General features: G+C 38.4%; 4 protein-coding genes across 6 annotated transcripts; 2 read left to right on the forward strand and 2 right to left on the reverse strand.

Annotated features, from left to right (window-relative positions):
• Window positions 1–10,125: 10,125 nt before the first annotated feature.
• NSMAF (neutral sphingomyelinase activation associated factor) lies at window positions 10,126–49,039 on the forward strand. Of its 2 annotated transcripts, none has more exons than XM_014257741.2 (31): window positions 10,126–10,281; window positions 19,883–19,972; window positions 20,069–20,147; window positions 20,237–20,304; window positions 20,390–20,426; window positions 23,260–23,310; window positions 25,700–25,771; window positions 26,137–26,184; window positions 26,310–26,362; window positions 26,865–26,994; window positions 28,747–28,818; window positions 29,645–29,753; window positions 31,795–31,971; window positions 32,934–33,013; window positions 34,400–34,490; window positions 34,584–34,647; window positions 34,769–34,820; window positions 35,770–35,890; window positions 36,149–36,280; window positions 38,036–38,078; window positions 38,514–38,677; window positions 40,152–40,260; window positions 41,586–41,644; window positions 42,102–42,169; window positions 43,789–43,856; window positions 44,082–44,205; window positions 44,937–45,020; window positions 46,032–46,182; window positions 46,568–46,670; window positions 47,626–47,735; window positions 48,665–49,039. In XM_014257741.2, the coding sequence occupies exons 1-31, from the start codon at window positions 10,229–10,231 to the stop codon at window positions 48,757–48,759; spliced, it is 2,757 nt and encodes a 918-aa protein (XP_014113216.1). In that variant the 5' UTR covers window positions 10,126–10,228; the 3' UTR covers window positions 48,760–49,039. The 2 variants fall into 2 exon arrangements, with proteins under 2 accessions (XP_014113216.1, XP_014113221.1); XM_014257746.2 differs by lacking the exon at window positions 10,126–10,281 and adding an exon at window positions 12,996–13,236.
• A 3,834-nt stretch (window positions 49,040–52,873) lies between these two features.
• On the reverse strand, window positions 52,874–68,259 carry SDCBP (syndecan binding protein). The gene is made up of 9 exons (XM_005517135.3): window positions 68,110–68,259; window positions 63,688–63,769; window positions 60,719–60,797; window positions 58,109–58,218; window positions 57,636–57,794; window positions 56,450–56,625; window positions 55,070–55,241; window positions 54,434–54,525; window positions 52,874–53,585 (listed from the first exon to the last, which is right to left on the reverse strand). Exons 2-9 carry the CDS (start codon window positions 63,736–63,738, stop codon window positions 53,531–53,533), a joined length of 894 nt encoding a protein of 297 aa, XP_005517192.1. The 5' UTR covers window positions 63,739–63,769; window positions 68,110–68,259; the 3' UTR covers window positions 52,874–53,530.
• Window positions 68,260–81,975: 13,716 nt separating this feature from the next.
• CYP7A1 (cytochrome P450 family 7 subfamily A member 1) lies at window positions 81,976–89,007 on the forward strand. 2 transcript variants are annotated; one of them, XM_014258198.2, is made up of 8 exons: window positions 81,976–82,098; window positions 82,438–82,582; window positions 83,639–83,879; window positions 84,231–84,434; window positions 84,516–84,838; window positions 86,159–86,289; window positions 87,237–87,412; window positions 88,031–89,007. In XM_014258198.2, exons 2-8 carry the CDS (start codon window positions 82,503–82,505, stop codon window positions 88,325–88,327), a joined length of 1,452 nt encoding a protein of 483 aa, XP_014113673.2. In that variant the 5' UTR covers window positions 81,976–82,098; window positions 82,438–82,502; the 3' UTR covers window positions 88,328–89,007. The 2 variants fall into 2 exon arrangements, with proteins under 2 accessions (XP_014113673.2, XP_005517194.2); XM_005517137.3 differs by having other exon boundaries at window positions 84,231–84,838.
• Window positions 89,008–106,057: 17,050 nt separating this feature from the next.
• On the reverse strand, window positions 106,058–119,665 carry UBXN2B (UBX domain protein 2B). The gene is made up of 9 exons (XM_014253791.2): window positions 119,540–119,665; window positions 116,970–117,070; window positions 115,337–115,408; window positions 113,704–113,863; window positions 112,153–112,230; window positions 110,720–110,829; window positions 110,127–110,264; window positions 109,832–109,993; window positions 106,058–107,715 (listed from the first exon to the last, which is right to left on the reverse strand). Exons 1-9 carry the CDS (start codon window positions 119,663–119,665, stop codon window positions 107,553–107,555), a joined length of 1,110 nt encoding a protein of 369 aa, XP_014109266.2. The 3' UTR covers window positions 106,058–107,552.
• Between the last annotated feature and the right edge of the window lie 24,514 nt (window positions 119,666–144,179).

Here is a 144,179-nt window from a genome sequence, read left to right on the forward strand (position 1 = left end):
TAGGAGATCTCTCCAAGGTGAAAATTCGTAACAGTTTTTATTATGTGGTAGTATCCAAAGGCTTGGATAGAGGGTTTTTTAATGAAGGATATCATAAACTGTGTGTATCAATCTTCATTTTGTTTTCTGAAATGCAGTAGCTATCTCTGTCAGAAACAAGAATCTTCAACGGATTGAAATGGATGCACCAAGAAAAATGTTTAAGTTTTAATATGTCCACTTATCGTATGATCAAACTTTGCATTAAAAAGCACAGGTAATGTAAACTTCTAAGAAAGTATTTCTGGAAATTATTTTTCCAGATTTTGTCTGTCTAAAATAAATGTAAATAAATTTCAAACACCCATTAATGTAATAGATGAATACATATTAAGTTTCTGATTTATTAGGATGGAAACAATCTCAGAAGCATCGATCTGAGTTGGAGTGACAGGCTCCTGGCTCTGTCACACTGATTTCCCACCAGAAGACACATATGTGCACCAGCTACCAGGTAAATTTAAAGCCTAGAACTGGCAGAAAAGCAATGCAAACACTTTACTAAACACACTAGAGAGTGAAGGGAAAAGTTGGCAGAACTTCCACAGACAGGACAGTAAATAGAAGTGTTTTAAAAGTCCCAGCTCATGCCTTGGTGTGCAATAAACAAGCTTCAAGGTTACTGGTCTGTTACTGCTTGCTGTGGTTGAGAGCAGAGCAAAATATCATCAAATATCATCAAATCATATTTGTTACTTGGTAGTCCCAATAGAAGAAATGACACCACAATTGATTTTGTAAAAGTATTTTCTTGATAGTTTTTTGCATCTCCTCCTTTACAAAATAATTCCTGTATCATCTGTACAGTTGGCACTTGTGGTTACAGCTTCTGGTGAAAAATAAGGAAGAACAAACCTTTGTGGTGCTGCTATTTCACAAGAGCCTGTGGTTTACAGTTAGAAAAATCCTGCAAGAATTGAAAGCTCTGCACATATCCCCTAGTTTTTAAAGTACTTTCATGTGTTGGGTGGCAGTGTGCTAAGTGCAGAAGAGCTGTGTAATCAGTATTCATATATTTAGACACTGCAGCATATATAAACGTGTGATTACTTCAGGTCTATTCATTGTACTTCCTCATGGTTTCTTTCTGACTTTCCTATGAAATTATAAAAATTTATAAGTTAGAAGCTATTTCCTTCTTAATAAACTTTCTAAATATCTCCAGAAAAAAGTGTGGGAGAAAAAAGTTGTTCAATATCTGGAGACATATGACAGTGACAAGAGCACAGAGAACAGCACTGACCAGAGAAACACCTGTTGTAAAGATATATGCATTTGCTGGCAAAAATTGAAAAACATTTTTAAAAGAGAAATTTCTTTAAACATCACTCCTAAATGACAAGCTTTCAAATTGTAGAAAGGTTTTGGTACTGTGATTGATTGAGAAGCACAGGTCAGAGTAGAGGAAAACTTGAATGTCAATCAAATTCTGCCAGTAATTGACTAGTAGAATCTTACCCTGCCCATCACAACACTTTCTTTTAGTAATGGCATTTGCTCTCATGATTTAATTTAGACTTCTGGAGTCTTGTTGGTTTCCTTCACTTTCTTGTCATCCAGGTGCCATCATTGGTGACTAATGTAGCTCTACTGCTGTAATTGATTTAATGTCATGGGCCATAATATCCTGTCACACATTATACAAATGCAACCAAGAGCTGCTCCTTCTCCCAAAGAAGTAACTTTTTTCTTACATAAAGAGATTACAAATCCTTTCAGTCAGATGAAGGAAAATAACCAGAGTCAAAACCATCCAACACACTGGTACAACTGGCTGAAAGAATGCAGCCATATGTAGGACAATCATACTCTTGTCTTTTTTCTTCTGTTCCTGTCTTCCCAAACCACCACAGCTTATTGCTTAAGTTGTCAGCCGGAGTGCTGTATCCTTTAATGCCTGACCATTATAGATGCTGAACATACATGCTTCCTTTGAAGCATGGATTTCAGGTTCAAAATCTCAGAGGAAGAGTAGGTGCCTTTTGCTTTAGACTTCTAAAAATTTTGAACTTGAAGTATGTCTTTGCACCATGTGAAATCTTTAATCTTTATCATCCAAGAGTGACAAGCCAAATACTCCTTCATTGTCTAAACTGTCTTTCCAATATCCTTTTAAAAGAAGTGATCAGGTAACTTGAACTTCTTCCATTAATGCTGTTTTGCTTTAGGAATTTCAAAAAAATATAAGTATTAGAAGGCATACAGCATGAGGAGCTGTTCAATTTATTTTCTGCCTATTGCTGAGTGATGTAGTCCTAAGTAGTTTCTCACACCCTATCCTGCTCCAATTCTTTGAACAGAAGGCTATTGAAGTCAATCTCTTATAATGAGGCAGCAATATCAAATACTGAATTTTTCTCTTTCATATCATACCAAGTGAGAATTCTAAATGTGATCCTGTAAAAATTACCATATGCTTATGAGTACTCAGCAGAAGCTCTAGTTTGGTTTTGGAAATTTTTCAGAACACACAAAACCCCAGAATTTCACCTCTGCTCCTCTTAAAATGCAAGACTGCTTTTCCTCTCTCCTCTTTGAACCATTCAGCTGATAGCAGATATATTTTCACCATAATTAAAAGAACAACTTACAAAACAGCTATATGAGCAGAGTGCCTCATGTCCAGGGAACTTTCTCTTCACAATGCTGCCTGGTGCCTGTCCAGGCATATCTGATTACTATAGATCAACATGGTCACAGAGATTTTAAAATGCCGAAAATGTGCTAAAGTTAGTCCTGCATGTGTGTGAATATGGGAATGGGTAAGTAAAATTTTAGGAAATAACTGGGGTTGCTGTTAACAAATAATGCAGACATGGCTCGTTTTACTCAGCTGTAGTAGCTGTACCTTAAAACTGAATGTCTAATTTAAGACAGTCATCTGGACTCTCTCCAGAGTGAGCAGAGATCCTATAGGAAGCAGTCCATTCCCCTTAGGTGTGATGTCCAAGGTAAGAACAGTGAATCAGCCATCTCTCTCCAAGACACACAGCAGAAGCATGGAAGATAACCTTAGACTAAAGGCTTAACTTGCATATTTGGCTAAATTTAGTTGAGAAAAATCCATCCTTAGTGCTTCAAGTGCCATGATTTCCTGAAGAAATTCTGTTCTAAACAACTGCTCTGAATAGAAGTGTTGTTTGTATTCATTTGTCACTTCTACAGCTGCTATAAAAATATATATAACTCTATTGACTGGTGACAGAGGAGAAAGCATTTTCCACTTCTAGTCTTACATTCAGAAATATAGTCAAAGGACTTCTCTATTATATATCATACAAAGCATGCCAAGTTTCTTAGATGGGAAAGAAGAAGGAAAGGCCCTTATATATTTGTTGCGTGTCCTTCAATATATGAAAAACATATATAAACAAGTTTAACTTGTTTATGCAGGCCTTAGCTGTGCTGATCTTGTATCTCCCCAGTTGAATGCAAGTCTTAGCTTTTAGATAGGACTTATGATAACATAGGTTTGCTCTTTATCTTTCTTGGTTTAGGGAAAGTGGGATAAAGTCAACCAATGCACAAGAATATATGTCAAAGAAATAATACATTTGTATGCATGTGTGAAAATTAATCTAAATTATGCATTTGTTTTACTGATTTAAAATGGAAGCATGAATATTATTCTGTCACAGGTCTTCTTTCAGCAAGAATGTTGTTGGACATAGAGCTGAAGTAGCTACTAGAAAAATGGCCTAACATATCTGGGACTATTACCTATCCAAAAAGTATAGGAATTTAAAATATTCTTCATTGAAACATTTTAAGAGTTTTAAAGGCCAACTGTGTAAGCAAATTAAACAGTTTAGTTCTGCATCTCAGTTCTTCTACTTTATTTTCCCTCCCCTATGTCCAAGAAAAACACCCTCTGCCAGAACACTGAACCCATGGACCAAAAAAAGAGAGACTTGTAATTTTACCACTTACAGAGTGGGATTTAAACATCCCTTCAATATTTATATACGTGCACTTGCTCATGAGCAAAGGAATAAAACAATGTATACATCAGCTAAGTAATGTTTTGCCAACAATTTAACTGTGCCCATTCAAAGGGAGGGAAAACCCAATGACATTAGAAGTTACTTTTCAAATTTACATTTAAGTGAAATTTATGTTTCAAATTTACATTTAACATACATATGTTATGGTGGTGAATAAAATGGAAACTGATATTTAGTCTGTAAGTTTCATTATATACTGCTTTTGCATAAAATATCTGTCCTTAATAGATGCCTTCTCCTTCCCTGGGACTTTTCAGGTTTTCTCTCACCACCACTGTCCATGTTTATTTTCATTCCTATGATATAAAATACAGCTCCATCGTCCTGTGAACTATATGTAACAAGCTTACTAAAAGGCCTTTCCTTAAAACACCAGCTATACTGAAAAATGACTCAAGGGCTCATCCATTTTTCACATGAACATTTGTGGCACCACATTTAGCAGCTCTACAGCAGAGCAGAGTGACTCATGAATCTAATGACATGAAGGATGTATGGGTGCTGGAGGGGAGCCAAGTCATCAGCTCCATAAAGTAGCTGGAACACCGAAGGGGTGTGGGAGTATCTTACTCGATGAACAGATTCGGCTGTTTTTTCCATATGATTCACATGTGTTCCAAATCTGTTTCAACAAAGTAAATATATTCTTTTCTGTTACAAATTTGTCTCTGATCTTTAAAATTTACATGCCTTTAAAGAAACTAAATTAGTATCATTTTAATTGCCAGCAATGCAGATGTATAAAGTGTACCTGATTATTTCTAGATTACCATGCACTCTTGCCCTATTTTATGAGTCCTCTTCAGGGTGCTTCCAAAATGAAGTACAAGGATCTGCACACAAAGTTTGGTATGTGCAGTGTGTATGTGGATTTTCAGTGGCTGAAAATCCAGCCCTCAAATTCTGAAGAGATTAATCCATGAAAAAGAGAGGTTAGTAATGGTAGCAAAGGAGTATAGAGACCTAAAGGAGATGTAATCCTTTAAGGAGTACTAAAACCAAACCAATTTATAATCAAGGACTATTTCAGAATAGGTGTGGTTCAGAAGGATTTCACTGGAAACATTTATTTTACATAAAATCTTCAATTTAAATTGACATGTAAAATAACTGTACAAGTTTCTGTCATCCTTGCCTTTACAATTTGACTTATAGAACATCTTTAAGTGCTGACACTTTACATCTGTCTCTAGGATTACTTTTTTCTCCATGGAAAATGGTGAATTATACATTTGTTTATTGATAAAAATTGGTTTAATTAAAATTGTTTTTAAATCAAACACACACTGTGACACATATAAATTGACTTACAACTTGCTCAAAAATCTTAGCAGAATTTAGTACAAGAAAATGATCATAAACTAGTCTAAATGCATTCAGAATGGAGCTGGGAATTCTATCATGAGGGTAAACTTTACATGATTGTTTTTAATCTAGTGGAGTTTCTGCATGTACTTCCAGGTTGTCACTCAGATCAGGGCAACAGGTAAGCCATGACATATTTAATTGTTGAATTTGTTATCAAAATCTCTGGTAGAAGTGAGATGAACCAGTTAAGGATATATTTAATATTCTAGGCTCTCAGTACACACACAGTGAAAAGACAGTGTGTGTCGCAGAAAACTCAGGCCGGCGTTTCCCTTGCAGAAGTTAGTCTGTCCTAAACTTCTCCTGAAAGCAAAACTATTCATTCATATCTTTCAAAAAATACTTTTTTCACAAAAATGCAAACTTATATTAAATAGTTTAAATGTCATTGTAATGAGAGGTAACATGGTGGGTTTTTTTCCCCATGAAAAAAATGTGTTTCTGTTTTCTGACTAGTTCTACTAACAATAAGCTAAAGTACTCTTTAGTAGTTTTGCCTTTGGTTAACGTGTCATAGGTTGGCTATTCAGAATAAATATATTATTGGATGAATCCTTGAACTGCACTCAGGAGTCTTTTATACTCCCAGCAGGAACTTCACTACTGACTTCAACAGCTGAGGTTAAGCCTACTCTGAACATGTGTAAAAATGCCCAATAGAATAGAATGGATTGATATGAAACACTTGAGCATTGTGTTTATTGAAGCTTTTTAGATACCTGAAAGACAAAGTTTTGTGGTTAAATACCATGGGGAATATCTGCCAGAAACAAAAAATGAAAAAAAAAAAATTAAAACCATCTTGGAATATTTTAAGTCAAATGCCAGGAATCCAGTAAGCTTATTGAAAAATACAGGTTTAGTTAAACCCCAGAGATATGGTAGCATATAATGAGTGATAGCTGTATATAAGAATGCTAGGGAAAACGGGCACAGTAAATCAGGTGATGATGATTCAATGTGTATTGAATGCAGGAAGAGACAAAAGACACTGTCCCTGGTGAAAATTAAAAGGAGGAAGCAAACGTACGTTATGATTCAGGTCTATTTTTCATAACAGAGTACAGCTTTATTCAAAAGGAGGAAGTTGGTGGTTTTTCTGATATATTCTGAGCAACTAATGAAGGTATTCAGTAAGCTTGCCCATGAGATAACGATGGATTTCAATCACTTGAATACCAGTTTGAAAAACAATATGTCAGGACATAAAATGTTCATCCAGTTCTTTTAGTATTTTAGGGATGAACTTTTGCTTCACAGTACAGAGGAAGTTACAAGAGGAATTATCAACTGGAACTGCATGACAAGTAGAGAGGAGCTCACTTTGATTTTAAAGGCAGAAAGTAAACTGAGTGAAAGTGATCATGACACATTTGACCAAAATAGACTTCCCTACTCTGCGAGAAAGAGGAAGAAAAAGCATGTCAGCACTGCCAACTATGGATTGCATTGTTATGTAGAAATAGTTAAACTAGCTTTAATCAAGCTAGTCTAGGTACTAAAAGCAGGCTCATCATAACAGCATGCCATTCTATATGAGTTAATTAAACTCCTTTCTGTACAGTCTAGGCCTGAGCTCAGTCATTTAAAGCTAACCTAGATTTTCTACAGAGAACAATAGACTCATTTTTAATTAAATATACAATAGCAAGCTATCTTGATGTGAACAAAAGGAAGGAAAGGAAGCTTAAGTAGATTGTGTTAAAATCACACTAAAAGCTCTTCAAGAATTTAAAGAAAGAAGTCACAATAGGGGGACATAACTGAAGGGTAACATAAAAGAATATGAAAAAAATGATAAAATTACGAAGCCTACAGTATAAAATGAATGACAGGTAAAAAGGAGTATAGAATGTAACAAGAAAATGTTCTGGAAATACATTAGAAGTGCCCAGATACTTACTTAAATATATCTTATCACAGAGTTTAAAGAAGGAATGAGCTAAAAACTATGTAAATTTTATGAAAGCGAGTTAATAGGACTTAAAGAAATTTACTTAATATTGTAGCAAAGACAATCTCTGAATTGCTAGAAGACTATATAGGTTTAAAGAGACAAGAAAATGATAAAATGCATCTAAGGAAAGCTGGTCTAAAGCAATCCAGATTTATTTTGATGTTATGGAAGCATCTAGAATAAATTTCACAATTAAGAAGTTACCATGTCAGGAACAGATGCCCTCACACTACTCTAATGCCCTTTTTTACAATCAAATACACTGATTCAGTAGAAAAAGAGAAACAGTAAGTATCATAAATCTTGAATTTAGTATCATTTAGACACTGTCCCATGAGAGTTTCATTAAAACAAAAAGCCAAAGAAACATAATTTTCATGAAAGCACAAGCAATTGGCATGCTGCTTACAAAAATCAAACTTGGAGAGCACCTGAAATGAGAACCCATAAGGATCTATTATCATTTCAGTTCTATTCAGTATTTTCTTTAGTGATTTGCAAGATGCAACAGAATATAGCTATATTAAAAAATTTGTTTCTCACCAATGTGAGAACTAGAAGACAGTATCAAATTTCAAAACTATTTTCTTAGCTTGAATAAATGTCTAACGTTAGGAGGATGAAATCATCATGGCTAAGGTAAAATATTATACCTGAGAAGAACTTAATTATATAGGAGAAAAAGTGGAGAAGTAGATGGCATTATGTTAGAATCAGTTCTAAGCAGAAATTTCTGTCAAAGTAAAACAAGCAAGTTCTTACTGGGGTGTATTTATGAATGTTCTTCTCATATGTAACACATGGGGCATAATTACTGCACTCTAGTTGGTGTTGATGCCATATCATAAGATAAAGGCAAAAGTCATACTGGAAAGAAGGCAGAATAAAGCTGGAAGAATAAATCCTTTCTGAGTGTAGTCTATAAGAAAAGTGAGAAAATTTTAGTCTATGAGAGGATGATATACATATCCTCAGAAACAATTATATGAGTAAGTATATATTTATATACAAATATTTATTAAAACAAATATGAGGCACATAAATACTGTTCACCTTCACATAATGCATCCAGCTCTGGGGTCCTCAACACTGGAAGGACATTAACCCGCCAGGGCAAGTCCAGAGGAGGCCACCAAGATTATTAGAGGAACGGAGCACCTCTGCTCCGAGGAAAGGCTGAGAGATTTGGGATTCTTCAGCCTGGAAAACAGAAGGCTTCAGGGTGACCTAATTATGTCCTTGCAGTACCTGAATGGAGCCTACAAGAAAGATGGGAAAGACTATTTACAAGTGCATGTAGTGACAAGGACAAAAGTAATGGTGTCAAACTAAAAGAAAGTTTAGATTAGATGTTAGGTAGAAATTCTTTATTGTGAGGGTGGTAAGGCACTGGAACAGGTTGCTCAGTGAAGTGGTGGATAACCCATCCCTGGAAGTATTTGAGGCCAGACTGGATGGAGTCCTGAGCCATCTGGTCTAGTGGAAGGTGTCTATGCCCATGGCAGGGGTGTTGGAACTAGATGATTTTTAAGGTCCCTTTCAACCCAAGCCTTTCCATGATTGTGATTCCATGATTTCCACTGGAAGTATGACAAGGAATGCAGCAAAGAAAAATCAGGTCGGCTATTGGACAAATGCATATTCACAGATACTGTCAGAAGTTTGTACAAGCTACATGCAAATTTTGCAGATAAACTTCAAACAGGTACTTTTACAAATTGATTAGAAAAATAGTATATGCAGATGATAGAAGTAGTTTTCAAACTGTGATCTTTGCCTCCTTAGATTCTGTGAAGTACTCCTAAAGACCCCGAAAGACAATTAGCCAAAGTAAACCTGCCTTCTATAAATACAACAACTCTCTTAGTTATGTCCACAAATTGAAAATATTTGAGTAACACTGATCAACATATACCTGAATCCACCTCAGTGCAGAGAGTGCATCAATCCCTTGAGGTCAAGAAGCCTGTAATTCTTTTAATTCCTGTGTGAAAAAATTATATCCTCTCCATGAATCCAATTTCCAAACTTATAAATATGCAAAAAGCAATGTTTTTCTACTGCACAAGAGATCATGTCTGTAAAACCATAATAAATTGTTCAGATACAGTGGAAGTTCTAGGAATTGAAGGGTTTTTACACAAACTAAGAGATTCCACTTAACTCCTGTTTCCATAGAGGTCTTTTTAGGCAATTATAGGACTTGAACAGCATGAAGCTGAGTCAGAGGAGGTTTAGGTTGACTATAAGGAAGAGGTTCTTCACCCAGAGGGTGGTTGGGCACTGGAACAGGCTCCCCAAGGATGTGGTCACATCCCCAAGCCTGACAGAGTTCAAGGAGCTTTTGGAAAATGTTCTCAGGCACATGGTGTGACTCCTGCGGATGCGCGGAGCTGGACAATCCTGATGGATCCCTTCCAACTCCGCATATTCTGTGATTCTAGGATTTGGACACACCTCCTGCCCGGACAGCTTCTGTCACACGCATTACGGGCACAATGATCTCACTGCAGTGGCACTACAATTAAAACTTTTATTTTAATCCACATAACGAAGCTGTTTCGCAATGTAATACAGCGTGAGCTTCCCTCCGTGTGCGCCGCGGAGGCCCCGAAGGGCCGCAGAGACACCACAGCCCGGGCGAGGGCGCAGAAGCCTCGGTGCCGACCGACTCCTCCATTTCTCCGGCCTTTTCCCTGGGCCACCTTCCCCCGCCTCTCCGCGGTACAAACGGGGCGGGCCGGGCTCGCCAGCCCGGCTGCGGCCACGACCGGCCCGCTCTCCCCGCCTCCCTGAGGCGCGGCCTGGCCCGGTCCGGCCTGCTGCGGCGGCGGCACCGGCACCTCGGCCGGGTGGCTCCATGGCTTTCATCCGCAGGCGGCGGCTGGAGCGGGAGCTGTACTCCAAGGAGAGGTGAGCGGTACTGCCTCGCCGGCCCCGGCCGCCCCCGCTCGGTCCCGGCCCCTGGGAGGGCCCGGCGGAGCTGCGGGCGGCGCGGCCTCCGGACAGGCCGCGGCGCATCGGCGGGAGGAGAGCCCGGGCGCTGCGCTGCCCTCGTTGTTGTTACTGTTGAGATCAGGTGGCTGATGGTTCCTCTGAGTTAAAACTGAAAAGGGTGGGGAAAGGACCTGGGGAAACAGGAATGCTGCTTGCTTTGCATAAACTGCGTGAAAAATAGCGTCTTGTAGATTTTGTAGATTTCTGTATATTAGTTGGTTCTCAGTTGTGCTTGTGGCATGAAGCCGTGCTTCACTGAAGTTTGTTGTTTTGGTGTTTTTTTTTTTTTCTTTTCTGAACACTGTAGTCTGTACTGTCAACCCTTAAATTACAGACTCTGTGTTGTCTCTTAAAAGTGTTAAATTCAATTAGCCCGTTCCTGCTTGCTGACTGTAATCTTTGTTTTGTTTCTGAACGTACTACAAAGGCTTATCACACGTGCTTGAGTGTATCCTGAATTTACTCTCTTATTTTTGGGTAGTGTCCCACTTTCTTTTGCCTGGTTTAGCTGTATCTGTCTTGTCAAAAAGTTTCAAAATCTTTTGCAAGCTTAATATTTCCACGTAGGAAATGTTTGTGAGAGCAATAGGTCGGCATGGGTCACACAATAGATGGACACCCACCACCTTCTCCGGGGGGATCCGGGATCCGTAGTTGTCTCCTGCTGCAGGAACCAAAGAAACAGCAGGCTGGTCCAGTGCGAGCCCTGTGCAAATTCCTGGTGCAGGTCTCTGCTGGTTACACAGTACTGTTTATTGTTGATGAGAAAACCACATGATGAAGAGCTGGACTCACTCTGTCCATACAAATTCTGATTCATAGCTGTTCAGCCCATGGAAGCTACCACATCCTCTGAAGTGGGTTTTTTTTTGAAGTACAGATGTGTTCTGGATCACGTTTACTTGTTTCACATATATCTGATTCTTTGGGGGGCTGCTGTGGTTTCAGTTGTGTGTAAGGGGCTGCAGGGAGCTGTGTTATGTAATTAATGTAAATAGTCTTTTTTCTTTCTTTTGTTTTCTTTTCTTTCCTTTTTTTTTTTTTTTTTAAGCTGAGAAAAAAGGTCAAAAATCAGACTTGTCTCAAAGAAACCAAGTGGGATCTAAATCTCTTCTAAAAAGCCCTAAGAACAAACTCAGCATATCAATGTCAGCATTACTGATCTACAGTTACTGATGAGAACTTTTTCCTTCGTTCATACTTAAAAGCATACAAGGATCATATTATTTGAGCTTGTAATTTGAGCACTTCATGAAAGATCAGTCTCATTCTCATTTGCACTGGCAGCTTTTCCTATATCTGCAATGCCATTTCTTCCTCTTGCCTAACAATTGATATTATTATAAAATCCAAGTAAATTTAAATGCTTTGTACTCTATATCAGTCTGTCCCTCTCCTTCTTTTCCTGTGCTTTTCTCAGTTATGAAATTTTTAAAGCATTTAAGTGATTTAAAATATTTTGAGCTTAGATAGATTAGAATCACTGTGTTTTGTTGTGTGTTGTCCTTATATTTCTACCTTAAAACAGAAAGAAAAAACCAGCTTGCTATGACTTAATTGAAGGGACAGGTTCTGAGATTTTTTTTACCTATGTTCTGGGTGGCTGTTAGAGACACCAACTTCTGCTTGAAAGCTTTGCTTGATATTTGTATCTTTGGTGTAGGTATTTCCTAGTGAAATTGACCAGGACTGTTTAAAATTTTGTGGCAACTGGCTTTGATGTGTGTTTTGTTTTGGGGTTTGTTGTTACTTTTTTGATTTTTTTGTTACTTCTACATTTCTTTTTAGAAAACTTTGAGCTATAAAAGTTCTAGTTAAGAGTACTGTGAAACTTAATAAGAACTTAATGTTCTTCTGTAGTTGCTTTGGAGGGAAGGTAGATCAGATTAGTTTTGAGTGATCTGAAAAAAAAATATTTCTTCTTAACTATTTAGTCCACTTTAATACCAGTTACATAAGCCTTCTTTTATGACTATATGCCATTTTCTAGTAGAAAACAAGAAAATGCTGAAATGTCCTGTGTGCAGGACAATTAATATAATCCCTAAAATATTGCCCCTTCATGAACAGCAGTCCTTTTTTACAAACAAATTTAGTTACAAAGCATCAAATTAGATGATGTGGTGTTTGGTTTAGGTCGTTGCTTTCTTTATAAATTGATTTCTCACTTCTGCTGGCAGTGTGCCCAAATGCAGGCAAGTGTAAACACTTGATATGGGGGCTCTCTATACAGTGCAACTGGTTTGTCTTGCACCCTGCTTGGCTTCCTGTGTGAGGGGTTTATCTCTTCTGCTGGAAACATCACTCACGTGAAGCAACCTACTGGCAGCACGTAGGTGTTGCAGATGGATCTTTGTTGTGATGTTTGCTTGGGCATTGGATTTGTATATGTATATTTTATCTTTTTTTTAATCAGTAGCCTTATCTTACTCTCTTGAGACAAAATATGCATAATCATGGCTTTTATCCAAACATCAGCAAATGAGTCCTATAGCTGGCCTACAGATAGTTTGTTCTTGTTGGGAGGAGGTTTAATTTTAGAGTTGGTTTTGCTGCTGGTAGATTGGGCTGCCCCATTTTTCCATCCCTAACAATTTCCTTCTGTTAGCAGCGTTGTACTTCCAGTTTCAGGTCAAGTGATTGTGCGAGGTGTTGGATCAGCCGCTTGAAACCCTAGTGTCCAAGTAGATTTCCAGCATGTGCTTTTCTGATGAAAGGACGAAAACAGTAAGACTTCAATCAGAGATTATGAATTTAAAGCAGGATCAATGGGTACCTTTCCTACATGATATGAACAGGATTTTTCCAAGGCATTGGTCCCTGCATGGTCATTCTGTGTCCAGTTTGAATAAGTCCAATGCTACCAATTTGGTAGGTGAAATTGTTATATAAAATAAACTGTGGACTTTTTTTATTTTCTTTTTTTTTTCCCCAGGTGTTGTTGGATGTCTGAGTCTTTTTCAAACTGAAGTATAGAGGGACACATACATCAAGCAGAGTAGCAGTAAAATTCTCAAGCCGACTAAACATAATGCAGCACACTTTTCTTTGGAGGATACTTTGTAGCATCTTGGCAGGATTTTTAAACCCCAGGTTGTAGTTTGTGAAGAATGACTGGCTTCTTGGCTGCATACTCAGAACAATGCTAGGAATGTTTGGGTGCCTGTGGGTTCCCAAACCTTGTGTATTGGGAATGACGTCATACAAGCTGAAGTTTTTGCAAATGTTTTCTTGACACTTAGTGCTGAGTTTTCTTATGCGTCTTGGGTGTGTTCTTGACTCATATTCCTCAGACCTTTTCTGAGTGGCAATTATATGGTAACTCTTTGAGAAAGGAAGTGAATTTTGTTTTTCTTGGCAAGATAGTTACCTTTTTCTATTTTCTACCTGGAGCTGCTTCTCAAAGGAATACTGATTCCCTTCACAAGACAATACCTTCCAACTGACTGTCATATGAATTTTTCAGTTATTTTTAATATAGTCTTTCTGGGACTGTACAAAGACAGGAATTTGAAATAGGTCTTCAAGCAAAATTATGTCAGCATATTTTAATTTACCTCTCCCCTTAAGTGTCGGTGCTTACCTTTTAATCTCAAACAGCTCCTCGTAGACTGTTAAAAGATCAACTCTCTACTCCACCAGGTTCTGTATACTTTTAACACTGTGTGGGGATTGAAGATATTCCAACACAAAAGCTCTTAAAGCCTTAATTAAAGTTATCTGAGGGGCTGCAGAGATGTGTATGCTTACATTGTACTGATCATCCATTGATGTAGCTCCTACCCCCCAACATACACTCTCAGACAGACAGGCACAGCTGTGGCTGAAAATCTTTCCATTTTGGGCCTGGGAAACTCATTGTGTTATTTTGGTGATGTTGGTTTTTCCAGCTGTGTGAGTTGTAATAAAAGATAATCCCTTATCTAGCATGTTCTTTTTCCTTCCCTCTCCAAGCTGCTGCTGTTGGATTTTTGAATGCAGAAATTGCATTAAAGCTGAGATGTAACAGTGTAAGTGCTTTTTCACCCACTCTAAAGCTCGAGGCTTTGCAATAGTGGCAGTGGTGGCTACTGATTTATTTTACCTTGGAAAAAGTGAAACTGCCTCTTTCCCAGCATCTCTTGACAGCAGAGCTGCTGTGTGAGTTTGCTGCATTCCAAAGGATAAAGTCTTGTTGCTGGCCACCTTGTTCTTATGCCTGACCCCTTCACATGGTACTGTATCTTGTATTCCATGTACCATTCCATGTGCTAAACTATCTTGGGAAAACTCCACAGCTCTGAATAGAAGCTTGAGTTACGGCCTGTCTGCTATTGTGATAATTTTTAAGTCAAAATTGGCTGGTCTCCACAAGTGGAAGTAGTTTTTGAGGCATTACAAGCGTGTGGGACCAGCAGAGTTACTGAAGCTGCTTTTTTTTTTTTTTTCTTCAAGTGCCATTTTTCAAATACTACACGTAGTAAGAAAATTCAATCATCTTGGAAGTTCTCTGAAGGTTTGTTTGCTGTTGGTGAGACATTGAGGGTAAAGACTGGACTGTTAAGAGGCTATAGTATAAGGCATTGAACATCTTGCAGACTCTCAACCCTTATAGCTACTTCCATGGGGTTTGAACTTTTTTGAAAATCTTGTCTAATTTGTCTCTGTCATTTTCAGAATAATATATTGGGCTGTCTTTTGATAGCCTAGTATGTCAGGTTCATTGTAGGAAAAAAATAGGTCAATGATCCCTGAAGACATGCCTGTGGCTTACTAACTTCATAATTATGTTGCAAACCATTAAACAGCATTGTGACCACAACATTTGTGGGCATAAACCTGTCTTTATTAGGAAGCATAAAAATATCCTGTAATAAGCTTTAAGGTGTGAGTTTTATTGCTGGATTTCAAAGGATTTTGTGTCAACAGACATTTGAGTTGCTTTCCAAGCTATAGCATTACCTTTCTACCTAAACAGATTTTTAATAAACACCCATTAATGATTTATATTTGGGAAGTTTCAAGTAACAATTGGGCTGTTAATTTTGAAAATGGATCAAAATTAACCACTTGCTGGTAATAAGAAAAATGTCTCAAACTTGATCCTTTTCTGTTTGCCTGAAAAATAACTTTGTGACATTTGTTTATTACTGTATTACAGGAATACAGAGTTTTAGGGCACCAGGCAAAGGTGTTTAATAAAAACTGAAGGGATCTCCTCCAAATATGTATGAACCAGAACTGGGCTTTGTTTGTTGGTTTGTTGTTTGGTTGGTTTTTTTTAAGATGCTGGTTCTTGCTGATAATTTAAAAGTGGAAAAAAAAATCAAAACCCCTTTTCATTTTAGATACTAAAGGATTATTTTACATTACCAAGTTAAAACTTATTACTTGCCTAACTAACTGCTTAGATTGTGGGGTTTTTATGTCTTGGGATCAGACTTGAAGGCAAGGATGGGTAGACTGGGGACAGACTTGCTTATTGTTACTTGTCTTGACATTGATTTTTTGATCCAGGCTGCTCTTCCAGGTCAGTGTGATAAAGTCATAGGCTTACAGTGTGTTCTGTTAATTACACAGCACTGGGAACAGTACAGCTGCTCAGTGGCTGAAAGCCAAAATAAAGTTTTCAATTCTTACAGGTTTTACCTATTTCTTATACAGGATATCTCATGCATTCTCTGCCTACTGTTACTTTTTGATTATTTTTTTTTTTTAAGTCTTCCTGTCATGTGCAGAATTAAATTACTATTTTAAATCTATGTAAACATGCATGCAAATTCTTGTTGCATACCTCCTGCAGCTCTTTGCAAGGCAGTCAGCCCAAAGCCCAACTGCTTGGTTGCACATTGAAGATCCCCACTGCTGTCATTTTATAGCTATTATGATTGATACCCTAGTTTTTTCAGGCCTTCACAACACTGTTTGTCTACTTAGGAAACATGCCAGAGATTGATCTGTACCTTTGCTATCTGTAAATACTTGTTAAACCTCCTGGCAAGCCTGAAGTGTCATCATGTGCAGTGATGGGTCTCAAGAGGGACCCTGTTGATACAGTAACTATCAGAGGCTCTGATTATTTATATGAAAGACATTTCTTCTGTGAAAATAAAAAGCTCTGACTGTACTGTAGTAACAGTACAGTACAGTCATGAAACTTGATTTTTCTTTGACAACTCTATGGGTCATTAACACAGGCAAATGAAATTTAAATACTTGAGCAATAAAGACTGAGATGAGTTGAGAAGTTCCAGAAGGTTATTGCAGAGATCACGTATCATAATCTTCAGAGTTCATTGTTAGCAGTAACTTGAACTGATCTGGATTTGTTAGTCAGTAGCGAGATGCAAGTCTGAAAATTTTGCTTTCTTTTATGGTATCGTATTAATTTTAAAAGGGACAGTTTTTGTGAGATAGTCTTGGGATAGGCAGTAAGTTTGTCCCAGTTGCAGTGGGTGCTTGAGAGAAGTAGAGACTTGTGATTGTATTTGTGGAGATTTGATATCTGGGCTCTATCTGCCTTCAGAAGTGACTCGTTACAGCCTGAAAATATAGGAAATGCAGTTAGAGTAAATGGACTTGGGAGTAGCAACAAGCATAGAAATGCTAGGAAGAGCTTTCAGAAGTACATGGAAAACTCTGGAGAGTGGGAGGGGAAAATAAATATGGAAAATGCACTTAGCCTCCATGATCGACAGTATTTGAAGAAAAATGCTTTAACAGCTTCCAGCATAGCAGTACAATCCATTTTCCAGACAGAAAAGCTGAGGTCAGTGAGCAGGACATCATTGTGCAGGAGGTCGCTGGTCTACAGCGTGAAGCTCTTCAGTGATGCTGTCTCTAAGCCTGGAGAATGACTACTCATGTGGAAGAGACACAGAGAGAATAGCTAAAGGGTAAACTGGATGCTGCTAGCAAATGTGGTATTTAAAAAGGAGTAAATCTACAGTTTCTCCACAGTATTTATTTAGCCTATATAAAGAGTTTATCTTCAGTTTTTGTGCATATCTTCACTTTTTCTTTTTTTTTTTCCCCCGTCATTAAATTATCTGGTTCAGCAGCAGTAAGTGTTGTGCTAGGGAAAGAATACCTCAAATTCTTGCCCACAGCTTCTGGTTTTGGGAAGGTGAATTGATTTAAAAAGTGACAAGTACATAGATACAATAGTTTCATAGAGGCAGTTATAATGAAAAATTTCAAACACTCTTGGTTCTTTTGGTATTTTGGCTTATGCTGAGCATATTATAGTTACTGTGAATAACAGCCAGTATTTTGATATAAAAACATGGCTTGTCTTGAATACATGAGGGATGCCTGCATTTACCAAAACCTTAAAAAGTCTAGTAAATACCAGTGCTGTCAACAGGAATTTGGAAAGAATATAAAAATGTGAGGAGTTTTTTAAAAGAATAGGTGGAGACAAAAGAGAGCCCAAAAATGAAGAATTTCAGAAATGAATTCTATTGAACAAGTATTATAGTTTTCTTGGAAAAAAAATAATGGCCATAAGTGCCATTTCTCTGAGGCTCATGTTCCCTGTGTCAGTAGTGGCTGTTTCCTGATTAAAGAGAATAGTTTTTTTTAAAAAAAATTGGGTACTACCTTTGTAGTTTTCAAGAATGTAGTTTCTTGATTTGTTTTTAAATTATTTAAATAATAGTAATTGGCTTGTGGATAATAAGTTGAATGTATATGCTTATACGTAATAGAAAGAAGAACATTTTACTGGTGAATTGCTCCTTATACATCCTAACATAGCTTTATTAAAAAGCTTTGAAAATGTGATAGAAGTTGCAAAATCTGAGTTTGCAAAATTAGAAATTTTAAGTTTGTCCTGGATGATTTCAACCAGATGATATGTTGAAAAATGGGATATAATAGTGACTGCATGGAAGCTACTATGTTTCATATCCTGAGTACGATTGCATATGGCACAGAATAACCCTTGGGTCAGTTGGGGTCAGCTGTCCTGACTGTGTCCCCATGCAACTCCTTGTGCACCTCCAGCCTCCTCGCTGGCAGAGTGGGGTGAGAAGCAGAAAAGGCCTTAACTCTGTTTAAGCACACTCAGTGCTCAAATCTTTGAATTATCAACAGTTTTCAGCACAAATCCAAAACAAAGCCCCATAGTAGATACTGTATAAAAACAAGCCAAAACCAGCACAATGGGATCATAAAAAAACTGTTTTCAAGAGAGGAAAGTAAGGATAAGGCCGTTTAGAAAAAGCAGCAGAGCAGTAGGACGAAGTATATTGGAAACACAAGCACTTTTGAGTATATAGAGCCACTGTTAACTTGTAGTTGCAGTAAAAACCTTTATTGTTGTGTTCTGTTTAACAACCACAACACAATCTTTAAGTGTGCAAGATGTATTTTCAATAATGCTGTTTTTTTCCATTGTGAAATATGCTTTTTTAATGAACAGGCTGTTTGATTCACTCAGTTCATTTTTGGAACTCTTGACGTATTTACTGCTGTTTGAATACAACATGCTTGTGAATTCAAAGATGCTGTTTGAATACAACATGAACAACAATGCTCTGGGAACACTTGGTGTTTATTAGTGTTTTCACAGGCATTTCTAGTGAAGCACATCATGAGCAAAGTACAAAAAAGCTCAGAATGTGGGTACTTGTGCAGATCAGATCAGCGCTGCACACAAACAAGTTGTACTTCCAACTGAAGTTGTTTTTGCTTCTCTTGCTGTGCCAGTATCCACTGGCATTCTCTACAGCTGAAACATTCAGTGACCAAGTGTTCACCCTGCTAGAAAATTGTTGACTTTCAATCACTTGCAGCAGTTTTAGTTAAGTTGGTAGAGAAAACATTTTCATATTCTCCTTGATCTGGCCTATCTGCACTTACTTGGTACTAGCACTGGCATTACTATGATCCTGCAATTAAATACTTTAGAAGACTTAAATTTCCTATTTTTGTTTTGTTGTTGCTGAGGTTTGTTGCTAATCACATTAGTCCATGAACAGGCTTCCTGGGGGTTGAACAGAGGTACAGATGAAGTACAAAATGTGGTTGGTGAGGAAGGTAATGCTTCCTCAGAGGACATCTGTTCAGTGGCTCAGTTGCGTTGTAAAATATGTGCCAGTATTTTCACTTAACATTTTAGACCAATGTAATTTGGCTTGACTTCAAAACAATCTAATTCCATCCATTCTAAGTAATTAGTTCCTGCCCTTTCTTTTTGTATCATTGCATATTTCGCCTGGCATACATTGATCACAGCTAAAGCGTGATCTATGTGGCCTGGCTATATTAGAATAATTTCCACCCAAGACATCAGAATCAAATATATAACCTTGTATGTGTTGTAAGAGCATCCATTGATCTTCTTCAAGTGTACCCAAATTTTCCAAATAGGTTGTTATTTTAAAAAGCTAAATTAATTCATTATTGGGGTGTGGGGTGCAGCAAAGAGATCAGTGAAAACTTTCCAAACACCTGATAGGTTTTATTAAGAGTACTAACTGTTACAGTATTTTCTCTTAGAATAAAAGATTATTTATTTTTTTTTTATTTGTAGGTTTTCACTGCTTCTTCTTAACCTGGAAGAATATTACTTTGAACAGCACACAGCTAATCATATTATAAATAAAGATTGCAAAGATGAAAGGTACAAAACTTTTACATAGCTTAATTTACTGGGGTCATTCTAGGCTCATGTATCTTGAACACATGCACAAGTTGTTTTTTTTATTATTCATTTTAGAAAATTCAGAGGCTCCCTAAAAATCTGTTCAAAGTCAATTATTTTTGAACCAGATGACAATATCCAGCCCATTATCAAGGTAAGAAGTGCAAACTTAAATTTCTTGGTAACTAAAGATTCTCCTGAAAAAGCTTTTAAGAAAGACTGTATTTTTATAACTTGCTGCAGATACCGTTGAGGGATTGCATTAGTATAAAAGCCCCAGAAGATAATGAAGCAAATAACCCTTTCACAAGGTAGGTAAATTTGGGATACTTCATGTATTTAACATCCTTTAAAGCCCAAATGCCCATAATTTCAAATATCTTATTTATATTTCAGGAATACATCTGGAGGGATTTCTGTTGTATGTACCCAGGTAAGATCTGCATATAATAGATTCTTAAAGTATAAATGGGTGAGGCTACATAAATGAGCAAGCTTATGTTATTTAATGGTATTTTTCCTCAAAGCTGTCATCCAAGAGTGGGAAGTTAAATGAAAACAAAACAAATTAGTGCCAAAACTTAAGCATTAATGTGAAAATATTGATGCTGGAAATTGTGCAAACTCCTAATGACTTCATTAAGTCATTAATTCAATAAACTGAACTTTTTGTCCTGGTCATTTTATAATGGAGCTTAGGGAAACATTAGAATTGAATGAAAAAGGAGACTAGACTGTAATAAAACTTGTTACTAATCATCTTTAATTTGGTCTTGTTGTGTTGCTTTCATCTACTTTCTGCAGCATGTTGTGGTAAGGGCAGTCATCTCGGTCCCTGTGGTTCAGCTTTGTGAAAACTCTGGGCTGTGCTGTGTGTCTACCAAATAGATTTCAGAAGTTGTCCTGAAATATTGTCTTCAAGTTTCAGTCAAGAGTCATGAATGTGGATGTATTCATTCTTAGAGTTAACCAAGAGGATGCACTTTAAATTTTGATAAATTGCGGTTGATAGGTGTTCCAAAGCTGTAAAAGTTTTAAAAAAAATGTTCATGTGTTCCTTTCAGGATAGAACAGACTTGAGGCAGGAAATATGATTTTAAATATTCTTGTACATTTCTACAATCTATCTTTACCAGTGCCCAAAACTGATAGCCTTGCTCAGTTACATGCTGCTGCAGTCAAAAACAAACTCAAACATTTAATACTGTCTATACCAGAGAAGGTTTTGCTTTGTGTTGTAGTAATCAGTATATTTAATTTCATTTTGAAGCTCCTTCTGTGAAAAATACTGTGTAATCTGTTTCTTGAGTTGGCAGGTTTTCTTGTGTATGAAGTGATTTTTAAAAAAGTATTTCTAGCTCCTCCAGGTAGTTCTTCCACAGTACATCATTACTATATGTTCTGAAGAAAAAGTGATTCTAAGAAACATCTTGTAGGAAAGAGGAATTAAGTTTTAAGATTGCAAGTGTGGTTAGCAACCCCCCCACTCCTTTCCTTTGTAGCTTGCCAGTCATCTTCCTATCTCTGAGGAAATGTTCTGAAGTACTTGGGTGGCATCGTTAATGCTGGTATTTTTTATAAAAGGCATACAGACTTCCAAGTATCAAGTAGTCACTAGTTGTAATTATGACAGATCATGATGTAATTAAAAATATATTTTTTTAAGCAGAATTTTGGCTTTGTAGGAAACCACACATAGGAATACTTGTAACATCTTAAACATCTTAGTCTTTCACACTCAGAAAAAATTGTTAGTACGTAGCTGGATAAGCAACTTTTCTTTATGTAACAGACAATTTAGAACTAATGGCTTTAAAATACAGTAAATGAGAATAATAATTTGAGATTATTTCAGTATTTTTTCTTGAGAAAAAATTGGGGAGATCCTCCAAAATAGGATAGTACAGTATGCTTAAGTTTTTGCTCAGCTTATAAGTAAAAAAACCCAAACCATTATGTCTACTTATGTAATGTGGAGTAGTCAGTGTAGTTATCTTTTAGAAGAGCAATGAATGTGAAGCAGGTTTCTCATTCTGATTCTCCCATGGCACAATTCAGGTCTGTACATGCTGATGTCAGATGAAAGACACTAATTACCATTGTTTTTTGATGTAGCACTTAGAGAAGCATGCTGAGCTTATGGGCTTCTAAGCCTACCACTTGCTTTCTTCTAGCTGGATGTTTCTTGGAGCAGTCATGTGGTGAAGGTAGCCAGCTGGTGGGAATGGGGAGGGCTGTATGTAGCAGCCAGCAGGATTCTGCATAGAGAGCCTCTGTTCTTGCAAGTTTAGTGATTGCCCTGGGTTTGGGGCTGCTGCCATGATATTTTGGAGTGTAGAACTGCAGATGTGCTACCTGTAGGAAGGAAACCGAGGCACAGGGAAAGGACCTGTGATTAGCCAAGTCTCTTGGGTCAGGAGTAGAATACAGTAGGTTGTGTACTTGTCACCCCAGGATAGCAGTCCAGTGTGTTTTATTGAGTTCAGAACCAGTCTTGAATTTAGGCCTGAGATTTAGCAAGTTTGAACCTTCTCTACAAACAGCAGAACCACAACTTTTTTCTGACTTGTCACCTCTGAGATGGGGGATAGTAAGGCACAGTGTGTAAATTGGTGTGCTAGCAGTCAGGTCTTTTTATAGGAGTTGTGAGAGTGTTCTGAAGAAGGAGAGTAGTTTTATGTGGGTTTTGGAGAGGAAAGATGTTCTCAGAGATGAGGCTAGCACCAGAGAAGTAATACTGTTCAAAAGCATGGTATTGGATGAGGGAGGAAATCTGGTGTTCCTTGCGGTTGGAGCTGGAAGCAAAATGTTTAGCAGCAGAAGAAAGGTATTAATTTGAGTAAGTTTGCACAGTGTACATTGTGAGTTGCCAGTCTGGGGTAATTCCTGTTTGGACAGAACCTCTAGCCACTAAAAGAGGGGGAGGATCTGCCCCACTGAATGTAGCTGTGTGTATTTGCTTTAGTATTGCAACTCCTTGAAGGTCATATGATTAGGATGAAAGCCCACTAATCAACTGTATAAGTAAGCCTCTGAACTAAATTGGACTCTTGCCCTCCTTGCAGTTAGCTGATATAAAAGGTCATTGTTTTTCTGCAGTTTATCTGGGATAGTTAAAGCAGGATATTACAACCCAGTGTTTTACTTGCTTAAACAGTGTTCATAGCTTTGTATTTACCAGTACTTCTCATTATTTATTTATTTATTTTTAATTATTTATTTATTATTTTTGAGGTGTGATTCTGTAATGTCTGTTACTCTTTCAGGTTTTTCTCATTAAAGAAAGAAATGTTATTGCACCCTATAAAACAGTAAGAGTAAGTATGTATTTTTTCACTGCTCTTCGCAAACTGGAGTTTTGTAAGGATTTATGTTCTCATTTCTGAAAGAGTAAGATCATTATCATTTCAGGAGTATTAAAAATGAAGCTTTACAAAAAAAAGTAATTGTATATTGAAAAAACATGTCTGAAATCTTCTTTGATGGCTTTCTGATACTTCTTGGAGGGCATGCTGCAGACTTGACACTTGCCTTTTACCTTGATGTGCAGCTCTATGGACTCAACAGTCAGAACTATCAGCTGACTGCTCATGTACAGTGGACACTGCATCCTGGCTAAGTGGCTTCTCCTCAGTTCTGCTCAGACCTGAGATGAGAGATTGCTAATTGATATTTCCCAGCTGAGTGCTTCTCAGTTCAAAGAAATGGCAGATAAGGCTGCTCACAGCAGAAATTGGAGCTTACTTCTGGTTGATTTCTGCTGATGGGGTCAATCTGCTCCAATTCTGAGCCTGGAGGCTTCAAGGCACACAAATAAAGGTTATTTGCTTAAATTGTGAGGTTAGTTAAGACACAAACACAAAATTTCTATTACGCAGAGTTAATTCACGTTTTGCCCAAGAATTGAAAAAGACACAATTATATTTCTCAATGTATTTGTTTAAGAAGCTTCAAGAATGATGGAGTCCACTAATTTGTATTACTGTAGTGAGCAGCAGAGAGGCAAGAGAGGATCTCTGATCTCTCACCCAGTGCTTTTGGTTGGTTTTGTGATTAGATCTGCCTCTGAACCAGGACTTTAAAGTTGTTTGGTTTTTTTTCTGGTAATTCTTCATGTGTTAAACCTATTATGTTTTCTAGCCCTTCCATGATACATTTTGCAGCCATGTGCAAGATTTATTAAGTATCAGACAAATACCTTATCCCATTGCCAACACAGTGGAAGAGAATCAGAAGGGTTATTTGGAAAGCTTTTCACTTCATTTTCTCCTAAGTTATGATTCATCCACAGCTAAAACATTTCTGACAGTTAACCATCACAATTTACTTTACTAAAGTGCAGCTATGTTTCTGCATTTTAAAACAAGAAATCTAAGTTTGAAGTTCACCTTCAGTCTTTTCTGATTTTTTTCTGTTGCTGCTAAATATCTTCTACTTAAATTGTTGGCAGTTCCATATGCCAGTTCCATATGTCACTGAGTGCTGGAATTAAGTAATACATTTTATCTTCAATGTCTTTCTTCAATTGTTTCAGATCAATTACAAAATACTGAGCTGTTGTCTTTGAATATGGCTGGAGAGCTACAGAGACAACTGCTCACAAAAGCTGTCGCATTGTTGGTTGTAAGCAATAGTTGTAGACCATTCACTAGGATTTCTGAGAGCTGTGTTTTTTCTTGTTGAAGGAAAACGATGCTCTGGTGAAATGTTGCAGGGCTTTTATCTAAATTGCTACTGAATTTCATGTCTCCCTATAATCCAGTTCCATTTGCTTTTCGAAGCGTGCTTTCCTCTTGCATTGCTGTCAGTTCAGCTCAGATCACATACATTACACTGAAGATCATCTAGATTTTCATGTCTTCCTTCCTTCAGTTTAAAATTAATCCAGTTGTATCTACTGACCAATGTCTTGCTTTCATCTCACTTGGTTGGTTTTTTTTAAAGTCTAGCCTGAGACATCACAAAATGCTACAGAAACACGTTGCTACAGTTTTGTACTACATTCAGGGGTCATGAAAGGATCCAACAACCTTTGCTAAATATGAGTTGTGTGTAAAGTTAGTACCAGTTGACCCATACGCATACTTTTAATATACTTAACTTAAAACCAGGGATGTCTACTATAAAATGACACTTTAGAAAGCTCGGAAAACCTTTTAGGAGAAAAATGAGTGTGCCACATATGCTGGGTGATGTGCTAGGCTTTTGTAAAAGACTAGTCAAAATAGGCTGTGATTGTATTTAGGGTCTTTAAAGATTTGATGGGCTGGTGTCTTTCTTCTCTAAGAAATACTTGTTTAAAATGTAGCATGCCATTTGCTAGTACTATATTTGCATGTATTTAAAATAGATATTAAAATAGCCAATATTAAAATAGGCAGAATAGGTACTACTCCTACATTAACTGATGCTTTCACAGCGTTCACTTACTTCAGTGCTATTGTGCTGTATGGTGTTGAACAACAGACCAAATACTGCACAGAGAGCTTTCCACGGGGAGGATGTATTTGTAAAGAAAAAAGATTAGGTTTTACATCTGCTTTTGGAATCTTTGAGATATAACGCAATCTTTAATAACATAGTTTTACCAGGTTTTAGAGTTTTGTTATTTAGGGGTTTATAGTTTAGTTTAGTTTGTTTTGACTTTTTTTTTTCCACTGAGGTCTATTTGGAATTAATTTGTAGTAAATGTACTTTTAATTCTAGGGTAGAACAGAACACTTATTCCAACTGGATGTTGCTGGGAAAGTAGGAGATGTTGTGCAAACTCTACATCAGGTATGTAGTTATTCGATATTCCTGCATATTTCATCACAGCATCTTTTGATTTTTAGTGTAAAACTTTATTTTATCTCAGGGTGAAAATCTTGGAATATTTATTTTTAAAATGTGGACTTGAACACGGTGTCTAGTTCTGACAGCTGTTGTAAGTGACCCATATTAGCTTTTAGTATGCAGGGTGGTAGTAAGCAAAGTAGTAACATAGCAGTAGCAGTGAATAAATATGTCCTACTGTAAAAAGAAATAATAATAGATATTTTAATATGTTCTTACAAAGAATGCTAAAGCCCCTCCTGTTCCTGTTGACTTTTGAGCTGTGTGGGACATCTCTGTGCTATTTCACTTTAAGCTCGTTGTTTTAGCTTTACAGGGCTTCTTGTCTAGATAAGATGGGAGATCAAGCTGCCATGGTGAGTATCTGATTATTTCGAATATCCCTGTTTAATAATGAAATTGTGATACCACTGTTTAGTAATTAAGTTCTCATTGCATTTGAATCAGAGACCATATTAATTTTTCTTTCCTTCCACATTAGATCACTGCTATATTGCAATCACGCTTGGCCAGAACTTCATTTGATAAAAACAGGTACTTTTCTAATCACTTTCTACTAGGAAATCATTTTCATCTTTTTGGCTGATTAGTCTACTGCACTGATAGATGGCTGGTTGAGTTAGTGTAAGTTCCCTGATTCAGAGAGGTAGCTTCTTTGTATTCTAAGCATCTAGAATGGAGAGTGGGAAATTCTATGTTGTGAAGATGGATGTGTTACTTTGTCGCCAAAACATTTCATTTATCTGTGAATTTGTTGCAATTGGGAGTCAGTGTATGCCAAATAAAAATATAGTTTTGGAAAAGTCATCTGGTTTACTGTTCTCAGACTGGAGTAGAATGTAGAAGTGCTCCTTTCTGGAGTGCCTTTTAAAGTGGAGCTCCCAACAAAACTTTATTCCTGGTAAAATAGGCTTGGTGAAGTCCCCATTCTGATGTCCCAAGGCTATAAGCTAACTAAAACCTTTCTAAATAATTTAAGGGTGCATCTACCAAAGTAAGAACTGGAGGTAAACTTACTCCTTTTCTTCACTTGTAGATTTCAAAGCATTTCTGAAACGCTGCATATGGAATGTAAAGCAGAAATGGTGACGCCACTGGTGACTAATCCAGGGCATGTGTGCGTTACTGATGCTAACTTGTACTTCCAGCCTCTTAATGGATATCCTGTAAGTGCCTCATAGATGGTCTTGCATACAATGTGAGCACGCTGCCCTGCTAGTGGACAGTTTTAATTTTCTGTACTATATCTCTGAAATGCACATAGAGCATATCTCCAAGACTATTTTCAGATATACTTACAAGGTCACTAGTTTTCCTTCGATCTCTGCTGCTCTGCTGCATTCAGTGTATCTCTTCCTCTGAGGCTTCTGTGCTAACTTGCTTAAAGTTTACCTGCTACTGACAAAGCACAAAATGTCCTTTGCTCATTCTCTATTAACATTTGAGGATCACTATTTGTAACATTTCATTTAAGATAAACTTCTCAATCTTAGTCTGTTCCAAGTTAGTTAGAGCTTTACATGTTTACATTGGGAGCTCTTAGCTAGGTTTTCTATAAAACTGATCATTTCTTTCTCTGGAGGAAAACTGAGTGCATGTGGCAGATAGATGGCTTACTGCTTTGAAACTTTCCATAGAAACAGTAGTGATGGTCTTTGCAGGCCACTGTCACTTACCTGTGATTCTGTGAAATACTTTTAGTATGGACATGGCAGTAGCACAATCACCAGAAAGCTTTAATTCCCAGATTAATTTTTTTTTTTTTTCCAATTTGCAAGTGAGATTGCATCAGCAGCCCTGGTGCTGCTCCAGCTGGGTATGACTGATCCTGCAGACTGGTGGTGCACAGTCTGGCCAGGGACGAAGTACCAAGATAGACCCATCCTCTAATCCCAGTGCTGGATTGCCAGTTCCCTCCACAGGGCTGAGGACTGGAGCACACCTCTGGTGCTCTCATCTGCTGGTACCCTGTGGGGAAAGAAAGGAATCTGCCTAATTTGAGTGCCCTAAGGACAAGGAAAAGACAAGCAGAAGATTCAGGGGAGTCTGGAGACTCAGACACAGGAAAAATAATGGGAAAGCTCTGAGTTCTCTGAAAGGAATATTGAGTTAGAGAGATCATGTCTGTTACAAGCTGGTACAGAGAATCGGAGAAAGTGTGTTTGACAAAGGAGGAGGAATTTGGGGGACAGACTTTTTAGAAAGGCCTTTTGCTATAGGTCAAGGGTAATAGTTTTAGATTATAACATGCTAGATTCAAACTAGATAGGAAAAAAAAGGGGGTTTTACCATGGGGGTGGTAAAACACTGGCATAGGTTGTCCAGAGAAGTGGTGGATGCCCCATCCCTGGAAATATTCGAAGTTAGGTGGGACCACACTCAGACTCAAAGGTCTCCTTGCTCATTGCAGTGGGGTTAGACTAGATAGCCTTTTAAGGTTCCTTCCTACCTGGATTATTCTGTGATTATGACATGCTGGAAGTAAGTGCAGGCAAGGGAAAGGTGTTTGAGTGGGATAACGGTGCCATTCTGATTCCGCTCGCCAGGTGGCACTCGTGGCACAGTTTGCCCAGCAGCCCAATAGCTTCCTTTTAATGTAGTTTATTGTGTTCTGCTTCTCTGATGCATGAGCATTGCTGCTGGCGACAGGCTTGGGGATAATACACTGCTGCCTACTTATTCCTAAACTGTTCTGCTACTCAGGAAAAAAATAACAGCAAAGACAAGCTTCCTCTTTTTTAACATAACTGCTTAGCATCACTATTCCACTGCTAAAATGACATGGATGGATATTGTTTCCATATTGCTAGTATCTGTAGTCAAGAAAAACTTAAGATTTTCTGAGGAGGATATGGTAGAAGAACATAAACCTCCTAGAATGTCTCCATCTTTTCTTCCTCCTCCCTCATCCCCTACAGAAACCAGTAGTACAAATAACACTGCAAAATGTGCGTCGCATCTATAAAAGAAGACATGGGCTGATGCCACTGGTAAGCTCAAGTATTTATTTTATTATTTTATTTTATTGTCTTGATATATATATGGTTTCTTAAAGGCACCAGCTGAAACAGTCTGCATCATTAAGTAAAAGCCATGTATTCTTAAAAGCTTTGCATTAAATAGTGAACAGTACTCAGTGATCCTTTCCAGTTTTTTAAGCGTTTTCCTGTGTTGTTAAAAAGATGGAAACAGCATGAATTCTGACAAGGATGAAAAACTTCTTTCATAAGCAGTCAGCATAGGGGAAGGAAGAAGGGAGTACTGTTAGGGAGCAATTAATTCCATTTATCTAAAGCAGCTATCACAGGATAAAATTAATTTCTCTCTCATGGTGTATTTTCTCTGGATTGATTTGTGGAGGAAGTTTGGTCTCTGCTTCATATTGAAATTAATGTGGAGTGATGGGTCCCACTGTAAGTGACTGAGGAATGACAAGAATCCTGCAGTGAAACTTCAGTCATATTTCAGTGTTAGCACTGAAATTTCAATCTTGTAGAATTTTTTCTGTCTCAAAACACATTTAAATCAAATATCCTCTTTTTTGCCTAAGTGAATGGAGTGATGCAAAGAATTAAATGCCTATTACCTAGGGCTAGTCAATCCAGACAGAGCCAATCTATTGGCTCAGTATAAACTGAATCCTTTTAAGATTGGAAATAGAAAATGTAATATGTTAGATTTTGTGGGCAAAACTGCTACCAAGTTTAGAGCCATAAGTCTTAGATTTTAATAACTGTAACTTTCTGTTAAAAAACGCAAGCACTACAGCTTGTCAATAATTGCTCTCATTTGTTTTTCCTCCCTTTAACTTTTCAGGGACTTGAAGTATTTTGTACAGAAAATGATCTATGTTCTGACATCTACTTGAAATTCTACAACTATCAGGATCGAGATGAGGTCTATTTCCTTATTGCAACATATATAGGTTTGCAGTATTTATTTATTAATGTAGTGTGTAGCACCTTGTGAAGGGAAATTTGTCTGGATTTTGCTCTGTTGATGTGTGGGAAGAATAAGAAAAATAAACAGATATATAAGCTGTAATATTTTTTAATAGAAATAAACAAAGATCAGAATGAATGTTGTGAAATGGCACCAGTTTGGTTGTGTTTGAAGTGCCCAGTGTGAAAGCTGAGCTGGCATTATTGAGGCAAAACTAATTTTTTTGATTTGCAACTTGATATGCACTCATTTAAGAGCCCTCTCCCCCCCACACACACTTCAGAAAAAAGTCAAAACCAAACAGAACAAAAATCAGACCAATGAAACAAAGAAAGCCACAAAACATTATCTTCAAAGCAAGGGATAAATAAGATTCACTCAGCTAAATTTTGTTTTGCTGAAAAAGTAGAGACTAGCTTGTGTGTGGATCCCCCAAGTCCTCAGTTAAGACCTTATTGAGAAACTTCCTGTAATGGATGGATTTCCAGTGCACATATAAATACCTGAACTTTCCTTAGTCTTAGCAGTGGTTGATGAAAATTGTCATTCTGAAACACTTGAATTCTCATTTTTATTAAATCTTGTATGCATTAATTCCTAGAAAGTGATGGTTATTTTTTTGCAGATTGTAAACAAAAACTTCCTAAAATGTGTGTGTCCTGGAAAAAAAAGGGAGAAAAGGGCTGAGTTCCTCTGTAACTTGAAACATTGAAACTCATATTTACTGCCAACATTGAAAATGTTTATGTAAATTTTGTGCTATTTTGTTATTATACCAGGACTCTAGTTCTGTTTCAATGAATTTGCCTAAATACCAGTTGACATTTTCCTCCTGCTTCACAAAGTGAAATGGAAAGGCCACAAAGGAAGAAAACCTTCCTTTAGAATTATTTTTGTCTTCTAGATTTTTCTTTGAAAAGGGAGTAGATTCTGACATAATTTTCTCTATTATTGAAATAGTTGCATGCTGTTACCCTGCTTCAGACTTTTTCTGGATAATTTTCTAAGGTGAAATTTCAAGGTGTAGGTGAAAATGCTGATGGATGTTGGAGCTTAGAAAAAAAAGAAAAGATGAGCCCTTTCCCTAAAAGCGTTTGTAGCACCTTGGTATCTCTCTGGCAGCAGAAGAGCCTCTCTTTGAAGGTGCAAACACCTTTTACTTGTAGAATTTAAAGTACTAAAGTGAAGGAAAGATTGGAATATGTCTTTCCACCCTATGCTGAGTTAAAATAGCGGCCTACCATAATCTAATCCAAGTTTCTTTCTTGCCATCATGCTGTGGTTGCAGTCTTTCAATTCTGCTATTTCAGGCACTTGCCCAGGTGCTGTATACTGAATCAATGGAAGAAAATGTTAAAATAAATAAATAACCTGGTTTTCCAGCAGCATCCCTTGACATTACAGCTAATAAGCAGAGAGTAGTACAGTTTAAATTTCTTGTGCTCCTGCCTATACTTCAAAGAGAACTCCATGTGCATAATTCCTACTTTCTTGAGTTTGGGTCAAGTTTTTTTTTCTCTACTCTCTGTTTCAGTGGATCTGAAATTAAATCCTGTTCATGTGCATACATGACTTCTTTCCACCAGTTACAGATAGTGGGCGTCCTTGGTTGCAGTAGAAATATATATTTAGTTTTTTTCTTGACTGTAGCATAACTGCTTCTAGAAATTCGAAATCTTCAAGGTTGCCAGATTGCTGAGAGAGTTGTTCATGGTCTGCAGATATTTTTCCATTCCACACAAATATTCATCCATTCTTACTGTGGTTTCAACACTCCTTTTTTATGATTTTTATTTTTTTTTTTTGGCCAGATGCAATTTAGACCTGTTTGCAGAGATACTAAAAACTATGTGAAGTATGGTAGCTATGGAAACATGAAGTTGCCAATTAATTCTGACTTCTTCTATTATGAAACTGTGTCCTTAATTATTTTATAGTATCTTGCATAATGTTAATCACAGTATCATTTCAGGGCCAAATGCCAAGCCTCACAACTGTTAATGTTTTATTTTATTTTATTTTAGAAAATCATATTGCAGAGCACACAGCTGAAAGTTATATGTTGCAGTGGCAGCGAGGACATATATCAAATTACCAATATCTTCTCCATCTCAACAATCTGGCTGATAGAAGCTGCAATGATCTCTCCCAGTATCCTGTATTTCCTTGGATCATAGCAGACTACTCTAGTTCAGTGTTAGGTATGTGTATATAAAAAAGCATGTTAGTGCATTGTGAGCAACCTGAAATGTGTGGTGGGGGCTTTTACACTGCATGAACTTGGTGTTACATCAAAATGAACCTGGCATTAGTGGTCTTGGATGTTTTCTTGTAGCCCTCCCCTTTAGCTTAGGGGACAAAATATCTCATCTTTTTTCTGTTAAGTATTGCACTCCTCAGATACAGAGTATGTAGCAAACATCTGCTTGGTTGCTTTGCAGATCAGCAGTAGTAAGCATTCAAAGACTTTCTGTGATTCTTATAATGGAAAAGAATCAGTAAAATTACTTTAATTTTTTTAACAAGTTAGATGCACTGAAATGTGTAGAATCCAGGTGTTCTTTTCTAATTCTTAGCATTGCAGATTGAATGCAAGAGGCTGACAAGGCTTGTGCCTAAATAAGCTCCCTAATGAAGGGTCTTAGTGCAGTTTGTGTTGGGATTTTGTCCTTTTGAGAATTCTGTCCCTCTGCAAGAAGCAGAGATGGGGAATCTCATGGTATTCATCAGCACCTGCTCAAACACTTCAGTCTGATTGTATAGTGGGACTTAACTGTAGCCTGACAGAACGGTTAATGAGTAGGAAGAAGATGATACCAGCTGCTTTTGTGCCTTTGGTAGCAGGACCTTGACTGTGTGATACTACTTGTCATAACTGTCCCATATATTAACTATTAGTTCTTAAGCAAGAGGTATGACTTTATATGTACTTGGACGGAGATGAGTAGCCATTTACAGTAAGACTTTATGGGGTTGCAGTTAGTAGGGAGGGAGAAAATTACTGGAGGGGGTTCTGTGTTGGCTTTTGTTTGCTTTGTTGCTGCTTGGATATGTTTGGGGGGGTGGGGTTGGTGTGTTTTTAAATATTGATTAGGATACATTAAAGTATAGTAGAATGCTTGGAGTCTATAACCAAGCATTTGTTTTGGTTTTTTATGTTAAGATCTGACAAAGCCTGAAACATTTCGTGACCTTAGTAAACCAGTTGGTGCCCTGAATAAGGAGAGGCTGGATAGACTTGTGGTATGTATATCTTGGCATTTATGTGCTGAACATTTTGGGCCTTGCACATATTGGCAATAAAAGGAGCTTTGTCCAGCAAGCTTTGGGGATTATGTCTTACGAATTACTGTATCAAAAGTTAACTATAAACCTTATCAGAAGCAAATACACCTATAACCATTCCACATTTACTTTCTAGCTTAATTTCATCAGAACAGGTTTTGTCAGTACTAATTTAAAATTATTTGAATCCATTTCCTCTCTCTTACTACCTTTTCATACATATATACTTTTAAAAGGTTTGCCTTACTTTTAAAATAATATCCTGAAATCCATTTAGTATATATATGTATATATATAGTGGCACTGATATGCTATAAACATACATAGATTTATGAAACTTCAAAACCCATGGATTTAAATGTGTGACGTAAAACACATGTTTGAAAGAAATAAGAAAAAGTACTAGAAATCTTAAGTATTTCCATTTAAGAAAAATACTGAATTTGAGGGAGAGTACTTCAAAGGGGGGAAATTTGGATCCATAGATGTCAGAGCACGAACTTGAAAATTCTTTGTGCTTATAATAGTGCACAAAGTTTTTCTATTTCTCAAGGTAGGCAGGCTTTCCTTTCATAAGCTGTCAGACACATACTGAGAGACTTAGAAGGTCCTTACTTTCTTGTCTTTTAATTGTTTGTGTAAAATTGTTTTCTTCCATGGAAATTTAATTATTCCAAAGTCATTTACAGAACATTAGAAAAAAACATTGCCAGAATAACTCCATTATATTGATAAAAAATATTAAAATATTTCAAAATCATATAGCTTCCTAAGATTGTAGAAGGCAAGAATATGAGCAATATTGTGTTTACAGTAACAGTAAATAAAGTCTTCCTTCTAAGATCTGACTTTCCTCAAACTGTTACTGACTTCATGCTGCTGCAGTAAAAGTCATTCTGTTTATATTATGAAACATTTTAGAGTAATGCATAGGAGCTTCAGACAGGAAGGAATCTTCCAGATTGATGTAAGTCAGTATGTTCTTCCACATGCTCATTAAATTTGATGTGAAAGACAAAAAGGAAGCATTTGTTTGCACTTCTTTGAATTAGAGTCACTGTAGTTATGTGCTAAAGTGAGAGGAAAAAAACACTGAAAACCTGATAGTTCTGAATGATCAGTTTTGACAACTATTTTGCCATGTTGATTTACTGCTCTGATTAAAACTGCATGGATATTAGAGCTTAAGAAGTTTGTTTGTTTTTTTATCATTAGAGGAAAAATTGAGGGTGGGTGGTCCCAATATGTGTCTTTAAAAAGAAACAGTGTGTATGTGTTCAGCATTGAAGGAAAGCAGGAGAGCTGATTTGAAACAGACATTTCTTTCTTCTTCCTATGTTGCAGACGCGTTATCAGGAAATGCCAGAGCCCAAGTTCATGTATGGAAGCCATTATTCTTCTCCGGGTTATGTTTTGTTTTATCTCGTTAGAGTTGGTAAGACACCTTTGATATGCTCTCTGAGCAGACAGTTACCTCCAAAGCAGACAAGGTTTGGAGCAAGCTGATGATATTTTTCTTTCTCCTTAGCTCCAGAATACATGCTCTGTCTGCAGAATGGAAAGTTTGATCATGCTGACAGAATGTTCAACAGGTTTGTTTACACTTTGGCTATAACTAGACTGGTTTTGTTTTCAAATAGGCATCAATGGGGAGTGCAAAGCCCTAAAAAATAGGTTTTTTTAACAAATGTGTGATTGATCTGTCTTATCTAGCATTGCAGAAACCTGGAAAAACTGTTTGGATGGTGCAACAGATTTCAAAGAGGTAAATGGCTGGAAAATTTTCAATTTTTCTCGTCTGTGCTTAGTTTTCTCATCTACTGTTGATTTGAGAGTGTTTGGTTGGAGCGTGATAGGTTGTTTTTTGTTGTTGTTTGTGCTTTTCAGTTGTGTGGGTTTGGTTTTTGGGTTTTTTGGTTGGTTTTTTTTGGTTGTTTTTTTCGTAAGGTTGATGACTGCATTTTATGAATCTTTTATTAACTGTGTATTAATCCCATATCAATTCCATGTTTGCTCATCTGTGCCTGCTTTCTGGCTTTTAGTTTAACAGAAGTATGATTGTGAATGTTAATGGAAATACATGGGAATTACCAGAGTGTGGATTAAGGCTGAAAAGACAATTTTAGATATTGTCTGCTGGAATCTTTTAAGGATTTGGCTGTACTGAAGCACTACATCCAGACAGTTAAACTGTAGAAGTAGTACTTGGGGTTTTGAGCCTTGAGAAACCCTAACTTTTAGAAATGTTGAGAATAATAAACTGACACATAATAAATACTGTCAAACGCCTTTATCAAAGAAACATTATTTAATACAGCGATGCTTTAAAAAAATAGTATTCAGTTAATGATTAGATATGGTGGTATTTAAAAAATTGATTTAACCTCTGAAAGTTCTGTCATAATTTTAATTTTATTCTAGATTTTAGTGTAGACTGTTACTTGATGTCTTAAAAATGATAACATAGCTCTGAAGATCTTCATTGATATTAAGGATTTATATGTCACACATTACTTGTTTAAAATGTGTGCCACTGAATTTAGCAATTTAGCTCAGTGAACTGCTTTGTAGGGAAAACCTGGAAAATCTGCCCAGCTTTAGTGCATGACATATGAACTTTAATAATTTTCTTTCCACTGAATTATCTGTTTAAGTGACAAAAACTGAGCTAATATCAAAACTTGGTTGTTTTTATTTGTTTTTTTAAATTCCAGTTGATTCCAGAATTTTATGAAAATGATTCTAGTTTTCTAGTAAACAGTTTGAAGTTGGACTTGGGAAAAAGGCAAGGTGGAAAGATGGTTGAAGATGTAGAGCTTCCACCTTGGGCATCAGGTACTAATAGATTTCTTGTATTATTAATTAATTGAAGATTGCTGGATTTGTGATTCTTCCTTAAAAATGTCCATTCTGGTTTCTTCTAAATGAACTCTTTCTTAAAAGCCCCTATTATGTCAGTGCTTTAAATTTTTATACAAAAATAGAGATTTAGTGTGGGGTGTTCTGTTGGCTTTTCAAGAATGAGGAGGAAGAGAGATGGATACCAATAACTGAATGGTATATTTTTTCTTTCATTAACCTTTCTCTTATCAGGTCCTGATGACTTTCTTCAGAAAAGCCAAGAGGCTTTAGAAAGTCCATATGTGTCAGAACATCTTCATGAATGGATTGACATCATATTTGGCTACAAGCAGAAAGGAAGTGAAGCAATTGCAGCTCACAATGGTAAATACACATTTACAGAAATAGCAAAAAAAACCAGGATGCTTCAATTAGGTGGGAATGGTAAATCACAACATATCTGTAATGCTTATTTTGTTTTGAGTGTTCATAACTCTGCTTTGAATGCTTGATCCTTACTGGAAATAGTGACTTAACTGGCAGTATTGCCTTCAAGATGATGTGCATCTTTGAAGATGTGCTAAAGAGGCTGGACAAGACAATTCTGTAGCATTGCTGAGAATTGCTTGCACATCATGGTCTGGCAATATAATAGGGAATTAGTGTTTTCCAATTAAAAATGGGAGGATGTAGGGTCTCCAAATAAACATGTATTTAACTTTCCTCCACTTTCATTGAGAGGGTCAGTTCAGTGAGAGAATTTCATTGCAATTTCTCCCTCCTCCTGAGAGAATTGCCAAGGGAAATAATGGGCTAATGGGCTCCAGGTCTTTGGAGCAAGAATGAAGGAAAAAGCGTGTGTTGGTTTGTCTGTATACATACACATGACTGCATGTGAGATGTTTCACTGTTTGCAGCCTTACTCTAAACATGTATCTAGCCACTATGGGCAAAGGGGGATGTTATGTGACTGCTGTGTAGATATGTTTATTTATACCTAATAGTATTACCAGTGATTAACTTATTAATCAGTCTGATATTTTAGCTGTGTATGTTACCACCCAATAAGGAAGTGCCCTCTTTTTAAAAAAAGAGTAGCAGACCAGATTCTTAGGGTGTTTAATCCAGAAGCCCTGATCCTTTTGAAGGACTACAAGTAACAGAAAATGTTGAGATGGTTAACACTTAACAAGATAGAATAAGCTTAGAAAGAAAACCTTCCTGTAACAGTGGTTAGGGTAGGAATAAGCAACTCCTCATTTTGGTATTCTCTTTCTACTTCCAGGGTAAGAGAGTAGAGATAGCAAGGATTGTTTTCCTGGGGTTTGTTTGGTTTTGGGTTTTTTTTTACTGTTTGATTGGGAGTGGCTTGGGTTGTTTGCTACTCATTTCTTTCCAGTGTACTTTTTCCACATGTCCTTAACATATGATGGGCTGTATTTTAGAATTGTAGCATTTGGCATCCAGTCATACTGTGAGCATAAGTGTGAATTACAATGTTCCACAGACTTCAAATGCAGTAAATCAGCATATAAATTATGGCACCGATGTTTTTACCTCTCAAAAGAGTGCACTAATGAAAGCACTTTTTATGCATAATGCACTGCTTCTGCTGCAGTATGGATTTTTTTAGCATAGTGAATTGTGGACATTTACGTAGATAAGAGAGGCAGAAGGGATCTGCGTATGGACTTAGGTCAAAGTAAATATTCTTAAGCAGAGGCCTCAAAGTCATTTGCGTCATGGCAATTCACCTGGAAAGGTGAATACACAGATCTTTCTGATCATTCTTTATTACTTTCTGTTCCTTATTTGAAAAGTAACTAGAGATCCAGTTATGCAGCTGTGCTTGATTGCTTATTTATTTGTTTATTTATTTACTGGGGGTGGGTATTTAATGAAGCTTAAATAAGCAATCCTTCCTTTATGAAAATACTGATTTCTTCTGAAACTTTCTGAAAATCTCTTGGAAGTCCAAAGGTTTTTCAGGTAAAAAAACAGGATTAAAATGTAGGACCTCCAACTCTAATGCCTGCTGAAGGAGCTTATTTATGAGTAAAAAATGCAGCTCTGTTTATAGGAAGATGAGCAAAATAAGCCTTGTATATCTACATTGTGCAAATAAACTTTTTTTTCCAGTGTTTCACCCATTAACTTATGAAGGAGGAGTGGATTTAAACAGGTAATTAACAAGAATCTGAATGTTTTTGTTAAAGCAGTTAGCCAAGTTTCTCAGTATCTCTCCAAGTTCTCTGCTGGCTGTAAAAGGGCTCTGTACATGAATGGTGTTGTGCTTCTATTTTATACTCCCAAATATGCAGAGAACCAGCATCATGTTCTCAGTTTTAGCTTGCATTGAAAGATTGTTATTTAAACATTTCTTCAGTCTGGCTTTTGTGAAATTGCTTCATTTTTTCAGTCATTGAGAATATTGTTATTTTACATAAACAAAGTTATGAAGCTGTTACATTATTGTAAATCTGCAGTAAATCAATTCTATAAGAATGTGTGATAGTGCTGTAGTAACTGCACGTGCAGTTCCATGCTTTTGGGGAAGGGGAGAGGGGAAAAAAAGTACTTGCTTCCTTGGCTTAATTATATATCTTGCTTTGTAAAGTATTATGGACCCCAATGAAAAAGTAGCTCTGCTGACACAAATCCTGGAGTTTGGACAGACGCCAAAACAGTTGTTTACAACCCCTCATCCTCAGAGGATAATTCCGAAATTGAAAAGCTTGTCTCGAACATCTAGTCACAGCATTTCCATAGCTGAGTCTCCAGGTAAATGTTTAATAGATAAACTAACAATGTGAAGGCTTTGTAATTTTTAGTACCATAGGATCTCATTATACAACTCTCTTGGCTACTTTCCCTGTAAGCCAACTCAAGATAAATCCATTAACTAAATCTTAAAGAAGAACAAAACTAGACCAGTTTCAATTTCAAATAGACCAGTATTCAAACACAGGTGTTGCCCCATATTTTGCCTCCTGTTCCAGTGGTCTCCTCTGGGACTGTTCAACCTCTGCTTCTGAAGCTGTGGGAGGACTATCTGTCATCCTTGGCATTCCTGACACTTTAAATTCAAGCTGATGTGACAGCAGTTTCAATGACTATATCTGGCATTTTAAACAATGCAAAGATTTGTTTGGGTTTATAACGGGAATATCTGAGGAGTGGCAATTAGCTTGATCAAAGCAAACCCTAAGAACTTAAATTAAGCATCTGATTTCTTTTTTTTCTTTTCCTTTTCCATCTGAAAGGACTTTTTTTTTTCTCCCTGTATCGCTATATACTGTAGGGACAGAGTTGACTGAATAACTTTCTTCTAGAAAAGTATTGCAATGCCCTCACTGGCTTCTGTTCAAGGCAGGACTTAAACCATTTCCCTGAGGCTAAAACAGTATTGTCTTCATAATGTAGGTAGTGATTTAACTATAAATTGATCTGAAAATTCAGCCCAGGTATCTATCACTTGGAAAGATATTTCTCATTTGACTGTCTTCAATTCACTTCAATTCACTTTAATTTAATTTAATTTTAATTTAATTTAATGGCCTTCACTTTTAAGCAGAGGAGTGACGAGTGCTACTTAGCATGGCAACCTGCAGCATACAATGGCAAGAGGAGCTTTGAGAATTGTATGTGGTGATAGTAATGGTCATGTGTATTAAAATAGATTTGCTGCCTAAATCATTAATTCACACATGAACAGTTTGTCTTGGGTTGGACCTTTTTATAATCAACATTATAAAAATATCTTATTATGTCAATTTTGCATTTTTCATCCCTTAACTTTTGCAACAGTGAAATGAAGTTGTGACAGTCTTAACAGAATGCAATAGAAAAATAAAAGCATATACTTTATTGTAGCAGTAAATGGCTTTTCTAGTTCTTTTCCATCTGGAAAGCCCTTGACTTTTCAAAGGACATAAAAACATTGCTGCAGAGTTTTTAGGGTTTTTTTTTGTTTGTTTTCCATTTTGGAATTACATTCTGAAAAGTCTGCAGTTTAAAAACACTAATTTGTTGAGAATAATCCTATTGTTGACTGTATAAGCCTATGCAAATTCAGAAAGAGATTTAGGAACAAACGTTAGTGATCTTATCACTCTCTGCATTAGTCTAAGGATCTTATTCATGAAGCTGTGCATGATTTCTGTACTTCCATATTTATGTCAGCTATCTAGGTATTTGAAATATGTATTTTTATTTTCTATTTGTGATGGAACTTTATCGTGGCATTTTATTGCAGTTTCTCCAAATGAAGAATCATTTGAAGATTTGACAGAAGAAAGTATAACACTTGCCTGGAACAATATTGCCAAACTAAAATTAGATAAGCAATATAAAATTCACAAAGAGTAGGTACTATTCTTTTCAGTCAAAATTCTTCCACTGAATTGGGGTGGGGGATCTGTGTATCAATCTGAATGATGGGTTAGGGTTTAAGGTAAATACTTTTCTTTCTGAGATGACTTAGTGATTTGATTGTGCAAGATGAACTTGAGTATATAATGGGTTATGAATCCAGAGAATGGGTTATTGTCAGCTTGATTTTTGCTATTGTTTTTCCTTAGCTCTATATCTATATAAGTTATTATTTTAGTCCCTGAAGCAGATACTGATTACTCTTCTCTAAAACTGATAACAGCAGCCAGATAAAGACTTCCATTTATTTATTTTTTTTTATAATGCCAGGAGGATACAACTTCATCCCAACAGATTTGAAAGGTTAAACACTTAAGTTGTTCCACTGTACATCTCAAGCTGCTGCTGCGTGAGCAGTTTGCCAAGTCTCCAGCTATAGGTTTTCAGTTAATCCAGGTACCAAACTGTTCTGATGGATTCTTAGGGAGTCAAGAGTCAGTAGGGGCACTTTTCAGGTAGACTTCTAAAATACCTAATAATGTCAGCTATATTTTAAAGACCAGGTTTTCCTTTGGCCCCATCTCTTGTCCTAGTGACTGGGCTGGTTAGGATTTCTTACTACCTTGAGTCCAGCTACTTTCTTGGTGACTGTAATCCAATCTAGGAAAACATTGTCATGTCCCTAAAACAAGGTAATATTTGTAGTGAGAAACCTGTTACCAAATTATTAGCATTAGAGAAATCTTGATCCTGAAATGAGACTCAAATTTCAGCTTCTGATTATTTTTATTCCTTTTTTTGAAGACTGCTGAGAAATAATGAGACACAGATCTGTGTAACAGAACTTTGGCTGTGTAGGATGCTCTGTGCTTTCTAATTCCCTGATAGAAGCTTTGTGTAAATTTCTACCTATAGTACTTAGCCAGTGTCAAATTAAAGGAGAAGAAATGTGCAAGTTCCAATTCCTGATACTTGAGGTATTCAGAATCTGCTTGTAGCCAGTTTCCTGACTATTTGTAGCTAATCCAGAACTGGAAAAACTAAATGTGAAACCATTTATCCTCTCACACGGGCAAGTCCCTTCTGATGGAGTTCTTACAGAACGCTATGGGGATCCTCTCCTAGTGTTTCACACATTATGTCACAGTCTATTTTTGTCTCTAGGCAGACACCACACCACTGTAGTGTTTTTAATCTCCTTGAATGTCTTAGTTCTTACAGAGCTCAGATAACAGATTTCAACTGTAGTCTATTTACAGTATGATGGTTAAATTTCAAAACCTATGAAGTCACCCACAAGCTTACTTTTATTAAACAGGGCAATTACTGGAATAGCAGTCACTTGCAATGGGTCTTCTGTTTTCACTACATCCCAGGGTAAGTATTGCAGAGGCATTTACCACAACCTGCAGAATAAATGCAGGTTAATGGTTTTTCTTTTTCAAAAAATTGAATGAAACTAAATATATCTCTGATGTAACTGAATAGCTTAAGTATATGATTTTGCTCAGTTTTAGATGAATTTGACTCAAGAATTTCAATATTATCTAGGCTTGGAAGAGAACTTCAGTAGTAATAATAATGTATAACAATGGAAGTTTGTCCATTTTGATACCAGAGTTCTCTTAGAGTATGATGAGCATGGTGTAGTCCATCTGTAACTGGTACAGAACAGGGAAGTTCCAGGCTCAAGTCACAAGCCTTATAAAGAGTTTCTTAGAGACTGTGAGAAATCTGTCTGCTTTTCATAGTAAGATATTCAAGCAGGAGCAAAACTATTAGTTTCTAGAATATAAAATAGTCCTTTTTTTTCTATTTTGTCCCTTATCCCCAGATTCAACTTTGAAGATGTTTTCCAAAGACTCAAAAACCATCCAGAGAAGTGTGTCCTTTTCAAACATGGTAAGCTGCTGTGAAAATAAGATCGAGATGATTGGGGTGATTGAGAATCTTCTGAAAGCTCAGAGAGATGGCTCTTAGCATGCATCAATGCCTCTTTTCTTTCCCCTGCCTACTCAGTATTGTGTGTGAATAATTTAGCAGAGTGAATTGAGACTCTCTCAGGCCACAGAGAGACAGAGCACATTTTGCAAACATGGAGAAGGAGCATTAAATGGTCACACTGGCTCTGCTCTGAGTTGCCCTGCTATCCAGGGAAGAGCTTGTGGTAGACAGATAGTCTGGCCTGAGCAGGGGTGTCTTCCTGAGCAACCTTGAACTGCCACTGCAACCAGAATTGCAAAGATTAGATTCCACCCACGTCCTCGCATACAGGATTACCTTACTGCACCACAGTGTTTGAAGCCTGTGAGTCAGCCAGCAAAGGAAAACCAAGCACAGGGAGTGGAATCTGTGCTGGGTGAAAATGAGCCATCCTCCTTCCATGAGCAATGATCTCAGCAACTTGTGAACAACATTTCTCCCCTGCTCCTAAAAATGTTGGGAAAGCAATTCTGCATTTGATTTTCTGTGCTTGAGCACTGTGGCCAGACCTGGGTTATAAAGATAGACTCCCAGTTAATATATTCAGTCTTCTATTGGTGCAAGACACCAAGATATATGTTTTCTCTCTACCATCATCTCTTGGGGCAACAAGAATGGCAAATGTGTTGCCCAGACAGAAGCCATAGCATGCTCTGACTGGTCCCCAGGTAAATAGCAGGATCAAGACCCTATGGTCTGCCATGGGGCACACTAGCAGGTGAATCTAGATACATCAGTTCCTAATGCTTCAGCAAAGGGAAACTTGGGAACATCGCTTCTTGACACTGTGAAAAGGGAGCTCTTTGACTCCTAAGCCAAAAGTCTGTTTCATGAGGAGGCCTTGTATACTCTTACTCTTCTCACCTGTAGTTTTAGTGCTGATCTAAACACTTACAGCAATGCTAAAAGGAGTGGTGTTTACAGTCCAGCAGCTTATTGTTTTTCAACAGACCTAAAACATGACCAGTAATGATACTGGGTAGAAGCACTGGGCTGATAGTTGTTTTTTTCCTTGCTGTTTCTGGTGATGGTAATGTAACTGAGCAAGTATCTGTAAATAATGTTTCTTGTTGAGAGCAGTAGGAATTAGAATGTTATATTTTTTCTTTGAAAAACCTAAGCTGATAAGTACCTGTGATGGAGAACAAACATCAAAAGAATCTGCATTTTTAGTTTCTGTTAGCTATTTGTGTCTAGAATTGATAGTAGCTTACTAGATGAAGAGCTGACCCAGTTATTTCTGAGCGAGCAATTACATATCACGTGCTTGAAATGCCAGTTTCTTTGGAAAGATCTATCTTTAAGTTCTGCATGTATTTCTGAATGTTTCTGCTCCCTTTGTTTAATAGAAATAAAGTATTCGTGATGTTCAGTGTCCAGCCTCTAAGGTTTTTCTTGATCAGTGTTCATATAACATCTGCATGTTATTTTTAAAGAAGATTAGAATGCTTCTTGTTCTCCAAAAGCATGTTGATATGCTTGAATTGGATATGTGGTAAGAAATTGAGTATTACTATTTTTTTTTTCTTTTCTTACAGGCTTTGTCATCTTGTGTAATCTTACCAGGAGATACCACTGTCATAACTTCTTCATGGGACAATCATATGTGTGTATTTATTTCCTATTGACTGTATTGAATTGCATGGAGTGCCTTGGTTTTCATGCTTATGGTTTTAGATAATGATACAGAAAATAATTTTTAAAACACAGTGTTACCCCCCCACCTCCACTAGATTTCTGTTAGAAACTACAGAAACAAAGTTACTTTATTTAGAAAAAAGAACCCTTAAGTTTTACAAAACTTAATGCTTTTATAACCTTTCTCTGTTAGATATTTTTATTCAATTGCATTTGGGAGACAGCAAGATGTCCTAATGGGCCATGATGATGCAGTCAGCAAGATCTGTTGGCGTGATGGGCGCTTATTTTCTGCATCTTGGGATTCCACTGTGAAGGTTTGTAGATGGAATTGTTACAGTTGCATAACTATTTATAGTCAGTACTTTGTAATATTCAGCCAGCCAAATGCCTTAGGGTGGATGTACCTGTTGTACTAGAGTAATAACCTGGCTAGTATCACAGTAAATTTATTTCTAGAGTTTATTCTTCATTTAGCTTTAGCTCGGCTGTTTCAAAGCTAAAGTGTTATTTTTCAAGAAATTGCATTCATTCTACCTTACTATAAAAATGAGTATTCTGAAGAGAAACTGTATTTGTTGGAGGAACTGGAATGTTTTGTGACTTTGGTAATTCTGTTTCCTGGGAATAGGCTTCTAAAGTGTTTAATAATTTTGTAGTTTACATTCTTCAGCTAAGAGGACCAGAAACTTGGTAATCTAAAGAGCATGCCTACAGTTAGGTAGGGAGATAATTTGGAAGCTAGACAGGACATAATTTCCCAAAGCCTGCTGTGTATTTTTTTAATCACTGCACATTTAATGCAGTGATATACCCATTCTTAGATAGGCTCTGTAGGCTATCTGAAGTCAGCAGAATTGTGTTCACCATGTGGCTCTGCTTAGGGTAAAGGAGTTCAAGTGCCATTTCTTGCTGTATTCTGCCACGTAGGCAAGGTCCACAGTGAACACAAACAGCCCTCCTTGTAATGTTGGAGTTCAGCACTGAAGGAACTCATCTGGGGTTATACTACTGCTTCCTTGAACAAACTTAACTATCTGTGTTGTAGGTGTGGCACTGTGTTCCTGGAGAGACCGTGAGCAATAAAAAACACCACTTTGAACTGCTTGCAGAGTTAGAACATGATGTTAGTGTAAGTATGTTGATGCAGTATCTCAGAATAAGAAAATTAATTGATGATTTAAATAATGATCTAGCGATAAAACACAAAGATTGGATATGGGGCTGAGTAGTGTATTTTGGGAAATGTGTGTTGGGGTGTTTTGGTTTGGGGTTTTCACTGTCTGATGGTTCTGCACCAGTGTTCCCTGCTTCCTGGGTTGAAAGGTCCAATTCTTGGGACTGAAGCACCAGTGTAAACAGACATTTCTTAATTTGTCTTGCTCAGCTTGTGTGCAGAGAATTCTTATGGTGGGCAGGAAGGATTGGGTGGCTTTTGTTTGCTTCTTTGATTTTGAAAACAGATTAATATTTTTTTCAAGTGTTTTCGTTGTTACAGCTTCCTCTTAATGTAAGGCAAGCAAATGAAAAAGAATTCCTGAGTTGTTTACCATGCTTTCATGGTAAATATCTTAGTGAATGTCACTGTAAATATACAAATACATTGTGTGCAATGTGTCATAAATATGTAACTGCATACTTCTTTTTTACAGCTTCTAACATCACTCTAGTAAGATATTTAGAATTACTCTGTTCTAAACCTTCCTAAGAGCTATTTTTTTTAATAGGTCACAATGTTGGCAAATACTGAAACAGTTCTGGTAACATTTAAGAACTGCATCCAAGAGAACTGGAAGTAACTGATGGGTAGGAAGATTTTTTAAAGTGAAAATTTTACCCTTAAGGGTAGAGTCTGGCAGTTAGACGGAGAGTGTTGGTACTAAAAGCAATCTGAAATGTCAGATAGCATTTCTGATTGTAAAAATCAAAAGCTTTTTAAAATATCTCCAAGGTGACCTATTTTTTCTTTTTATGGTTTGGATTTTTCATACTTGTACTTAATTAAGGGTGTTGAGAATTAAATTCAAAGCTTTTCATAAATAAAATATCATCTTAGGGATAATGGGCTTGTTTTGTTTAAAACCTGTCTCAAGATGGCTCACATTAAAGAATAGGAAAAATCACAGGATTTTTAACTTTCTAGGTAAATACAATCGACCTTAATGCTGCAAATACCATCCTGGCATCTGGAACCAAAGAGGGCACCATTAGTGTTTGGGATGTTACTACAGCAACAGTGTTGCACCAGTTGCCATGTCACTCTGGGACTGTATTTCATGCTGCTTTTAGTCCTGGTACGTTGGATTTCAGTTTTTAATATGCACTGTTGGGAGGTCAAAAGGAATCTTACTCTTGATACCATGTAATATATCTTTCTTATTGGAATTAGTGCTTTAAGGAGGATAGCGAGATGTTTTGGATTGTCACACATCTCCACTGTAAAGAATTTAATTGTACAAAAAGCTATGCTAGGCTATAGACCAGTGGTCTAGACTCTAAACCAATCTTGTTCATCTTTGCTTGCTTAGAGACTTAATTTCCAGTAAATTATTTATAGATAAGTAGGTCAGGCAATGCCACATCCAACATGCTGATTGCAGAGTGCTTTGGTAACTAGAACTGAATGTCTGAACATGATTTTTTTGTTGTTTCTTTTGTTCTCTTCCTTCTTTCATACAGACAGCAGACATCTACTGAGCACAGGGGAGGACTGTTGTTTTAAAGTAATAGATGTACAAACTGGAATGCTCATATCCTCTGTGACCACTGAAGAGCCACAGAGGTAATGCTGAGAACATGCAGGTTATGACCTGGGTGGAGATGGTTGGAGACACCGAGGTGGGAAGGGCAGTGATACTGGGAAATTTGTTTTATTGAAGCACTTTTTTGAATGCAGAAACTGACATTCTAGCATGTTGCACATTATGATCAAGCTTTCCAAATAGGAAAAATCAAACAGCTCTCTAAGTAAATAACTTTTCAACAACAACTTTCATGTCCCTTAATGATGATGACAGCTGTAGCTAACCAGCTCTTCCAGCAGCTGAACTACTGAAATGTCTAACAAGTTGAGTTTTCTTACTTGAATCATCTCCATCACCAATATTGATTTTTTGGGTTTGTTTTGGAGGGTTTGTTTTAATGTTTTAATTTATTTTGATATTCTTAAAAAAGATTGACTTTTAAAATCAAAGACTGATCACCTTTTTCCACCAACTGAAAAGTATACAGTTATTTATGGTTTATCAGATAAATGGAAAAAATGCTTACTTAGTTACTGGAGTAAAAATATAGCAGCTATACACTTGGTCATTTTTTTTGGTGGGTACTCATAAATACTCTCATATATATTTTCACTAGTTATTTACCTGAAAGTCATCTTTGCTTTTTAAGTGATGGTTTCAGGAATATGAAGTGGCAGAAGTGAAAGTGAAGGCTTATGAGAGCACTGGGATATGACACATATGTGTAGTTGACTGGGTCCTCTGCTGTTACGGGATTATGTTTCACACTCTGCCAGGGGAAAGCCTGTCTGGGTCTAGGGCAGTTACAGAACCAAGTTTGGGTTATGACTCTTTAAAATAATTTGGGAATAATCTTTCCAGAAAGGCTGTGTTACAGGGTAGTTTCCTTTGGTTTCATATCTCTATTTCCAGTTCTTTTTTGACCTAGTTTGGAAATGTTTGGCTGTCATCATGCAAAAGCCTGACATGAACTAATTTCACACTTATTTGCAGGTGCTTCAAATGGGATGGAAATACCATCTTATCAGGATCTCAATCTGGTGAATTACTGATTTGGGACCTTCTTGGAGGAAGAGTTACTGAAAGAATCAAAGGGCATACAGGTATGCCTGAACTATTCCCATTCTCAAACTAAGTGTGAGATTCCTATTTTCCAGCTCTTTTACTACTGAAAAGTTTGAGAGTCATCTGCTCAGCCAGCTGGCTGTTCCTGATGTCAGCTTAACCTGAAACACCAGAGTTAAAAGTAGGTCCATGTGAGCCTCCTAGGAAATCAAATAAGAACGGAGGAATATTGCTTTGGACAAGACTGGCCAGATGGAAATTACTTTCAATTTTTCTAATTCACACAATGCAAAAGTCAACATTTTTCTACCTCTTGGCCCTCAAATATAGTATAGACTGTACTGTATCCTTTGCCACGGTGTGTCCAGGCTAAGTCTAACAACATTAAGTTCTCTAGTAAACTTGTTTAGGATGGGGATTTATAGGCTGATTTAAATGTATCTATATAGTCTCAGTACATGAGCAACCAGGATCTGTGGAGAAAAACTACCTAAGTTTTTAAGGCTGTTTAACTAACAGCAGTTGTTTCAAACTTCCCTACTGTAAGTTTTACTCTGGAACTTGACCTATGAAGAGATCATTCTGTAGCTGTGGGCTTTTCAGAAGTGGGCTTCTGAGGCATATGCTACAAGATGTGAATACACTTTGCACTCTGCCACTTTTTCTATGTTAAAAAAGCTTATTATCCATGAATACTTTCCTTAGTTGCCATCTGCATTCTGTGCTGCAATGATGTTGTCCCTCTAGTACCTCTAGTAAAAGTCAGCTGAAGCAATAGAGTATGAGATCATTACTGTGAATAATTACAACTACCTGGAACCCTACTAAAATTTCTCTTAGCATACAGTGTGTTAATATAATCCAATGATCAGACTATGCAAAACTCTCTCAAAAAGATCTGTTCTGTCATCTGGAGTACCACACTTACTTGCATTTAGATTTACTTGTTTGTTGTTTTGTTTCCCAGGTGCTGTAATGTCCATGTGGATGAATGAACAATGCAACAGTGTTATTACAGGAGGGGAAGACAAACAAATCATGTTCTGGAAACTGCAATACTAAGTGCCTTTCCCTCCAGTCATTTAAATGAACTCTAATTTTAAACCAAACCTTTTAAAGGAACTTAACTGTGTGCAATGATGGCTGCTGAAGCTCAACCAGATAGGAAGCTTTGTTCAACCACAACTTTCTATGTTATGGTGACTTCACTGAGAGCTCTTAACTTCCATAGAGTGTGCATTTGTTTTTCATGGACTATCATACAGAAATTGCTTGTGTAAAATGATATCTTATATGAAATTAAAGACTTATTTTTCTGTAATTAAAGAGCTCTTAACTTGCAGTCATTGTTTGATTTACATGGAATGCATCAGAGCTTGCTGCTTGCACTGCTTAGAAAGAAGATGCATTTGCATATCTAATTTAAGCCTTTTAGGGTGTGTGGAGCTTAATGCTGTCATGTCGTGTGCAGTCAACCTTTCTTAGTGGAGATGTATGTGACTGTAAATACTGCTTTGAACACCACAGCAGCTGCTGTTCTGAGCAGTCCTCAGTCTGGGCTCCCAGATAGTCCTTACCTGTGACTATTTGCAAAGGCATAGAACACAATAAGAAAATTTCTCTGTTGCTTTTCCTACTCAGAAACAGCACTAATGTATTGGTCTGAAAAGAAGACAAGCATAAAATTGATCTCCTAACAGACCAGCTTACATGTATTGGGATAAATATTTCCTTAATCCTGTGCCTGAAGTTGGAACATAAAAGACTATCACTCTTCCTTTTCCTCATTTATATTACTATCCTTCTCTTAGTAATCTTCAGCATTTTCATGTTTTGTTTAGTGTTCTCAACCTCCTTTAACTCAAATCACCTTTGGGATGAAATTTCAATACAGCATTTAAACAGAGCTACAGTTCCTGGGTTCATCCAATCCCCCAGCTGTCTTAACCCAGGAAGAAAGCAGTGTTGCATAAGGATTACTTTCTCTGTAGGACTTCAGGGTATCTTTTCTTGCTAGGAGCTGTTCTGAAGTGAAAGACTTGAAATAGTATTTAAGTGGTTTATTTACAGCAAAAAGCATTTGCATTTGTAATGCTGCCTGAGTATGACTGAAGATCTGTTTATTTCTGCTGGTCTTCCCTGCTGCTGCTGGTGAGGTGCCCTGGCACTGTGTCCAGGGCAAGTGTTCTACTAAACTGTGTTCAGTCATATATCCTGCCTTGGGTTTGACACCCAGTGCCTCTTCCAAGGCACAGCTGTTTCTTGGTTTTAAAAAACAATCAGCTTATGTTTAGGCACTGTTCTCTCCTTCCCATAATCTTCTATAACTGCAGTGTGAGCTTATTTTTTAGTAAGGTAAGAGTATTAAACCAAAGTGGTATTTATTTCAACCACACTACTCACTTGACTCAGGAGGTAAATGGATTTTTACGTAACCAGTGAGTGTGTGTGGTGAAGCCACACATGGCAAAAGACTAAGCTGTACCATGCATGCCTGCTGTACCAGACTTAATCTTGCAGGAGCATGTTTCTTCACCTTTAAATTTATTTATTATTTAGTAAATTTATTTATTTCCCAAACATATCTGTGTGCAGGGACAGCTAATAGAATGTGATTTTTCTACACTTGCCTGGAAATGGCTTGGGTGAATTGTGGGTTGTCCTTGTCACTAGGGGGCCTCCTGCTGAGCTAAACCAGAGGAAAATAACTCAGAACTGAGAAGGCACAAGCTTCAGGGTCAAACTACCTCAGAGAATATACCCTTTTGGTTAAATATGGATGCATGGTACACATAACTCTTGAGTGCAGCTGAGGTTTACCTTCTGCTGTAAAGCATGCTCACAGAACAGAGCCCTCATCCACTGCTTCATTGCCTAAAGCAACCATAGCTTTTTAAAGGGGAAAAAGCAGTCAACTCTATTGACTAACCCTATTCCTTGCAGTTTCTGTGAATTTATATGCATTTAACCATAAGTCACTCTTCAATGCTAGCTAATTTCTGCCTTAAAACAAGAGCTTTTTTATTCTTTTACTTCTGGTTGCTATTTGCTGTAGCTGAAAGTTCTTGTACTGAAATTCTACCCCTGTTTTTTCCAATGGATTTTCCCAGTAGTTCCAGCGATCTGGCTGATAACAAAAAAATAAGTATGGTCAACTTACATTCCCTCAACATACTGTTGTCTTCATTTACTTTTTTTTTTTTTTCCCAGTTTTAATTTTAGCCAGATTTGTTCTTAGTAGGGAGTCACAAGATTTAAGTAACCAAATGCCACCTGTTAAGCTGTAAGTAAAGAGTTTTAAAGCCCAATTAGATCTATAATCAGCCCTTGCTGACTCATCTGCTCCTGTGTAAAAACTGGTTAGAAGCAGAGATCAGTGTCTGGGCTCCAGGGATGTCACAGCTAAGCAAAGGAGCTTGGCAAAGCCCTTAGAGATAGCTGCAGGCACAAGGGCAGGGCCCATGAGGCTGAATTACACCAGTGCTACATGAAGCCACCAATTACTGCCAGTGTAGGCTTGCCACAGTGGTTCCAGAGACACATCATTTAGTAACCAAACAGTCCCACTAAATTGGCTTGCAGGATGAATTTGATCACCTCTCCAGCCTAAATTGCTGTAAGGGTTTTCTCTGGGTTACTGTAACTGAGAAATTCATTTAAAAAACAGCAAGCTACATAGCAAGACTTTTCCTGACTGCTGAACTTCAGTCCTCCCTGGAAGAGCAGGTCTCCCAACCCTGCTTTTCCTTCAAACAGGAAAAGCTACACTTAGCTACACATGCTGAGAGGAAGTGGCAGATGAGAGACACTCTGTTTATTGCATATTGCCAAGCTCTGAACTGTTTGCTTTTCTTTTTGGTGTGATCTCTTATAATCTTTTGCAGTATATGTCCCTTAAATGGACAAGCAAAAAAGTAAGATGCCACCACTCCCAGACCACTTCTGGATCCAAGTAAATTCTGAAGGAATAGCTAAACTGATTCCCCAAATACATCTTAACAAAATAATACCTCTACTGAACTGAAGTTCTTTGCTTTGACTTCATGCTGCTGCCAACTATGAGGAAAACTGAAGTTCAGTAATCCTAGATTTTATAGCTGAAACCTGGAACAGAGCAGAGGCAGAAAAAAATAGTAAAAAGGCAGTCACTAAACTTCAAGTCTCAGTTTAACATGCCTCTGACCTGTTGTGGTGGGCTGATCCAAATGATAGCTGAGCCCCTGCTGAGCCTCTTACTTACCCTGCCCCACAGAAAGAGGGGCAAGAGACTCAAAAGGGCAAAAGCTATGAAAATTTGTGGATTGCAATAGATGGGAGAAAATAGAAAGTGTGGAAGAAAAAAAAAAAAAGTGATGAAAAGGTAATCATTCCCTTATTTCTCCAGCAGACTGATGCCCAGACCAGCAACTGCCTTGGAAATATTCCCCCCTAATTATTGCTGAGCATAATGTCAAAGGGTGTTGATTTTCCCTTGGCCAGTTTGGATCAGTGGTCACACTGTGCTCCCTCTCAGCCCTTGCTCCCTGGGGGCAGGGCACCAAATGAGAAGCTGGAGAGGCCTTGTCAATGTGCTCATACAACTCAGCAAACATGCTGCTGTTATCACCTGCTTTGGTCACAGGCCTCCAACACAGCCCCATACCTGCTCCTACAAGAAAATTGACTTCATCCCAGCCCAATCCAGCATACCCAGCAAGCTGCAGGCAGTTTTATAGTGAAATTGCAGCTCTCAGAATTGTAGATCTTGTAGAACAGCTCAGTGCTATTCCATATGTTACACTTAAGGTGTAAAGAAAGTTAGAATCATAAGAAGGCTTGGGTTGGAAAGGATTTAAAGATCACCTAGCTCAAATTCCCAGACAGGGGTAGGGAAACCTTCCACTTGACCAGGTTGCTGGGATCACAACCAGCCTGGCCTTAAGCACTTTGAGGGATCAAACATCCACAGCTTCTCTGGGCAACCTGTTCCAGTGCCTCACCACCCTCACGGTGAAGAATTTTTTCCATTAAACACATCTTATTTAAAGTAGCCCAGAGCTATCCTTCTAAAACATTTCAATGTTAAAACAAGTAAACTTTTTAAAATATGTATCTCCTATCTTCATTGTTGGCTGAAACTGACCTCAATAAAACAAGCCTGTTTTAGCTCATCTTAAGTACGTACACACACAGGATGTAAAGTTTTGGTCATTTATTTGGTTACGTCTGAATCCTTAAAAGAACATGGTTAAGGCGAGAGATAAGCATATTAGTTACAATTCATATAACAAGTAAAAAGATTTGAGTATCTGTACACTACTTTAATTAATGCTTACTGACTGATGCCTTGAGCTATATTCAGCTAGGTGGCATTTTTGTGTAAACAGTATTTACTAGAACAAAAAATTAACTAGTACTAGCCTTACTTCTAATACGCTATTTCAAATCTACTCTTGCAAACAAAAAGCAGTAAAAATACTCATTTTTCTTAGACATACAAAGCACAGCATTGTCCTGGGTAACAACATGTAGCTTTGCAAGTGATACCTGGTTCCTTTAGTTGCAATGGCTTAGAGTAGTAAGCTAAATAAAAGACCTACGAAAAGAAGTCATAACAATTGGAATTTCACATTTGTCAAGCATGTAAGGCTGCAAGTTTTACAGTGTGTGAATACACGAGATATGTTGAACGGTGACATTCCCAGCCATTATAGATGCAAATGCTTGATGCAGCATATCTTCTCTCAGCCTCCAGAAAGGCTCATGTGCAGAAGAAAGAGATCACTGAGTATAATAGCCCAAGTTTAGTGGAATCATCATCATATATATATACACACACATCCATGGTGCAAGTTTAGACTTCAGGAACAGAGTGATCCATCAGGCTCTTCATGATGCTAGTTGCCATCCTAAGGAAAAGGAAAAGGCATTCAAGTTAGTAAGACAACTACAGAAGACCACTCAAGCATGTGGTCGCAGTAGCTTTGTCATTGCCTGTAGTACAAACCAGGAGCTGGACTTTCACTCCACTATTTTTGACAAGTTGCTATAGAGAGCTGCACCAAATTGCACCCCCAGATGAAAGAGAAGCCTACAGTACTCAACAGTTCTATTAGTACTTGAGCTGTGTTATTGGTACCTTTCGGGGTATGGACACGTGTGCAAGCAGAGTACAAGCACAAGGGAAGGAGAGCAGAGTGAAAGGTGGCTGTTAGACTGAAAACTGCCTTGTAGAAAGAGGATACCAAGCCAACGGGGTTAAATTAAAAAAAAAAAAAAAGGAAAAAAAGACTCAATTACACCTGAAGCATTATTAATGTCTAGCAACTTCAAAAATATTTTTGCAGGACAGGTTTAGTTGTCGAAAGCCATAATTGCCAACGGATTAGGAAGAAACCCAAAACTATCCTGCCAACAATCACTTTTGCACCACAGGAATTAGTTGCACTAGAAGCAACATTTTAGTTACAAGGTAACAAATACATGTAGTATCCAGTTCTCAGAAATTCAGACTTAGTCAAAAGAAGTTTAGAAACGTTTTCTTCCAGAGAGGAAAAGGTAAAGGATCATCACAAACATAGAATAAGTTAAAAACAGTACCAACACACACCAATTTGACCAAAACATCAGATTAAACCAGTTTTCAGGCACCCACATCCCTTCTCCAAGCTTCAAGTAAAATTTTTAATTAGGTCTTATTGTGAGTACACAGTCCACGTGATTATAATTAACACTGCATCTGCTTTGTGTTACCTACCTCTTTATTATATAGTCATAGATACTGGAAGGCATGACAGTGATGGTCACTACATTTCCAGCTGTTGCCAAGATGTCCGCAACCTGCGAGTCCTGTTAGTAAATAAGAAGTCACATGAGCAATGCAACTCAAGCTGACTAAGAAAGCAGCTCAAGAGCTTTTTCTAGATACATTTCAAGTCTCTTTGAGACCCTCCCAACTCCTTGTTTGGAGCACTCAACCTTCAGGGCAAATCCCTGAAAGTGCAATGCCACTCTACAGATGTTCAGTTATGAGCATCTTGCATGAACTGATTAGAGAAGGGACACAGATGTCATACACAATTCCTGCTAAAATTTGATGGTTGGAAGGAGGAAGCTTACCCTTTGTTTGGCAGCAGGGTTGGACTACAGATAAAAACAAAGGACTAGCCTTGCCAGGTAGAAGCAAAGATGAGAATGAGATGCCCTAATAACCAACACAAAACTGCATAGAAGCCCAAAACATCTGTGTCTCTCCAGTCAAGTTACATAATGACTGAAGTTATTTGACAAACACTAAACAGTATATTACAACCTTTTCCCTCTCTCCAAAACACACTACACAAACAAAAAAAGCTCACAGCTATCCACACCCCCCACATAGTAGTTATTTTACCTTCAACCCAATTACATTCTGGCCATTAATTTCACAGATGTTGTGCTCTGTCAGAAGTCCATTTCTTGCAGCGGAACTGTCTTTCACTATTGAGGTAATTTTTCCATTCTTGAATATGAAACCAACATGTCCTGTGCTGTCCTTATGCATGGTAATAATTCGTTCAAAAGGTCTAAAAAGAATTTAAAATACAAAGCAATGTCTTCAGTCTACTAAACCACAGAAAAAAAGCACATGCTATTTTAGCATATTTAGCTTATAAAAAGTAATTGTACTCTAAGGGACCCATATATTTTCTATAATGAAAAGTTGTTGCATTTAACTTCATTATTGTTGTATTAAAATGTACTTATTTATAAACCTTACATGTTTTCCCTGTTCTACAGATATTTCAATATTTGGATTAATACAAAAATCCCATACAACATCCACCCACCACCCCAACCAACCAAAGTTCCACGAAACATTAAGTTCTCTACAAACATTATAAGGTTGATAAAATAGCACAGGCAGTTTAAGCAACTGTAGGTAGACCACAGGATTCTGAGAGTACAAAGCTCCCCCAACAACATTTCTACTGCTTTGGGGACAATAAACCTTTAAATTGTCTTAAAAAGGCAGCAGATATAGGAAGGGGGTGGCATGTTGGGCACAGAAGCGGTAGACAGAACAGGGAATCTACTGCCACAGTATTTTAATTCAGTGCTTGAAGTAACTGCCCTGATCAAAGCAGCTGCCTTCTACTGAGTCAGGCTTGCTTCTTAAGCAGAAAGGAACATGGAAAAAGCTTTGAGGCATATACTTAGTCACATGAAGTATCATCTGTCTTCTTGCAGCCTACAGGCCTTAAGCTGAATCTGACCTGTTGTTACTACATACAATTAGCTACAAGATCATTATTTTAAAAACATATTGGGTCATCAAGTGTGCTTTTAGTAAAACTGGCATTAATTCCTATGCAGGCAACAGAGTTCACAAGAAAAGCTATCATGCTACATAAAATGCAAATGTATTAATTAATACAGCAAACATTTTGTTACTGTCTTTTATTGTTGACTTTCACTTATACTAAATGAAAAAAAAATTTAATTGAAAAAAAAGGACAGAACTCTTCAATTCAGAGTTTAAATTTAACTTGTGCCATCTCTCACTCACTAGTTTATCTTGGAAAAATGTTACGCCGCATCATGACCAGGAAGTTTACAAACTAGGAACCATTTTGATTGCTCCCCACAAAAGGGAACATTTATGAAGATCTTTATTACTGAAGTACATGGACAAACAGATTTTGTTAAACCTACTCAAGCAAGGGGAGACCCACACCCCTCAGAATTACTTAGAGATGGATAATGGCAAATCCTTTTCTGCAGTTGGCTTTACCTGTCCCGAATGATCATTGAAATCCTTTCTGCAGGAGCCTGTTTCAGGACTTTATGTGCTTTATCAGAACTCCATCCTGCACAGTTTTCACCATTGATCTGCAGAACTTGGTCCCCAAACCGCAGACCAGCAAGGGATGCTGGAGAGTTTGCCTGAACTAACTGGACAAATATACCCTGCAAAAGGGAAAAAAAAAAAGGGAAGGGAGGAGAAGGGGAAGTTCTTGCTTAAAGATGAGGACCAGTCACAGAACACATAGCCCCTGAAGTTTTCCATTCTACATAATATCAGCCAAACAGACAAGACAGAAGGACTTGCTAATTATCTCTTCTTAAGGGGCACTTTTGAAATTTCAGTCTGTTTCCAGATGTATTTAGAAGTCTGACAGATAATTAATGCTAGAACAAAGTTCAAAAACAAGCAGATCTGTATAGATCACTAAACATTAAAAATAAAAAAAAAACCCGTAAGCACAACATTAAAGTCTTAAGCAAAGGGGTAAATACTTGTCTGTTTTAACTGGTGTTACAAAACTATTTCTAGTCAAAGTACCCCTAAAAACAAAGTAAAGCATATTAAAGAAAATTATAAATAATACCTTTGGGAGTGAGGGATGTTAAACCAACATCACACCATGCTACTCTAAGAAAACTCCATTTTCTGCATTAGAAGAGCTAAAGGAAAGTATTTTCACCCTATATGCTACCTTCAGTACAGTTTTTTTTAAAAAACATTTTTAAAAAACAGATTAAATGGCTTAAATAGTTTAAGCACCTTTAAAAAAAAAGGAGATACTTCTAAGCTGTGGGCAGTATTCTGCATACTGCTGAACATTAAGTACTGCCCAGTGTTTCCACAAAGGTAAAGACAAGACGTCCTGAACTGATAAAAAGTATCACAGCAACCATGCAAGGACAAGTTCAAACTCTAAACTGAAACAAAAAATATTGTTGGTATTTTTCAAGTCTTATAAAACACATGGCATTAAACTGTGTCTGTAAATTCAGATCCTAGTCCAGAGAGCCAGAAATCTAGTTACAAGTCTAATGAGGATTTTAAAATCCTGGTAACAGATAAGAAACCATTATACAGAAGACTATTTTGTGACCACATACTAACTTCACTATACTTTAGTATATAGTCCAGCAGTAAAATCTCTAGAGGAAAAAGCAACTTCTACACTTACATTATCAACAGACTTCAGGCGAAGCCCAATTCTGCCATCTTGATCTTTACACAGAATTGCTTCACGGATGCCTTGCTTAATTTCTGCTCTGCGAATTCCAATATCATTTCCAGTCACTGGAGCTACCATGTAATTAGCAGAAGGTCGTGTTACCAGTTGCTGATTAAAACAAAACAGCCAGACAACTTAGTTTCAACTTTTAAGTATAGCTATATGTCAGTTTGCATGAAGTTATATTTAAAAAAAACAACACACAAAATAAGCCACAACAACAGGTCTCCCCCACCAAATCCCAACATTGAAAATGGACTGCTGAGTTTCAGAACAGACTAAAATAGACACTGCTACTTAAATAATTCACCTCTCAGTCAACTATGGTACTTAAGGCAAATAATAGTCTGTTCTCTAGAATGCTAGATACACATGTAGTCATTACACTTTTGTTTTCTAGAATATGCTTGACTGGTACCTACACCCTGTGGCTGAGCAGCTGCTGCCACTGCTAAGTTTCTCTGCACCTCTTCCTCATTGAGACTCAGGCCCATATACTGAGAAAGTTCTGGATACAATCTGGGGTATAAGCCTACAGGAGAACAACAAAACAAAAATCAATACAACTGTTGGTTTAAAAAAAAAGATCCATTAACTGCTTTTACATGCACAATTACTTTAACAAATCTTGTGCTGTTGTAATTATTTAACTGGTAAGTTATGACAGACAAAAGACCCACTTGAATCAGAATTATTATTCGGGCCTGGTTTAGAAGAGGAACCAGACAAGCAGCACTTCTGAGATAAAGAACTTAGAGAGAACTTTCAGTTTCAGTTACTCTATTCACAATTTACAACACAAACAAGACACATGGTGACAGTTCCAAAACCAACCATGCGCTGCCTTCCAGAAGGACATTCCCTTAAGCTCTAGAATTTTTGGGCAGTTAGTGAAGAACTCCTCCCCAACCCCAAACCAGGTGTGCTGAAGAACCCATACAGAGACCTTCTACCAAGCTCAAAACAGCACTCACAAGAGGCATTCAAACCAAGGATATTCCAAATCCAAGACATGGTAAGGTTTCTGCAGAAGCCTCCTGGTTCTAAGGTTCACACTACAGTCTGCTTTGAGTCTTCATGAGAAAGTGGCTGTCATTTTCTCACAGCTTCAAACTGAAGGAGCTTTATAAATGCCTCTCACCAAGACAAAACACACACAGCCTTTAAAATATCTCTCCACACCCAAGCAGAAGGAGGCACAAGGAATGGAAGGAAAGGAAGTTGAACTCACAGACTTGTCAGACCTTGAGCTGAACAACTCTGGAAATAAACTTGATCTTACTCTTGACATTCCACAAATCATTAATTGGTGCCATTTAACAAGTGCCAGTTATGAGCTCTTAAGAGTCCCTCTGACATTTTGAGTAAATGAGTGGGGACAGAAAAGGCTGCTTGGAGAGAGAGGCAGTGAAAAGAAGGGCTTAGGAAGCAACCAGACTTCCCAGTACACAAGGCTTAGGTTTCTAGTGTTCATTTATGGGTATAAACGAATAAAATCAGCTTATGTAAGAATCCATGTCTGACCAGCAACGGAAAGTAACTTTTCTGGGAAGGAACAAAGGTCATTGCAAGGCAAATGCCAGTATAAACAAGAGATTTTTCTGCTCTTTAATACACTGCTTTGTATGAGAGCTGTCTGACCATATTTCTGGACTAATCTACTAGCTTACACCTTCATCAATAATTTTGATTAATAGATTTTCTATTTTTGCTTGCTTTTTCAAGCCCCTGGGATTATACACAACACAGCACAAGATTTCTGCAGGTGTTTTTCTGTTTTGTTCTTTACTAAAGATCACAACACAGGATGCATCTTTACTGGCTGAATTACATTCTCATTTAAAATAGAGAATGCTCAGAATAATGGAACACATAGCAGAACACAGAAACTCTCGATGTTGTATAGTCTTGTGTTTCTGTCAGGACAGAAGCATTTCCAGGGGATCTGGCACATCCTATAGATGATGTAAGGCTTTCTCTAATTTGGGATATACTGAATGATTAATCACTCTTCAGCCACAGAATTCCAGAGCAATTCATATACAAACTGATGTCAAAATTAAGTTTTGGATCCTGCTGGCCAAATACATGCAGGAAAATTCAAACTATGGACAGTAGTAAAAATGCTACCAAGACTGCTGAAGCAAACTAAAGTCTGATCTCGTGGGGTTAGGCCAGATAAGTACCTACTCCAGATCTACCAGAGGCAACCATGGTGAGCTATGCAAACATCTGCCTTAAAGTCATCCTAGACACAGAAGCACACAGAGGAGAACTGGAGACAAAGTTCCATCCACCAACACTTAATATCTGATTGACCAGCATTCCTGACCACCATTCCAGCACTGCTGCTGGTCCTGCTAGTTAGAGGCTTTAGGCCTTTTAGACCAAGAGTAATTGACTGTAGCTGAGCTCTAACCTCAAACATACCTGTGCACCTCTGTGGATGTACATGTGCTTGGGAGAAAAGGAGAAAGTACAAGAATACATCATTCAGCTTTAGATCTGACGGATTTTCCACCACACATTTGATTCCAAAATCTGCTGGAAGCTTTATGTTGATTGCACAAGATTAATTGCCAGCTTCCTGGGCACTTCTCTTGTTGACAGAGATTTGTCTTTGTCCCAGAGCAAACTCACATGTAAAGACTGACTCACACTGTCCTCTAAAGCTTGCAAATACATACGTGACAAATAACGACAACTAAGCATCTGAGGTTTGAGCTAATCAGAGTCCAAAGGCACAAACATCAAATCTTCTTACGCCAGGCTCACTTGAAAAGGTTGCAGAAAGAGAAGGGTGACTGCTTGCCACAACTTCCTTTTATAAGCAAACACTGTTTTTTGACTCCTATAGCACCTCACCAAGGAGGGTGTTGGCATTTCCAAAATGGAAATGTAAACAAGGTAACATTTATTACCCTTTGTAAATAGGGTAACATATTTATAGCTATTTTTGACTGTACTGTTAACTTTAGGATTTCATAACTGCTTTCTACAACATTAGGATACTATGCAGTACATGAGCTTACCTCCATCACAAGGAATTGGAGCAGAAGCTTCAGACAAGATTGCTGGATTAGCTGGATTTGAAGAAAAGGCAGTCTGAGCCTAAAAGCAAAGAAACTCACATATGTTATCTTGAATAATAAAAAAAAATCTTTATTATGCAGGCAAAAGACTCAGTATTTTCTTCCTTCTTGCACATGCTAATTACTATCCATCTTGAAGTAATGAAATCAAGCTTTTTATGTGAAATAAATAGCTTCAATACAACACACTGTAATAGTATCAAAACTATTTTGGCACATCAACTCACATCTTCCCCAAAAACAAAGCTACAGTGATAATGCAGAAAGGCTTTCCTGTCAACCTGCTCTGTTTACGTCATCAAGCAAGTTAAAAAGCCTTAAAGGAAACATTACCTTTGTCCAACAAAGCTTATAACTAAGTTTTAAGGTACAACCTTTAGCAGAGTGCTTTGCAATTACTGATTTCAGCTGGATAGCAGCAGTTTTACTCCTTCACACTGTTTACAGACATAGTTAGATCCATAGTTCTTTTCAGGTGTCAAGTTCCACACAATCCAGTGCTACTATCATATCTTCTGAAAGAAGCAGACCTTCCAAGATGATTCTTCTACTGCACTTGCCACTACGGTGAACACATTAAGCTTTATTTCTGTATTGCTGACTGGCTTACTTTATTATGTTCTCTTATATTTGTGAGTCAGTTTCCTTCCTTCTCAATACCTCAGCTCTATTTTTTGGCCTTGTGTGTTCATGACCAGTGAAAAATACAGCCTTAGAGAGGCCTCTTAAGCATGATGGAAATAGCTATCCCAGTAACTTTCCTGAGGTTGAATGTCAAAGGTAGTGGGCAGGGGGAGGAAGTACTCAATGCATAGTGAAACATTATGCTGAACAGGACACATAAATTTTCTAACACAACATGACAGTCAAATTACTTCATGATGTTAAGGAAACACCTAAAAATAGAAGATTTCTCAATCCTGTACACTCCAGGAAGTTGTCTTTAAAAAAAGGTTTCACAGCAAGAATGACTCATTATTTAGCAATATCACATGTATTTAGAAGCACAGGCTCCAACTCAAATGATGGACAAAAAGAGCAGGTTAGAATAATATTTAATGTAACAAGCTACATTTGTTACTGTTTGTTTCAGCCAACAGTCATTTGAATCTTACTCACTCATTGCAGATGTCTTTCAGCACTCTGCCCCCTTTTCTCCTAAGAATGCTCTCAGACTTATTTAAAGAGACAGCATTTTTGAATGCATTTTTTTGAGAGAAGGAAATAATTTAGCCTTTGATGTCAGCAGGTCAAGGGAGATGATTCTGCCTCTCTACTCAGCCCTTGTGAGACCCCACCTGGAGTGCTGTGTCCAGCACTAGGATCTCCAGCATGGGAAAGACATGAACCTGGTGGAGCAGGTCCCTATGATCACAGAAGCAATCAGAAGATGGAACACTTTTTTGAGAAAAGACAGAGTAGTCTTGAGAAGAGAAGGCTCTGGGGAGACCATAGAGCAGCCTTCCAATCCTAAAGGGGGCTTACAAGAAAGATAGTGACAGACCTTCTAGCAGGGCCTGTTGTGATAGGACAAAGGGTAAATGTTTCAAACTAAGAGAAGGTTAGATTTAGACCAGATATGAGAAAGAAGTTTTTTGAAATGAGGGTGGTGAAGCACTGGAAAAAGTTGTCCAGAGAGCTGCTAGATGTCCCATCCTCGAAGACATTCGAGGTCAGGTTAGACAAGGCTCCAAGCAAAGTGATGGAGTTGAATATGTTGTGCTTGTTACAGAGGACTTTTACCAAAACTATTCAGTAATTCTGTGAAAATGATCAGTGAAAATGGAATGGCTTGCAGATTACATTTATGACAATTTTCAACTGTAATATATAAACTCTAGCACTTGTCAATAAAAGGCCAAAGGAGCATGTTCTTAGCTCCAGGCTACTAAATTTTTAGTTCAGCATTACCAGACTGTAGATAAAGGACTGTGGTTACATAAGAAGAATGGAGTGGGTGGACACAACAAGGAGAAATCCCAACATAGCACCCACAACTTCAAAAGCTCCCCCCACACATACAAAAACAAATGAGACAAGGCACTGCACTTTGGGATAGCATAGGAGAGTTAAAAAGCCATTCTTGCAGCCTGCTTGATTGCTTCCCAGTGAAAACAGCAAGGACAGAAGTAGCAGACACCTTAAAATACACTGTAATTATAATTGTAATTGTAATACCTTGCTGTTGTTTAAATCAGGAAGGAATGCAGGTCAAGTACAGGAAAAGATAAAATGCTGAAGAAAGTAAGGAAACTCCCTATGAAATAAATCTACATCAAACCTCTCGTAGTTTTTAATCTATTTAAAGTGTTTTTCATTATTTTGTTTCAAAGATATTTTTAGTCCTTATCATGACTAATAATAAAACTACCAGTATTCTTACACATAAAGGGTTTTGCACAAAGGTGATAATCTTGGATATACTGTGAGAACTGGTCACTACCATGAAATAGCCATAGGACAAGTCTGATATGAGATGGCATTAAGTCAGCCAGTGCCTTTTTTTTTTTTCCTCTCTCAAATGACCACAAAAAAAATTCTGCTACAGATTTGGATGCTGGGAATGAGATGCAGCAGATTTATTAGTTTACTCATCAAGTCAGAGCTGAAGTATGTGAACAGACTGACTATATTCGTCTACTTAAGGCAATATATCTATACTTCAAAAAACCCAAACATATTAAAGACAAATGAACACAAATGAATATATAAAGCAAAACAAATATATGCAGGTGGTAAAATATGCATTAATCATACTAAATCAAGCTACAGAGTAAACAGGCTGTCTTTTCCCTTTCAGAGTGAGACGGTAAAACAAGTTCTCAACTACAATAAGTCTCCGCTTTTCTGGATTAAATATCACATATATTATGGTCATCAAAACTCATCTTTTTTAAAGTCCACCATACCTGAATAACTTTGTCCACCTTCAGATCCTCTAGGGAAGGATAGAGAGACATTTTGATGAAGACTTAATGGGTAGAGGGCAGACTGGGGAAAAAAATAGGAGAACAAAACCAACAGGATTAGCTTTCAGATATTTACTGAGTTTAACTCCTTAATTTTTTTAAAAAAAATTAATTAACCAGACTAAGTGCTAAAAAAGTGCTCTGTGACCTGCCAGTCAGCAGTAAAGATATCTAGCACAAGAAATGAATTCCATTAAGACTACCCATTTAATCTGCTATCAGTAGCAGCCTTTGGCTAATAGGCTTTATTTAATATACTTAGCACTATCGAAGTTTAGGTCTCAATGATGAGAAAACCTACACAGAGAAAAACATTTCACAGGAAGCAAAGAGAGACTTTAGGAGGCCAATATGCAATTTAAGAGAAAAAACCTAATCACCCTCCTCCCAACAGGGACAGTATTTTATACACAACTGCGGAACCTTCCACTCTGTTGTCCAAAACATTAAAAGGCTTTCAACACTTCTAATACTCCACTGACCTGCTGTCGGCTGGGATAGAGTTAATGTTCTTCCTCGTGCTGTGTTTTGGATTTAGGATGAGAATACTAATAACATACTAATTATTTTAGTTGCTGCTAAAAAGTGTTTATACTAAGTCAAGGGCTTTGCAGTTTCTCATGTCCTGCCAGTGAGAAGGCTGGAGAGGCACAAAGAGCTAGAAGGGGACAAAGCCAGGACAGCTGACCCAAACTGGACAAAGGGATGCCATGTGACATCACGCTCAGTATATAAACTGGGGGGAAAGCTGGCCAAAGGCATGGGCACTGGTCAGCAAGTGGTGAGCAGTGGCAATGTGCATCACTCATTTTATATATTCCACCTCTTTTAATATTTTTCTTTTCTTCCTTTTCTGTCACATTAACCTATCTAATTACATCAACCCATGACTTCTCACTTTACACTTCTGATTCTCTCCCCCTGTCTTGCTGGGGAAGGGGAAACCAGCAAGCAATTTTGTTGCACTCAATTGTCAGCTGGGGTTAAATCATGAGATCCAGCAAGAAGCCACTAGAAAGAACTGGCTTCCCATGCCCATTTGCAACACATTAATTGCAGCAAGAGACCTGTATAAACTAGGAAGATTCAGTCAGTGGTGAGTTTCAAAACACAAAGATTCCAGGCTGGCTCTCATGTGATGTTCAGAGAGCCCTGTGAAAACTTATCAGGAAGTAATATGAAAAAAATGGGGAAAAAAAATCCTAAACAAAACAGAACAAACCACAACCCACTTCACATGATATTCTAAGGCATCATGCTGACATACAGCTCTGCTAGAACCAGTTACCTGAGGTTTCAGGAAATCCCATTTTTCCAGAGCTCCTTCACTCATGCTCTCACTGAGATCAGCTGAACTTTTGAAACCCACAATAAAACATTTCATATCAGTGTATAGGAACATTGTAGTGAGAGGGATGGAGAGGGACATAACCAGAAGACAACAAAATTGGATACAGTTTTGATATGGAGAACACAGTTAATACAGAAGTTTTATCAAAGGTTTTTGGTTTGGGGATTCATTTTCGCATCCAAAGAAAATACATTCTAATTAATGCAGCAATTTAGCAAACATTTCAGACTATAAGTGACCACTGCATAAATCCTTGAGTTATTGCTTCTTTACGTGCAGAAATGAAGTCCACTTCTAAATGAACACCACACGCACAGATGCCTAATGTGATACTGCAGTAACACAATGGACATCTCTTCATATTACACTGAATTCATCAACAGCTATTATGCTTGTTCAGCAGTGCCCAACAGCTTTAGTATCATGTCAAACTGCAATTAAAAATTAAAAAAAGCATGTCCTAAATGTGACAAAGATCTAAACCGTGAACATGTGGTCTGTTTTATTACAATAATTAATTGCCACTGACTTTTTTGATTAATTGTTGCAATTCCACCAAACAGTTAAAGCCTGGAAACTATAAATTAAAACGCACATTTAAGGCCATTTTGAAGTTCTGTTTTAATTCAGAATTGACCTGAAACATTGAAATGCTTATGCCCATCAAAATGGGTAATAGCAAATGTAAGCCAAAGCCCCTGGTCAGATAAGCGGTTCCTGGATGCTCCATTCTGCTGCTCACACCACTCAAGGCACGCACAGCATCGGACTCGGCATCTCCTTCTGTGCTAAAGCTGTCCTGGGAGATCCAGGTGCTGGTCCCAGCACTGGCACATATTCAAAGTCAGCACACCCCTGGCAGCAGGCAGGAAAAGAGGGCAGGCCAAGGACAGTGTGTTCCCAAAGGAGTCACCCCATGGCAGGACGACGAGGGGCAAAACAGCAGCACTTTGCAGGCGGTGATCTCTGGCGTCCATAGAGCTGCAGAGCACAGGACAGGGAGTGCCAGGTCCCCTGCCCCAGTGACCAACTTCCATGCAACACCCTGGCCAGGTTTGTTTCTCCCCCACAGACCAGTCTCTGGAGGAAGTCACTGGGTTACGTTTGTTACAGACAGGCAACCTTAACCTTCTGCTAGTTTATAAAGAGGAGCACAGTGCTTTCTGTAGACAAGCATTAGCAAAGCTAAACATATTCTAGTGTTCAGATTACATAAGACAACATTCCAGAAGTCTGTCCTGCCCCTTGACAACCCCCTCAGCCTCCCCTCCCCAGCCAAGGGTTAACAAACCAAAGTGTTTGTCACCAAGGATCTGCTGAGCTGGCTCCTTTGTCATAAACTCACCAGTTCCTGATTTTGGTTTTACGACTAAATAGCCAGAGTAGCAGTCACCACTGAAACTGCATTGAGTGAACTCATAATTTTGAATATGGCAACACAAATACCCCATGTTAGATAATGTGAGAGTCACAATAATATTATATTTAGTTTAAAAAGGGATTTTTAAGTAACAATTGCCACTGTCAGGGAGCATCAGTAACTGCAGGAAGAACTTGCCCACGACTTCTTTGCAATGCTATTCACAGTACAAACATGAATTTCAGTTGGTGCTGTAACACCTTTAGGCACTAGGGAGTAGATGCTACAAAACGTGAGTCACTACAATCTCCTCTTTTCTCTTAAAAGTTTACACCAAATCAGAATCACCTTCCCAATCATTTCCATACTTCCATGTACTATGAGACCACCAAGTGCTTAGGGACTTAGAAATGAAAACAAAAGGAAGGGCAGTTAGCTGTAACTCAGCTGGCAAACCGCAAAACCTGGCAGTGAAGACCTCGCCCTCCCCTTCAGTACACTCGGCTGGAAAGTCTGACCACCCCTGCCTGCACGTCCCACTAAGGAGATCCTGATTGCCAAAGGGAAGTACCGGGCCACCGATGGGAGAAGTATGAAAGGCGTCACTCGTGACACCCTGAGCCTGCCAGCAGGAAGTCCTGAAGGTGGGAGCGATCCCGAACTGCTTTCGGTGGCGTGCCTGGGAGGAGACGGGCGTCCCGAAGCGTTCTTCAGCTCGGAAAGCATGAACGCAGCACAGGATGGCCCCGCTAAACCCCAATCTGGCCAGCCCATAGTGACTGCTGTCTTTGAAAGCCCCAGCAGCCAAAACCGTGGGAGGGGGAAAACAAAACAAAACAAAACCCGCTACCCTACGTGTCTTCCTCCTGTAGCCCAGTAGCTGTACTGAAAAAGTACAGCAGGCCACAATGCTGGCACCTGTACTGGAACACTGGCTCCCACTTCCAGAAATTAGAAGCTTATGAGCCCCAAAATTCATCTTTAAAGCAGATCGAGGACAACACTTCCCGAAGGTCAGGCTAAGACGTCACGAACCGAGGAACAGTTTCGTAAGACCCGTTCTCCACTAACAACTCAGTATTTCCCTTCTGATATATATCTAATTAGCCTGGGAGCAATTGCCCTCATTATGCGTTCAGCTCCGAAACCTGCTGCCTCCATTTCAGACCTGAAGCAGGGCTCGCCTGCCTGACAAGGCCCGTGGCACCGCCGCCGCAGCACCTTTCAGCCCGTCTCAAGCCAAGTTCATACAAATGCTCGGCCGGGCAGTGGAGCCCCGGCGCGGGGCCAGAAGACACTCCCAAACCCGAGAGCCGGGCACAGACCCTCACACAGGGGACACAGGGCCTTATCCAGGCGCTGCTTTCCCTGTCCGCGGGCGGAGGAGCCCCTCGAGCCGGCAGCTCCCCGAGCCCGGCTGAAGCCTTTCCCCCGGCCGGCTGCGGGGAGCGGCGGCCCCACAGGAGCACGGCACGGCTCCGCGGCCGGAGCGGGCACCAACACCGCCCTCGCAAGCGCCACAGAGGGGCCGCCTCGGCGCAGGCCGCCCCCTCCCCGCTCCGCCATGGCCGGCCCGCAGCCCCCCGCCCGCCCCCGAGGAGCGCACAAAGGGCCGCGGGGAGGGGACCCCGCCCGCCGGCCCTTCGCTTACCTCCGGCCCAGGGAGTTGTTGGTTGCCGTCCGTCGGGGCCCGCAGTACGGAGAGGAGAGGGGCGGCGGCAGCTGCTCTCCTGGATCCCGGCAGCGCCGCTATGAACGGAGCGGGGGCGGTGGCGGAACTGGCCCGGCCCCGCGCATGCTCCGGCGGCGGCGGGGAAGGGGCCGGGGCCGGGGTTGCCGCTGGTTCGGCCGGCGGCGGCTGTGGGGTGGTGGGGGACGAACGGGGTGACGGTGACCGCGCTCCCCTCCGGCCGCTTGTTTCACGTAGAATCTTGGAGTCTTCAAGGTTGGAAGAGATCTTCATCATCCAGTCCATCGGTCTACCTGGCACTACCGCTGTAACCGCTGAAGCACATCAGCCAGCACCAGGCGCCTCGTAACGCCTCCAGGGATGGGTGGCTCCACCACCTTCCTGGACAACCTATTCCAGTGCCTGACCACTCTCACAGTGAAAAAAAATTTATGATATCTGATCTGAATCTTCCTTGTCTCAGTTTAAGGCCATTTGCTCCGGTCCCCTCACGAAGTGACCGCCCCCACTTCAGCATAACCTCCAGTCAGGGAACCGTGGAGAGTGATGAGGTCCCCTCTGAAACTCACCCTGAGATTTCGTTGTTTTTGTAGGGCCTTAGACTCATTTGTGTGCTTTTATTGGTTGATAGCTGTTGTCTTCATGGAGAAAAAGTACGATTTTCTGCTCATTTTCCTACGTATTTTTTCCCCCTGCTGTAATAAAGCACTCTCCACTAACAACCTGTGTCTACCTTGTTTTGCATGTCTGCTGTGGACAGGAGAGTTGTGACACATCAGAGCTAGAGTGACCACATCACCTGTAACACGATTCAGCACCTGCCTGAGCCTTCTACCACAGGCAGGTGTCAGAAACAGAGCTTTTATCCTGGAGAGGATCCCCTGAAGAAACCATGATGTAAAGTGTACCAGCGACAGAGAAATCCCAGATCAAGCTCGGAAGGAGGCTTTCATAAGTCAATTATCATAATTACCCCTCTTTACCTTATTTAGAGTACGAACTTCCCTAGCATTAATTTTCAGTCTTTCCTTCTTCATTACAATTCTTTTCCTGTTGTCAAATCTTGTTCATCATACAGATAATTAAATGTGCTGAGTGCCCTAGAGCTTCTTTTTACCTAAGAAGCCAGAGTGCTCAGCAGAGGAGTTGAGCAGTCCTCCAGCACATAGGAAGAAGGTCTGCTCCCACCTACAGTCTCTTTCTCCTGCCCTCAGCCAGTCCCAGCAGGTGCCGAGCTCTTCTGAAAGAAAGCTTAACTCACTGCCCCAGGAGAAATCAAATCCACCAAAAACATGAATGCTTTTCTGCTGGTTAGCGAGCCATACTAGCAATAAAAGGCTTCCTCAAGTACAAGCATGAACCAGAGTAAGGGAGTGTGTGGCTGGAAACATGAGAAAGGAGGAAGCAGAAGGAGAAATGGGAATGAGAGGGAAGGTTGTTTTGCTGCATTCTGACAGGCTGTTTCATCATTTGAATTATCTGCATAATCATAACCTTAGTTAAGCTAAACATAAATTTTGTTGCAATATGTATTTTTCTGTTGTTGTTACAGTATATTTTCCAGTTCTTGATTCTCTCCAGGATCTTTGGTGAGCACCACAGGGACTGGGGTAGCAGCCACAGCAGTGCTGAATATAGAGGAACAGCAACTCTCTGGCTGCTCAGGAGGCTTCTGTTTCTATATCCAACAATCAGCCAGACCTGGAACTTTCCTACATGCCACTGCCTGAACTATTGTCTGCTGAGTCATGCAACTACAGGTCATTAAATATACATTAAGTGAAATCTTGGGCTTAGGGTATAAGTTCACAAAAAATCCTGTGTTACATGTCCTCTGGGCCAGGAGAAAGGGAGGAAATCTAGCTCTGGTTTAATAATGACAGATGATTATGGCTTAAGAAGTGCTAAATTTTCTATGTAGCCAAAGGAGATTTTAACACAAGTGCAGTGAAAATTTTAAAACTGTGCTCAAAGTGTGTCACTCCTCATCCTGAAATGAGCTCAGTGCAGTGAAGCCCTGGACCCACCCTATAGAATGAAGAGCACTGTAGCGTTCATGTTCATGGAAATTGAAGATGTGTGATTGACAGTTTTCCAGTGCAGTTCTACTGGGTGCCAATGCTGACAGCTGAAGGGTGGTGTTTTCTTTTGGTTTGATATTGAATGTTCCTCTCATTGCAAAAAACGTTTCTTCTCTCCAGAAAGCTAGGTTGTTATTTGCTGTTTTCTGCTTTACTTTTTCTCTTTGTTATCTTTCAAGACAGCCTGCTGTTATTCAGGGAGCAGCCTTTTCCAGTGCATATCAGACTTGCACTGTCAATGAACCCTCCCTGATTTTATCCACAAGACTGTAATGGATGTTCATTTGCTTTACAATGATGTCCTAGCCCAAACACTTGGTTCCATATGGTTTATTACCTGTTGAGCATACCATGGGTACACTGTCACAGATACATAATGTAAGAGCAAGCAAAGTCCAGGTTACGGGCAGTAGCTCTGGCACCGTGTCCACCTGCAGGACATCCACCTTGGTATCTAAAGTGAATCTTATCATCCTCATCTCCCAGTGTATTGTCAAATGTGACTTCAATAAAGATTTTGAAAAACTGTATAAGGCTGTTTCTTCTTGCTTAAGCTATTGGAGAGAGAAAGATTACACTTTTGTACTGAAAAGCTTTCTCATAATTGTTCATTTAAATATTTAAATATAGGAACAAAACATAATAAACCAGAAAGATAACTGCTGAAAAATGGGTACATCTAATCTGTGCACCCAGTGCAGTTTGGCACATCTCAGGGTCCTCATCCTTCAAACACACAGACCAAAGACAATTCCAGCTACAGGTCTAGTCTCGTTTCATTCCCAGGGAAACCAAATCTTGGAGAGGGGTGGTACGTGCCTCAGTCACTCTGTGACATGAACTGAGCAGCTGGGACAAGGGAGATACTTCTGTGCCCCAGAAGGGAGCAGAAGAGGGGCCAGGCCATATCCTTCTAGGAACTCCACTGAGACTGGGAGCTCTAAGGAGTCAGAGGAGAATTTCCCCAATAAATGACTCTATATTAGTTCCTAATTAGAAGTATGTTTTGTTTGAAGCATCTATTGTTTGAAAGAAGTGAAACAACTAGCCAAGTTATTAGACTTTGCTTGTTTAAATTAGAATACCCATGGACAAGTGTGATAATTTCCCATTCTCAGTGTACTGCTTGTGGGTTTTTTGCTGGTCTAGTGCCAACTTTCAAAGAATAATAAAAACCACCACTGATCAGTCTCAGCTGTTGCAAAAAATCTTAATAAAATAGAACATAATTATTATTTCTCCTTTGAAGCCAAAAACAGACTGTGCTTTTGTTTGTAAGGAAGCTCTCCACCCATTCCACAATGAGACATTATTAGTGGTCGCTCAAAACACGTACAAATTGTTCAAGATAGCACCCTGTCAGCACTGGAAACAGAAAAATTGTATTCAGGTGGTTCCATACCTGGGGTAGTTATGAGGGAGTTAATGGGTCCTGCTCTAAGCCAGCTGAAAGGAGTGTCCAGACATGTTGTTTGTATTTCTAGAACAAACTGACCCCAAACCAGCTTAATTAACTGTGTGGCTGCATTTCACTGAGCTGTGCCTCTAGGCTCCATGTACAAGAACTTTTGTACTTTCCATGTGGAAACAAGAATTTCAGCATAAGCCCCTGTTATGCAGAAGAGATTACATTACAGGAGTACAGTAAGGTACTTAACATCAAAAACTGCTAGGTCACTTTTTTCCTCTTTTCCTGTTCATATTTGTTTGATCTTGCCTTTTAAGGGCATTACAACATATTACTTTCACCCTCAGCCCATGGGGTGGATGGCACTCAGTGAGTGATTTTCCACAGTGGGCAGTTTCATGCCCGATTTCCTGTCTACTATTCAAACTCCACTCTAAAGATGGAAATACTAATGTTGTCACCATCCTCTCTAAGTAACACTCTAACATCTGAGTGCTGTGCAAGTAGTTGCTCATTTATTTTCTGTCTTAATTCTTAGGGTACAAACAAGGAATTTAGGCACTCAAGTTGAATATGCTCATAATGCATTATTCTGAGCTCTCAGTTCTACAAACTCATGTCTCATATTTGTGGTAATACAGCAGATATTTTGCTAAATCTCCACCTTCCTGACCTCATTCACGAGTGTGTGTGCCCAACACTTCTGCAGATTAGACCTAGAGCCTCTGTGGGGCAAATAGAAAATGAGCAAAACACAGGAATTTCTTTGTGGAGAGTCTGGAGAGAGGAGTTATTTATCACTGCAGGAGAGCTTTGGGGCAGAGGTGGGAGCAGCATCCAGCTCCACAGCCTGACTGTCCAGGATGTGGGCAATAAGATGTTCCTCTGTCATCCTCATTCATTAACACCTTCTAGCCTTTGAAACAGATGAGGAAGAGGTCCTGCAGACAACAAAGATCCTTCATGAACAACATGCTCATTGCTGAGCCAGTTCTAGGAGACAGGAGACAGGAGGCAGGAAAGAGAGCCAAGGAAGGGGTGGATTTGAGCTTTATGCAGGCAAGCGGGAGGAGTGACTGTGAACTTCCTGTGCCTAATCCGTAAGTGGGATTTTGCTGGAAAGGACTTAAATAACCTGAACAGTTCTTTCCTACCTCTGACATACACATTTCAGGGTTTAAAAATCTATATTTGTATTTTGTTTTCTTACTGTAAAGACTAGGGATGCATTGCAAAAATAAGATGTATATTTCACAGTAGCTGTAATTTTTTCTGTTTAACTGTTTTCCCAGGGATTCAATGTCTTTTCTTTTCTCCTGGGATCTCTAAGCAATAATTTTGTACCTTTATGTTAGATACAGTCTAGTTCAGGCCGAGGTTGTGGTCAAATACAGGTGATGTTCCATGGTCTACATGGAGCATGAAGCAAGACAAAAGGACAGATTCCTCTGCCCTCATAGAATCACAGAGTCAAGAAGGGTTTGGGTAGGAAGAGACCCTAAAGATCATTTAGTTCCAAACTCTTGCCATAGGCAGGAACACTTTCTACTAGACCAGGTTTCTCACAGCCCCATCCAACTTGTCCAGGGCACAAGTGCTTGTGGCAAGTACAGCATGAGGAATCATGTGCTCTGATGCCTTAGTGCAAGCCTGGTTCTCTGTCTTAAAATGCCACCAAGGATAAATTTGAGCAGACATCTGCCTCAAACCATCACCCTGGAATGGGGTGGTGGAACAGAGGTGGATAGTCCTTTTGCTCTGCTCTAGCTTCTGAGGCTGTAGCCTCAGAAGAAGAAGCGAAGGAGAGTGGAGGCCAAGAGCAGCTGCTCCAGCATGGCTCACTAGTGGCACCTGTTGGAGAATTTTTATGGTACCTTCGAGGTGAATTAAACACACCCTTGTGCTTAAATATAAAAGAAGAAATTAATGAGCAATGCATTGGGCAAAGTCCCATCTCAATATGCGGTTCCACATGGAATCTGCAAAGATGCATCACGAGCAGATTCCTTATGTAGACAGTACCAAAGCCAAGATTATTTGCATGGAGCACTTCAGCCAGTGGATCCACCTTTCACCCAGCTCTGCTGCTCAGAGTTTGTCCCTGAGCTTGGCTCCCTGAGCACCCAGGATGGCTACAAGACAAAGCTGGGACTGTTCGTTATCTCATCACCAAGGGAAACTTCACTCCCTTGGAAGGAGTCTGTTCTGTCTCTGGCATTCCTGCTTCCAGGCAGTTTAACCCCTCCTTGCCCTCCATGCCAGAGCATTCCTCAGTCACAAGTTTCCACTGCTGAAGAGTTATAATTAGAATTTGCCTTTTATGTCTGTCACCACTGGAAGTCTTTAGACCGAGCCAAAAATTTTGGGGGAGACTGTCATGGGAAGTTGAATTGCTGTGGGCAATCAGGAGATGGCTCATCCAAAGGCAGGTGTTGCTGTTGGCACAGTGCCCTTACTTTTCTGGGGAGCTGTCTCCATGCTGACTAAGCAAGTCAAATGCTTCCCGTAGCTCAGGAGTGGTTTTTGGCAGTCTGCCACTGCCTTTCTGACCACACCAAACCTGTTTAACTTCTGAGACCAGTCTTGAGCTATATAACTACTGGAGCACAAATGTTTGTCTGTTTGTTAAAAAACCAATAAATTGTCCCCATTTGTAAACTAATCAGATGTTTAAATGCTTCTGTCTCTTACCTTGCGTTTTGTCTTTATCTTCCTGTTCTCTGCAACATCTACTTGTCACCCCTCTTCCATCAGCTATTTCTTCCTGTTACCATCTTCTTTTTGTGTTTTTCTGTTTTAATTCTTTTCTTTCTACCTGTAGTTTGTCTTTTCAACTGCAAGGCAAAGCTATAAGAGGTAGTTCTCTGATCTTTATCTATTTAAGTCAAAAGTAATATAAAAACATAAATAAATAGGTAAATAGGTAAAACACAATATTACAGCAACTCTGGTAGTGGAAAATTAATATTACTTGTTAAACAAAGATATATTTTTTCAAAATTAGCCATCTGTATTCAGTTGCAATTCGGTTTTCTTAGGTCAGAAGGCTGATTCACGTGCAAAACCAGCAGGCTGTGCTTTGGACAGTTTATTTAGTCCCATCTTCATATCTTTTTAATTTAATCTGGACAGCTGAACAGCCTTAAACTTTGAAGTCACTTTCATATTGTCTGTTACACCACCATGTTTTATTTTTCCTTTCTTTTGCACAATGAAGATGTTGTTCACTGCTACAATTTGCTTTCTCCAAAAAAAACCCCAAAGAAAATGAAGAAAGCTTTGGGTCATAGAAGTACGGTCATGAAGAGGAATGTATCACAGGGAAGAACTGATGACTGGCAGATTTCTTCTGCTATATAGAAAATACTCGCTCTTCAAGCTTGGCTTGTATTATTCAATAAATATTGTATTATAAAAAGTAGAATATAGCTATAGGAAAAAGAAATCTTTAAGTAAATCTAGTAGTAGAAGAATATGCATTTTCCCTTGGAAGAGTAAAATGTGACTCAGTTGCATAACTGTGTGCCACATACTTCTACTTGTTTGCATTTTGCACAGTCCATTGAAGCTCATATCTCCATTAAAAAAAAAAAAATATTTATATACAACCATTCTTGAAAAAATTTTCCATACTTCGGAAACAGGCTTGCATAAATCCACCAGGGATGCTCTCAGAGGATGATTCCTGTGTTCATGTGTAGATCCAAAAGAAAAGTAAAAATATTCTGAAATCAGAGAAAATCTGTTCAAAGAAAGCTAGGCTGAAGATTCTCACCATTTTCAGGCTGTGAATCCTTTCCAGCTGCATTGTTAATCCAGCTTCTCCATTAGCCCCAGTCTTCTGGAGACTTCTACAATCCCAAAGTGGCCCAATAGCTCCTGAAATTACCATCAAGGGGAAGTTGCTGGTAGTTTCCTACAACTATTGTCCTCTGTCTTCCCTTAGACCTGTAGTGACCACAGCTGAGATAAAAAGTCCCTGCTGTGACTACAGGTGCCAAGCTGGCTTCCAGCCAGAATGTCATCTTGCCAGTAAGGTGGTGGACCCTTTGATTTCTTTTTACACTGGAACAATGGGTGTTGTCCTTGCACAGCTGATAACTTCAGGAACATAAGTAGCACAAAGCCAACCCCACAGCAACCTCATGCAAATGGCCCAAATCCAGACTGCAGGACCAGAGCGATACCAGCACTTGCATAGAGAAGATGGAAATAGTTGTAAACAGCAGAGAGGTCCTTAAGATGTCACCCTTTTACAGAATAGCTACAGGTGTCTCTGAATCTCTGAGACCTCTAAATGCACATGTAGAGTGAATTGTGAGTGTGATTAAGGACGGGACATGAAGTAAGTGCTTCACTTAACGGATGCCTAACTCAGGCAGTGAATCATATAATCATAGAATGGTTTGGATTGGAAATGAACCTTAAAGAACATGTAGTTCCAACCCCGCTGCCATGGGCAGGAACACCTTCCACTGGGTTACTCAGAGTCCCATCCACCCTGGTCTTGAATACTTCCAGGGATGAAGAGTCTGCAACCTCTCTGGGAAACCTGTTCCAGTGCCTCATCATCCTCACAGTAAAGATTTTCTTCCTCATATCTAATCTAAATCTACGTTCGTTCATTTTAAAATTGACACCATTTGTCTGATCACTACATATTTGTACAAAAAGTCCCTTTCCATACTTCTTGTATGCCCCTTTACATATTGGAGGGCTGATAGCAAAAGAGCTTATGGAGTAAACTACAGGGCAGTGCACCTCTTTAAAAAGGGGGGAGGGAGGGGGGGAGGGAGGGAGGGAGGAAGGAAGGAAGGAAGGAAGGAAGGAAGGAAGGAAGGAAGGAAGGAAGGAAGGAAGGAAGGAAGGAAGGAAGGAAGGAAGGAAGGAAGGAAGGAAGGAAGGAAGGAAGGAAGGAAGGAAGGAAGGAAGGAAGGAAGGAAGGAAGGAAGGAAGGAAGGAAGGAAGGAAGGAAGGAAGGAAGGAAGGAAGGAAGGAAGGAAGGAAGGAAGGAAGGAAGGAAGGAAGGAAGGAAGGAAGGAAAAGAACATCAGCAGAAGAAAAGCAAAGGGAAGCAAAGTGAGACAGAAGGTGCAGTTACATTCCCTGCTCCATCTGCTGGAGCAGCCCAGAACAGCTTGTAGTGTCCACCCAGACAATCGGATTGCAGCAATCTTCTCCTGGCTTGTTATCAAACCACCTTTCTTCAAATATTTGGTAGCAGTGAGCTGCATCAGTTTTGTAATCACATCTGAGATTTGATTTCTCCCTGTTAAGTGTTTTGAGCACCTGAAATTGCGTGTTTAGGTGTAACAGTATAATATAGAAGCTTCTGTTTTGTTATGAAATGATACAATACAACTCCAGAGTTTAAAAAAAGAAAAAAAACTGCTTTAAGAAGATGCAGTTCACTGCACTGGATGAGTGGTAATAATTCCTCGTGGTTTGTATTACAGCCATTTCCTTTTCCTGCTTGGGTTCCCAAATCAGTTCTCTTTTGTCTCCACTTTCATAATTGCTCTCTTTACAGTTTCTCTTCTGCAATACTTAGAAAAAGGTAACTTTCATAAATTGTAATATTCTCAATTGTTACTTTAATCATAAGTTTAATAGTTCCCTTTTCTACATTTTTAAGGAAACTGGCCATGATGGAACACAACATTATTAAAATATTTTCATTCAAGTAAAGGATAGTATTTCTAATTGAGATTCAGTTTCTAATGCTTGATAATAAAGGGAAGATAGCGGCATTGTAAATCCCAGGTCTGATAGGAAGGTTACCAAACTTTCAACTAACATTCCAAAAGAACAAAGAAAATCCCACAGAGAAAATTAACTGATATGGTGCAATTAAATCAAGTTCATTATCTGATATGTAAGCACATATCTGATATATAAGAGAATACTCTGAGATAAATATGGAAATATTAACTTGGTCATTAGAGGAAATATCTGTTTATTTGAAATGGAAAAAAATAATTATTTATATGCTCAGGGGCAATTGTCCTGAAACAGGATGCAAATAAACCCAGTTCCTAAGCCCATCCAATTTTATGGCCCATCAATGTCGATTATCCTGTAAATACCAGGCATTATCTATGCAAAGAGCTTCATAATGAAAAAAATGACAGGGTCAAATATATCACAATGATATCAGATTACAAAACAGTTGTACCTCTACAATCTACATACAATCTACAGGAAAAAAAAAAAAGAAAAAGAGGATGACAATGGTGATGATGATTTTTTAAATCTTTTTTTTAAGAAAACCTGAGCACACTATTTTCCTGGAGTCAGATGACTCACAAATTCTGCAGAAGGCAGAGTATAATGTAGGCAAAATCTGCCCTCTTAACAACCATGACAGGTACTAAAATAGGGCTGTGGAGTGATACAGTAGGAGCATGAATTTATTTTAGATTGTGTAGATTGTGTAGATCATTAAATAATTAAACTAAAGAGTTATTCTTTCCAACATATTTAATAGAATTTCACTCATATTCTTTTAAATACTCTATTATAATTTAGGTTTACAAGACTTCCACCTATTCCATTGACCCAGGAAAACCAGGAAAAATGTGAATCCAGCTAGGGATCTGTTGGAATTATATCTGGAACTACAGTCTCTCTCAGGAAGATGCTACATTTCTGTCATGATCACTTGGTAACTGCAGCTGGTTTATGAAGGCAGGCCAGGCAATGTTGTGCCGTGGTGTGCCATGGTGTGTCAGGTCCGTTGTTGTGAGGGGACACGGCAGCCTGTGTTCTCCTCCCTGTGCCTGGAGCTTTGCTGATGCCTTTCAGTTTGCAGACATATGATGGCTGTGCCAAGCCAACACTGGTGGTGCACAAGGACCTTCAGTTTCTGGGCTGTCCGCACAGTACAGGATCCTGTGTGCTGCCAGCCATCATGCCTCTCTAAAAATAGATGCTTCTCGTGGCTGGTGAGGAGTAAAGCCTTATTTCTTGTTCTTCTTAACATTTTCAGTGATACCAAAAAAGCCAGGTTTTCAGCTTGGCCCTCAGAAACTTCAGTGATCTTACCCAGCATGTCTCCATATCTTCATTAAAGTGAGTACTTGATGTAAATACAAAGAAAAATACATAGGTACATGGAAGAAATACTATTTTTGTTGTATAGGAACAAGGAACAAATAGTGACTCACAGAGTTCAGTGGCTGCTGTAGAACACAACACACAAGTGCCACATAGGGAGGTTTACCAGTAGGTGGTGACATATAATTATTTATTAGCTATTTTCTGGCTGCAAAGGTTCTGAACTGCAAGCAGCTTCACTGTGCAACTTCTTTATGCTTTCTTTTCATATTGATTCACCTTTCTGAGATCTCTTTTACAAATTTCACAGCTGCAGAAGTGTTTCAGGGCTGCAATTGCATCTTCTGTATGCAGCATGTCAGCCTGCGAATGTTCCTTGAACTGCAGGGCTGCCTTCCCACTGCTGAGCAAAATGCTTGGTTTGTGTGGTTTCAGGGTTTTTCATCTGTTGATGAAAGAAAATAACCCACTTCTCACAACACATGCATGAGAAAAAAGGTCAATCCTTTCTTTGTAGTGTGTACCTCTTATTTACTTCCCATGAATAAACAAGTTTTAGAGTTAGCTGTGTGAAAATCTGCTATTTACTGCCAAATGCAATCAGCAGCCTTTCCTAAATCTATCACACCCTTCTGCACATCAGTGCTCCCAAGTTATGAAGCCATCAATAATCCTGGGAAAAAATTATTCCCCTCAGTTTGGTCTATCTATTGTTTTCTATTAATTTAAATACAATGTGTGGGTTGTGACTAATGAAAGCCATATAGCTACAGCATATGAAATGAAGCTCGGGTTTAGATAGTGAGCAGTTTTGGAGCAGCAGGAGGAGACAAGCCTTAAAGCTTCTCTTAGGCTTCAGGAATCACCACAGAAGTGAGCTGGGCCTGTTTGATTTTTGGGAAGGTATTGGCTCCATGGAAGCCACAGCCCAACTTAGTTCAGTGGCTGGAGCAGAGGTGATAGATAAGAGTGCTCCTGGCAGCCTCTGCCCGCAGCCAGTGGGTGTATCTGGGTGAAAAGTGTATTGGTGCCCTTTGGGGGAAAGTGGTGCAATGTAACCAAGCATCAGTCTCGACACAATTCCTGGCCCTGAAGACACGAGCAGACCTTGTGAGAGGGCACGGCTGCCCTTGCAGCTAGTGTGGGCAGCCAGGCTGGGCTGGAAGCGGCTGCTAAATGCACTGTACTGGGTGAAATGTCAGCATGCTCTCTTCCCTGCATCCACGTGCCCTTGAGCTGCTCTTTCTGAACTGATTCTAGCTCGGTTTTCATTAGGGCTTAACCAAAAGTTCCTGCTACTGTTCTTAAAAAGTTTTGTATTTTCTAACTACTATTTGATGCATTGCTGAGTTCTTGATGAACACCCATGTTCAAACCTGCAGCGACAAAGGCTTATACATTCAAATATATGTCATGTTTTATTCCTGATGTCACTGACCTGAGTTGAGTCTTGAGCACAAGTTGTGTCAGTTTTTCACATTAATATTCCTCTTACCATTTACTCCTTTACACAAGGAGTTTTCTTCACAGAGCAAAGTCAGTATGTTTTTTCTGACTGCACCCTGTGGGTCACCCTCTTGGGCTGGGGCAAGACAGCCAAGCTCATGCACAACACACAAAGTGCTGCAGAAAATGTACCATCTGTCATTCAGTGGGACCACATGGTGCTTTTAATCCCTGCTCTACAGACTGGTGGCAACTGCCTGAGCTGTGTCTGTGGAAAACAGTGTATTTGTCTGAAGAACACCAAAATACCACACCCAGAGCACCAGAGGGTATTCTACTGGTGCTGCTGAAAAATCAGGAAAGCCTAATGCCCACTAATACAAATGCAAGGAGAGTCACACTTATCATCTGCTAAATTTGGTGAAGTATCTGTGGCAGACAAGACTCCTGCTTGCCTTTATCACAAGGACATAAGTCACAGGCTGCAGCCTGTTGTAATACAGGCTGGCTTTGGGACTGTAGGTTGGCCTATTTAAGACATTCCTGAGAGAAAAAGATATTATTTCAGGTAAGTTGCCAAGCAGTTCCTGTGCTCTGCCTATGTCTGGTTATACTTTTAGAGCTATTATGTATGTACAAAGCAGAGAGTGAAAGAAGATGAGAGAAGTTACAGCTGCTGTTTGCTGGCAGCAGGATGCCATTTATAAATGATGTTATCATCACTTTGCAGCACAACAAACCAAAGCACATGAAAAAGGCAAGTGTGACTGGCAGCTCTACCTAGTACAACACCAGATGTGGTGAGGGGACACACGCAACTGTTGCTGGTTAAATGTTATTCCTGTGTGTTGGACACAAACTGACAGTAACTTCTGACTTTCTTTTTCAGTGTTGTCTGGACAACACACGCAAAAAATAATTAGACACCAATATAATAAAATTATTATTCTTGTTTAGGATGAAGAAGTCACAGGATAAAATCAAAGGTGATACTCAAAACTGAATTTTTCAATATTTCAACAAGCAGGAAATGGGAAAACAAGGTTTTTATAAAGCAATTATGTAATAGCAAATTAAATTCAGCTGATGAAAAAGAAGTTTATATACGAAAATAATTGAAACACCTGTGCTGAAATGAAAATGGGATAGAAGACTGGAGCTGACACACAAAATAAGTGATTTTTAGATTAATTGAGGGCAAACCTTGATGCTTGATATGTGAAATAAATAAGGTTTATTTCTCCGGTATAGTAACTTAAAAATTGGCTCAAATGTAATGGCATGTGCACAGCTACCCCAAGCCTCACTGCCTGTCTTGGTTTGAAGCCAGGACAATATTTTCACCTGCCAGATTGGCATGTCAGTGCCTTCAGTGTAGTGTTCAATTGCAACAGCAAGATCTTATTTCCAAAATCTTTATCACACAGCTGTAGGGACACCAACAAAAACTGGTACAAAAGTGAGTCTGAAAAACCCTTCAGTTTCTCTCTTAAAAACATATTAGGCCTTGGATGACTAATGAAACATCACTACACCTGTGCTGCCTCCTTGATGGCTTGATGCCAGGTCAAGGAGCAAGCCAAAGTTTGAATTCTCATAAGTCAACAACAGAAAGGAGAAAAGATTTAGTGAGAAAATAAAAGGTGGTCCAAGGACAACGAAAAAAATCCCAAACCAGTGTGATTGTCTAGATCTACTTTCGTTTTCTTCTATGATTCATTCGATGATTCTGTGAAAGAGCATTTTTTTCCCTTTCTTCCAGACAAATGTTGTTAGAGGAAGTAAGTCCACCTCCGCAGCCATCCCTTTGCCCAACTGCTGAACCCCGCCGTTCCCTCTTGCAGTGGCACACCAGAGCCAGGACAGTCCGCAAGGAGAAGGAGGGGGAACAGGCTGGCAGCTGAAGGGCAGCACGGGCTGCAGCCACCAGTTAGCACAGTCTGAAACTCCTGGACACCGGTCAGTAACCATTTCATATATTGCTAAACTTGAACTATAAACTGCAATTGGTAAATCTGCAGGATTAATCAAAATACACCTGGCTAACCTTCAAATTATCAACTATTACTATTTGGTTACTTTGGAACTGCTACTGCTACGTGACATTAGCTCAAGGCCAGATCTGCAACTGTCTGCATCAATCCATCAAAGCTCTCTGCAGAAAGGTGACAGAGCAGAGGGAACAAGCTCTCTCCAGAAATGGTTAATCAATAGCTTGCTAGGTTGACTCAGTGCCATTAGATACAGTGGTGTACCCACTGCATATAAATTATGACCTGTCTTCTCTTTCATTCTCAGTCACCTCTCCTGCCATCCTGGTAGTTACCCATTTTCCACTTGGAAGGTTTTGGGCATTACCAGAAATGTTCCTGACATCCTGGATCTTGGGAGCAGCAGTTATACTTTGTTGTGTGTCTTGGTTTCTTCTGGGGAGGAGGAGAAGGTAAGGACTCTTTTTGTAAAAACATCTCAGTGTACCTGGCCTTTATTTGTGTCAAATATCCTGTGTACATCACTAAAAGTACTGTACATGTCAGACATGTACAGGATAGCATAGACAATGCTGTAGTTTAGTCTTTTGAGAGATGTATATTCCAATCATATATTCCAATTTATATTCCAATTTTTATGTATGAAATTTGCAATAATAGTGTAGTGATGCCTAGAGGTAGCTGTAGATACAAATCTCTGCATAAGCAAGGTAATTAAAATATGAATATGTATGCTCTGATTTACTAAAGTTCTGGGCTGTAATTTCACCTGTATTGTAATCATAGTGAATACCTACTTATATGTAATTATAGTTTAATACCTACTTAAAAACATTTTTATATTTTATCTAGTAACACAATTTAATACAGGTAATATTTTTGTATATAATATACCATGTATATTACTTAAAAACATTCACATAAGGAGTATTTTGCTTAACTCTTCTTATTTTTTTAATTTCAGCAGTCATTTTCTTGTTTATTCTAAGAAGTTTAATAAAATAAGGTGAAAATAATTAACTTCATTTACTGTAAATGCTGAAATATTATATGAAAGTTACTTCAACAGTCATGATGTCCTTATACAGGAAAACTGTTTCTACTCAAAAAAGAAAATAATTTAAACACATGCTTCACTTTAAGTATCTGCTTAATTTAAAGCATGTGCTTGATGACACTTTGTCTGAAAGACTAGGTCTTATGCTTACTGAGGATAATAGCAAAATTCCCATATTTTTAGAAAGATCTGGTCCATTAATGGGATATGCCAATAATAACAACCTTCCTATACTAAAAAGTTTTTTTGCTATGTTCTTTCTTACATAGCTTAGCCCTTAAAGGGGAGAAAATTATTTGTAAATAAACTACCTATTTGTGGTTTCATTCTTCTTTTTTTTTTTTTTTTCACATTGCACAAAGCCTGACATCAGTATTTTACATACCTGATAATCCTGGAGAAGAGATCTTTATACATAATTTTAGACTGAGCTTTTGTTTGTGTTTTGTAGGCGGCAAGGTGAGCCACCACTTGAAAATGGGTTCCTTCCGTACTTAGGCTGTGCCCTGAAGTTTGGTGCCAACCCCCTTGAATTTCTCAAAGAAAAGCAGAAGAAGCATGGCCACATCTTCACTTGCCACGTAGCAGGGAAATACATTCATTTCCTCACTGACCCTTTTTCATATCATGCATTGATGCGCCAGGGAAAACACTTGGACTGGAAAAAGTTCCATTTTGCTACTTCTGCCAAGGTACTGCTGGTTTTAATATCTAACATGCAAAGTATCTGCTGACATACCTAGTTTATCGCTGTAAACATAACTATGACTTTGAAGGAGGATTAGTTTCACATTTCTGCACTTTTACTGGTTTAAAATATCATGGTCTTTTTTTCCCTCTTCCTAAATGGAAAAGAAATTTGCAGTGATTTGGATTGTTCTAAGACTATACATTATTCTAAGACAGTACATTATTATATTACATTATTTTCATTCCGTCTAGTAAGCTATGAAGTTATACTTTGGCTTTTGTTTCTGTTAGGCTTTATCATCAAGGTAATGACAGGTCTTACTTATCATGCATACAATTTTTTTTTGTGACAGGCTTTTGGGCATGGTAGCATTGACCCAGCAGAGGGGAACACCACTGAGAATTTTCATCAGACTTTCATTAGAACCCTTCAAGGCAATGCCCTTGATGCCCTCATTGAAGCAATGATGGAAAACCTACAGTATGTCATGCTGCAGTCAAGAGCACCTAAGCCTAATACCTGGGTGACAGAAGGACTTTATACATTCTGTTGCCAGGTGATGTTCGAGTCTGGCTTTTTAACACTTTTTGGTAAAGAGTTTAATTCAAATAATGACAAAAACCTATCATCAAAGCAGGAAACTGAGAGAGCTCATATCCTAAATGCCCTTGAAAACTTCAAGGAATTCGATAAGATTTTCCCAGCCCTCGTGGCAGGGCTGCCCATCCACCTCTTCAAGAGTGCCCACAGCGCTCGTGAGAAGCTGGGAGAGGCACTCCTGCACAAGAACCTCCTGAAAAGGGACAACCTCTCTGAGCTTGTCACCCTCCGCATGTTCCTGAATGACACCCTGTCAACCTTCGATGACATGGAAAAAGCAAAGACCCACGTGGCAGTGCTCTGGGCCTCTCAAGCAAACACCATTCCTGCCACTTTTTGGACCTTGTTCTATCTTCTTAAGTAAGTCTTAATGCTTCTTGCTCCCAAACAAGAAAAAATGTTTATCCTTCAGAAACCAATTCATTAGTACAGGCCAGTTCCACTGCTTGGTACCTCATCAGTGATAAAAAACTTACTACTTGCAACAGAAGTGCTGTGCTGTTCTGGACTTCCACAGAAAAGTCCTTCACCCATTTGAGAACAAGTAGTGGTAGCACAGAGCAATTCTTTAGAAGCTTTTTTTTTTTGTTAAGAAACAGCACTCCAGGGCAATGCTACACTTTGTCAAGCAAGCTTTGGAGTAAATCTATATGATATGACATTAAAAGTGCAAGTTGCAGTCAAAACATTAATTGCATTAAAGGCCACAAATGTAACTAGACATTTTTAGACCATCTCACTAGAGCAGGTAAAATGAGGCTTAACTTCATTATTATTTTCACAGATAGTTAATAGAAAATAATTCATATGTTGATAGATCCCACTGAAGCTCCACTGTAGCTTGCATCTGCTGAGCTTGTTACTCATGAAACAAATACAGAGATCAGATAATACTATCAAATATGGATTTTAGAGTGGGCCTTTGTGGATTACCTTCTTCAGCATAACTAACTCTGAAATATGTGTCTAAATTCCTAATGCTTTTACTTAGCATATCTACTTGCCAATGCTCATTTTTGATGTTATTTAGTACTTCTTGCTCCAAGAATGCATTTGTTTTAGATTTTCTGGACTTGGAGTCTTTTAACACCTTATGATTGTGCCTTCATCAAGACACTACTGCACCCTTTTTTATTGTGTCTGTATATTTCACCATAGGTCATATGTTCCATGTCTGAAAGAATATGTTGCAGAGTACTATGTGGGCTCCTAGTATTAGAAAGATTCTTTTCAGGTAAACAGAATATTGTCACACCAGCCAAAATAAATGATGTTATGAAACTGATCTATAATCCTGTTCCTAAACTCCCTACCTGCAGTGGGGCTATTTCCTAATCTACAACTGGCTGGCTTTTTTCTTATTCTTGGCATTGCTTTTTAGTGACAACACTGTTTATTACCTGAATTATGCACATCAGTTCTGTCCCACTTGTCATTGCAGACAAAATCAAATCCTTGCTGTTCCTTTCTTTTTTTTTTTCCTTTGAAGTTGTCATACCTTTGCCAAGACATGAAGAAGTGGAACTGCAGCATTTTGCTGCAACATTTTCGTTTTAGAAGGTTGTGCTAGTCAGCCAAAAAAATAAATTTTAGTCAGGAAGAAAGTTAATAGCAAAATCCTTTCTTAGAAGATTTTTTTTTATTTAAAATTATGTTATATCCTTGCTCTTTTGATCTTAGGAGTCCAGAAGCAATGAGAGCTGCTACCAAAGAAGTGCAAAGTGTTTTGGAAAGTGCCGAAGAGAGTATCAGCTTAGATGGCAAATATATTTCCTTGAACCGAAAACAGCTGGATAATATGCCAATACTAGGTATGACTATTTTGTGCAGGATTATTTTATGCAGAAATCACACTACAATTTCCATGGTCTTCTATTTATTACCTTATAAATGTTTGCTATGGAATTCCTATGGAATTAGCGAAGAAACAGTAGAACAGGAAACTGTATGTTCCTTAGCAATAGCCAACAGAACCGGGCTTCCTAATATCCCAGGTGGTACTGAGAGTATCAAAATTCACATGAACAGCACTTTTTCATGGGTAATGGCACGTCTCAATAATCCTACACTACTACATAATATAGACACATGTATAATTCTGAACAATATTTTGTTTGGTTATGTCTTTAAATCAAATAAAAGGGATAAAAGTTAATAAATAAAAGTTGCCAAAACTTAAATCCCTATTCTTATTATGTGAAGCAATGTTTTCTAATACCATTACTTGTGTTTTCTTATAATTTTTTTCAAATTATAAGCACGTTTTTCAGAAGTTACAGAGAGTTTTGATAACATTGCCTTATAACTACTGTTAGTTTTAAAAAAAGTCAGCTAATATTAAAACAAATATTCCCATGTTACTTTTTTTCTGAGTATGAGTTTCTCTACAGGACATCTTAGAACTTCAGAAAATTCTGCTCACTGCTGTTTCTTTTTATTGTTATGTTTTCAGTTTTCACTGGTCTTTATCTCAGTGTGAAAATATGTCTCACTTTTGAACATTCTGTTTCATCAACTATAAGCAATTTTCATGGGGAAAGCAGATTAGGTTCTCAGTGATATCTGCAGAAGGGATAGAAATGCTAGAAGGAAATGAGAAAGATACTTTCTTCAGCATTTAGAAAGTTAATATTAAAATATTTCTTCTAATAAATTCAGGGTTTGATAGTGGCTCTGAAATAGTTCAATATCCATGACCTGCCCCCAGTATGTGAATACACTGTTTCCATGGCAATCATTCCTTGTCCTCTCCCAACAGACAGCATCATCAAGGAGGCGATGAGGCTCTCGAGTGCATCCATGACTTTCCGAGTGGCCAAGGAGGATTTCTCTTTGCACTTAGAGAATGATTTTTACAACATTCGCAAAGACGATGTTGTAGCTCTTTACCCTCAGCTGCTGCATTTCGATCCAGAAATCTATTCTGATCCCTTGGTAAGTATTTTTTCTCAAATTGCCTTGAAGCTGGTAGTCTGGCAGAAGTTAACAGGCCTTCAGATAAAGCATTTATTGGGGTGCCCCGTGGCTGGTTTTCTGTTGTGCCCCGGACTGTCCATTCTTACACCTGAAGATTTCATAATAGGAAAGAAAAAGAATAAAGGCAGTACAAGCACTATCTGTAAAACAGGTTTTGGTGTAACCAAAAGGTGTGCTACCAGCCCCAGGCCTTCTACTTACTGCCCTTCTCAGTGAGGGAAGACCACAATTGTGAGGTGAAGAAGAATAAGGATAATAATTTCCCAAAGGCACAGAATTAGAGTTCTTTCAGTTCTTCTTCTGCTGCATGAACAAGAATGCAGGATACAACGCTTATTTTTAGAGGTCAGGAAAGAAAAGGAGAGTTATCAGCAAGGAGCCTGGGATCCTGTCCCACCTAACAGAGTTTCTCTGAGGTTACTCTTTCTAAAACAGCACTGTGGGGGCTGGTGGTACTGTATGATATTTATTGCTGCAGACGTCTCTTTCCCAGCCTGCACTGTGTGTCTTAGCAGCTTTTTCTGGTTTTTGGAGGTATTCAAATATCAAGGAACTCTCTTGTGTGTTTAACTGCAGACCTTCAAATACGATCGCTTTCTGAACGAGAAGGGAGAGGAGAAGACCAACTTCTACCGGAATGGTCGGAAGCTGAAGTATTACTACATGCCTTTTGGGACAGGCATAGCAAAGTGCCCGGGCAGGTTATTTGCTGTCCATGAGATTAAACAATTTTTGGCTCTGATTTTTTCATATTTTGAGATAGAACTTGTGGACAGTAGTGTGAAGTGTCCCTCTCTAGATCAATCCCGTGCAGGACTGGGTATTTTGCAGCCATCCAATGACATTGATTTCAGGTACAGGCTGAAATGCTGATGAATATATATTTTGTATTATGCATATACACTATGTACTAGTAGTACATAAATACATTGTATATACTAACAGTACTAAATACACTGTATAGCATATACTTTATATACATTTTATGTATATATGCAAATGAAATGCTTCAAGTCTTGGGAGAAAATCTATATGAAGATGCTAATTCACCATTTTAATGAAAAATATGCACCAGTGTGATACAGTGTGCAGTGAGTTTAATGTTCTCTTTTTATGCAAATATCTCCCTTTTTACCAACTATTTTGAAAAGCAAGTTAAGATTTTCAACTGTGTGTGTACAGCAGCCATTTTATTTTTTTTGTCTGCCAGCAAATACTTTCCCACAAGTAGAATTTCATGAGCTAATTTATAAGAATTTCAAAATTGTACTACAGTTAAAATAAATTCTTTTCTATAATTGGAATGTTGGGGGGGACAGTCTCCTCACAGGTGAAATAAAGTTTTTGTTGTATAAAGGCAAATTCACAGTGGGGAGGGAATAGTGTTGGGGAATTACATTTATGGTTTTATGAAAAACTAGAAGACTTGAAAAATACCTACAGAAATGTTCACGTTCAAGTGAAACCACAAAACTTGTATTATATTCTTTGTAAGATACTTATTTTTAAAAAGTGCTAACTGTGTTCAAATAAATTATATTGGCTGAACCAAATGCATCTCTAGACTGTTTCTTGTTTTAACATCTTAACACTATCAAAGGTTTATGCACTCAATCAAAGCCATCCAAACCAGTTTTAAACTAGCCAGCTCAAACACAAATATAGAGATAAATAAATATAAACCAGTGATTCTGGCTGCATTTAGCCCCATTGCCTAAACTCCATATTTCCATTAAGCCTCCTTAAGTCTAATTCCAATAAAGGATGCCCACACGTTTAATTTTCAGTGGTGGCATGTTCATAAGAGCAATCATTTCAAGGTTAATACAATTTGGTTCTCTCTATCATCCCTTTCCTTTTCTGCTGCAAATGACAGATGTATGTATGTATGTCAAAAAAGTCCATTTTTGAATGAAATTTCTTTGGGCTGAAAGAGAGAGCTTTCTTATCATTTCCTGATGAAAAGAACAAATAGACTTAAAACACTGTTTTTATCCTGTTTTTTTTTTTCCCAAGGACTTATGGTCTGACCTTTTGTCCTTAACATAAAAGTAAGTCTTGTGAGAGAAGATGAGATACAGAACTATTTGATATTTTCAAATTTCACATTCTGGCAAGATATCCAGACTAGCTGATAGAACTCTTCCTAAATAAGGAATTTTTGATTGAGTTTTAGAATTACTTTAAATTATCTATTCTTTTTTCTTCTCACTATCCACTGTGCTAAATATTAAAAGGTTAATAAAGAGATTATGCAGAATGTGCATAACACCATTTTGCGTGCAACACACATTTATTACCTGTGTGTTGTCTTTGTAGTTTTATTTAATCTTTTTGCATTTTCAAAGGAGAACAGAGAACACTGATTTGTTGCACCATGTATAATATTAAACAATTATGTATAATGCAAGGGGGGTTGAATTATTAGTTTGGTTCTCTTGGTAAGGGTAGTATCCAGCACAGCTTGTTTTCACATCTTTGTCAATTATATTTTGTATGACTTACATAAATTAGAGCATATTCAATGTAAGCTAATTTGGAGAGTGAATGCAAGCCTGACATGTGCCCTGGCACGTTATTATCATCAGAGTACATGCTCCTTCTTTCTTAAATAAATCCTGCTTGAAACAGCAGTTTTTGAGGGCAGCAAGGCTATGCAATGTTTTAAGCAAAATACACTTTCTTGACGAAAAGGAATTCAACACGGAATTGCAACAGCAGAAAAAAGATAAGACAACTGCTAAACTAATTCTAGGTTCCTTCATAATTTAAGCCTCTTTTACATCCCACTGTCTCCTTCAAACTGACTGCTCCACACTTCTCTGGCTGTGATTTAATGGGATTTTTGTCAATTCCTTTGGTCTATGAGAAACAAGTGTTCAGTAGTTCTTCCAGCTGATCCAACTTTCAGCTTCACAAGTGTGGGAGGATAATGGAAGATTGGCTAGGAAGATTGTGGACATGGTCAAATGGCTTGCAAGCTGGAGTGTCAAAAACCACCTACATAATACCAGTCATTGTTTAGCTTCATGTGCTGAACAACACCTGTGTTGATCCTTTGGGAATCCCCCCACTGGCATCATGATTTATACCCCCCCAGCAACCAAACACCAAACAGCCAGTCATTCATTCCCCGAGTAGTAGGATCAGGGAGAGAATCAGAAGGGTAAAAGCTAGAAAACTTGTGCTTTGGTTTCAACAAAACCAAATTTTCTCTCCACTTTATTCATGGTGTTGCAGTTGTTCCTGTGTCATGCCTGAGCTGGCTCACACACCAAGGAATACCAACAATAGAGGACTCAGGGGAAGGTAAAAGCATTAGAGGATTCACCCCACAGATTAAAGTCCAGTTCTGAACACTGTGGAGAAGATACTGACATAAGTGCAGAATCACCATAAACTGGTGGAAACCAGCGCTGTTGCTGGACAGGGCCCTGCAAGGCTGGCTCAAGTGCTCCTGCCCAAACTCCTGCAGTCCTCACCACTCTGCCTGCTGCCAGTCCTCTCTTGCTGGGGTAGCAGCTCTCCATGGATGGCTGGAGCACATAACCTGTGGATTGATATGCAGTGTGTAGAACAGAGGCAACCAGCCCTTTCTGCTCAGCTCTGGACTCCTGCAGCCTGAGGATGATAAAGCATGTTTACAAGGGACTCTTCTCTTTCATATTGACCTCATGTTATGCAGATGAAAAGACCCAGTGTAAGCCCCTAAGTATGCTTCCACTTTGGAAATATATATATATATATATATATATATATATATATATATATATATATATATTGGGCTATATTACAAGTATTTTGATTTACTGCTGCAGCTGCTAATTTTCTAACCTCAGGTACCCCTGTTATTCTATCCCTATTACTGGGGTTACACAGATGCAAGTGAGGAGAGAAAAGAAGGTACAAAGTCTGTGGCACTATGCCTCAGCTAATGTAATCAAATACTTCAGCAATCAATACTCATCTGCCTTGCCAGGGTCACAAACACCACAAGGTTATATCAGGGCAATTCTTTCTGCTGCCTGTCCAAAAAAGAGGACTTCTATTAAAACAGGAGAACAAAGAAAAATAATACTAAAACCATAAGAGCAATTAGAAATATATTGGGCAGATCCAGGCTGGTAGGAAGCAGGCAGCCTCTTCTGTGAGTATTTCACATTATATATTTACGATTTAAAATGTATGAGGAGGTATGGGCAGAAGAGGAGCAACGATCTCAGCCCCTAGGTGGGCACCCTAATCATTAGGATAGCTCAGGCATTTTTCTCAGGGAAACTGTAGCATGTTTTCTCCAAAAAAATTAAAAGTAACAGACTCAACGGGATGATTTTCACAACTCCCTTACAGCCAAAGTGCTCTCTTGGTTGAGAGGAGATTAAATTTCAATTTGGGATTGCAGTCCCCAAGGAAGTGGAGGTTGGTGAGTTCAGTATCCCCCACACCCCCAGGGGACAACTCCAAGCTTGTGGTTGTCCTGTAAAGGGTGAGTAAGAGTGGGGGATAACTCTTGAGGAACACTTAATGTAACATAATTTAGGCACACCAGGGAGCTTAAATGTTCAGATTTTCTTGGACCCAGATGAGCTGGGCATTGGGCTAGTCAGATGCCTCTGAACAGTGATTTGGGGATTGGGAGCAAGGCACAGCCGGCTGAGTGACACCATGTGGCTCAAAATCTGGCAGAAGGAGGCATTTTGGCTGAGCAAATGGAACCTAGGCAGGGAAAATGTTCTACAGTTTTTTCAGGCTACAAGAAATCTTTACTGATCATGGAGATCTTCGAAGTGACATGGTGACTTTATCAATCGAACAAGACAACTTGTCAGAAAACAAGACAGTTTTACAATTCTGAAATCATGCTGGCCACAGCTGTTCTAACAGAGCTGCCACTAAGTTCAGGCAGCCACTCTTCAACATGTCAATAGTGGTTTTGATCACAGATTTTCAAGCCTTACTTCAATTGTTTTTGTACCTTACTGCAGGAATATCAGGATAAATTGGTATTTATATTATGAGACCTCTTATGCAAGGTTCTGGTGAAATAAAGGGGAAGCAAAAAGAGGAAAAACCATGGGATAATTGTTCTGAAAGCATGAAATTAATTTTAGAGATAACTTTTGTTTAGCTGATGATAGCATGCTTCAAGTTGTTTGTCATCTTGGTCCAAACAGATAGCTGTGGCAGAATAAATAGGTATTTGCCATTTATGAACTGCACAGTGTTACATCTGGATGTCAACAGGCTGAAGATAGGACCAAAACATTTTTGATGCTCCTACTCATTGCAGGGGATTGTACAAGATGACCTGTAATTATCCCTTCCAACCCAAAGTATTCTATGATTCTATGGTTCTATTATTTCCTCTATTTACACCACCAGGTCAACACAGTTAGAGAACATAAAGAGGAGGCTTGATCATAATTATGTCCAGCTGCATGCAGGGGATTTGGTGGTAAAAGCAGTCATTGCCTCCTAGTAACCTTAGAATTAAATAATAAAAAGGTTACATACTATTAAATGTAGTGCTATCAGAGTAAACACCCAGCTTGCTAACTCTTGTTGACTTTGTTTTCTGCCAAGACAGACAACTCTGTGGGACACATTTCAAATCAAATGATCTTCAGTGACCCATGAGTCATGAAGGGAGAGAGAGGTCACTTCAGAACAATTCACTAAAGAGCCATAGATTTTTCAAATGAAAAGTTAATTTTATTTAATTCACCTATAAATAAGGTCCTGTGAGCTCCAATTATCTTTTTAAACATAACAGTAATTTCTAAAATTTGTCTCATCAGATAGCAGGATCCCATAGAAATTTTGAAAGATTAAAACACCTTGGCTGACTGAATCTCTCTTGTTTTGAGATCACTTCAGTGCAACTGGACATGCAATTACTTCTCCGTAACATTAGTATAACAGTTGATTGGAAAAGGATTTAAAAAGGCCCCCAGTAATTGCAGGCTTGAGACATAAAAACAGCCACAGGAAGAACATTAAATACCATAGGCTGAGAGAAGTCAAGCTAGAAGTCACTTCACTCTAGGTATGGAATGAGCTCCCCTTTACCCAGGGCAAGAACAAGCAGAGCTTCCTTGGAATGGTTGGAATTCGTGCAAGGCTCCTAAGGAATAGCCTTGCTCTCAGAGGTGCTCAGCAGGTTTCAAAAAAACAGCTGTTTTTGTGTTGGGTTCTGGAGGGCTTTGAGAAGCCTCCCTCCTGGTGTTGGCTGCAGGTAAGCATGCTGTGCAGAGTGCTGGCTGGTGGGAGCATGGGGGTGGGAGTCCCCGCTGTCACCCCCAGGATGTGCCTGTACCTCTGCCTGCTGTGCTGGGGCCAGACTCGCCTCTAACTGGGTTTGCAGAGAGAAAAGTGCCAGACCCCATCTCTTCTCAGCCTGTCTTCCATATGGACACTTGGACTCTAAAGGTAAGACAGATACTGAAAGGGAACTGGAGAAAGATAGGAATACTTTGTGCCTGCAAAAAAGCTGTGTTCCCCCCTTGCCGTGATCTTTCATGTCTGGTTTGAAGCACAGGGTGAGGAACATTGGCCAAAGGGTTACATCTGCTGGCGAGAGGGGAACTGGGTCTTGATGACCTGCAGTGACCCCAGCTCTGCTCTTCTTTAATGATAGTCGCTCCTTAGGCTGAGGGAAAGACTTCTCTGCTTTATGCAACATTTCAGCTCAACTGCTCTGCCCAAGAAAGAGAAACCTTGTAAAGGCAAATAATTAAGCAGGAACTTTCTGAAAATACATCCTCTGCATCAAGCTGACAATTTCATAGCTATTTTATTTTCTCACTGTAAGAACTTGGAACAAGGAATAATATCCTTATAAGAATTAAAAGCTAATGTTAAAAACAACAGGGATAGCCATTAATGATGCAATTAAATGAGTTATGTTCACTGTGCCTCATACTCTTGGTACATTAGCTTCTTACATGTATTATTTAGACACAGAAAGCTTTGCTAAAAAGACCAAAACAACTGCTGTCCATTGAAGTTCTATGTCTGGACTTAGAAGAGATTCTCCTGTGTCTGTAAAGAGATCACAGTCAGAGGACTGTCCCTGAAATCTCTTGATTTACTAATCCTGTGAATTTGCAGAAGCCATAGCCAGAGAATAGGAATACTGGATGCAGATATAGGTCATACACCACACTGCAGAGGTATCTGCAGATGAAGTTCCTAGTGGAGGCACTGCAGTGCCAGAAAACTGTTGCCTGGCTGCAATTTGGAAGACCCCAGCTCCCTGCTGAAGTTCTTGGCGAAGGCAGAGCAGAGGTGAGAGATGAAGGGCCAGCCCCATCTTGCTCTATGAGTGATTTCTAAAGCTAAATGATGGCAAAAATTACTTGTTTATTCCTCAGCCTTCCCTGCTAAGAATGCTTTTACAATCATTATTTATTACTGATATTATTTCCACATAGATAAGGACTTAGTATAAGAATTTCACAAATGCAGAACAAAATCACCATACTTCTTCCAGGGATGTCACAATCTAAGGAAAAGATGAGGTGAAACCATCCATCTAGAAGAGGGAAAGGAATCAGTGAGGCAGCATTGCCAGAATGACAGCTACTGGTCTGAAGAGACCAAGAGATCAGTTAAGGTCAAATTTATCCTTGACACCAAAGCATCTTGATCTGCTCTGATCTAAAACAGAACTAGACAGTTAATACCAGATGACAGAGAGGTGAGGATTAGAGGTACAAAGCTGCTTGGAAGCAAAAAAAGAAAACTATATTTGGTACTATAAAGAATGCAGGATAAGGTAACAAGGGAAGAGGGATGACAGCATAGATAAACACCCTTTGTGTGAAAAATATAAATGGATGTAGCAGGAGAGGAGAGGACAGCACTGGGAAATTACTGCAGTGCAAGGAGGAAACACTTGGGTGAATATTTTGTTAGGAGAATGACTGTGGAAGACTGTATCTCAGCATCTATGCAGAAGGCAAGGCAACATTTGAAGGAGTACATGGACAGTGACAGATTGCTGATGGATGACCAAGGGTGAGGATGGGGCACTGATTTTCAGTCTTGAGCCCGACTAAAGACATTGTGAAGCAGCATCACTTGAGTGAAGCAGGTATAAATTCAGTTGATAGGGAGCCAGAACAACTCTTTAAAACAGTGCTCCACAATGTGATTTTTTATTGTGCATTCAGCAAGCTGTGAAGCAAGAAAGCAACAGAACATGAACAGCATAGAAATATGCTTGCATTAGGTAACAATGGCTAGAGAGGAACAAAAGGTTAAGGGAGGGCATGACAGGGAGGCTCTGAGGAGTTACAATAGGATGGAGTCAGAAGATGAGGAGGTCTGCAAGAGCATGGTTCTGGGAAAACCATCACTCTCAATTTCCAGAGTAGACCTCAGACAGACCCTATTCCAAAAAGTTACTCTGTAAATAAAATACAACAGACTGAATCCACATGTATGTACTAATGTACTATGCAAATATTTGCCACTACTCTGATCAAAGTTATTAGGTGATAATGTCCAGCCTTGAAACTGGCCTTGAATAGCATTTATTAAGGTGTTCCACTGCTACAGCTATTGCTAAAGATCAGTATATCAAAGTGTACCATCAATCAGCCTTGAACCTTGTGCAGAGGACTGCCAGTGAAGCCATACAGAGTATAATGAATCTCGAGCCTGACAAATAAGACACACATGCAGCCATCACCAGCACCATGGAACCACTTTTACAATGTATGTATTGTCAATGATATACTGGATAACAGGAAGTAGCTACAGAAATACAGGATTTTATTGCTTCTTATGCTTATCTGGGGAATAATTCTAATATTTTTGAGGCAAGTTTTTTTCATAACATAAGAGCCTTTACTTCTATTTCCCAATTTCAGTGTAATAGAGATTTTTGTAATAAGTATGTGGCAAGAATACAAGATGAAAGGGAAATAATGGGTGCCACATATGTAAATGAAAACATGCTGTAGTCTGAAAAATATTAAGTTGTGCTGCCAAAGACTACAGGAAAATAAGATTAAAAAAATATTTAAAGTCCTGTTTTGAGAGTGACAGACAGCCAAAGTGAGAGTCAGCTCACAGGTTAAGAAACTTAATTCAAGTTTCAAAACTCATATAGTCAGTGGAGATCTGGCCAGCACATGCAGGCAGCTGAACACCAGCAGCTGCCAAAGTGTGGTGTTACTTTAGGGTAAACCAAATAAATCTCTAAATTAACATGATGGCACTCACAAGGAGGTTGACTCATTTGTCTCCACACAGGAACCAGAGACATTTGAAATGCCCTGTAGTAACCCATGTATCTCTAGACTCCCTTCATACAGACTTACAGTCCCAAAAGTCAGGTGTTGAGTCTGTTGCCTTCACGGTGTCTTCAGAAACTGAAAAGCTCCAGGAATCTGACTGTGGGATAGCTGCCTGATAAAGCCCTAAACCTTTGCTGAACAGAACGAGGGCTGGGCATTTTGCTCATACATAAATGTGCACACATATGTATGATACCCACATTTAAGTGCCCTAATCTTTGAACTGAATCCCATTCTCAGAGTTTTGAGAACCATCAAAGAAATGTAAGCTCTAAATTCGGTTTTGGTCATCAGCTTTCAAAAGCAAATTTTTATTTCAACAGGAACAATAGCTATTGAGCATATAAATAATAAAACTGTCCTAGAGATTTCTGCTCTTGATTACATTCTGAAAGGAGGTCCTGGAGAGACAGTATTTTTGGTTTAGTAATTGTATCATGTAATTTTTGCATAAACCAAGGGAGTCAAGATTGCACCGATCTGGAAAATACTTTGGCCAACAAATTCTGAGGAAATAATGCAAATTGTAGTCCCTCAAACCAGCTATACAGGGTGCATATTTCCTGAAATATGAATTTCAATTGGAAATAAGAAAATTAATTCTTTCCTTCCGTTGAATTCAAAATGACACATTCCTGGTTTTCTTCCCATTTGAAAAGCTTTCATTTCAAAATTACTTCAAGTTAAAAGATTAAAAGATGGAAAGCATATGATTTTATTTAATTTGATCTATACTGCCTGTCACAATATTTTGGTTTGCTGAAAACTCTGATATATTTGACTTAGGTCAAAACTACTAAATGGCTACAATCCAATTCTTTCTGTAATTAATTACTTTCATAACTTTCCTAGTAACTAAAACTTCTTTTCAATCTTACCCACAGAACTGTTAACTTTCTCCTACCAGGCACTCATGTATCGAAATCTATTAAGAACTCATGCAGTATTTACTTTTGAAAACATTTACCAAGCAATTCTTTGGAGTTCTTACACAGTAAAAGTTCCCCAAGACACTTAGCACTGTTTTGCTTCCTGTTTTGTGAATACCAGAAGGAACTTAATCTAAAACTTTCACCACAGGAAAAGAAATCATTGTGTACTGCTCTTGAAATCTTCCTCTATAACATTTACAGCAAGGACAGAAAGTAACTTTGTATATTTTTATTAACTTGAATGAACAGAAGAGATGTATCCAAGCAGATTCCAAAAATTATTTTCTATCTGTTGCTGTATGCACAAATACAGATTTATCAAACTAGAGAGATGTTTCTATCTGCTGACATTAAATTTTGGTATGCAGTATCCAGACTAACACATCCATAAGGCACAAAAAGCAGTTGGTGAGGTGTTGCATGTTGCACCAACCATTTACAATAAATATAACTTAAATATAAATAAATATTCAGGTGCAGTGCTGCATCTTAGTTTTCTACTTTAAAATATGATAGAAAAGACCTACCCAAATTCCTAATCACAAATTAAAGTCACTGACTGCTGTCTTATAATACTACAGTTTGGTTCTCTATTTATTTTGATAAGCTTCTACACAATTACCTTTGTTACTGCAGGAGAATTTTATCAATTTACTTGTTTAGACAGAGAGGAAAAGAAAACAGTCTCTACTAACAGAAGGCAAAAAAATCCTGTCTTGCTTAGCTCATAGATGTCTGTGAAATCTACTTCCATTGTTATTTCACTCTCCCCAAACACGGGAAAGAAATTACATTTGTTAATCATATAATTCAAAGAAATAATTCTGAAGAAACCAGAAGGAAAATGGAAGATTCTTTTTGGTAAGAATTTTACCCTAAATGACAATCTTACTAGTATACAATACAAAACTAAGTCATATTAAGAAAATAAATCATAAAGTCATGATTCTAAGAGCAAAGATTATGTTTTAGTCTTTGGGGTTATTCCCTTTCTTAATGCCTATTCCCAACACTTGTGAAATAAAGAGAAATCCTCTTTCAAAGAGCTGTCACTGGTGACAGTGGCCCAAACAGGTCCACAAACCTTTATCTTTCCTTTTGACATCTGCATCACATCTGTCTTTTTCCTCTGCCAGGCAATTCTTAGACTCAAAGAGCAGTTTGCATGCCGGTTGGAAAGGACCTTGGAAGGTCACCTAGTCCAGACCGGCCCCTGCAATGAGCAGGGACATTTTCAACTCCATCAAAGCCCAGTCCAATCTGGCTCTGAATGTTTCCAGGGATGGGGCATTTACCACTTCTCTGGGCGTCTAGTTCTGGTGTCTCACCACCCATAGCATTAAAAAATTTCTTAATCTCTAGTCTCCTCTTTTAGTTTAAAAACTTTACCCCTTGTTCTGTTGCAACAGGCCCTGTTAAAAGTCTGTCCCCATCTTTCGTACAGGGCCCCTTTAAGTACTGAAAGACTGCAAGAAGATCTCCATGGAACCGTGTCTTCTGCAGGCTGAAAAACCCCAACTTTCTCAGACTGCTTTCATAGGAGACGTGCTCCAGCTGTCTCCACTTTTGTGGCCCTTCTTTGGACTCACTCCTCATTCCTGTGTTGAGGACCCCAGAGCTGGACGCAGCACTTCAGGTGAGGTCTCATGAGAGCAGAGTAGAGGGCCAGAATCCTCCTCTTCTAATGCAGCCCAGGACATGTTTGGATTTCTGGGCTGTGAATGCACATTGCTGGGTCATGCCGCGCTTTTCATTCACCAGCACCCTTCAAGTCCTTCCCCACAGAGCTGCCCCCAATGCCTTCATTCCCCAGCCTGTGTTGATACCCTGACGCAGTTGTGGGAGCCTGCACTTGGCCTTGTTTAACCTCTGATGCAGCGCTCAGAGGAAGATCATAAGAAGATTCACTTGCTGCTCAAGATTTGTTTTGGTTTTTTGCCTTTTAACTTCCTTATCTATAAAACCCATTGGATCACAGGATAAGAACAAATTCCTGCTGACTTCTACATCAATTCCATCTGTTCTGCTTTAGAACACAGAGGAACAAGAAAAAATAAAATAAAAACAATGGAAAGGGGAAGTTCTCCCACAAAATAGGTTGCACTATCTGCAGTTTTTAGCATGTCACGGGTTGACAGATCAGCTGCAATGATGGCTAAAATCACATTACAGGGGTAAAACTGGGATGGCAATACTGCCAAAGTGCTCGAACTTTAAACATGATAATTGTCCACTTAGTCAAAAAAGTAAAAAGATAATCAAGGTCTTTGATATGAAAAATTTAGCTTAGCTATGGGGGAAAAAACATGCAGAGTGTAAAAAGCAGAATCCATCAGTAATGTTTGTACGAAAAGTGCAAATCTTTCATTACTGAGTTGAGGAAGAGTTGTTTTCTTTTCTTCTGTTCTAACGTATTTCTTCCAAACAATTCCTTAAATATTGACAAAAATATGGCTCTCATAAAGCAGGTGAATCCTTGGAATACAAATTAATATGATCAGCCACCCAAGTAACTCGTTACTCAAGCAGAAGCATTAGCTGCAAAAGACCAAATAAAATGGATGAGGTGCAACGTAATAGATGAGATCCTGACAGTACAGAATGAAACTTTGTTGTCAGAAGACTCCCTCTGTTTCAGTGGCAGGTGTTTAAGAAGGCAAGAATAAAAAAAAGAAGGAATGACATTTATCAGAGATGAGAAGCCACCTTCATGGGAAGTACAAACTGAAAGCTCAGTGGGTGCTATTATAGCTGGAATAAGAAAGCAGTGTCTTTCATTGTCATATCTGTTGAAGCTTTTCTAGGAGAAATACCTGATATGAATTATAATCTATTCCTCCCTCAGAATGTCAGGATAAAGAGAGGAGAAAGAAGCTCCCCCTAATCATTTGCCAGGACCATAAGAGTATAGTTATGGGGTTTTTAAACTCTGTGTTGCAGGAATTAAATATCCTTATAACTGTGAACAAGCTTTCTCTAACGATGCTACAGAATCTCAAATTCACTGAATATATTACAAAAATCCATATTATTGACTATCACACTGTTACTCTATAGGAAAAAGACTCTTATGTTCATCTATGAAATCATAGAAAGGTTTGTTCATCTATGGAATCATAGAAAGGTTTAGGTTGGAAGAGAGTTTAAAAACCTAGATTCCAAACTTCTCACCATGGGCAGGAACACCTTCCATTCCACCTTCCACCAGACAAGGTGGTAAAGTCCCCATCCAACCTGAACACTTCCAGAAACGGGGCATCCACAACTTCTCTGTCAGCCTGTGCCAGTGCCTCACCTCTCTCACAGAGAATTCCCTAATTTCTTCTAACTTCTTCTAATTTCTTCTAATATCTAATCTAAACCTACTTTCCCTTTGAAGCCATTCCCTCTCATCCTGTCACTACATGCTCTTATAATTAGTCCCTGTCCATCTTTCCTGGAGGCTCCCTTTGGGTATTGGAAGGTTGCAATTAGGTCACCCCAAAGCCTTCTCTTTTCCAGGCTTAACAATTCCAATTCTCTCAGTCTTTCCTTGTAGGAGAGGTGCACTATCCCTCTGATCATCTTCTTAGAAAGTCTATTAGCAAAATGCAGATTTCTTAATAATAAAGACATCTCACTACTTTAACAGCACTTAATAAGTTGTTAATGTGTCTGTAAAAAGCCAGCAGCACTCTCTGAGCTTGGACAGGCTACTCTTCTAAGAAAACTCGTAAAATTGAATGCGTGTTTGTTGGTGGCCTTGACTATGAGTAAAGGCCATTTGGAAATCTCTGACTCTGGGTCACCCCTACCTTCTCTGCTTGCGCAGTTGGTTGGGTAAGAACACCCACAGAGACAACGAAGGCAAACAGACCTTGCCAGGTTGACATGTTCTGATACTGGATATTAGTCAAAGCAATAGGAGCTAGAACTGATGGGAACAATAACACAGCCGTGAATCTGATTTTTCATTGTTTCCAAGTTTTATTGCAGTAGGGCCTGGTGAATGCAACTACAACCAGGCAGACACTATTTTTCAGAACTGCAGACATGCTGAGAGACATGAAAGCAGCCACAAAAAACCTAGGATGAAAGCACTGAACATAAAATTCATTATTCTCATGGGTGCCTACAGGCAGGCCAATAGGAATTGCTTAGGAAGACAGAATTTAATGAGACTTTCTGTACATGCATAAAATAATCTTTAGATGACTAAATAAATGAAAACCTCTGTGTGGAAGAGGTCAGTGCAGGTTAGAGAAGAAATGTGAGGAATCAAAGTCCTTCCAAAATCTTTTCAAGGTTCAAGCTTTCTCACATTTGTTTATTTGCTGCCACTATGACTTACTCCATATCCTTATCATATGTGTGCCCTTAGCTTCTTTCTTTACTTGGACTGGGAGATATTATTACAAAAACACAAAGCTCAGACAGAACTGGATTCCAAAGGCCAGGCTCTGCAACAATAATAATACAGCAAATACTAGCTAAGTCAACCTTACGCATTATTGAGTCCTTTGGTGGCAGGGTGTGTGTGGTTTATCCAAACTTTTCCAGTTTTGGGATTTAAGAGACAGGGGGGAAAAAATGAACCTGAACCCTGAGCAAATCCTTTTAAGGTCTAATTGTCTGATTTTTCCACTGAAACATTCAGTCCTTTCAGCAACAAAATCCTGGCTTACAATTTTTTGTGTGGTGACCAAGGTTACCAAGCAGTTTCAACTCGATCTAAGGTCTGTGTCTGTTCCCATGAAATAGTTTTCAGGAACAGGCCTTAGAAAATGAAATAAATTACTAGACTATAAGAGCAGGAGCAAATAATTTAGTAAAACACTTTTTGACATAACCATTTGCCTACATCCACTTATGTTCCCTCCTCTGCTTTCAGTGATTCCTTTTTGGATTCCCTACAGGATTTGAGGGCTGCTATGGGAAGAAGTCCTGCATTAATAATAATATGCAGGAATATTATTTTATAGTTAAAAGAGGTGAAAGCATACATGTAAAAACAATATCAAAACAAGAGAACTAAAAAAGTGATAAATAAAGAATTGGAAACTACTATTGACAGAGTAGTCAGATACTCATTCATGGACAAAAAGTGGCAGCACTTTTCAGCATTCAGAGGCAAAGTCTTCTCTACTGAAAAGGTCTCAATTTCTTATACCAGGAATCACTTTGCAAAGAGAAGAATTCAAACACAAAGAGAAGTAAATATGTTATCTATGTTTTTCTCCAACTGCAAGCTTTCAAAAAAACTAGCACTTTCACATTCAGGCTGGAGTACTGGTTGGCAAAATCTAGGTTAAAACAGATGAAATTGTCATGAAAGACTATAAAGACATTTACATTGTGAACATTTGATTAATGATGACTTAGTGTAAGTTGATTAGGAACAGTCATAAGATAAACAAAAATTCTTTGCACCAAAATGGAAATTTGTCTGCCATTTTCACAAGGTAAGCACTGAAGTTCTGAAGTTTTCATTGGTGCAAAACACTGTAGAAAGTTATTGCAATAACATAGTTAATGAAAATGAAAGTTTAATTTGGAAATCAGAAAATTTCTTTTGCCCTCAAAGTGCAATTATTTGGTAGTGTTAAGGTTAGAACTAGTAAACACCATGAATGGTTTTGGTTTTTCTTTTTCTAGAACAGACAATCAAAATTCTTTTATCAGCACCTAGTAAATTACTAAGAATTCCATTAAATAAACACCAATTTAATGGCCCGGTACAAACAATCCCTTCTATTCAAACTTCAGCTAGAAACACCGTATTAGAAAAATCACTCATGGTTATTCTCATTTTTCAATTCCCGCTCATTAGTATGTAACTGGTCTAAGAGCTCACCAAATTAACTTGGACTGAAGAAGGTGTATAAATGTAAAATGGTAGCTCTTCCAGAATAATTCCCTGAAGGTTTGTTTGTTTTTTTTTTAATTCCACAGTTAAGAACTCCTGTCTTGGTTTATCTCAACGTAGTGTGGAATAAGAAATCTACCTTCTCATATCCCTGAAAAAGAGCTGAACCACCTAGTTTGTAGAACACATAACTCCAGAGCAGACAGCTCCTGGTGAACAGAAGAGAACTCTCCCCGTTTCTCAGTTTTAGATGAAAAAGTTTTTAAACATAATTTCTTTGCTTTAGCCTCCAGATGTGCTCCTGGGGAGCTCTTAGATTATGGGCAGAACATGACCATCACTAAAGGAGAATTGTAACTAAGTGTTAGAAGTTGAGTTCTAGTCTGTAATCTGAATTCTTTGATGTTCAGCAGACTTTTTTTGTAAGGTGTGTAATGGAAATTTTGAAGATGTACAGTAATGTACATAACATCTCCAGCCCTTTGAATGTGAAATCTGCATCAGAATTTATTATGAGTAGACAAAGGCAAAGAAAGTTGTCTTTCAAAAACTAAGTAATTTTATTTTACTGTTTCAGTACTAAACCCAAATAAATTTGGCTTAATTAAAGCAAATCTTACAGAAAGCCAGCAAAACAATGAGGTTTAAACAAAAAAAACCTCAAACAAAACAAAATAAAAAACAAAACAACAAAAAAAGAATTTTATTTTAAAGGCTGTTCAGCTATTGAAAAATGTGTTTGAAGTTCCTTTTGAGAATACCTGAATTTCCAGTTTTGTACAAGCTTCTAATTTGTGTTATGCTTTTCTTTACCAAACAGTCCTCTAATACTTTCCCCTCTGTGAAGTAACTCCCCACTTTAAATCACCTCATCCCCGTTTTCTTCCTTTTAAGTTACCTGTTTTGAGTTAAGAAATTTAACTTGGGACCAAGGATTCAATGGAAATGCTCTGTTAAAAGAGAGATCCTTAAGAAGCAGAACCAGCACTACACACTCAAACTTGATCAAACTCTCTAAGAAACAACACAGGGATTAAAATAATCTCCCAGTCACAAAGTCAATTCTGTAAACCTCAAATGAGTATAGATGGTTCTGCTGCAGTTTCCATCTAACCTCATTCCAGGACCAGTGCTTTCCAGGCTAAATAGAAGCAGCCCCACTTTTAATGTATTCAGGAACCCACCCCAATTATACCCATCCTACAAGAACACCACAATCTGACTGCTTTTGGCATGCCATTGATTCAGTATTTATCCCAGGCTCTTGCTGCTGTCTCACCTGCCCAGACAGCAGCACAGCTGAGGCCTGCCAGCTTTAAGCAGAATGAGCAAGGGGGAGATGCATCTCTGTCTCTTCTCTCTGCACAGAGTAAGATAATTTAAAGACCATGGGAGCTGTAACAGTGCAACCAGCTAAGCAGGGAGGCAGCAAATAGCACCTCAGAGTACTTGTTTGCACTTCCTTGCTTCATTTAATATTGGACAGATTTTCACCAAAGAGCAAGAACAGCATGAGATAACTGTTAATATGTGCTAAATATACAAGTGTGTCCAGGAGTTTAATTAAAACAGAATGTTTACAAACATCTCAGTATGCTTCTGAGAAAGAAAAACAAAAACAAAAAACTAACAAGGCTGTGTTTATCCAGAATAAGTAGTTATAGACGAGTTTTCTTTAAAGAAAACATTCAGGTTTTGATTATTTCGCTCTTGTGTGATAAAGGATTTCTAGGAAAGTCAAGCAGAGGTGAAGCCTGAGCCTCTCCTAGGCTGCTTACAAGAGCAAGCAATAGGATTATTACCTGTATTTAATGGAAACTAAATGGAACTCCCAAGCTTGGCAGCCTTACTGTTAAAGATTATCATCCTCTACCAAGTTCTTTCTCCCTTGTAGCCAGTCTTAACTGCATATCCACATAGGTCAGCACCCAAAGAACAGTTTTGTGCCACAAATGCCAAGATGTTAGCTACAAGTGACAATTTATAGTAATAAAAGCTATGACATACAATTATGAGACAAAAGATTCCATAGGTTTCCAAGTACTGAGAAACAGTGAAATATTTAAACACAAGCATTGACACATTTTTTTAGTGCTTAACAAAATAATGTCAGCTTCTGGGACCACCAGTTACTCTCAGCTGCCATCAAACTAAAATTTCACACGTATTTGAAACAAAGAGATTGTGATAATATGTAGCTGTAGGTTTTTGCATAAGAGGGAAAAAACAATTTCATTAACCCCTTTTCTTCATGTGTCACTGCTTAATCAATAATGGTCTTCAGAAGTAATAAGCAATGTAACTTTACCTATATTCTGAATTGAAATATGCCCAAACCACAGACTGCCAAAAATCAATATCGCAGACTTTGGCCTTGCATTTATATAAACAATTGTTAGTATATTGCATATAAGGTACATGCATAGTACATGACAATTCCTTTATGTTTAGGCTTAAATATTTGGCACACAACACAATCACCACTTTATCACAACGTAAATTTGGAATAACACAAGAAGTCTTGTCTGAGATCTTAAACATAAAACTTTAATTACTTAGCACATGAAATGAATTATGATTAAAGTCATGCAGATATTCAGACTGCAAAACAAAATACTTCAAATACAGTTGCATGTTTAAAATCTACTCAGTCAAATATCTACTTTGAGGTAAAAACATAAGAATATACTAGGCAATTATAATCTTAACATAAATAAACAAGTATTGATATTTTCAGAACAAAATAAACATGGAAAACAGAAATTTTTAACACACATTGGTACAAGAGATACAGCCTACCTACTTTCCTTCAGAGTGTGATCCACTCATCTAATACAAATCCAAAAATACTAAAAAACTGCATACTACTAAAGCACAGCAGCCGGTTTCCCCCAACATAAGACTCCTACTCGCTTACTGCAGCGTTGGGGCAGGTTTTCTGAAAAAATATATAATTTCAAAGATGAAGGGCTTTAGTTATACAGCTTCCAAACAAGCAAAGTGAAAGCTGCACAACCAAATCCCCAGTGAATACTACAAAATGCCTTTGGCCAAAATTCCAAATATAAAGAACTGAAATTCAGGTAAAAAATATGTCACCAATTAACATGTTTATGCTGCCATTTGCATGCACAAAAGTAGACCAGTTCTGTGTTTGTGCACCTCAGTGTATTTTTGTTTGGGGTTGTTTAAGTAATTGGTTGTGTAAAGAATCACGTTGCAGCACAGGGTACAACTGCATATTCAGATTCAAAATGACCACAGGCCTCCTCTAAATCACATAATTTAGCCAGATGACAGTGGTCTCACATTTTTCCAACTTTCAAGAAGAAAAAAATTCATATTTTCATCACAAGTAGTACAACTAGAATACAAGTAAGAACATTCTATTATAGTGTGCAACAACTGAGGTTTGCATCTCCTGAACTGATTCACTTATACGAGCAACAATACAGGGAAAATGACATATAAACTAGAATATAAATATTATGCTACACCATGAAACACTACAAATAGAACGTACAAAAATTATATTAGGGCATTAATTATCTGTAAACCTATTAAAAAGAACACCTTAATACAGTTTGCAAGGTAAACATAACCTACAGTCTAAGTTTTTAAATGGCTGTTTGTCAATGCAGCATAGAACATTTCCATAGTGCAAATCTTACCAACTGTATGAAAGATACTGCCCCCTTCAGAAAAATGCTTCTTTCCCCACCCCCATCAAAATAATGAGTCACAAAGTCCTATCTCATTTCACATTTAGTATAAGATGTGGGTTGAAACATACTAACATACAGAACCTTAATTTTAACACTGAAAAAAGGCTGAAGAATGTTGAGAAATTAAAATAAAAAAAGTTAGATATGTTATAGCTGGAAGACATGAAATCCAAAAATATGACCCCTGGAAAAGAGGAAATAAAAGACACTGATATCTCCTTTCTTTCATCTGTTGGAAACATATAGTGTGACAGTACAGCAGGGCCCCCATATTGTACAACAACCACAAGATTACTTTAATTGCTGAAGAATCACAGTGTTAAGTATATCTGCTTCTTGTAGTGTCAGGCTTTCATCTGTTAGCTCTTTATTTGGAAAGGTAGTCACAAGAACAAAATCCGTTGTTGCAAAAGCTGGACGGGACTGGATAATGAAATCTCGAATGTGCTTAATCCTGTAAAAAGGATACGGACATGAAAACTCCATATGACTCCATCTCTGAACATTAAGATGATCAGAGAACACCAAACCATCAAGCAGACTAAACCACTACGTAAATTCTAGATTTCACATTTCTCTTTGATCCAGATGACTAATGGTTGTAGCCTATAATTTTTTGGTTCTTGCATTAAAAAAAATTATATATATACAGGAACAAAATTTGTAACATGGAACTGTATTGTAAACTGACACCTAATACATGAAATCAAGTAATTTCAACATCACTGTCAAAAATTTCATTATTAATTAGTATATTCCGGAAAGGTAAATTATTAATGGAGGAAAAAATCTTAAAATATATGGTCACAGTGAAAAGAAAGCAGAGAGGAATTATTAATGCACTTCAATAGCAAGAGGTTTCCCCTACTTTCACTTCACAGTGAACTTCTGAACAATAGCTAGTAAAACAGTCACATAAACAGTACAACAATAATAATTTAATTTTATATGACATGGATAAAAAAAATAGTATTTTAGAGATAAAATACTGAAATTTGAGGTTCTTCTATTAAGACATTAAGCTGAGAATAAATATGTGGAGATCTTTTGTAATTAATAAGTTGGCAAATTTACTGTAGCCAAATAAGCAGGGATTTCAGCTTTCTATCAGTCTTCAAGGCCTGTGACATAAGTAATGCACTTTAGAAGCTGATTTTGATCATATATATGGCAAAGATAACCACAAAGATTCAGAGTCAAGAAAAAGTTAATAATAACTAAACAAGCTCCTGTCAACTCAGTCTAGGTTGTTACAGATGTTACTGGCAAGTTTATGCCCTTCCATGCAGACAGAAGAACACACAACTCAGCTACAAGAGGCTCCCAATAAGCCCCATGGTTTGTCTCAGTCACTTCTCAGCAGGTGCTGTGAAGAAAGGATCTGGGCCTGTATCCTCAGAATATATTATTAGGTCTAAACTATCAAAAAATACTGCTGTATCTTCCTCCCTATTGGCATCTCAGCTAAAATTTCCTCACTGTGGTCTGTGTCTAGTCAGGTAAAGAAAACTACACTTTGTCCTTATTCTGAGCCAGGGGGAAAAAAAGGAAACAGATGAGCTCTCCATGTAACAATATTAACATGGAATTGGGTCCCTGCTAACACCATCTCCAAGTCAGGATTGAAGTTGCAGCCATGTTCTAACTCAACTGTACAGATTTCAAACTAAAGCTGGCTTTAACAGTGCTTCAGCATGGGTGGAACTGCTTCCCAAATCTCTGCCCTCTGCCCAAAGATCTCTCAGCAGTGGAGAGCAGAGCTTTGCAGAACCTTGCACTAACACAACCTCTTAGGCAAATAAATGGGGTTGGCCAACACCATTTATGGTACTGCCTCAATGTCAATAAAACTGGTGCCAAGCTCCAATCAGCAAAGCTACTAACAAACCGAAAACCTTCATCAAGTTCACACACTGCCAATTCTTAGGAGATGACCATCCAAAACAGAAGTTGGTTTTCAGCATCATGTCCAACTCATATGCTGGAATTGCAAATGAGCATGAAGTGTCTATGTTCCCTTCTGCATATGGGCTGCAGTCTACACTTACAGCTTGTATCATGTTTTGTCACAACCTCGAGTATAACAAGGTAGAAAGCTGGAATTCTTGATTATGGGCCACAGGATTTCTCTGCCCATAGTGTGGACTATATTCCAATTGAGACTATACTCCACATTTTGCAATAAAATACTTTCAGTGTGTTTCCCACGTCATCTCCCTGGTCCTCCCAAGGAGGGCCCAGGACTGGCATGACTATGTAGACGGGCTATACAGATTTCAGTTATCCTGGGAACAGTTACAACTTGTACTGCGTCCTTAAAAAAAAATCAAAGGACATAATTGGTTATCAAAGTTTGTATAGAAGTTGCAGTTAAGTATATTGTGTTTCCAAGTACAGAATTTTTGACTGTCAGTTTATCATATACCCATGTAATGAAAGCGACACAACTATACATTTCGGCAAGGCTGGTATATCCCTCTTTTTGATGTCTTGCTGAAACTCATTTAATGACAAAACACAGATTTACTGAAATAGTTACTGTTACCTTTGTTGATTCAGAATCAATTTACCTGTGTGTTTGATTAAATCTTTGTATTAACCGGCTTCCATCTGCTAATCTAATTTGAATTTTAGTTGCTGGCATGGAATCATCAATCAGAACAGGCGCATTAAGAATGGATTTCTCCTCCTCTTCTGGGGAAGAAGGTGTGCTGACTATTTCAGGTGTAAGGCTATAGGATTGCAAAAAAAGAATCAAACCAGATGTTACTAATGGAACCATGACAAAGCAATCTGAAATTTTCAGTCACAGGAATGAAACAGCATATGAATACAGAGCACAGAACAGATCTAGCTTTTTTTCACCTTCCAAGTTTTTGCCCTTCACCACTGAAAGCTTTGAATCGCAGTCTGGGCTTCACATATTCTTGTTCTTGGTGATCTTCCATATCCAAATTTACCTGGCCACCATGCACAAGTCGCTGCAGTTCCAAAGGAATTTCCCTTAATTACAAAAATAATACATTACAATAATTATACTTTCAATTACATTCTGAACTGCAAAATAAATCATTCAAAAACTACACACACAGTATGAGTCAATATTTGTATTATATATACTTTGAAAGTCACATTCAATTGTTTTATGAATTGATTTCATCCTAAAAGAAAAAATCAGTGAACTAACAGTCAAAACCTAGAACATACTGACAGCTGAATTGTTGAACGAGCTAGGAAAAAAATGTGAATATAAAAGCTATTGTAACAATTACCATTCAGAGTTAAACCAGTGAAGGAACCAAAGTATTCCAAATTTTTAAGTGCCTCATGCATCTGGTGACAGACTACATTTTATTGGTTCAGGCAAAGTCTGGAGCTTTTAATAAGTGTACGAAGAAAGGATTTTTCGTCACTTCACTTCAAAGGCATACCTCAAAAAAGTTGTCATCTTAACTTACCCTCTTTTAACAGACTCAAGAAATTGAGCATTTGTTGGATCTGAATAGGATCTCAACTCGCCGTCATCTAAACTGAATCCATTCCTCCACAGCTTCAGCAAAATCTGAACCTATGAAGCAAAACAAATAAAAAAGTGAAGACAAATAAGGTAGCACAATTTTGTAGAGACTAGTTAGAGAAATTTTGATCTACACTAAACAGATTTTGTACAAGACCACAAAAGAGAAGGCAAATGACAAAGTAAGAACAATACATTGTACTGTAACTGTCATTGTTAGATTAGTTTTGAAAAAGCCCAATAGTTACAGACTACTATCTTCTTCTAGACCACTTTCCTACCTCAGGAAAAAGAAACTCTTAATTTGCTATCCATGACATAAAGTATGATACAGAGAGGGTGCAGTGTTACAATTACTTTCAAAAGCAGTAAACATTTTTATTGAGAAATTAAGAAATAAACCATAAAATTAAAAATTACTGCTGATACATCAGTTACAGCAAAACCTACACTTTTCTCAAACTACTACATGCTGAGCTCCAACAAAGCTGAAAGTAGCTCCATTTAGTTCAAATGCTAAGAATCCTGGAAACCAGCCTCTTTTGCTCCCTTCTTATTTTGCTACATCCTACATGAAAGGTCCAGCCAAGGCCTTCTAGCTTCAGAACTTCAAAACCTCTCTTCCTTCTAAATGCTTTGCCATCCAGCAAAATTAGGCTTCCTCAGCCAGTATAACTGGCCTTCCCTTAGAAAATGATTTATGCTCCCAGTTATGGAAAGCCCACTCCAACCAGATTCTGGCTGGGTATAGCCAGCTGTTACTTGGGATAGAAGGATTACTGAAGGATAGAAGGCAGCAGCTCCATGTGTGGCATGACAGCACCCCCTAGCCAGAACCACAGCCCTTGGCCTTCGCATTTGTATCTAGACAAGCTGAAAATTTCCTTTAGCCATTCACAAAAATAGCAAAATGCAGAGTGTTTCTCCCCACCCTCTCCTTCACATCCTGCTTTTGAAGTGATAGGAAAGAAAGGCCTCTAACCTGCTGCTTCACCTTCCCTAGAATACATCCATGCCCTCCAGTTTGAGATGGGCTGCTTTGCAAGCCATAACAAGAATCAATTCCTAAAAGGATTAATATGTTAGCATAGCTAAGAGGATCCAAGACAACACCTGGTGGAAAGTAACTGAAAATGAGGTGTGCTATGAATTTTAAAGTAATTTACATCTGACAGCTCCATAATGGAGGCCTTAGGGGTATTCAATAAGCATCTCTTTAGAAACTTCAACAATTTCTACTGAACACATAGATAATATTTAGATATTATTTTTTCCTCACAGACATAGTTACAATAATACTGCCATTTTAAGCTATAAACATGATTATGCAGGCCTCTGTTGGAGGTTCTGATTTCTGCTATGAATTTTACTTACATCCTGGTTTTCTCCATATATGTATTCAGAGTGCTTTTGTGATGAGTCACCCAATCTGTATCCACCACCAGAAAATGACTGAAAAAAATACAAAGAAAAAAAAAGCTTATAAAATAATTATCTGAAACAGTTTATTAAAATTCTTACCTAGGTGCAAACAAAAAAAAAGAAAAAAAGTCACCCACAAGCTTGCTTCTGTGATAAAAAGTGATAAAGGTACTGTTCTATCATGCATTTTCTGTGTGGAAAATTATATCTAGTAGGCACAGTAAGGCTAAGCAAGCTTTGTGACACATTTCAGCTTCTGTTCTGTACAGTTTTTCCATACATAAGAATCATAGAATACTTCAGGTTGGAAGAGACCTTTAAATGTCACAAACTTGAATGCTTCCAGAAACGGGGCATGCACCACCTCCCTGAGCAACTTGTTCCAGTGTTTTACCACATTCATTGTAAAAAAATTCTCTCTTATATCTAGTGTGAATCTACCCTCTTTTGGGGTTTAAAACCTTTACCCCTTGTCCTACCAAAACAGGGCCTGTTAAAAAGTCTATCCCCATCTTTCTTAAAGGCGCCATTTAAGTACTGGAAGGCTGTAATAATGTCTTCCCAGATCCTTGTCTCCTCCAGGCCGAACAATCCCACCTCTCTCAGCCTTTCCTCATAGGAGAGATGCTCCATCCCTCTGATTATTTTTGTGGCTTTCCTCTGGACTTATTCTAACAGACCCATGCCCTTCTTGTGCTGTGGATCCCAGAGGTGGTTGAAGCACTCAAGGTGGGCTCTCACCAGACTGGAGTAGAGGGGCAGCATCTCCTTCCTCACATCTCCTTCCTGCATTCTTGTGATGCAGCCCAGTACATGATTTGCTTTCTGGGCTGTGAATGCACATTGCTGGGTCATGTCCAGCTTTTCATCTACCAGTACCCACAAGTCCTTCCCCAGAATTGCTCTCAATCACTTCATCCTCCAGCCTGTGCTGATGCTGGGGGTTGCCCTGATGCAGATGCAGGATCCTGCATCTGGCATTGTTGACATCAAGAGGTTCCCATGAGCCTACTTCTTAACCTTGTCCAGATTCCTCTGGATGGCATCCAAGACCTCAGGCACATCAACTGCAACACTCAGCCTGGTGTCTCGACCCCACTGTCTGTGTTACTGATGAAGACATTAAACAGTACTGGTCCCTTTATGGATACCTTGTCACCAACTTCCATCTGGACACTCAACTGCTGAATACAATTCTCCATGAGCAATTCTACAGGTAAGATTTGGTATGCAAACTTAGTCTGGTTTCTTATTTAATCAATTGTAATTAAAAACAAAGCATATAATTCAAGTTCATGACGATTTCTAATGATTTCCCCTGAAATTGTGCGGTTCTTTCTCTTTATTTTCTAGAGCAAGCTATTTGAACACTGGCAATATAAGACTGTGTTGAGCAAATCTGCTATTTGCAAATCACAGAGAGAGGCACTTGCTGTCCTTGGTATCCTGTGGTTTGATGAATTTCAGATGTAAAGAGAGATCAACATATTTCTTAACTTTTACCTTGGCTTTACTGAAATCACCAGATGCTCTTGAGGCTTCATCTAATGGGACAGCCCCATGTTCTTTTGCTTCCTTGAAGAGTTCAGCAACAATTTTACTTGGATTATTAGAAGCCCCAGAAATCTGTAATCCTCTATATTCTGAGTCACCTGAATAAAATCTTAAGAATAGTAAGGCACATAAGCAATAATGCTTTAAATAACAAGCACAATTTTTCTCTTTCCATCCAAAAAAAAAAAATAGTGAACAAAAAGACAAATTTGGCACAAAACCTTTTCATTCTGATAAATGTTCTACTTGGTTCCAACCATCTTAACAATCCAAGCAGCATTATATCAAAGATACTTGACTAACAAAGAACCAAGGCAACTTCTGGAACAGATCTCAAAGATCAGAGGGCAAGGCTGTAAGTTTTAAGTGAACCCAGTCCTGATGAAGCTGGATATCTTATGTGGCTGTCACCTACTCCCAAAAAGACTGATTTCCTCAGGGGTGTCCTGTGCATGGGATTGTGCCTGGACTAGAATATAAATTCACAGCTAACACCACCTTATCAGAACAAGTATGAAACTGTTATTGGAAAACCTGAACAGTACCACAATTTGATTTTTTAATTCAAAGATCTAGTATACATCTATTCCAAACAGTACCAGGAACAGAAATTTTAAAATAATTAACCTTTCAAGACATTTTAAAACCTCAAGAAACTGTTGTGCAAGCTAATTTGTGGGTTTTTTTCTTCATAGCACCATTACTAGCTCTTGAAAACAAAATGTTAAACTACAAATAATTCTGTTCAAAACTGTATCTGTTTGATGCTGAAGATCAAGATATTCCTCAAGAATTATCTTGAGAAAGGCACTACAATCTCTAAATACCGTTGGAATAGATGCTGTAAAAAAATCTGTATATAAATCAAAATCCAGCAAACCTGAATGTTTTGCCCAAATGATTACAGGGAGCTTTAATAACCAATAAGTACTTTCCACTTTCCTCAACTTTTACACTTAACCTCTTGGAGTAAGGCAAATCAATTAATTCATGTGAAATTGTCTCTCAGACCAATGCTTTCATAATGTGTTGTGTATTTTACAGTTACCAGAAAAGAGTATTGGGTATGACGGTACTGTACAATCATACTGTTTTTATAATGCCACATAATTGTCAGTCCCTGAGTAACATGTCTCCTTTGTACATAAATCTGTGTTTATTACTCCAATTTATATGGAATATTTTTAATTATTAGATTTAAAAGAATAGTGATAAGGATATGAAACAGGAATTCTTATCAAAATTTCTATTCAAGAAAGAAAGGAAATACTTAAATACTTGAGCAATAGATACACAGAACAACTCAGGATATTTAGAAAGACAAAAATGTTTTTGAGTACAAGAGTAAGTTACAACTTTTATGACCATACAAGTTAAGGCATCTACAGGTCCTACATCACTCCAGCCAGGTTCTGCTAAATATAATTTTACAACACCAGTGTACAGCTAACACTCTAATAAGCCCCCTAGCTGTTTGTGGGACAGACTTAGCTCACATGCATTTTGAAAGAACATGAGGGAACACAAACCCCAATTACTTTCACAATTGTTAAATTATGTTTTTGTTTTGTTTTAGAAATACCTTTGGTTTTCTTTGTCATCGCTCATGCTTCTCTCTGGTTTTCTCAACCTTTTAAGAGAATCCAGTTTAAGACTGTCAAGAGAATAAAAGAAAACATTTGAAAATGACTGGTGCATAAACTTTGTATCTAACTTCTGAAACAACTTATTGTTCAGAAACTAAGAATATCGAGCTGTGTTTTCTGGTTTTGGGGGTTTTGTTTGGTTGCTTGGTTTTTGGGGTTTGTTTTAGTTTGGGTTTTTTTTGCCAAAGTACACAGCCATGAATGCTTCTCAGTGAACAAGGAGGAAAGGAAATATGTATGGCAGAGTCATTTTGCATTAACAGTTGGACTGGATGGTCTCTATAGGTCTGTTCCAACTGAACTATTTTTTTTCTAGCACAGAAGAGCAACACTGTTTCCATGTGATTAATGCATTGCTCTCATCTGAGAGCAAACTGATGTCTACTAATTCATCTCTTCCTTCTCGCACAGAGTCCAGTATGAATGCCAACAAATAACTAGTATTTGCCAACTATCACACCAAAGTATTTGAGACAGGGTACTGCAGCTTCTTCTTTGATTTGGAGTGGGAAGTTTTAACTTCATGAGATGTATTTGTAAATGGAGCTGTTTGCTTTATTTGTTTGTAAATTTAGCTCTGTGTTAGGCAGCTTAGGTGGTTTCAGAAAAAAACAAAAAAAACCACTCAAAACCCCTATACTTCCAAGTGTCACATACTCTGCTAAAATCTCTCTTCATGAAGAGATCTGCATTTGCAGTGAACTTGAAGCATAAGTAACTAAGATCTTTCCTGTTGTTTGACCTCCTTTAACACAGAGATCCATATTGGCAGCAGTGATTCAAAAACAAGCCATACACAAGATTTTTTATGGCATCACTGTCGGTATTATAAACACTTTTGTGTTTTATAAACACTTCCCTTCTTTAAATTACTTTATTTAAAGATTAATTTAAAAATGGCAAGATACTTTTATAAAAAAAAACAAATCCAAGAGTATGCTGAATCTTCAAATGTTATATGAACTGCAAACACTGCAGTTTAGCAGTGTTTTAGCAAAAGCTGGACTGAAATATACACATCTTTCCTTCCACCTGCCCAACCCAGATAAATTCATTAAGAAGCCCTTCTTATTTCTGTCACCCCACAGGAACCTACTAGGGAACCCACTAATAATTTTCAGAATCACTACTTGTCTCATCAATCACTGTCGTAAATACAACACTGAAAGCAGCTCACTTGCCAAGTTTCACACAAACTGCTGGTTTACTGAATTTTGAAGAAGCAAAGAACTGTAGTAATTTTCTGATACAGCAAATTTCCAAATTATGTCTGTGTTAAAAGAGAGCAGCACAGCATTTTGCTTATAGCATTTTGCTTTTCTAACGTGAAGTGGGTTTAAAGTGTTTTAGAACACCTGGAATACCAATTGGCAAAAAGGCTCCTAAATAAATTTTAAAAGCATTCTGAGAAGACAGACAACAACAATTATTGCAGGGATTCACAATTTTTGATTATGAATTGCTGTAGCTTGCTTTTAATACAAGGAGGGGATCAAGCAGGAATGACAAAATTTTGTGAGCTAATAAAACACCTATCCATGCATTTCTGAAAAACAAAATACATCTTACCTCTGTGATACCTTTGGGGTACTGATCTTTGTAGCTGTTGGCTTGTCAGAACACAATGACTGTCTTTTAGCTTCATCTTCATATAACTCTGCCAAGGCCAGCTGTAGGAAACAGAACTCTTTTTGTAAGTTTGTAACTCTAGAACTACATATAGAATAGAAATAAGACAAAAATTAATGTGTAATATGCATCTCTCCAGAAAATTAGAAACATCAACATGAGGAACCCCAACTAAAATTCAACTTCCTTTGTGCTTTATGAAAAAAAGCCAAACTACACATAAGTGCCATTATGACTTAGAACTTGTACTCTGCTATCCTTTGGTTTCCACTGCTTCACCAGCTACAAAGAACCTGTATTAGATTCAGAGTCACAAGAGTAAATACGCACAGAGATATTAAGCATCAGCTCATTAATGGTAACGAACTGAAGCAGCAACCTAACCCTCTGATACAAGCAAATAATAAATTTTACAAACACTTTACATAGATATGCAAAAAACATAATTCAAATAAGCTTGTACTGGGATGAAGAACAAATTCAGTCTTGCTGGCTTGAATTCAAGGCATCACTCCACAAATACTTACACAAAGCCCAACAACTTTTCCCGCAAAGACTCCCAAAATGCTGCCATATCACTGGCAAGTTCATTCTCAGGAAGTTATGCAAAGGACCTGCAATGTCATTTCAGCAATCTTTCTTTTGTCTTGAATAAGATTCTACTTCGTCAAATCATCCTTAGTTTTTCCCAAACCACTCTGCTCACTCTGTGCAACTGACATTGACATTTTCATACACATCAGAAAAGGTATTAGGCTACAATTTCATTACAGTTTTATGTAAAGGGGATACACATTAAAATAAAATGAAATATCATCTGTCCTTGAAAACATGCTGGTATGAATACAGAGTGTTAATCTCTATTTTTTGTTGTTTTTATAATATTATGAGGTATTTTCTGCAGGGAAAAAATAAATATCAGGAATTATATCCATTAAGAAAATTAAGTGGAGAAAAAACAGTAAAAAAAAAAAACCCCTGCTGAAGGCCTCTATTCCATCTGAGAACAGAAGAAAATACCTTTCAGATACATAAAGCTGATGGGTAAGTCATAGACAACATACCCCGTACCATCCCAAATCCAAGGGATGAGGGATGCTGAGGGAGCACAGAAGGGCATGACCAGGCTTCTGTGCTTTCCTCATACCCCATCTCATGTCGTGGCACCACAAATCAAGTACAGACCCAGGAGAGTACTTCCTTGGGGTTTAACACTTTAGCAGTAAGTATCTAGCCAAAATGCCAGTCTGCTTTAGCTTACCAAGACCTTATGATCCAAAAGTATTAACACAGAGTTTATTAGTGTTAATATTACCTATTAAACAGTAATATTAACAATTTTAATTATTAAACAGTAATATTAGCAGTATTAAAGCAATCCCGGCGAATAACACAACAGTAACACTGGAGAAGAGAAGGCTCCAGAGAGATCTCACTGGGGTCTTTCTGTACTTAAGTGGGGCTTAGAAAAAAGAGGGAGAGCGACTTTTTACATGGGTAGATAGTGATAGGACAAGGCAGAATGGTTTCAAACTACAAGAGCAGAGATATTTAGCTTAGATATTAGGAAGAAATTCTTTACTCAGAGGGTAGTGAGGCATCAGAACAGATTTCCCAGAGAAGCTGTGGATACCCCATCCCTGGGAGTATTCAAGGCCAGGTTGGATAGGGTTCTGAGCAACCTGGTCTAGAGGAAGGTGTCCCTGTCCATGGCATAGGGCTGGAACTAGATGATCTTTAAGATCCCTTCCAACTCAAAGCATCCTATGATTGCAGCAAAATTAATCTTAAGAAAAACATATGAAAATTCCAAATAGTAACCAAGAAATAAACTATACTCATCTTTCTCTGTTAATTATGTATAATCAAATAGAACAGGGACAGTTTCAGTTACTAAGTTTCACCTGTTTTCCAATCAATTTCTTGCTAAAGGATTTTGAACCTTCATAAGGTGTCAAACTGCGTGCAAAAAAAAAAAATACCGCTAAAAGGGTTTGTAATTAAGCATTTAAGTAGTAATGCTGAATTACATTTGTGATCACACTCTACTTTTCCCACACACACCTGGGAAAAGATCTTGTCCTTAGTCTTACATCACATCGGCAGAGGCTGACATTTTCATACGGGACAACACATTTGTATCAAATAATCAGGAAATGCAACGGCCCTGCAATAACTTAAAGGGCAGTTAAAACCCAGTTAGTGAAGTGTCGGGAGAGTCCTTCCCGTTCCCCGGACAACTGAGCACACGCCGTTCCCTAAAGGGCCTAGTGCTCTTCCAGAGGCATCCTCCCCTTCCCAGCCTCAAAAGGGGCGTGGGAGCTAAAGGCAAAAAAGCCGGCTAGGCCCAGAGGGCACGTCGGGGCAGTCCCGGCGGGGCACCCGCACACCGCCCGCTCCCCTCAGGGGCGGCCCGAGGGAAGGCCTGGGGCGCCCCCGAGGGGACGCGGCGCTCGGCCCGGCCTGGACGGCCCCGCCCCGGGAGCGGGGCGGCACCTCCGCCCTCTCACCTGCAAATCCCGGGCGCTAGGCGGGCGGGCGCCGCTCCGGGGCTGCCGGTCCCTGCGGCCGCCGGCAGCCGGACCCGCGGGCACATCCCCGTCGGGCTGCGCGGGCGCTGCCCCGCCGTCCGCCATCTTGTGGAGGCGGTGGCGAGGGCCGGGCGGGGCGGGGCCAGCGCCACGGGGCGGCCGCCATGGCAACGGGAGGGGCCGCGCCGTGCCCGCCGTACCGGCCCGAGGCCCGCCGGAGGCCGCTGCTCCGGTCGTCACAACTTTACAGTGCTTATGCAGTTCGGCAAACAAAGCTATTAGCGTTCATTCGTGGCGAATTGTATAGCTTGTCTATCGGTACTCAAAGCCCTGCTTGCTGGTTGGACGTCTTGTTTCTCATGCTGCTTAGTCTGCAGGTGCATTTCTTCCATCCATGTGAGGATGGGGTCCACTGAGTTGGTGGTCAAAGAGTTGGTGGTTGCAGTCGCCCACTGCCAGAATTATGTATCACAGAATCAAATAGGCTGAAATCGAGTCCAACCTGTGACCAAACACCAACATGTCAACTAGACCATGGCACTGAGTGGCACATCCAGCCCTTCCTTAAACACCTCCAGGGACGGTGACTCTGCCACCTCCCTGGGCAGCCCATTGCAATGTCTTATCCCCTTTCTGTGAAGAAATTGTTCCTAATGTCCAGCTTAAACCTCCCCTGGCTCAGTTGAAGCCTATGTTTTCTCATCCTGTTGCTGGGGAGAAGTGGCCAACTCTCACCTGGCAGCAGCCTCCTTTCAGGGAGTTGTAGAGTCATAAGGTCATACCTGAGAGTTCTTTTCTTCAGTCTAAACAATCTCAGCTCTGTCAGCTACTCCTCATAAGACTTGTGTTCCAGACCCTTCACCTTCAATGTGTTTCATTGCCCTCCTCTGGATCCTTCTCTTTCCCCGAGTTACTGCTCGGTTCTGCTGACTCCACTCCTGGTGGCTCTAGTCCAGACAGACCTTTCATCTTGGGATTGTCTTCTCTTTTCCTTAAAACAGCTCATTTTTCTTAAAACTTAGCATGATGCCGTATTTTCTGGGGAGTCCCTGCAGTGGTTCAGTGTCAGCTGTTCTGTCTGTGCGCTTTCCAAACTCCTTGTGAACCTCCAGCCTGCTCACTGGTGGGGCACAGTGAGAAGCAGAAAAGGCCTTGATGCTGTGTAAGCCCTGCTCAACAATAGTCAAAGCATTGGTTTTCAGCCACAGATCCAAAACACAGCATTTATGGAAAATTAATTCCATCATAGACAGGATGAAGAACTCTTGACTGTGATCAGAAAGCTGAACTGCAGTACTGTGAAGCTGTAGCTGGAATAGCCAGCTGAACATCCTAAGTTTTCTCTAGGGCTGTTCAGCTCAAACATCTGCTGCTTTCTAATCAATCTCTCTAGACCCTGTTGACATTGGATTACAGTCCAGAAACACTGGGAATGGTGGCAAATGGAGCTGGGATCTCATGGAACTGTTTAAGCTGGACTATTAAACTGTGCACTTCATGCCTTCATAGTCAGCCAAACTCACAGTGAGAATGCAGACAGAACTGTCTGTCCTGGCCCACAAACAACACAGGAAAACCATATGACCCAGTACCCAGATCCATCTCAAGGGTTGATGGTGACACTGCTCTCTACACGTGTGACAATATCGTTATTATGGAGTATGTAGATATGAATGATCGCTGGTTTTTTTTTCTACAGGAGTATATTGTGTACTTGACAAGGAGGAATGGCATCACTGAGGAGATATATTCCATGTATACGTATTTATATAACATTGCATATATAATACATTTCATGCAGCTCCCACGTTCTGAACTTTATATGCTGATGATGTATGCTTGCAAAGAATTCTTTGCTTGATTGAGATAAAAAAGGAACCTGAATAGAAATAGGATCTTCCCTCAGCTGGCTCCTGTACTTGAAGCATTTGTATGAGGACTCTGCCAAGTACAAAGATTTAGTCGTGTTATTTCATTCAGCCTTCCTTGGGTTGATACTTGGTGTGCAGCTGCTGTCTAAGTCAAAATGTCCTGTGGTGATGCAGACTGAATTAGCAGAGAGGATGTCTAAACTGTAATCACTTTAAAAGCCAAATAACTTTATTATAAAATCAGGGTTTTTTTTATAATTCAGTGTTCCATATTTTGACAGGCGTATCTTCCCTAAACATTGGCATTATTCCTGTCTGTCTTTCTCTGTGATTGCCCCCTCTGCTTAAGGCTGTCAACAACATTTCAAGGGATCACCTGAATGTAGATCAGCACATAATTATTTTCTCAGTGAAATTTATATTTATATATCACAAATATCTGGAAATTTAAATTTGTGCAACCCCAAGCATCCATTTTAATTTGCATAACATTATTCTTGTGGCCAATGTTTTCTCACACAGCTATAGATTTAAAACAGTTAATTACTACCTGGCAGCTCTATTCTTTAATTAAATTTGGTACTGTATTTTTCTTCATGTCTAAAATATGCTTCAACTATCCTAGATATTTTCCTTCTAGAGATTAAAACTAATGGCATTTCTTTTTTGGCAGCCAGGTGTTTTTTGCCCAGAATTTCACTACAGTGTCAATGCTGTCCAGAAACAAACATAAAAACAGAAGTAAAAATAAAATAACAAATGAAAAGTACTTATATAAATTGACAAAATTCTCCATGCTAGAGTGTGGAGAATGCAGATATGTAAGACAAAAACTAAATGCACTTCTGAAGCTGCAGTGAACTATAATCTTTTCTTGATTAGAGAACTTGTATCTCTCTTACCCAAGAAGCAAATCAGTAATTGCTGATCTAGCATTTGCATTTTAATTAATTTGCTTTATTTTTGACAAAAAAATGCATAGTCCTTTAAAACTGGTTTTGTGACTAGTGGGCAGCAGGGAATTCCCTGATGCTATTGCTTCTCCATGAGCTTCAGTCCCATGAAGCTTGTGCTGGAAAGGGAGGAATGCAATAAGGAGGAAGGCATCTGTGCTTTGTGGTTGTGAAGTAAACTGTGTTAGAGGGAAATTTCCCACAGAAAATAATTTAGAAACAAGAAAAGGCTTGAGGAGAACACAATGGGTTGTCATGGCCTATGGTCGCAATGTACCAGCTGTTTTGCAACTGATAACATTGTATGATAAATTAAAGGAAATTTCTTAGGGGCTGGGAGATTCACATTTGTATTAAAAAAATAAAATCACTCCCACACACCAAAACAAATACATACAAATAAAACATAGTCTGTTAAAAATCTACACGTATTTCTAATTTCTAAAGCACTACATCTTAAACTCATAACTCAGTATGTTAAATAAACCTTTTGTTGCTGTTGAGGTCTAATGTTTTGCTATTTCATAATCATTTCAACCTAGAATTACTTTGTATCACAATAACTGCCTAAGAGCAACAGTGTCTTCATTTCCCTGCTAACTTTGGTTGTCTCCAAACGTTTCATCACAGCATTTTGGTTTTTGCCGGGTATATTTATTTAGGATGATGAAAAGATTTAATAATGTATCATTCAGTTATGGGATCAATAAATGACAGGTATTTGGCTTTTACTTGACGAGAATTGCACATGGCAAAGTTTTCTGTCAAAGCCTAAACACTAGAATAAAATGAAAGATTAAGAAAGGAGAGAAACAAGAAAAAAAAATCAAACAAAAACCCCCAAAACAAACAAAAAAACCCTAACTCCCCCCCAAAAAACCCCATCAAAACAAAACAAAAAACTACTCCAAAACTATGCTTCAGTTGTAGCATACAAGAGCAGAACTGAACTGCTTCGAGTTACAGTAGACAAGTGAAGCTTGTCACTTCATTATCTTTTAAAAGAAATTACAAGTCATTAGGATCCCTGACAACATGAATTTTGCAGCTCACACTTATGTGAGCAAAGGGTTCAACAACACACAGGAGGCAACAGAGGGCTCTAGGGATATTAGACAAACCTTCCGCATACAACACATGTGAAATAAAGAGTAGATATTTTATTGTATTTTTAAGGCTATTTTGAGATCAAGCCTTTCTGCTTTTCCTGTAGATACTCTGAAAATCAGGATATTTAAATTCATTCTGACAGTGCTAATGTATGTTTATTTCATTTTGATGCTCCAGTAGCCAAGCCCTTACTTCCGTCAGGGGAACTAATGGTTGCAGAGGCATAGTACAGACAAAGATGAAGGTACCAGAGGTTTGACAATTGGTCTGTAGTGCAGCAACTGCTGCAAACCAGATTTATGAGACTGCAGTAGGAAAGCATCTTGATGAGGAAAAGCAGTGAGGACATATTTACATTGATGTGAGAGTAAGCCTACAGGCAATGGGTTTGCAAAAGACCTTCCACTGCTTCTGCTGTTGGTGAAGCTGGAAAGACAGACATATTAAACATAACTAAGGAAACTAAATACCTACAAATCTATATCCTGCATTCCTTATTTCCATTTCTCCCTGTATATCTCCTCCCATTATATTTTTCTCCAGTTCCAAGCCAAAATATTGGCTTCTTCCTTTCTGTCCTCCCTAAGGTAATTTTAGAACCTCCAGCCTCTTCTGTGCCATTAGCATTTTTGTATTCCCAGTATCCTTACACTGCAATGGCCCATCTCCCCTGTTATGTGTCTTAGATAACTATTTTGACCCCTTGCTTGTCTCATGGACATCAGTCATCTCTTGAGTCTTGTCCAGAGCTGAATGTACAGCTGGTTGCCTCCCAGAAGAATGAACAGACTTCATTATCCTTATGTTTCCCTTTTCTAATGCATGAATAAGATATCTCCGCTTGGGCATCTATTTGGTAGATTTGGCTATTTAGCAAAATGGAAGTGGAATTCAAGTTCAGAATAGAAAAAAACAAACAAACAAAAAAGGTGGTATATCTTGTCAGCTAAAAATAGAAGATGCACTCAGCTGGACTGGAAACGTACTCTTGGATATGACTGTGTTGAGATGAATCCTTCCTTAGAAATTGTCACAACAGGTGAATGGTAGTGTGTGTACAAATCTCTTCAGAATCATTCACTGTGCTGATGCATCCAATTTTGTTTCAGTTGCAAAAATATGATGAGCTAGATAACACATGAAAAAATTTTGCAAATCAGGAGTCAATTCCCTGGATCCTTTCTATTGGTTTCAGAGCAAGGTTTGCCTATGTTAGGATATAAGAGTTTTGGATAAATCTCTTTTTCTGTTCTCCTTAGATGAAATAATATCAGCATAAATTGTTCGGTGGGCTCTTCAAAATGTTTAGGAAAAAAACAATCTTTCTTTCTAGTGCCTCCCCGAATATTTTTAGAGCTTAAATGAAACGTTAAGGGAAAACTTCCTGCCATCATTACAATGGAAAAAGATGTGAGATACCAGCAGGTGGTGCTGATACAACAAGTAACCAGGATCCGCGGCATCAGCTTTAAAACCAACATTTCGAAACTTTTTCTTCCTGCTGATACCATTACCACGTCACTTTCTAATTTTAAATATTGACATCTTATTGCTGTGAAGGCTAAGAACTGTAGCTGTGTACCAATGGCACACAGGTCTAAGCTCTATATACACCAAGAAGAGAAACACAATATACAGCATTCTGTTCCTCTGCAGGTTCAGGAAAATAGGTTAAAAATGTGTTACATGGCAGTCATGGAAATTCTCAGAAGTTTTGACAAAATGCTACTGGTGAACTATAGGTCAAGTTAAGATGGTTTCTTTACCTTCAGTACAGTTCTCACCTGCATGAATACCTTTGTATTACTGCAAACATAAACATGCCTGAAATGTTGCATTGTATGGCAGGCACTTGAAAAAAGAATTTGTGGAGAAATAGTCTCTGCATAGAATAACATCCCTACCACTTCAAATTCTTATCTGAAATGGGATAATTTACCCTGTAACTTATTAAAGAAACAACATATTTCCCACAAAGTCCTCTTAATACAAGTTTCCCATGGTTATGATCTTGGGGAAAGTATCAGTTCTTGATTTTTTTTTTCCTCCTGTCAGAGCAGAACTTTGGCATAAGTTAAGGTAAAATTTTAGGAAACATCAGTTAAAATTTAGGTAACATAGCATAAGGAATTTAATCCCAGGAAATATTAATTTGCTTTTTAATTTGCTACTGGTAATTGCAGTGCATGTATTTGTTAAATTTCTGTTTCTTGTAAGTAGAATTGCACACACTTCTTATGCTTACTTTCCCATTATTTGCACTGAATGTTATAGTATTTGATTAAGTCCCCAGTTCTTTTGGAAAACACTACAATTCTGTGGTTTTTTTTGTTGTTGTTTTTCTAATTAAATAAAGACCCTAGTTGCAGAGTAATTCTTAGAAAGATACATTGAGTAAAAAATCCCCACATTCAGCTGTGTTTTTGACCCTAAGGGATTTCTGATTTTTTTTTCTTTTTTTTGAGAGTGAAATTAAGAATGTACCTGGAAATATGGACAATAATTCATCCCCATTCACTTAAGCTTCTGACCTTTAAATCAATACAAGCTCTAGAAAGTCATCTACAGGCATCCTGTCCACACAGCCTTTCCTTTCATTTCTGAATTTTGCATTTCTCATCTCTGGCAGTTCTTTAATCTTCCCTCCTTGCTGAAAGAGTAAATAGAAGCAATGAGGAGGGAAAGAAGAATTAAAGGAGGTGAGTAACAAGAGGCAGCTGTTGGCTGCTACTTGACAGCAACAACAGTATCTTCTAGGCTCTTAGAGACAGATGATAGAAATCTGAATCTACAAATCACCCTCCCATTAATTTGCATTAGTGGGGGCAGTCCATGGTGGAGTCCTAGAACCTGCCACACCTTGCAAGCTGAGAGATGATGAACACCACCTGTTCCATTTCAGTGCATGTGAACTTTGGAAAAATACATCACCTGAAAAATGTATATAAAGAATCCTGGAAAAAGAGACAGCTCTGTTGAGTCTTTGAAGTGCTCTGTACAAAGCAAAAGCAGAGGAGCTCAGGAAAGGTCACTTGTAATGACATAAATTGGTAGATTGATGCTTGCAGGGTTCTGTAAACTAGAGCAGCTCTGAGTCAACTGCAACTTATTTTTGGAAGTAAAATGTTTTTCTTCCATTAATTTCCTCTTTTAATATCTGGTTTGGCCCTTGCTCAAATTAGTATGAAAAATTAAAATCTTGAAATATATTAATGAACAGAATTATATAGGTCACTTTAAAAAAAAAAAAGTTTCATTATTTAGTTTAGATAGTTTGAAGTAGCTTGAATTTCCAAATAAGTAGCTTAGTAGATTTGGAGTATCCCAATTAATAATATGCTAATAGATATTTTGACAAATTCAAAATTTGCTGGTTTTCCCTAAAATATTTTTATGGACAAATATTTGTTGAAACCAAAGCCCTTTCCTCACTAATATGTCAGCTGTGACTATCTGGCACTGTGCAGTCAAAAAATCCCTCAAGTAAGAAATTTCTGCTCAGCTGTATTTATAAGATGGGAGGGCTAGGCAGTTCTGCAGTCCTGCTGCTTTGGTTTTCCCTGCAGATAACTAATACTCTTGAGGTTCTCCAAGTTTTTCACCTAGTAAAGTCCCTCACCTGAGTCAAGGTATTCTTGTAATGTGCCTTGCTGTGGCACTACATTTCAAACTGTCTGAGGTGGAATTAACAAATTGTGGTAGAGCTAATGAAAGAGTAAGGTAAAAATGGTCCCAGGTTGGACAGTGAGGGAGGCTTATGTGCACCCTGGTGGTGCTGGACATCCTCCCATTCACCATGAATTAGGGAAAAGCTGCTGGTTGCTACAGTACTGGAAAGCAATATTAGCAGGACTTACATCATTAAAATAATTTCTGAAGAGTTCATTAATACTTCTGTTGTGATTTGCTATTTAGGAACCACAAGCTGTTCATGGGTCCATCTGTCTTCAAAACCAGGTTGTTGGGAGTTTCCTCTAGTGTGTTTATGTAAACATTGATTTCTCTCTCTGTCTTGTTTTGTGCTTAAATGAAAAGTACTTTAAAAAAAAGGGTCTTCAACACTCCTCAGTTTCCATTTTGCTGTGTAATTCTACATGATGATACACTAATAAAGGTGAAACCTTCCCAAGATGGGTATTTCAAGGCTACACAGTTATGATGGAACCAAATTCCCTAGAAAAACTCTTCCAGATGGAATATTTTACAGAGTCCAAATCTTACAGGTGTCTGCACAAGTAGGCTGTACAGCATTTTTGTTCTTTTTTGAAATTACTTGGTAATTATGTGGAATCGTTTTCTTATTCTACTGGATTTTTATTCAATTTGCTATCAAAACTTTTCAGACTGGGTCATTATTAAGAACTGTTGACTTGTTAAGGGTTGCTCTTACGTTGCTTAACCCTTGTGACTGTGGAATTACATTCAGTATTTCTAGCTTCACCAAGTAGCAGGCATTGGCCCAGGAGTCAAAGATACTAGCAAGGTGTAGCACTTTCAGATGTACTGACACATTAGTCTAGCAGAGCCAGAACAAATGCTGTGGGTGAGCTCTATCAACCTACCTCTTCCAGGAGAAAAAAACAGTGATAAAGATCTTAGATCAGCAGAGAGATTTCTTTTGTAGTGACATCTCTGGCGTGGCACATCTGTGAGGCAATTAGATGTTGCATTTGTATTAGGAAACAAATGAATCAATTTCTATTGTGAAAGAATAGGGGAAAAATCTGATGAATTGCTCAACAGAATATTGTTGCATTAAGTAATTCAAAATAAGCCTCTGAGGGACTTTTCTGTATTTCTCTTATTGGTAATGACATTTAACTCATATTGCTTGTCTAAATATACTCTGAATTTTTAAACCCCCTCTGCTTCTGAATGTGAGTAGAGTATTGAATTGCACAGTTGAATTTCTGGATCATTTCACTCATCAGAAGCTGCTTTCAGTGCTAAACCAAGGAGACCACCGTGTGGAATTTGTATTGGATTCTGGAGGTTTTGATTGTGTGGAAAGTGCTGGTTTAAGGTTAAATATGGATTACAGGATTCAGGATCATGATCTGTGATTTGATGAGTTGCTACTTGTCAACCACATAGAGATAGCTGTTCATGTATGTTCTTAGTGAGTGACAAAAATAAAGAAGCAAGACTTAGATTGCCCACCTTTGAATATTGTAACCCTACAAAAAGTTCAGGCTAGAAAGTTGTGTGTTTTTATTTAGGTTATGATATCTTGAATAGGGTTAAAAATAAGAGTGTTGAAAGAGACATAATGTAACAGGAGTGGTTCAGTCGTCACAGTAATTATACTGATAGCAGGGTCCAAAACTTTTTCACATGTGGAAGACATTGGAGAGCCTTCAGGCTGTAATGTGATCTGTGCAGGTTAACTGTCCTGACATAGTCAATTATTGTACCTTCCATTACAACTCAAGGTGAATTTTTTTTTTTTTTTGCCAGAAATCAACAATGGAAAACCACAGAAAGCAAAATTCAAAATCTGAATTCTATTAATGTTGGAAATTGAGATTTACAAGGAAGCAGTCTTTGTATTTTAATTTACCAAAATTATCAGTTGAATCCACAATACCTCTGAGCAAAGTCAGCATGTCTAACATCTCTGCAATAGAATTTTATGACAAAGAGGCTGATTTTTTCCAAGTTACCCAAGTGGCTACAGACATAGAAAAAATATTTAATGGGATTTGACATTTAAATACTTTAAAGAATCTGTTCATAACTGATTTGCTTAGGATTAGAGTGCAAACCTGTGAAAGAGACTTGAAGTGAGGTTTTAGGAAAGGTCTCTCTGAAAAGGTTTAGTTCTAGAAGCATGCACTAAGATTTGCCAGGTTTTTTGCAATGATTTTGTTTCCGTCAACTTCTGACACAGCACAGGTTCTCTTTTGTTTAGCTTTGCTGAAACTGGGGATGAAACAGCTTCCTTCCTGTTATAACAAACTACCTCTTTGCATCCTGGAAACTCATTTCTAATAGAGTGCTTCTAACTTTGTTATTTTTCTGAATATACATTTAACTCATTTGTTCTTTGACTTTGAGAGTCCATGGCATAAGGTCAATAATAAGAAGTGGTCAGAATTTTAAATATAGACTAGAGACAGAGTTCCTGTTGACATTTGAAAAATCTGAACTCTTCTATTAACCATATGCATTATAGGTCAGTTAAAAATTAAGGCAGAAGTAAATTACTTCCTTCTTCATGGTTTAAGAAAGGGAAAATGAATCTGAAATTGAAAGCTTTTTTAACAAACCAGTCTCATAGGGCTGAATAAATTAAACTGTCAGACTTTAGTGATTACACATCTTCCTGTGTGAAGCATGGAAATTGGAAGCACAGACTGTGCATATTATGTTAATACTATTTACTTGGTATCCATGACGTATCCTGGCTAGTCTAAGCTACAACAGAATTATGCCTTACAGAATAGAAAGAGAAATAAGGTTAATGAAACGGCATCTTGGCACTATAGCTAAGTAAAACACATCTCTGACTAGAGTGCTGAGCAGTACTGGGGGTATTCATGAGCTATTCTGCAGATGCTATGGCTCACATTAGCATGTATAACACCAAATCATCCTGTCAAAGAACTCTTTTTCTGTTCAACGGCGTAACAAGGCATTGATTGTGATTGTTGGATTATAGACTCTGTCTACTGAGATTCGTGCAAGATGTTAAAATTACCCAAAGAACCATATTCTTCACTAGAATCCAGAAGTGCAGCTTTCTTATAATATATTGTCCCCAAAATATAAGGAAAGACTACATTTAGGAGTGACTTTCTTTTTCATTATGCTTTAGTATTCTGGAGTGTCTTACATGTTGTTTCGATTTCACAGTAAACAAAGTTCTCTGTTCCACCAAAGAGATATCTTTTTTTAAATAATTTACAGAAAATCTATTGATTTTCCCCAGGACAGAGATTTATTTTGTCACATTGAATGACATCCTGAAACCTCTGGTATGATTTTTGAGAGTAGGCAATTTCTTTTCAGGTAAAGATGAGACAAAATTGATGAGTATTTTTGTCTGCTCCACATTGCATTGACTTTGAGAGAATAAACCCCAAAGCACTGTTGGATATTGGACCGTCCTTCTATGCTATGTAATGTAGATCCTATATAATACAGAGCTGATACTTCAGGAGTTAGTGACTATCTCTAGGGCTATAGGTAGCCTCCCATCCTCCACTATGCTGCCACCAACTAGATTTACTTTGGAACATCTTAGCACTAGTTCACTAATCAACATACATGCAAGCTGTGGTATGGATATGGAGGTGATGCCCATGCTCTGTCCTTAGCACTGTAGCATCTTGTGCAACCACGTGGTGATTCTGCAGCAGGAACAAGAATGACCTTACTACATTTGCTTTGGGGTCAATTCCAAGAGTGGCAGCCCATGACAGCGAGGGGTTGGAACTAGATAATTCTTAAGGTCTCTTCCAACCCTTAATATTATATAATTCTATGATTCTAGATGAGTGTTCTAGCAAGGGTAAAATGGTAAAAAAATGTCATTTCAGAATGACAGTCAGATTTCATTGTATTTTTTTTCTTGACAGTAAGGCACAACAACCATTTTCCACCACTTGGGTCCCCAGATGTATGAGCAGCCAAGTCTGTGGCATATTAACTACAAGAGTCCTTAGCTGATGTTTCTGAGAGTTTCAGATACATCCACGGACTGGCCGAGAGATGCGCAAAATAGGTAAAAGGCCAAAAGGTTAAAAAAAAGTTAAAAAAAATATATATAGTGACAGTAAGTGTGGTGAATGGGAGATGGGGAGAGGGGGGAGACATTCTTGAGACTTAAAACAGGCCAATATGTCCCTAAGAGAGGCTCAAAACTCAAGAATTTGGTCTGAGAGCAGTTGAAGTCATGCTCATTTCTGCAAATAGCGTATTTGATGTCAAAGAAGTTTATGAAAGAGGTTATGAAGCTGAGTACATTGACAATTTTCTTGCCCTTGGTATGCATCTTGAAGGTTGTACTATGACACGATTTGGAGGCAGATATTTCTGCTGAAAGAAAGTAGAATTTTCTAAGCCATTGGTCACAGACATGAAATTATATAAATGAAAGCTGAATTATGGCTTTAGTGCAATATAATATATAAGAATCTATTTAAAAGTGACATATAGCACAATTTTGAGAAGATTCTAATTTATTTTTTTTAATTAGACAGGAAGTGACTGATGAAATTATTTGTATTTAGCACTGTGGAATGCAGTGAATTAATTTATACATCACATTAATATTTCTGTTTAAACCAGCATAACCTATTCTTAATTTGCTTTGCTGATGAAAATATACAGCTGTAATAAATTTGAGGATGAGAGGAAATTACCAAGTTCCAAAAGGCTGTTTCACAGCATGTTTTGCCAAGTGAAAATTTGGGCAGAGCATCTAGAGAATCTATGATCCAATTTCTCTTTATTAACAGTAAAGCTAAATGTCTTACTTCATTCACTTTAGATTCAACAACAAGTAAGAAAAAGTTATGACTGGATAAATGTAGCATATGAAAAGAGGAAAACCACAAATATAATTAAAAATAATATAGATCCCAGGATAATAAATTGGCAAAGACAATAAATATAAATAATTGGTAAAAGACATGGAAAAATAGAGGAATGTAGGTGACCACCTAATGGGAAAACTGAGGGAACCCTTTAGGGACACCTCAGATACTTTTGCAGTTGACTCGGTGGCAACTTTATTTAATATAATACTTAGTTGATTTTGCTATTTCATTTTAAAATTTCTTTTGAATGGGTGGTAGGGAGTCACAAAATTCACTGGATAAGAAATATATTGCTGCAGAATTAAAATATCTGAGAAAGAAATAAGATTATATGAAATATGTGTCACTTAGGAGGTTATACTCTAATTAAAAGAATTAATCCTAAGCAAATTTACAGGAGAAAGGAAGAAATCATGGAAGCTCAATGTGGTTTTTGTGCAATGTTAATTTTATTGCACTTTATGCTTTTGTCCAGACAACATAAGTGGGCTGTAGAACACAAAACAAGGCTGGAAAACAGCTGTGTATCTGCTTCCCTTTGTTCTTTGGGAGTGACAAATATGGTTCTCACCAGACCTCAAAAGACCAATCTAAGTGGTTGAAAGATATGAAACCCTGGAACTGTATAAATACACATTATGTGTTAAAATAACATATTTAAATCCAAATAACAGGACCTTTCTATAATCTACAAATATTTCAGTACATAAACAGACACCCTCAGAGTGGTGGAGAATGTAAAGGGAACGAGTCTCCCTTGAAGGAAGGCTTTTGCAGAGAGCTGGCATTTGAGTTAAAATTGCTCTTTGATTCAGACTGCACCAATCTGACAAACCTCACACACTGTGTAAGACACAACAACTGCTTATCGAGCAGGGAAAATGTCAAAAAGCAACATGATTTATTTGCTAGCAATACAGGAAATGCACTCTACACTACAATGGGCTTGACCTAAGGCCCTTTAAATTTAACAAGAGAATTTTACAAGTCCCGAGCAACTACACCTTCAGGAAATAATGGGCAAGAAGCAGCAACTTCATCAAACTCTCCTGACTGCAGTGGTGTGGTGGTCTCCTTAATATTTTCTCTCTCAGCTCCATCTGGTGCTGGTACTAGCCAAATGTTGATATACTCATTTTCTTTCCTGCTGGAAAAAAAGCAACTAGTTTTACAGCCCTATGTCCTCCTTTTATAACAGATCCATCAGCAATGTTAAGAGTTCTCTAAGAGCACTGGGAAAACCTCAGCATCCACATACCACCGCAGCCAAAATGGGCCACTTGAATCCATTACAGTCAGCTGTCCTCCAAAGGTGACACTTTTGGCAAATGGTCCCTGGGAAGGGAACAAATTGTTATGTTTCTTTTGCATGAGGGATGCGTTTTTTTAAAAAGGGAAGGACTCAGAACATTGCATAGGGATGTGGGGCTCTTTCTTTGAGAAAATACCCATGCACTGAAATGAATACAGGAACATTTTTTATCTCCTCACTTAAATAATAAGGTGCTGGACTGCATCCCCAAGGCAGTGGGAGCTAGTGGAGCTGGAGCAAATAGGCAGGTGACAGAGAGAAATTTTTAAAAATGCCAGATCTGGAGGTCTAGCCATGCTATTTTCTGTGTTATATTTGAGAAATAAATGAATCTGGTTAAAGTGCAGTGACTGGCATTTTCCAAGCATTAAGGGATTTTTGGATCTCATGTCTTGCAAACCCTCAGCAGCAGGTGTGATTTCCTGCCTTCCCTGGAAAACCCAGCTACTGGAGACATGTGCTACTTTTGCAGATGTAGGAAACATCCTACCTACATTGTAAATAGTATAGCTTTGAAAACAGTACAATGAAATTTTTCAGGTGGTCCAGCCATGTCATCTCTTGTGGCTGACTTGAGCTAGGGTTTGAGGCCCTGCGCAATATTTTGTGTTGATGTAACAGTTAAGTGTTGGGTCATGCAAATATGTGTGGAGAAGAAATGCCTGCAGTCTCTCTTTTCTCTAGGGACATACAGTGCATAAATATTTCAGCTCTAAGTGCTTCATCAGGCAGTATTGTCAGTGTTATCTTTGTGAAATGTGTTAAGTCAGAGGGATTTGTCCCATGAAGCACCAAATGAACCCTGCTGTTGTAAATGATCTTTTGGATGTGATTACTTAGGTTTATTTTTCAAATATTATGATTGTTTATTCTACAAGTCAAATTTATCTTGCCATACTGAGCTTAGAGTCCAGGTAGGACCAAACCTTGACATTTTAGCAATATTTTATATTATAAACTTAAGGCTATGTTTGGTGAATTTTATTATGTTACAAAACTAGAAGGAAGGGAATGGATAACTTTTTTGCCCTCTCACAGAGATTTTTATATTGAGATTCATCAAAGGCAGCAGAGCCTTAAAAGCCCATACAACAGCCTATTCTACTCAGTTCCAAGAATATGTCATGTGGTTACATACTGAACAGGGCTGTGTGCAACTGAGCAGACTTAGATGAGCTGACTGAAGAAAATGTTATCATTAGCTCTGTAGGCAAACAACATTAGGAGACAGAAAACACTTGTGGAAGCCAATATGATTAAATCACTACTTGCTAGTCACAGTCATGTTGCCTGTCATGTCCAAAAATATCAATGCAGTTATTGAAGGTAGGACTAACAAAGAGTACAAGTATCAAATCTTTGAGGGGGGAAAAAGTATCAGGCTTATCCCTTCCTTTTCTTCCAGACTAAAAAAGAAAAAGTCTTGATTAAAGGAAATGATATCATGGGATTTTCTAAGCAACATTCAAGATACTGAATAGAAAGATCAGCAGTAGAAATGAATCAAAACGTCAAGTAGATATTGTTAGGAAGTCTAGGTTTTTCAAAAGGTTCCTCATGATTTCCATACTAATTAACCAATGGAAGATGATCCTTTTTCTCTGGCAAATTACCATACTTCAACAACAATCACTGTGGGTTATGGGGTATCAGGCAATGACTTGTAATGAGTCACCTCAGGACCAGAATTTATCTCACTGTGGGGTCAGCCCTGCTGCCCTACACATCTGGGCTGCATCTGGCCACCTGCTGGGACAATCCATGTAATGCTGGGTAGCAGTTCTGCATTGACCCACTCAGGCAACTGGGTTCCCATGCCTCTGAGTACCTCTGCAAGACTCTCCTTTTTGTGATGTAGATGTACTGCCAGTTGCATGTAAATGGCTGTATGAAAGAGGCCAAGTGGCACTGACTTGCTTGTATCCACAGTACTTAGCATTCTAGTACTCTAGAGCAGGTTTTTCAAGGAGAGACCTTGTTGAAACAGGCCCAAATAGAGCAGACTAGCAATTAAGTAATGTGGGCACTCAGGGCTTTGGTTTCTGAATTCACTTCTATGCCCCCTTTTGTTTAACACTATAGTCCTGACCGTGCAGTGCAAAGACGTTCAGTTACATTGCTCCAGCTCATGTAATCTGCTGCCTTATCCCACTGCAGTGTCCTATTTGGCATGTTACACACAGTTGTGTATGTTATTGTTGCTTGAAAGCCACAATAATAAAAAAGGACTCATTCCTCACTGTACTGCATGTATTATATAAAAATTTGGTATATAATCAGACAGTGAAAAGTATGTAAACAGATGTGTCAAAAAATTCAACCTATGAATAATATCAGCTATCCAGAAAAAATATATATATATGCAGGATGTGTAATGAAATTTGAAGAAACAGAATCAGTTACCAGGCAGTGCTTTTAAATGTATCCATTACTAGTGATGAGACTTTAAAGTCTTTCTACTGCCACACAATGAAATGAACTGTATTGGAGCAAATGTAATAAACACCAGAAATATAATAAGTATTGTAGCCTGCTGTGAAAGGAAATGGTTTCCCTAGCAATAAAAAATGATGCCAGAAAAGCACCCATTCTCTCCTCCTGCTTTCTTGCTGAGAATTTTTAAATTCTCATGTTTATTGGCTGACAAGAAGTATCAAATATCTACTATCTAGCTTCAACTGATGTAAACAGAAGCATAGTGAATAGGTTTCATGCTGATTAGTGACTGGTAAATTTTATTACTTCAGGCTCTATTAAAAATACTAATGATTTTAGTATTAGTGTGCATTTGCTGATGGATACTATGGGAAAAAAACTGCATTGTATAACTGGCATTACATTTGAAACGGTGAACATTGGCATATCATCTACAGTGATTTCAGTTCTCAAACCATTAGCTCACATGAATATATTTAATGTTTAAATCAAATTCTCAGATTTTGTATTTGGGGAAAATGGGTAAGAAAGGATTTATGCTCTCTCCCTAACCTAATAGCTATTGGGAAATAAATATCATTCAGGTAGTGATTAATTTCTGTATTCTTCTGTTGAATCTTCTACAAAAAATCAAGCAGGAATTCTGAAAATTGGATTCCTGTAGGACCTGATTCTTCTTTACACTGACACCCAAACACTGTTCTGGCAACATGAAAGGACTTGAAACCATACACATTTTATTCTCAAGATATAAGAAAAACTTATTATTCTTGAACACAAAAACATATGTGCTTTGTAGGTATAATGTATAAATCAATAATTCAGACTTTTTTTAAAAAAATTATGTTCTCCAGTAAAACAACTACATACAAATGCAAAAATTCTGTATTGCTCATCTTGAAATAAGCAAACAAAACCAATCCCTTCCCTGCAAGTCTCTCGCCTATAACTTTTGTGACTTTGTTGTGAACCTTAGAGCACCATGTTGTGGGATGTGCAGGGCTGGTTTTTGAAATAATGATTATAAAATATTCTGAACAAAGACGAGGCGTGCACAGCATACATTGCTACTGTTTTGAAAACATATTCAAAAATGTAACATTCTGAAAGAATCTGTTCCTAGTGGAGTGAATAGGGCAAGGGACTAAAGAACAGATAGGTGAGTGGATGCTGCACCAGGCAGTAGGACAGTCAACGCCATGGGTGGTCTGCAGTGTTGGTGGTCAGGAAGAGTATTTTGCTTCCACACTGGAGGAATTCAATGGGAGTCTGGTGGACTAAAAGCTCAGTGTGTGATCTAAGTACAACTTAAGAATATATGCAGTGCTGCCCAGTGTTTAACCTCCACTAAATGCACATTTCAGTGTCAACTGAAAGGACTCCATACCTCAATAAATATGAGAAATCTTGACTATAGTTTTTTCTGAAATACTTATTTTGTCTGAAAATAAATCCAGTATTTAAGAGCTTTATATTAGATTCTCATTCCTGCCATAATGTGTCTGTGTGTAGCTGAAAGATAGTACTTTAATTCCTTGTTGGGCAATGGATTGGATGGCAAAATGTAAAGTACATTGACCTCTGAGCCTTTGAGACACTTGGGAAACAGTTCTGGTTTTGTGGTATGAAGTATAGATAATATAGTTTAATTTGAAAAGAAAACTTTCCCATGAAAAGCTGAGCCACAAATATCCTAAGGGAAATGATCAGATGAATATTATCTGCTTGGATTTCCTCTTTTCCTGTGTGCTCTGTCTTCCAGACCAGCTTGGAGCAGACTCCAAAATTTGATAAATTCACATGAAGTCATCAGTCTCAGAGCCTCTCAGAAGAGCTTGACACGGAACACCAGGCTGTTGATATTACTGCGTTGCTTTTGAAAGGGTGAAGCTGACAACAGTTCAGCCATGCTTCAGGAGATGTGAATGTCTCTCATGTTACACAGAGGTCATCAAAGCAAAGAACTTCTAATACAATTTCTTTGCCATGAGTCTCTGATTTCATTCTCTTGAATATGGGCTTCAGCTTAGACTTCTCCAGCACAGCATTTAAAAATCATAGCCCTTGAATCTTCCAGAGTTAGTTCACCTTCTTTTTGCAGACTCCTATTCCATGTGTTCAAGGCAGCTGTCATTGTTGTTGAGTCATGTCCACATGTGGATATATATTCTTCATTGTAGAGGGAAAAAAATGGTTGCCTTTTAACGGTTTCACTAGATAGAAGGCCAAAGCATTCTATGGCTCTTTACTCTCAATAAAACTTTATTTTTTTTCATCTAAATTACCCTGTAACTCTTCATTTGATCTCTGAAAGGGAGTGTGTTCATGCAAAAGATAGCATAAGCTATTTGCTCTTAGGGATGCTTTCCCTCCATTCATTTGTGGTGCCTTTTAATTTCCTAGTGCTCCCATGATGTCAACTTTGTTATTGATAGTTGTTGATACTATGATATAGATTACTCTATAAATCAGTTAAATATTAATCAAATATTTTTATTTTTCTGAAGAACATCAAGAATTGTATATCTAATGATTTTTGATGTTCTAAGTCATATAACACCAGCTTGCAGTGCTCTTTCTTTTTCCTCTGCCTTTTCATTTTACTTTCACCATTGTCCTGCATTGGAGTTGGCCAAGGATTGCAATGTCATTGCTAAACCTACCAAATATGTGAGAATTGAATCACAAGAATCATTTCAGACTGGAAAGGAAGTCCCAATTTTACATCACCCTTTCTTCATCCTAATAATACTTTCATTAATTATGGGATGTAATGTGTGTTCACAGGGTGTCCTGAAAGTGCCTTGGAAGGACTGGTCACACTGAGTGAAGAGTGGGCTAGTTCACTCAGAGAGGCATTTCTATCAGGCAGTTAAAGGATGAGGGGACTATGTCTGGTGTGTCACCCCACAGCAGACACAAACCCAGATGGCCAGTCCCAACCCAGCACATCCCATAGCAGATCTCCCAATACAGCCTCATAGACTTCCATACCTCTTCCTACCCCAAACTCCCAGTCATGTGTTCTGCTTGCTCCATAGGTATTTCTGAGAACTATCTCTTTTTATCATCTTTATCATCATTTTATCAGGTCTTGCTGACTTAAGAGTTATTATCCTACTTCCAGCTCCAAAGCTGAGCGTCCTGTCCCAGATGGCAAGGAAGGGGACCACCAGTCTCGCTGTGGAGGATAGTGTGTTGGTAGCAGTGCTATGGCTCCACTGATCAGGGGAGCTTGCAGCAGCCTGGAGGGTGACTACACACAAAATATGGGGTCCAGGCATGCCTTCAGAATCCTAGCAGCTTTCACAGATTCCCTTCCACAAAAGTCCTTGATGGGGTTTTTGGAAGGAAATTGAGGACAGAGGGTGACGTGTAAAGGCACTGCTGAAGTTGTTTTGGTGGCTGGAAAAACATATAATTTGCAAAATGTCACAATCTGTCTGTGGTGATGAATAAAATTTCCTTTGTGCCTTCTCAGACAGTTCACAGCATCATGGGAGAGCACTCAAAGTGTTCGACATTACTTGCAGTGGTGATAGTGCTTAGATTGGGCAGTGGCATTTTCAAGTTTTCCAATGTAACTTAAAATATCACAGCTGGCAGAATATCCAACATCAGTTGCTAAAACTACTGTGATAAACTGAGTTTTCACTGCTCCTTACTGCGTTGAATAAATTGAACTCCCTTCAGCTTGCTACATGCTGAATATTCAAGACCAGACTCCAAATGCTGTGTTTCTGTCAGAGCATCACTAACATGAAAATATCTCCTCACTAATATATGAAGTAGCTTCACCTTTCTGTCCTTAGCCATGAATTCTCTGTCTCCAAATACTGCAGCTATGCAGTACCACACGAACTACCAGTAGTTTTTCACCCCTGAAGTGGCTTTTTGTCTCTGCTAGAGGTTGTGTATCATTAAATTACACTTTGGCATTCTTTTGTGTGTGAGGACCTATGGACATGCATTATTCAAAAAAGAAAAAGCTTTTCCAAGACTTAGCTAGGTTTAGCTGACTGCTTGCTCTTCTGGAAAGGAGAGAGGACTTGCATAGTAACCATGACTCAAAGCAAGCATTCTTAGTGATGTGGTCTGAGGCATTGCATTCAGCAGGCAAAACTAATACAAAACTCTGGTTAACATGAAGTCACAGAGAATTCCTGCCACACAGCTTCTAGAGTTTCTCTGTTGCCAGGGTCTGCAACATGTCTTCCCCTTAGTAAATATTTGGCTGTTTGTTCAGAGATTTGGGGGAAAGGGCTTATTTTTATTTTTTTTAATACTTTCACTGCTTAGGCTGTGTTTAAATTCACTTAAAGTAGAAAGTTCTGCAGTGAAGGCAATGGGAACACATTCTGATATCATGTGAGGAAGTTTAGTTTCAGGCCACATGAGTCCTTTCCTGAGTATGATCTATAATGTTTCCTCTGGAGTTATTCCTGCCTGGAAGAAGGACTCCATTAGGACATGGTGCCCTTACAAGCTCTGCTTTACCTTCACTGTGATCTCAGAGGGACACTTATATTCTCTCAGACTTCCTTAGGAGCTAATTTATCTTTGCAGAGATTGTCCTGCTCTTAGAAGGCAGAGGATCTTATAATTAAAAATCTGGCTAAGAATTGATCTGGGGAAAGATATATGCCTGTAGAATACAATTTTTTTAAAAAAGTATATAGAATATTTTTTTTCTCCCTCTTTTTAAAAGAATTTATCATAGTAAATAATTAATGTGATCTGGGAGCACATGGCAACTTTTATCTGAAGTCTCCTATTCCAGGCAGAGGCAAGTGTTCTGATGACGGAAGAAGGAATGAAGCATTGAGAAGCTTAATTTGGGACAGATAAAGGTCAGAGAAGATGCCGCATGGGGTAAAAGCTGTTTTGAGGAAAGAAGCAGCCACTGAAAACAAAGAAGTTTCCTTTCACTAGGGAGAAAAACAGTCTTTCACTAGGGAGAAAAAATTGCAAGCAAAATGCTGAGTGGGATTAGAGCAGTGCTCAGGTCCAGGACCTAGGAGTTCAGAGCTATATGTCACTGTAGTCAGAAAGCAGTTATCTTTACAGTTATCTGTACAACACAGTTAGCTCACTGTATGTGAGCTGGGTACTTCAAGTACAGCCAGGCATCCTAGAAGTGCCTGAGTTTATTCTTTTCCACATGCAGGAACATCATTTTGACAATGGAACTTAGAAATTGAACCATAAAATGTATTTGTTGAAATGCAGAAATGAGCTTTCCCCAAATTATATAAATTACAAATTGGCATGAAGGGAAGCTGATTTTCTACATGACTGACTATCCAGTTTCAGGAGACTGAAGATGAGTCTTTTGCAGGGTAATGGGATCCTGACAGAAGCCTGTAGTTCATGGACACTGTGGTGAACCTTATGGTTCATGTGGCCTTGTTGTCTATGAATCAGCATGTTACAATCTGCCAGGCTTTTTTGTTTGGTTGGTTTTTGAAGTCATGGCAACGATGATGAATCAAGTTAGTTTTTATATTTAACACAGCTTCCTAATCAAAAGAATTAAAAACTTGTTTCCTCTACCAGGGGTTTGCACAGAGATGAAACATGCCAACAAAGTAGATAAGCAGATGCTTTCACTGAAGTCCCAAGGCTATGGAAGGATTATCTCTCTCTACCTATGTCAAACACACTGCAGTGAAATAGGGGTTTTTCATATAAATACTGAAGTGTAAACTAAAGGCTTCTCTCATGTGCAAAGAGCCTAAGAGCAAAGCTAACTTTGCTCTATATATCCTCAAGGATGTATTCTTACAGTACTAAACTAAAATTCTCTGGACCCCTTCCATGGTAGTAGTGACAGCTAGAACCAAATATCCCATGCAGCAGGGATATTGCACAGTAAATACCCCATGCAATAGGGATATTGCAGAGTAAAATAGGTGAGCTGTGTGTTGGGAGTGGTCCTGGCCTTATACTATCTCTCACACAATGTCTGAGAGCTGTGAGAAAAAAGTGCAAATCAGTCAATGCCAAATAGATTCCAAAGTCCCTTCTAGTATATAAGAGTCAATACAATTTTCAGTTCCCAGCTCACAGTGCCTGTGAACACTCCGCAGTGTCATTTCACTTTCTAGAAGAGAGGTCTATTATGAGTTCATTTTTTATGACCTATTAATGTATATTTTTAAGAGAGGCTGGTGTTACACACAACAACTACAGTGAAATTTGGAACAGCTTTTTTTGTTTTCCTTGTTGGCTATTTAAATGATTTAGTACTGTCTCCAATTCCAAGCTCTTAAGCTGAACTTTTTTGAAAGTGCAAACAGATGTAGAAACAGAGGTAGATGCTTTTGTTAGCAAACAGGCTACCACTTCTATAATGCAAGACAGTTTTTGAAAGGAATTTTGTACTGCTCATGATTAAATGGATGGATATACATACTGGGATAGCTTCTTTTTCCTACCAGACCTAATCCATAGATTACTTTTAGATGATTGTGTTGATTTTTTCCACACTGTTTTGGCTTACATGAAGTTCTGCTTTAGAAAAGAACTAGGTTTAAGTACAATTAAGAACTGATCTAACATTTCCTAATAATAGGTATGGAGAAAACAGGTGAACCTTGAGAAAAGCTAAGATGAATTATAGTGAAATACATACTTTATCCATAAGATTCACAGCCTTTCCATAGGAATGTACACATGTTAAAGTGTACAGGAGGGCTGTTATTCCTTGCTAGCAGCAATATCATGCTCTGAATTATAAATAAAAACATATGTGGCTCACATAGGGCTGTTACATAAAATATCAATCTGTCTCTGGACACACCTAAAAAAAATACCATTCCATTAATTTCACTAAGGCCAGTATACCAGCCAGCAGATCATTTGGAAATAGTAACAAGAATACAACTGAAGTTATTTAATTTGCTTTGATTCACCTCCTCCAGTACCTCCCACCTTATCTTATGATAGAACTTGATAAAGATCAGAACTGCTCAATTTAATTAAAGTAAACAGATCCATGTAGCTAGAGGAACTGCATTATTCGTAATTCTGAAGAGCTACCAATTCTGCTAGACTAGGTTTATAGCTGCAGTAATCTAAACCAAATTAATGTTAGGTGATCATCCCTTTTAAAAACTTGGGTTTGGGCCTTTCTATGGAAATCACACCAATTTGGATGAATTCAGATGAGCCCAAATGCTCCAAGTCCAACATACATACCAGACTGGTTCCAGTCTGGTAGCCAAATATCACTTTAGTATGGTGCAAAAAAGTACCATTTTATTTTGAGGTCAGACAAAAGAGTGGTCCACAAATCCCTGAGGCATGTTTCAAATGTCTAAAGCATTCATGCAAGTACTTCAAGAGGAGAAAGTCTTCTGTCAGATGACTTAAAATCATTAGGTTACAGTCTGGTTGTCAAAAAAGCTTCTGCACTTGTCTTTTTAAGTAGTGAGAACTTCCTGTCCCCTCCATGTTTTCCTGGGTCAAAAAAGGGACAACTGTCACAGTAATAGAGTTTTTGACACCCATGTATATAGGTGCATGTAATACAATGATAGCTTTGGCCATAGAGAATTAACAGGTGGGGTCCAAATATTGTAGTAGAATAAATGTCATTGGTAAATTGTGAGCATGTGTGCAATTGTGGACAGGACTGAAGCCAAAGTTAGGAAAAAAGCACAATTTCAGTGATATTGCTGTCTCTGCATGTAGTGTAATTACAGAAGCAATTTAGACCATGGAAGCTAAGGGGTTTTATTGACCAGGTAGATCATGTTGTACTGTTCCCTTGTGGTCCTATAAGCACACCAGCATCCTGCTAACCCAGCTAGCAGCAAGTGTTACTCAGATGGATTTAATGAGATATGTTTAATAAATACATTCACAATCAAGTTCAACACACAGGATTTTTTGCTTTCCCTGGGCTTCTGACAAAGCCTGTGACCAGCTGTGAAAGTTAATTGTATGTTATGCTGTAACTGTCTGGGGCTGTCAGAGAACCACTATCCTATGGTATATTTTTGTCCCTTGGCAGCAACACAAAAGGAAGGAAGGAAGGTTGAATTTCATTTTCCCCTGGTTTGATGTATAACAAGTATGGCAATGTGTTGGGACATGTTTTTATGTTGCAGTGAGTTCTAGACGTACTCTTTTAAAATTTTGTCTTTTTGCTTCCACAAAGTGGAACCCTTGCAGACTCTTGAGGGCTCATTTTTGTTTAGCACAGGTAAATCCTGCAATAGTGCTTGCCTAGTTTGCCACTGCAGTAAACACTGAAGGAAATTTTCTGTGTTTTTTATGTCCTTAAAAGTCTTTGTTTTTCTCATCCAGGACATCTTGGTCTTTTTTCTGTTTTGCCTTCTCGCACCTTATCATTCCTTTATTAGTAATATTTTACTATTCCTTTATTAA

Source organism: Pseudopodoces humilis, chromosome 1 (assembly GCF_049639895.1).
Source record: "Pseudopodoces humilis isolate 2021_Gansu_Grassland_sample_001 chromosome 1, ASM4963989v1, whole genome shotgun sequence".
In the NCBI taxonomy this organism is placed as follows: domain Eukaryota; kingdom Metazoa; phylum Chordata; class Aves; order Passeriformes; family Paridae; genus Pseudopodoces; species Pseudopodoces humilis.

What these genes read in the sequence shown, in the direction of transcription:
- NSMAF (XM_014257741.2), top strand. Translation starts at nt 10,229, where the DNA reads ATGGCTTTCATCCGCAGGCGGCGGCTGGAGCGGGAGCTGTACTCCAAG. An exon ending in AGTTAGAACATGATGTTAGT is followed by an intron (nt 45,021 to 46,031) that starts GTAAGTATGTTG and finishes TTAACTTTCTAG; the next exon opens with GTAAATACAATCGACCTTAA. An exon ending in ACCACTGAAGAGCCACAGAG is followed by an intron (nt 46,671 to 47,625) that starts GTAATGCTGAGA and finishes ACTTATTTGCAG; the next exon opens with GTGCTTCAAATGGGATGGAA.
- SDCBP (XM_005517135.3), bottom strand. Translation starts at nt 63,738, where the DNA reads ATGTCTCTCTATCCTTCCCTAGAGGATCTGAAGGTGGACAAAGTTATT. An exon ending in AGGTGGACAAAGTTATTCAG is followed by an intron (nt 60,798 to 63,687) that starts GTATGGTGGACT and finishes CTTTGCTTTTAG; the next exon opens with GCTCAGACTGCCTTTTCTTC. An exon ending in TCCAATTCCTTGTGATGGAG is followed by an intron (nt 58,219 to 60,718) that starts GTAAGCTCATGT and finishes GTTCTCCTGTAG; the next exon opens with GCTTATACCCCAGATTGTAT.
- CYP7A1 (XM_005517137.3), top strand. Translation starts at nt 82,503, where the DNA reads ATGTTCCTGACATCCTGGATCTTGGGAGCAGCAGTTATACTTTGTTGT. An exon ending in ACCTTGTTCTATCTTCTTAA is followed by an intron (nt 84,839 to 86,158) that starts GTAAGTCTTAAT and finishes TTTTGATCTTAG; the next exon opens with GAGTCCAGAAGCAATGAGAG. An exon ending in GGATAATATGCCAATACTAG is followed by an intron (nt 86,290 to 87,236) that starts GTATGACTATTT and finishes CTCTCCCAACAG; the next exon opens with ACAGCATCATCAAGGAGGCG.
- UBXN2B (XM_014253791.2), bottom strand. Translation starts at nt 119,665, where the DNA reads ATGGCGGACGGCGGGGCAGCGCCCGCGCAGCCCGACGGGGATGTGCCC. An exon ending in ACCCCAAAGGTATCACAGAG is followed by an intron (nt 115,409 to 116,969) that starts GTAAGATGTATT and finishes TTCTCTTGACAG; the next exon opens with TCTTAAACTGGATTCTCTTA. An exon ending in TATATGGAGAAAACCAGGAT is followed by an intron (nt 110,830 to 112,152) that starts GTAAGTAAAATT and finishes TTTGCTTCATAG; the next exon opens with GTTCAGATTTTGCTGAAGCT.